Source organism: Erinaceus europaeus, chromosome 6 (assembly GCF_950295315.1).
Source record: "Erinaceus europaeus chromosome 6, mEriEur2.1, whole genome shotgun sequence".
Taxonomy (NCBI): Eukaryota; Metazoa; Chordata; class Mammalia; order Eulipotyphla; family Erinaceidae; genus Erinaceus; species Erinaceus europaeus.
In genome coordinates, this window is record NC_080167.1 from 63687477 (window position 1) to 63811934 (window position 124458).

A 124458-nucleotide genomic window follows, 5' to 3' on the forward strand; every position below is an offset into this window, starting at 1 on the left:
CTGCCTCTCTTCTCTCAATTTCTTTCTGTCCTATCCAACAACAATGACAACAATAGTAATAACAACAATGATAGACAAGGGCAACAAGAGGAAAAGAATGGCCTCCAGGAGCAGTGGATTCATAGTGCAGGCACTGAGCCCCAGCGATAACCCTGGAGGGGAAAAAGAAAAAAAAAAAAAAGACCTACAACAGCCCCTCTCAGGGCCTTTGGACTTTTTGTAACCATTGTCCTTCCCAGAAGTCAGCCTTTGCTTTACTGGGACTGAATTTCTAACTTTTAAAATCATTCTTTGTGTGGCCAGTTGGTGGCATACCTAGTTGAGCCCACAAGGACCCAGGCATCTCCCCCTTCTTTCTCCATTTCTGGCTGTCTCTCTAATTAATAAGTAAAGATAAAAAAAAAAAAGCTTTCCTGTCTATGTGTCTCTGTTTTCTTACCAAATGCCTAACAACCACTCTTTTTTATTTTTATTTATTTATTTATTTTTGCCTCCAGGGTTATTGCTGGGGTTTGGTGTCTTCACTACAAATCCACTGCTCCTGGAGGCTGTTTTTTTCCCCTTTTGTTGCCCTTGTTGTCGTTATTGTTATTGTTGTCATTCTTGTTGTTGTTGTTGGATAGGACAGAGAGAAATGGAGAGAGGAGGGGAAGACAGAGGGGGGAGAGAAAGATAGACACTTGCAGACCTGCTTCACCTCATGTGAAGCGACCCCCCTGCAGGTGGGGAGCCGGGGGCTCGAACCGGGATCTTTACGCCGGTCCTTGCACTTCACGCCTTGTGCACATTTAACCTGCTGTGCCACAGCCTGGCCCTCCTAACTTTTTTTTTTTTAACCAAATCTGTCCAAGTTCTGGCTTGTGATGGTGTGGATTATCTTTGCTTTGCTTTCTTGCTTTCTCTTTTCTCCATCCTCACCCCTTTCTTCCTTTAAACTAAATTCAATTCTAGCTTGTGGCACTGTCAGGGACTGAACCTGGGACCTCCAAGCCTCAGGCATAAGTCTGTTGTGTATACACACCACTGTGACGACTCCCCAGCCACCAAGAACCACCACTCTCACCTATGAACTCTCAGTCATCTCTCTCAGCCAAGTGGGTGTCCCACTTACTCTTACCAAAGCCTACCTATATCTGCCCTGGAGTGGCATGTTAGCCATCCTGAAACTCTTTGTTTTGCAAGAGGCATTTATGCCAGTGACAGTTCCTTTTGCAGCGACTGATGGGCTATGAAGGCAGTTTGGGCCCCAGAGAGGATGCCAGCTTTCTGATAAAGAGAGACTTTACAGTGGTGTGAAAAAGCTGCTGTTTCTTGGGCACATATGCAGTGCCCAGCCTTGGCTAAGCATCCTGATGATATGCATAATGCAAAATTACAACCACTCTGCATGTGAAGGTCGGGACAAGAAGAACAGAAAGGTGCAGGCACTTACCAGAGGCTGCACAGCAAAGGCTGGGCGCTTGGCTCTGACCCATGAGTTCGTGTTCCTTCCAGGCCACACTGTGTCCACTGCACCAAAGACCCGGTATCCACACCATGCCTACTCTCTGACAGAGACTCAGAGTGTGTGGTGCTGGGTCTGCACGGCCTTCCCCAAAAAGAGGCTCCAGCAGTGGGTTGAAAGCTCAGTTGGCAAGGACAGGACTGGTACGCTGAGGCTCCCAGAGCCATGCTTGGATCCGTGCTGGAACAGAGCTCTGGCTTCCCACTCTCGCTCTTACACACAGGAGCTGGTCTGCATGGCACAGAGCCTCACTACACCACATTCCTCTGGCAGACCTGGTACCTAGTAATAGGACAAGAGAGGGAAAAGGCAGCCTCAGGTAGAGAAACAAGATGTTTTCTTGCTTAAAGGGGACGGAGCTTGTTGAGCAGAGAAAGAGCACGGCCAAAGGCCTGAGAAGGCGTTACAGTAAGCTTTCTTGGTTTATTTCCTTTTGTTTGCCTCGGTGCCTGCTCCTGGAGGCCATTTTTCCCCCTTTTGCTGCCCTTGTTGTTTATCATTGTTGTTGTTATTATTGTTGTTTTTATTACTGTCTTTGTTGGATAGGACTGAGAGAAATTGACAGAGAGGGGGAGAGAAAGATTGACACCAGCAGACCTGCTTCACCCCCTGTGAAGTGACACACACACACCCCCCGCATGTGGGGAGCCGGGGACTCAAACTGGGATCTTTTTTCTTTTTTTGTAAATATGTATTTTTCCCTTTTGTTGTCCTTGTTGTTTATCATCATTGTTGTTGTTATTGCTGTCGTCACTGTTGGATAGGTCAGAGAGAGATCAAGATAGGAGGGGGAGACAGAGAGGGGAGGGAAAGACACCTGCAAACCTGCTTCACCTCCTGTGAAGCTACATCCCTGCCGGTGGGGTGTCAGGGGCTCGAACCAGGATCCTTATGCTGGTCTTTGTGCGTCATGCCATGTGCGCTTAACCTACTGCGCCACCATCCAGCTCCCCTGAACCGGCATCCTTACACTGGTGCTTGCACTTGGAGTCGTGTGCACTTAACCCGCTGTGCTATTGCCCTTCCCCCTTCTTGTATGTTTAACAGCACTGCTCAGCTCTGGAATATGGTAACACTGGGAACTGAACCTCTGCCTTTTGCTGACTCAACCAGAGCCATTATGCTGTCTGCCAGGCCAACAGTAGGTTTCCTGATTTTTGTTTGTTTGTTTGTTTGTTGCCTCCAGGGTTATTGCCAGGGCTCAATGCCTACACCATGAATCCACTGCTCCTGGAGACCATTTTTTCCCCTTTTGTTGCCCTTGTTGTTTTATCATTGTTCTGGTTATTATTATTGTTGTTGCTGCTGCTGTCATGGAAAGGACAGAAAGAAATGGAGAGAGGAGGGGAAGACAGAGAAGGGGAGAGAAAAATAGACACCTGCAGACCTGCTTCACCGCCTGTGAAGTGACTCCCATACAGGTGGGGAGCCAGGGGCTCGAACTGGGATCCTTACACTGGTCCTTTAATGCTTTGTGCCACGTGCGCAGCAGGAGGTTTGTATACGGTGCACACACACCTGAGTCTCTGGGATAAGAGGAACTTCTGCTTGGTGAGGGGGGACTATCGGATGGGGACCAATTCTGACAAGCAGTCCTGAGTAACTAAGGACGCTGGCAACCTTGTGAAAGGAGGGGGCGGAAGACTTGAGCAAGACAAACTCCAGCCTGGGTCCCAAACTCCTCACGCCTATGTATGGATCACAGCAACGGGACTGGGCAGGAACTGTTAGCACATTGGATCAAATGAAGTGGGGGTGCAGGGCTCCCCTGCTTTTCACAAGCTTGCGTTGCACGCCCGGATATTATGAGAGACCTGGATCCCAGCGTCCCTAAGGGAAAACTCAGAAGACGTTCCCTTTTAGAGGAGAGCTTTCCCGTTTTGCCACAAAGGTAGAAAATCCACAGGCTTCAGCAGGAGTTTGCACAGGTGCTCTGAGGCAAGCCCACACCTGAACCTTCCCGGCATGCCTCCCTCCCTCAGGGGCCCATCATCATAGATGCCAGGCTTTGCCCGGAGGCCAGGGCTGGGTAGCACCTGGGTCGGTGATGGTTGAGGTCTGCAAGGTCGAGCCCCCGGCTCCCCACCTGCAGGGGAGTCACTTCACGGGCGGTGAAGCAGGTCTGCAGGTGTCTATCTTTCTCTCCCTGCCCCTGTCTTACCCAGAAACACCTGCACACAACAGAATGGTTCTTGCCAGTTCTTTATAGCAGAGCAGTGACTACTGGAGGAAGGAGGGGTGGGTCCATCACTGGTACTTGGCCTCACTGCTCTGTCAGCAGCTAAGCCCACCTCAGATGTACTGCAGCTCTCTAGAAAGTTCTTCTTGTGAGGGGCCGAGTGGTGACACACCTGGTTGAGCGCACATGTTACAGTGAACAAGGACCCAGGTTCTAGCCCCGGTCCCTACCTGCAGGGGGAAGTTTTGCAAGTGGTGAAGTACTGCTGCTGCAGGTGTCTCTGTCTCTCTCCCTCTATCACCCCCTTCCCTTTCAATTTGTGACTGTCTCTATCCAATAAATAAAGATAGTAAAAAATTTTTTTAAAAATAAGTTCTTGTGAGACAGAAAGAACCAGTGGCTGCAGGCAGAGAAAGGAGCCCCAGATGACGGAGAGCTCTTGGTCCCCATGTCATCAAAAGACACCATGCTCAGGGGTCAGGCGGTAGCGCAGTGGCTTAAGCACACATGGCACCAAGTGTAAGGACCAGCGTAAGGATCCCAGTTCAAGCCCCCGACTTCCCACCTGCAGGGGAGTCACTTCACAGGTGGTGAAGCAAGTCTGCAGGTGTCTGTCTTTCTCTCCCCCTCTCCATTTCTCTCTGTCCTATCCAACAGCAACAACATCAATGACAACAATAACAACAACAAGAGCAACAAAATGGGAAAAATGGTCTCCAGGAGCAGTGGATTTCTAGTGCAGGCACCGAACCCGAGCAATAACCCTGGAAGGAGAAGAAGAAAAAAAAAAAGACACCCTGCTCGAGATGTTCCAATGAGGAGAACAGATAACACTCGTGAAGCTGGAGGAGGCGCCACACACACACACCCCACTGCGTAGAGCAGAAGATTCCCACATAGTTGTCAGAGGGACCCCACGAGCAGCCAGCGGTAATATGGGCACCGCCTGTGAAACTGCACCTGGGCTGAAGCGATGTCTCTGGAGGGGCCTCAGGCCTTGCGGGGGGGGGGGGGGGGGCACCATTTATCTTGCATTTATAAATGCAAGGATGCTGCATTTATCTGTACAAGTCACTGGTAATTTGAGACTGCTCATACATGGTGATGGTTTCAAGTCTTTGTCTCTGACAGTGTTTTGAACAGATGATTCAAGTAGAGACTGAACGACTGAGACAGACAGACAGAACAGGTGAAGATTACAGCCCATAGTGTGTATAGCTTTGTCAGGAAGCAAATGTTGGCCTCTGTGTGCATGTCCAGTGCTCTAGCCTGAGGCATCTCCAGGGCAAAGTCATCGGGGAAGCGCACTTGCACAGGGGGAGTTTCCCTAGAGATGGAGCGATGCTCTGGTGTCTCTCCTCTCCTTCTGCCTCGATTTCCCTCTCACCCCTCATCCTCTCTGACTAGCACACTGTGTCTCAATTAAATGAAAAAGGGGACTCCATCAGGATCAGTGGGATCCTGCAAGAACTGATACACCAGGAGCGAAGTCAATGTACAATGTTTCTAAACATAACTTTGCATCATAAGAGAAGGAAGCACTTCATGAGGAATGAAAAGCCTGAGCTCTCAGTCCACAAAAAGCAGAGAAACAGCTTGGAGTGTGGTGTTTTGCTGCCACCTTGTGGACACACCTCAGAATGCATTTTGACAAAATATTTGTGCATTCACACATACCAGGACCTGGCTAGGGCGCACCCGGTTAAGCGCACACATTACAGTGCACGAGGACCCGGGTTCAAGTCCCAAGTCCCCACCCACAGGAGGAAAGCTTCACGAACGGTGTGCTGTAGGTGTCTGTCTCTCTGTGTCGCCTCCTCCATTACTTAGTCTCGATCCTCTCACAGAAAATGAATTCATTCATTAAAATAAGAAAAGCAAAGCCTACCCAAGGCGTCTGGCCTTGGCAGGAAGCGCCAGGTGCTGTGACTCACAGGCACCCGGATGACTCCTTGGGGCCGAACACCTGCCCTCCTCGCACCTGCCGCCTCACACCCGGCAGAGTAATGGCACCGCCCCGGAAAGCACGACTGCTTGAGGTGGTGTCGTAAAGCACACGCAGGTGAGTCTACAGCCGAGTGTCGCAAAGCTCAGCGGTCTGCACGCGAGTCTGCAGCCGAGTGTCGTAAAGCTCAGCGGTCCGCACGCGAGTCTGCAGCCCAGTGTCGGGAAGCTCAGCGGTCTGAAGCCATGTGCTGCCAGTTTCGCAGATTGCCCATTACAGAATATGGTGTCTGTGAGCACAGAATTGTGCAAAGATTGCACAGGCTCATGTGCTGCCTATGGGCCCCAGATCACATCGATGGGGTTTATAGTCCACAATATTTATACACTTACCCATATTTTGGGAGCTACTCTCTTCCCTGATCCAGCTTTCTAGCTCTTTTTCCAACTGTGACACCATCTCTCCCAGATAGTCGCTTAGAGTACCTGTATATTAGGTGTCAGGCTCAGGCAAAAACTAGTCAAGTCATGGGCCCCTTGGAATATACCTAAACTAGACCTACTAGTTTTTTCCAAAACAGAGACCCCCCCCCCCAAATCTTCATCTGTACTATTCCAGCCTTTAGGTTCATGATTAGTCAACAATTTATTTGGCTTTGTATGTAAACTCTCTTTTCGGCCACCAGGTTCCAGATGCTACCATGATGCGACCAGACTTCCTTGGACAGACAACCCCACCAATGTGTCCTGGAGCCCCACTGCCCCAGAGCCCTGCCCCACTAGGGAAAGAGAGAGACAGGCTGGGAGTATGGATCAACCTGTCAACGCCCATGTTCAGCAGGGAAGCAATGACAGAAGCCAGACCTTCCACCTTCTGCATCCCACAATGACCTCGGGTCCATACTCCCAGAGGGATAAAGAATAGGAAAGCTATCAGGGCAGGGATGGGATACTAAGGTCTGGTGGTGAGAATTGTATGCAGTAGTGCTTCTCTTATCCTATACTTGTTAATATTTCCATTCTATAAATAACATTTTTTTAAAACAATCAGTGAAATCATTTTGTGGGACTCAATTGCTACATGGCACTTACTACAAAAAATGTCTTGCATTTTTTATCATTATAAATCACGTCACATGCACCCCTTTTCTCAGAAAATTAATAAAAAGATGTTCTGAACCCAATTCCTCATGTGGGAGAGGTTATCCCACACCACATAACATTTCTTGGACGCCAGCTGGATGTCCAACAACTTAGGTGGGCTCTGCCACAGCTTCCTTGGGACAGTCAGGCCCCTTGGGGAGAGAACTCAGTCCTCCAGCACTATCCCCACTGGCCACACACGCCTGTCACCACCATAGATTGTCACCTGGTGCCAGACCCTCTGGCTAGAAAAGGGAGGCTCCTAGCTACCCTGCCCCCCCTCCTGGAACAGCTCAAAGAACTCAGGACCCACCACTTATGGAGCTGTCCCCTTGCAGATGGGGACTGGAGGCTCAAACCCGAGTCCTTGTGTTTGGTAATATATGCACTTAACCAAGTGCACCACCACCTGGACTCTGAACCCCATTCTTTTGTTTTTCTTTTCTTTGCATTTTTCTCCTCCTCCTCTTCCCCCGCCTTTTCTTTCTCCTCCTTCCTTTCCTTATGTTTATTACTTTCTTTTTATTTATTTTTTATTAATAATATTTATTTATTATGGAATAAAGATAGAGAGAAATTGAGAGGGGAGGAAGAGATAGAGAGGGAGAGAGACAGAGAGACATCTACATCCCTGCTTCACCACTCGTGAAGCTTTCCCCCTACGGGTGGGAGCTGGGGGCTTGAACCCAAATCCTTGAGCAATGTGTGTGTTCAACTGGGTGTGCCACCACCAGCCTCATTAGCCTTCTTTTTTGCAAGTGTGAGATTCATCATTTTTTTCATTCCAATCTATATTATACACATAACAAAGCACAAGGAACCTCCAGTGCTGTGACACTCCCATGTGGTGGCAGGGCTCAATGCAGAGCCATGAGCATGACAAGACTCAAAGTCCTTCTGGTGAGCTCTCTCTCCAACGCGGCCATTTGTCCCTAGGAGGGCTTCTTTGTATGGGGAGGTTGGCCTCTGGTGACCCGAACTCAGCCTTAAGCCTCACTTCCTTCCAAATAGGTAGTTTCGACGGGGCTGGATGGGACAATGGGACTGACAGCCAACTGAATGCCATCTTCACCTAATGAGCAACCCCCATCCTGAAAATAGAATTAAGAAATCACTAAGCATTTTGGGATAAACAGAACCTTAAGGGAGGGAGAAACTAGTAACAGAAGCCATTCCTGCAGCAGAATGTGAAGAGGACTTGAATTTTAAAGAGAATCCGGGAGTCGGGGTGGTAGTGCAGCAGGTTAAGCGCTCATGGTGCGAAGTCCAAGGACCAGCATAACAATCCCGGTTTGAGCTCCCCACCTGCAGGGGAGTCGCTTCACAGGCAGGTCTGCAGTGAAGCAGGTCTGCAGGTGTCTGTCTTTCTCTCCCCCTCTGTCTTCCCCTCCTCTCTCCATTTCTCTCTGTCCTCTCTAACAATGACGACATCAATAATAACAACAGTAATAACTACAGCAACAAAAAAAGGGCAACAGAAGGGAAAAAAATAACATGCAAATTCAGAGAATTTGAAACTTCAGCTCTCAACTTGTAACTAACTTGGATAAGCAGTGAGGCCTTGTTGACTCTGTGTCAAATCGCTGAGGCATACAATAGCAGCCTGGCTCACCGCATAGCCTTGAGAGGAGCACATCATCACCATGGTTTCAGAGAAAGTGGGGCGGAACAAAGAGCACTGCATTTCAGGGAAGCTCCAGCTGGAGCTAAACTGAGCTGAAGTCTACCAGCTTTCCTCGGTGGTGAACTGATATCACCAGTGGAATCCAGCTTACACACTGTGTGTGAGTTCTCCCAAGTGTCATCTCTGACATTAACTTAGAAAAGTAAGAAGCACATTCTAACAAGAGAGCTAATTATAGAGAAAAAAATGTTTTTCCAACTTGGTGACCTTATAAATCAAATGTTTTTACACAGTAGCAGGGGAGATACAGAACTGTTCATTTTTATTTTTTATTTTATTTTTTGTCTACAGGGTTATTGCTGGGGCTTGGTGCCAGCATTATGAATCCTCTGCTCCTGGTGTTTTTTTTTTCCATCTTCTTTTTTTATTGGATAGGACAGAGAAAAACAGAGGGGGTGGGGAAGATAGACACCTGCAGACCTGCTTCACTGCTTGTGAGATGACTCACATGCAGGTGGGGAGCTGGGGAGTAGAACTTGGATCCTTGTGTGGGTCTGTGCTTCATACTATGTGCACTTAATCTGATCCGATGCGCTTACTGCCCAGCCCTCAAAGCATTTCATTTCATAAGACAAAGATAGCAAACAAAAATTCCAGAAGCACCACCAGCTCGTGTGGTCCTGCCTGCCCTGACAATCTGGAAGGGTTGACAGCAGTCATACTTGCTTTAAGAGCAGATGAGCACCACAGCCTCGCCGCACAGGACAACTGCTGGGTAACGGTGAGAGTGTGTTACTACACAATTGTGATTATTGCTGTTCCCGTTTGTTATGCACATTGGCTGTGGACAGCTGCTTGTGGAGTAAGAACAGCTCTTTCAGGCAAGGGCAGATAGCATAATGGTTCTGCAAACAGACTCTCATGCCTGAGGCTCCAAAGTCTCAGGTTCAATTCCCCACACCACCATAAGTCAGAACTGAGCAGTGCTCTGGTTAAAAAAAAAAAAAGAAAGAAAAGAACAGCGCTCTCTCTCTCTCTCTCTCTCTCTCTCGCGTGCGCGCTCTCTCTCTCTCTCTCTCTGTGTGTGTGTGTGTGTGCCTCTCATACATATATATGTATTAGAATTTTTTTTTGCCTCCAGGGTTATTGCTTGGGCTCGGTGCCTGCACTAAAAATCCACTGCTCCTGGAGGCCATTTTTTTCCCCTTTTTGTTGCCCTTGTTGTAGTTATTATTGTTGTTGTCATTGTTGGATAGTACAAAGAGAAATCAAGAGAGGAGGGAAAGACAGAGAGGGGGAGAGAAAGATAGACACCGGCAGATCTGCTTCACTGCTTGTGAAGCGACCCCCTCCCCCACCACAGGTGGGGGGGGGGTAGAACCAGGGTCCTTATACCATTCTTTGAGCTTTGTGCCATGTGTGCTTAACCCGCTGCACTACTGCCCAGTCTCCGTATCAGAATAGTTAAAAAGACTGTGGGGTGGGGGAGTTGGGTGGTAGTGCAGTGGGTTAAGCGCAGGTGGTGCTAAGCGCATGGACCTACTAAGGATCCCGGTTTGAGCCCCCGGCTCCCCACCTGCAGGGGAGTCACTTCACAGGCAGTGAAGCAGGTCTGCAGGTAACTGTCTTTCTCTCCCCCTCTCTGTCTTCCCCTCCTCTCTCCATTTCTCTCTGTCCTATCCAACAACGATGACATCAATAACAACAATAACTACAACAATAATAAAAAAACAAGGGCAACAAAAAGGAAAATAAATATTTTTTAAAACAGAGCTAAAAAAAAAGACTTTGGGGTGGGTAGTGCTGCACCCAGTTAAGTGCACATATTACCATATGAAAGGACCCAAGTTGGAACCCCTGATCCCCACCTGCAGAGGGAATACTTCACAAGAGGTGAAGCAGGTCGACAGGTCTCTCTCTCTCTCTCTCTCTCTCTCTATATATATATATATATATATATCCCTCTGCCTCTCTCAGTTTGTCTCTTATTCATTTATGTATTTATTATTTAACAGAAACAGAAAGAAATTGAGTGTGGAAGGAGAGATAGTGAGGGAAAGACACAGAAACCCAGTGGCGGTGCATCAGGTTAGCATATGTAGTAGGAAGTGCAAGGATCCTGGTTCGAGCCTTCTACTCCCCACCTGCAAGGGGAAAGTTTCACAAGCAGAGAAGCAGATCTGCAGGTGCCTATCTTTGTTATTTATTTATTTATTTATTTATTTATGAGAGGGATAGGAGGAGAGAGAGAAAGAACCAGACATCACTCTGGTACATGTGCTAACAGGGATTGAACTCAGGACCTCATAGCTTGAGAGCCCAACACTTTATCCACTGCACCACCTCCTGGACCACAGGTGTTATCCTTCTCCCTCTCTATTTTCCTCCCCCCCAACTTCTCTCTGTCCTATGCAATAAAATGGGGGAAAAGGCCGCCAGCAACAATGGATTCATAGTACTGCCACAGAGACCCAGTGATAACCCTGGAGGTAAGAAGAGAAGGAAAGGAAAGACATCTACATGAGAAAAGCAAGTGAGTAGAGAATTTCATTCCTAAATCCTTATTTTAGTTTGAAACAATGAGAAAGGTTGGTTATGCATTTCTGTTTGTGTCTTATCTTCTGCCAGAGCTACAATTAATTGCACCTCTTGGGTATTATGCAATATTATAGATATTAAATATTCATCCCTTGCGTTAAAGTATGCTGAGTGAGTCTACTGCAAGAGTCTTTTGTTCCCCTAATTGAAGAAAATTAACTGGGATTTACTCCATTTTGTAGGAGACGAGTGCCCTCTTGTGGTAGCCTCATGGAATTGACACAAGCAAAGCTGCCTGAATCTATATTCATTCATTACCTTTGTTTTATTTATTATTATTATTATTATTATTATTATTATTTTCACCAGATCATTGCTCATTTCTGGCTGATGGTGGAGTAGAGGGACTGATCCTGGGACTTCTGGTGCCTCAGGAATGAGAGTCTTTTGTATAACCATTATGCTGTCTCCCCTTCACCTTTTTATTTTTTGTGTATGAAAGTAAATGATAATTTTCTATTCTCCTAAACAAACACTGAAAAACACGCAGGATAGACTCCTAAGCCATAAGTCCAAATTCTTCTTCAACCTGACACCTGTATATATTCTTGGATGGGGGTTATTAGTGATTTAACATGACTTTTAAGATTACAAGGGTGGGGAGTCGAGCGGTGTGGCAGCGGGTTAAGTGCACATGGTGCAAAGCGCAAGGACCGGCTTAAGGATCCCGGTTCCAGCCCTCGGCTCCCCACCTGCAGGGGAGTCGTTTCACAAACGGTGAAGCTGGTCTGCAGGTGTCTATCTTTCTCTTCCTCGCTCTGACTTCCCCTCCTCTCTCCATTTCTCTCTGTCCTATCCAGCAACAACGACATCAATAACCACAACAATGTTAAACAACAAGGGCAACAAAAGGGAAAATAAATTAAAAAATAATAATAAAAGATTACAAGGGTGTAGTTTCGGCTCAAGCCCACCACCAATATTCTATGTCCTCACCTCATAACCCCCACAGTTCTCACATCTTAGAGACCATTTGGCGACTTTCGCACATGCACCCAGCTGTCTTCCCCACGCATCTTTGTTTTGTTCCTTTTTTTCTTTTTTTTTTTTGCAAGGTTATGTGCTTAAAAATCTTTGTATTCCACATATGAACAAAACCATCTGGTGCTTATCGTTCACCTCCTCCCTTCTTCAGCCTTGATGTTCCCGTAGCAGACAGAGATCCTTGTTAAAACTTGCTCTATTTTGCGGGTCTTGATCCTTTGACGTGGGAGCTTGAGGCACAGCCCCTTACTCGGGTTTTAATAGGCACTTTGTGAGGCCCACCAGATGGAGACTGAGGAAAACTAGGCATTGAATCTGGAGCTCTGGGCTAACCTTCCCAGAAGCAGAATTCAAGAATTCTGCTATGACCAGGCCCCGGGATCCTCAAGGAGCCAAGCGCCCCTCAGAACTCCACACAGTCTCGACATAGTCATAACCACCTCACCTACCAGGCCTGGCACTAAGTGGAACCAGCTCAATCACATAGGAGTTTCTGCTCTTTGATTTCAGCCCTGTCTTCACCAAGTTATAATAAATAATACCTTCTAAGTAACCCATCGGAGATTTCAACACTCTTGTATATTTCTAAGGCCTAGTACAAATCCTAGAAGGTTTTCCTTTTCTTCCATGGGATTATCACCAAGATCACAACATGCAGAACAACAATGTTGAAGTACAAAAGTAAAAAGTGGGCTGGGGAGACAGCATAATGGTTCTGCAAAAGACTTTCACGCCTGAGGCTCCAAGGTCCTAGGTTCAATCCCAACTACTACCATGAGCCAAAGCTGAGAACAGTGCTCTAGTATCTGTGTGTGTGTGCATGTGTATATTTTTCTCTGAGTCTCTCCCATTAAAATAAAATAAATGATATTTTTAGTAAAATGCATTAGGGGCTTTAAAAGCAGGAGTAATGTACAGAATGTCTTTCTTCTGTATCCTTCCCCCACCCACACACAAGCATTTTCAGTCAAGAAATACATCTGCTCAGTGTGAAACTACCTTCACAAAAGTCTTGTTTAGTGTCTACCAGACCAGGTTTCTAGCTGCCTCACCTTCACCCCCAACACACACACACACACACACACACACTCACACACACACAGCTGTCCCTGGCTGTGTGGTGGCTTCATTGTCCTGCACATGTGCCTGAAGGTTATGCAGTCACACTAGTAAAAAAAAAAAAAAAAAAAAGTTCCAGGAAGTGGGAGGGAAAACCAGAAGTGCAAGTTAACTTGCTAGTTGAAGAGTCTGCTTAAAAGAAAAAGTTCCAATGAGTGTGAGTGAATGTACTCTGGCTGTTCTCCTGTCTACAGCAACGGCTGGAGAGAAAGTCTGTGACACCAGCCATGAAAGATACCATGTCACTGATTCTGAAAGCGCTCACACAGCAGAATGACTCCACACGCAAGTGAGCCCCCAGTTCTAGGACATCCCTCAGGTTTCTAGATTAACTGCAGCATTCTCAAATAGCATGCTGTAAGGCAACATTATCAATAGGCTTTTATTTTTTTAACTTTTTTATTATTTGTTTTCCCTTTTGTTGCCCTTGTTTTATTGTTGTAGTTATTATTGTTGTCATTGTTGGATAGGACAGAGAGAAATGGAGATAGGAGGAGAAGACAGAGAAGGGGAGAGAAAGATAGACACCTGTAGACCTGCTTCACCTCTTGTGAAGCAACCCCCCAACAGGTGTGGAGCCAGGGGCTCGAACCGGGATTCTTACACAAGTCCTCGTGCTTCATGCCTTGTGTGCTCAACTCGCTGCACTACCGCCTGACCCCCAGGCTTTTATTTTTTTGAGATTTATTTTATTTCAACAGAGTGAGGCCACCCTTAAACCAGTCTTTTAGTAGACTGAACATGGCTGAGGAAGGACTCTCCAAGCTAACAAATATATTAAGAGTAAACTATAAAGCTGAAAAGCAAACAGAACAAAGACTGGGGGAAAAAAGTAAAAAGAATGCCAAGGGCAAATAGCTAACTATAGATGTGTAGCACATACATAATGAGACAGAAGAATCTTTGAAACAGTGACTGAGAGTTTCCTTCCAATTAGTGTCAGCCACCAAACCACAGATCCAGGAAGCTCAAAGAACATTCGATAGGATAAATACAATAGAATACCATTTTCCAGATAAACAAATCAAATATAAAAAATGGGCATAGAAAAATAAACAGAGGTGGCAAATCCTTCTCTATACCAAAAGAAAGAATTCTAGGCCCCAGATTAAATTGGTGAGGTGTACAGTTAACAATATTTATATATATTTCCCATATTTGGCAGCTACTCTCTCCCCTGGTCCAGCTTTCTGGTCTTTTTTCCAACTGTGATAACACCCCCTCCCACCTCCAGACAACAACTTGGGTCCACCTGCATATCAGATGTCAGGCAAGGCAAAAACAAGTAAAGCCATGGGCCCCTTGGAATAGACCTAAAATAGAGCTAGTAGCTTTTTCCAAAATGGAGACTCCAATCTTCAGCTGCAATATTCTTGCCTTTAGGTTCATGATTAGTCAACAATTTACTCTGCTTTCTTTTTTGGTAGTTATTGTTGTTGTTATTGATGTTATCGTTGTTGGATAGGACAGAGAGAAATGGAGAGAGGAGGGGAAGACAGAGGGGGAGAGAGAAAGATAGACACCTGCAGACCTGCTTCACTGCCTGTGAAGCAACTCCCCTGCAGATGGTTCGAGCCAGGGGCTCGAACCAGGATCCTTGTGCTGGTCCTTGTGCTTCTCTCCACCTGCACTTAACCTGCTACACTATCACCCGATGCCCTTTACTCTGCTTTCTGTTTTAACTCTTTTTCAGCCACCAGGTTCCAGATGCTAACATGATGTCAACCAGACTTCTCTGGACAGACAACCCCACCAATGTGTCCTAGAGCTCTGCTTCCCCAGAGCCCTTCCCTACTAGAGAAAGAGAGAGACAGGCTGGGAGTATGGATCGACCTGCCAATGCCCATGTTCAGTGGGGAAGCAATTACAGAAGCCAGACCTTCCACCTTCTGCACCCCATGATGATCCTGGGTCCATACTCCCAGAGGGTTAAAGAATAGGAAAGCTTTCAAGGGAGAGGATTGGATACAGAGTTCTGGTGGTGGGAACTGTGTGGAATTGCACCCTTCTTATCCTATGGCCATGTCAATATTTCCATTTTATAAAGAAAATTTTTGAAAAAAGAAAGAATTCCATCGGGGCTGGAGAGTGGAGAGACATTATAATGGTTATAAAAATGGCTTTCATGCCTGAGACTCTCAGCTTCCAGTTCAATTCCCAGCACCACCATAAATCAGAGATGACAAAAAGACAGCTATGAGGATTCAAGGTGGCTTGTTAAGGTAGCCACATTACCTGTGAAGTTGGATTAGTTATTAGTTATCCAGAAAGGAAAGAAGAGAGAAAGAAAGAAAGAAAGAAAGAGAGAATGAAAGAGGGAGGAAGGAAGGAAGGAAGGTAGGAAGAAAGAAAGAAAGAAAGAAAGAAAGAGAGGAAGAAAGAGGGAGGAAGGAAGGAAAGAAGGAAGGAAGGAAGGAAGGAAGGAAGGAAGGAAGGAAGGAAGGAAGGAAGGGGCCAGTGGTAGTGCTCTGGGTTAAATGCACATAGTGCAAAGTGCAAGGACTGGCACAAGGGTTCTGGTTCCAGCCCCCAGCGCCCCACCCACAAGGGGAGGGTCGCTTTACAAGTGGTCAAGCAGGTCTGTAGGTGTCTATCCTTCTCTTCCCCTCTCTTTCTTCCCCTCCTCTCTCAATTTCCCTCTGTCCTGTTCAACAACAACAGCAGCAGCAACAATAGTAAGAGCAACACCACCGCCAATAGCAATGGGGAAAAGATGGCTTTCAGGAGCAGTGGATTTGTAGTGCAGGCACTGAGCACCGGCAATAACCCTGCAGGCAAAGAAGGAGGAGGAGGAGGAGAAGGAGGAGAGAGAGAGAGAGAGAGAGAGAAAGAGAGAGAGAGAAAGGACAATCATCCCTGAGTAGCACTGTGTATTTAAATCAATACAGAGCTTCACCAAATGGGGGGTGGGGTGGGAGGCGGGGAGTCCTTCACCAAGTGACTGCGGGGAGGACAAAAGCACAGAGGACGTATGGCTTTATGTGCAGCTCTCTTCCTGTGTTTGAAATTCTTAGTGCAGTTAAATAAAAAAAGAAAAAGGAAGTAGTGCTCTTGCAGTTTTTTCTCACATGACCAAATAAAAGATCATCAAAATGTAGATGCAGAGACAGTGACTAAATAACTCAGGAGGAAAAATAAAATCAAATAACTCAGTAGAAACTTTTAAATTAATGATTCCTGAGAACATGTAATTGAGTATTACATTACCTTCCTTTTCATCTCCCTGTGCCCGTAAACCCTTAACTCCTGGTTTTTATTAGTGATTTAATACTGATTTACAAAGTTACAAAATAACAGGGACACGACTTCGCACCATTCCCACCACCAGAGTTCTGGATTCCCAATCCCCCCAATGGAAGCTACAGCAGTTCTCCCGAGAGATTCATAAACCTTTAATTCCTACACATTTTCCCTGGGATGTATAAGATGTTCTTATTCTTTAGTTCTTTAAGGGATTCATCACAGGGAATTCAGTGAGTTACAACTTCCTTCAAATGCCAGAAAGGAGGTAAGAGCATGGGCTGGGTGGTGGCACAGCTAGTTGAGTGCACACACTACTATGCACAAGGATCTGGGTTCAAGGCCTCGGTCCCCACCTGTAGGGGGAAAGCTTCACAAACAGTGAAGCAGTACTGCAGATGTCTCTCTTTCTCCCACTTCCATCTCTATGTTTCTGTCTCTGTTGAATAAATAAAAATTTTAAAAGATGGTAATAACATCAATGGATATTGTATTTTGTTTTATTTTAAAAGATTTATTTGTGGGGGTCAGGCGGTAGCGCAGTAGGTTAAGCGCACATCACGCCAAGCACGAGCAAAGGCGGAAGGATCCCGGTTCCAGCCCCTGGCTCCCCACCTGCAGGGGAGTCGCTTCACAGGTGGTGAAGCAGGTCTACAGGTGTCTGTCTTTCTCTCCCCTTCTCTGTCTTCCCCTCCTCTCTCCATTTCTCTCTGTCCTATCCAACAATGAGTGACATCAACAATAACAATAATAACCACAACAAGGCTACAACAACAAGGGCAACAAAAGGGGGAAAAATGGCCTCCAGGAGCAGTGGATTCATGGTGCAGGCACTGAGCCCAGCAATAACCCTGGAAGCAATTAAAAAAAAAAAAAAGATTTATTTGTGTGAGAAAGAGCAAGAGATAGAGACGACATCAGAACATCCCCCTGGAGCATGCTGGGGATGAAATTATAACCTCATGTTTATAAATCCGGCGCTTTGGCCACTACACCACTTCTCAGGCTGCACAGGACATTGTTCGTTTTACTACTTTTTTTTTTTTTTTTTTTTTGCCTCCAGGTGCTGGGTCTCAGTGCCAGCACTGAATATCCATTACTCCTGGTGGCCATTTTGACTTCTGATTTTTTTTTTTTTTGCTTTTTTTTCCCTTTTGCTGCCCTTGTTGTTTTTTTATTGTTGTAGTTGTTATTGTTGTTGTTGATGATGTCATCATTTTTGGATAGGACAGAGAGAAATGGAGAGAGGAGGGGAAGACAGAAAGGTGGAGAGAAAGACAGACACCTGCAGACCTGCTTCACTGCCTGTGAAGCGACTCCCCTTCTTCTTCTTCTAGCGTTTGCCCTTCTTCCATAGCCAGTCAACAGCGTCAGGTTGAGCCTGATGTAAAGTTTCGAGACCTCCTTTGAATCTGGAGAGGTGGCAGTCATTGACTATGTGGGTCATAGTCTGTCTGGAGCCGCAGGGGCAGTTCGGGTCGTCTCTGGCTCCCCAGCGATGGAACATAGCGGCGCACCGGCCATGGCCTGTTCGATAGCGATTGAGGAGGGCCCAATCATAACGTGCTAGGTCAAAGCCGGGTTGACGCTTGCAGGGGTCTGTGATGAGGTGTTTGTTCTTGACCTCAGCTGACTGCCAACTCTGTTTCCAAGAGTCTGGAACAGAGAAGTTCAGTGTAGGCGTAGGGGACCAGATTGGGTGACGAGACGTCAAGCGTTGAACAGGGTGGGCAAAGATATCCGCATATATTGGCAGGTCCGGTCGAGCGTAGATGTGGGAAATGAACTTAGATGATGCCACATCCCGACGAATATCTGGCGGGGCGATGTTGCTAAGAACTGGCAGCCATGGAACCGGGGGTGGAACGGATGGTTCCAGAAATTATCCTCATGGAGGAATATAATTTGGAATCGACCAAGTGGACATGGGGGCTACGGAACCATCCTGGGGCACAGTATTCTGCAGTGGAATAGCATAATGCCAGAGAGGATGATCGTAGTGTGGAAGCGCTCGCCAGGAGGAGCTGGCCAGTCTTGCAATGAGGAGCTGGCCAGTCTTGCAATGATGTTATTCCTCGCGCCAACCTTTGCTGCAGTTTTTATGAGATGTTCGTGAAATGACAGGGTGCGATCGAGAGTAACGCCAAGATAGACTGGCTGGGCTTCATGCTGGATTCTCGTATCGTCAAGCTGCACATTAAGTTCCCGCGAGGCCGAGGCATGGTGTAGATGGAAAACAGATGATACCGTTTTTGCAGTGCTAGGGATTAGTCGCCATTTTTTACAGTAATCAGATATCAGAGACATGTCTTTTGTGAGTGTTTCCTCGAGGATGTCAAACTTGGATGCCTGAGTTGTACAGCAGATGTCATCGGCGTAGATGAACTTCCTTGAAGAAGTTTCTGGGAGGTCATTGATGTAAATATTAAATAGTGTAGGAGCCAGAACAGAGCCCTGGGGGAGGCCACTTGAGACAAGTCTCCATCTGCTAGACTTGTCACCCAGATGCACCCGGAATCTTCTGTTTTGGAGAAGAAACGATATAGTGTTGGCCACCCATGGAGGCAGGCATCTTGAGATCTTGACTAGGAGACCACGGTGCTGGACCATGTCATAGACTGCTGTGAGATCAACAAAGACAGCACCCGTCTTTAAATTCTTCTGGAATCCATTTTCAATGTAAGTTGAGAGGGCCAGGACTTGTTCACAGGTAGATCTTCCTGGGCGGAAACCAGCTTGGGCGGGTGATAGGAATTTCTCTGTAAGAGGAGAAGTATGTGACAGAAGCAGCCTCTCAAGGAGTTTGTAACACACGGAGAGGAGAGAAATTGGTCTATAGCTGGCGGCCAGTGTTGGGTCTTTCTTTGGCTTCAAAACTGCTATTATCTTCGCATGACGCCAAATTTTGGGCATAGATTTGGATTCCAAGATGTGGGACAGGAATGTAGTGAGCCACTTCTTTGCCGCGGGGCCCAAGTTAAGAATGAGTTCTGGGGTGATGTTATCATAGCCAGCAGCCGTTCCCGGTTTAACCCTCTTCAAAGCGTCTTCCAGTTCAGACAGTGTAAAGGGAGAGAGTTTTGGAGATGGACAAGATAACCGGAAGTGGGATGACCACTCATGGGAAATTTCTCTTTTCCAGACTGGGTCGATCTTAGCACGTCCAACTTGAGTTAGGTGACTGGCCACTGAGTTTGGAGATACGGGAGGATGGGAGACGGGAGAGGGTTGGCTACTGGCACCCAGTCTGTGAAGAAGCTTCCAGGCCTTCCTACTTGAGTGGGTGAAGTTCAGACTTTCCGTGAGTTGTTGCCAGCGGGCTTGGCGTGCTGCATCCAGGGAGGCAATGAGATGGTCGGCCACATCTGGGTTGCCCGACTCATCATACTGCTTTAGTAGTTGCTCACATTCAGCATCAAGACAAGGCGTATAGTTAGCACATCTCCCATGAGGAATAGCTTGGGAAGCTGCTTTGAAGATGGCTTGGCGGAAGCGCCTGTAGGAATCTTCAGAGGGGATAGAGTTAATTGGAATTGCAGGAATATATTTGTTGGTAAGATCACTGAACAGACGCCAGTTTGCTTTCCGAAAGTTCCATCTTAGTTTCTCTGAGCACAGAATCAGTGGCAGCTGGAGACCAATGTGGATGATAGCTGGGCGGTGATGACTGTGCGGGAAGATCTTGAGAACTTGTCTCGTAGTGGGAAAGGCTTGGCCATTGACTGTGCTAATCCAGCACAGGTCGGGTGACGAGTCTTTATTCCATCTAGCACTGTGAAAAGAGCCTGGCTGTTTGGGATCGTATTATAGGGAGAGGTCATTCGCTGAAGCCCAGTCGGCTAAGATAGAACCGTCAGCACGAGTGGAGGAATATCCCCAGTCTTGGTGATGACTATTAAAGTCTCCAACGTAAATGGCTGGGTGATTGGGGCTAGGCAGGACCTCATTATCCCATGAGGCACTGGGAGGCTTATATACGTTGACGAGCTGAATAGTTCCAATAGTAATGGAGTCGTAGAAGGTCGAAGAGGCCATATGGTAAACGTCCGCAAGACACGATTTGGCATAGATGGCTCAGCTGTGTTTAGGATGGAGATTATAGCATATTAAATCGAATCCACTGATGGTGAATCGAGCAGCTTCATCGACTGCTATATGTGTTTCTTGTAGGCAAATAACATCTGTCAGATGCTGTATCGCCAATTGACCAATAAGAATGCGTTTGGCAAAGGACAGCCCCTCAATATTAAGTTGGAGGACTCGAAGAGCAGGACCAACAGCTTGAAAGCTGTCAGGAGCTGCTTGTTGCTGGCTTTGAAAGTGACTGGGATCCATGTGGATTCAGTCGGCTAGGAAGGATTGTCAGTTTCCCCAATGAATGGGTACTCACGGGATACACCACAGGAAGGTCGATCCAATGCGATTCCATTGCAAGTGGGGAGCTGGGGGCTTGAACTGAGATCCTTACTCAGTCCTTGCTCTTCACGCCATGCTTAACCTGCTGCACTACTGCCAGACTCCTGTTTTTTTTTTATTCGATAGAACAGAGAGAAATTTAGAGAGGATGAGGAGATAGAGAGGAGGAGAAAAAGAGACACTTGCAGGCCTGCTTCACTGCTTGTGAAGTGGACCCCCTGCAGGTAGGGAGCCGGGGGTTCAAACCTGGCTCCTTGCACTCAGTGATATGTGCGCTTAACCGGGTGCACCACCACCTGGCCCTCCATATTCCTAATACTAGAAGACAATTTTCTCATGTCTCCCAAGTCTTTTAAAAATATCCTCAACTCTTGTTACTATAAATCTGAAACATGGGGAAAGATATTGTCACCTTCAGTGCTATGCCAGTTAATCTGAAACTATTTCTAAATATTTAAAAAGGAGAACCCTTCAGTTTAATATCCCATTCCAATAGTCCTGATAGGAAATACTTGGGTGCCTTCTTCAGTTTGAGCTTAATGGGACAGAATGTAGCTACCTACTGACAATTACCAAGTGAAAGGAGAGAATGGAAAAGAAATTCTGAAGTACCATATAGCATGATTTTTAAATCTCAGACTATTTCCCATGGGTTCTCATGTGTCACCTCAAATCGGGGATACTGAGGGAATCTCATGCATATTAGCCATGCTGTTCACAGTTCCGTGTACACTTTAGTAATAATGGGTGTGTGTCGCCAGCTTAAGGTAAGCTCACTGTGGGAAATCCCTCATAAAAGGATGGATGGGAATGTGATCCAGTTCTGCTCTCCCTAAAAGGTGATGGTATTTAAAAGTGATTCCTGAGGTTATTCTGGTGTGTACACATGAAGAGAGAGATGGAAATGGGTGTTTGCAGTACTAGTGATGTTTACATGAATAGGAAGAATTGGTTTTTCTGACACTGCCTGTGCAGAAGCCAGGAATCAGCTTTAAACCTGACAAGCCAAGGGCCAGGTGGTAGTGCACCTGGTTAAGCACTCATAGTGCAAAGTGCAAAGACCAGCGCAAGGATCCCAGTTCCAGCCCACAGATCCCCACCTGCAGAGGGGTCGCTTCACAAGCAGTGAAGCAGGTCTGCAGGTGTCTATCTTTCTCTCCCCCCTCTGTCTTCCCTTTCTCTCTCCATTTCTGTCCTACCCAACAATAACAGCAACAACAACATGGGGGGGGTGGAAAGATGGCCGCCAGGCGCAGTGGAGGCAAAAACAAAATCGAAACCTGACAAAGTACCACAAGGGAAGAAAGAAGAGAAACAGGGGGATGGGGTGGGGGCAAAGGCCAGCAAAGGAGTGGTCCCACGGAACGCAACAGGAGGGTCAGAAGAGAACACAAGAGAAGAAGAGCCTCTAGGTTAGTAGCCAGGGTGAGGAGAACCTCCGTCTAGTAGGTTCCATACCTTCACAGGCAAGCAGGTGAGTTCAGGAGACCAGGCAAGGACTGCTGCAGATATGCATCAACCTGAGGAGCGGAGCAGATACACTTGCCACCCGGCAGCCTGGCAGGCAGTGGTGCATCCCATGAAAACAGATCTTACTGCACTTTTTTTGGTGTTTTATTTTAGCTTTCATTGGGGAAATGTTGTTTTACAAGATATTGATTGTCTCAGGATATATTTATTTTATTTATTCGCCTCCAGGGTTATCATTAGGGCTCAGTGCCTGCACTATAAATACATTGCTGCTGAAGGCCATTTTTTTCCCCATTTTATTGGATAGAGAAACTGAGACAGAAGGGGAAGACAGAGAGGGAGAGTTACAGAGAGACACCTGCAGTCCTGCTTCACCACTTGTGAAGCTTCCAAGCCATCCCCCCACACCCCCACAGGTGGGAAGGTGGGGGCTCAAACCTGGATTTTTGTGCTTAGTACTATGTGCACTTAACCTGGTGTGATACTTCCAGACCCCCAATTTTTAATTTTATACTGGAAATTTTGTAAATTAAGATACAGTGACAGTGGAATGTATGATCTATGAAGTACTACTCTGCAATTTAACTCAATAAAAATAACAGTAAACATTTTAAAAGCACAATGTTTGCTTGAAGCTGAGACACAAAGTTTACCATCACAAGAGCATAATTTATAGTTTCAAAAGCATGTATGTTAGTCATACACAGGCTTTGAAATTAAGCAAGACTAACTAAATTCATTATATAGTAATTTAATACCAGTATGTTAGTTTACCTTTAGAGAGAAATGTATTTAAATATATTCACATTGAAGGGATGAGTATCTAAGAAAAATAGCTTTTGAAGCACCCAATTTCTGAATTTCAGAAGTCAGAAAGCTATAGAATCAAATCAAAGGAAATTTGTAAAGTCAAAGTGCAGTCTTAGAAAACATCTCATAAATGTTTTATTTTAAATGAGTGTGTTTGTGTGTGTGTGTGTGTATGTGTGTGTGTGTAGTGTGTGTGTGTAGTGTGTATGTGTGTGTGTAATGTGTGTGTGTAGTGTGTGTGTGTGTGTAGTGTGTGTGTGTAGTGTGTGTGTGTGTGTAGTGTGTGTGTGTGTAGTGTGTGTGTAGTGTGTATGTGTGTGTGTGTAACGTGTGTAGTGTGTGTGTGTAGTGTGTGTGTAGTGTGTGTGTGTATGTGTGTGTGTAGTGTGTGTGTGTAGTGTGTATGTGTGTGTGTAATGTGTGTGTGTAGTGTGTGTGTGTGTAGTGTGTGTATGTGTGTAGTGTGTGTGTGTAGTGTGTGTGTAGTGTGTGTGTGTATGTGTGTGTGTGTAGTGTGTGTGTGTAGTGTGTATGTGTGTGTGTGTAGTGTGTGTGTGTAGTGTGTATGTGTGTGTATGTGTGTGTGTGTAGTGTGTGTGTGTGTGTGTGTGTTTGGAGAAAGAGGGAAGAAGAAAAGAGAGAAAGAAGAAAGAGATAACAGAGCACTGCTCTGCTCAGCTCTGGCTTATAGTGGTGCTGGGGACTGAACCTGGAACCTTGGAGCCTCTGGCAAGAAAATCATTTGCAGAACCATCTCACAGGACCCTTAGAAATCAAAGCCCTGAGACATTGCCATTCTGTTCTCTGGAGGGACCAGTCCCCTCTAAATAAAGGTTCTTAGGTGAAGAGTCTGTTCAGATCTTTTCCCCATTTGTAATGAGGTTGTTTGCTTTTGTTGTTGTTGCTCTTACTGCACAGATCCAAAGACTCTAGGGAATGGGGGTGCTGGGAAACGGGGTGAGGACACAATGATAAGCTGGTGTAAAGTGAGGTGTGCTGACATCTGCCTTGGGGAGATATGAAATACACACCTGTGCTAATAGTCTTGTAGATAATGTTTTCCAAAAAAGTGATTTTAAAAATGGTTCTTGGGGGATGGACGCTAGCGCAGTGTAAGGATCCTGGTTTGAGCCTCGGGCTCCCTGCCTGTGTGTGTGTGTGTGGGGGGGGGAGTTGCCTCACAAGCAGTGAAGCAGGTCTGCAGTTGCAGTTGCAGTTGTCTTGTCTTTCTCTTCCCCTCTCTGTCTTCTCCTTTCTCAATTTCTCTCTGTCCTATCCAACAATGACAGCAATAACAACAGCAATAATAATAACAAGAACAACGATAAAAAACAAGGGCAACAATGGGAAAATATAGCCTCCAGTTGCAGTGGAGTCATAGTGCAGGCACCACCACAACCCTTGAGGCAAAATAATAGTAATAATAACATAATAATAAGGTTCTTTGTGGGGGACAAGCAGCAGTGCAGCAGGCTAAGTGCACATGGTTCCAAGCACAAGGACCAGTGCAAGGATCCGGGTTTGAACCCCCCGGATCCCCACCAGCAGGAGATCACTTCACAAGCAGTGAAGCAGGTCTGCAGGTGTCTTTCTCTCCCCTTCTCTGTCTTCCCCTCCCCTCTTGATTTCTCTTAGTCTTATCCAACAACAAGGACAGTACCACCACCACCAATAATAATAACAACAATAAACAACAAGGGATCCCAAAAGGGAAAAACAATGGCTCTTTGTGTGGGGTTAGAGTTAGGGTTTCCACCAGTCGGCCACACCTTCACACAGGTGAGTTCTGACTATCTTTTTCTCCACCCCACATCAGGAAGACTCTCTGAAGTTTTGGCAGGATGACCTTCAGTCTTCACTCACACCCTGCTGTGCCAGACTACACTTCATTATCGGCAACGCACTGCCTCGGGTAATGCCTTGCACGACAAAACTGTATACAGTACAGTGTTCAGATATTTACTTGTGGATTCTCCTTTCTTGAATATTGAATTTGTTTTGTGTTTTAACTTATTTACTTTTGGATAGAGACAGAGAGAAGTCGAAAAAGAAGGGGCGATAAGGAGAGAGATAGATACCTGCAGCCCTGCTTCACCATTCGTGAAGTTTTCCCCCTGCAGGTGGGGACCAGGGGCTTGAACCTGGGTCCCTGTGCACTGTAATGTGAGAACTTAACCAGGTGCACCATGGCCTGGCCCCTTTTGGATGGTGAATTTCAAAGTAGGTGCTACTGAGTTCTGGAGTTCCTCCTTGATATCACAGGCCGGCAGGGTCTGTGAAGGACATATCTCTTCGCTGTTTTCCACAACCAGTTTCCAGCAATTTCACTGTCTTGTGATTGTGGCAGTATGCGAATGCTAGGTATTAATATCGAAAAATCACTATATGTAAGTTAGAGGTTAATCACTCATAGGCAACATATCACTAAGCCTTTCTGTATAGTGAGCTTTTTCAGTGATTACTACACACATGTATTTTTTCTTTTCTTTTTGCCTCCAGGGTTATGGTTAAGGATAAGTGCCAGCACTGTGAATCCACTGCTCCTGGCGGCCATCTTCTTTCTATTGTTGTTGTTGTTGGATAGGACAGAGAGAAATGGAGAGAAGAGGGGGGAGGGAAGAGAAAGATAGACACCTGCAGACCTGTTTCACCGTTGTGAAGCGACCTCCCTGCAAGTAGGGAGCTGGGGGTTCAAACTGGGATCTTTGTGCCAGTCCTTGTGCTTTGTATCATGTGCACTTAACCCAGTGTGCCACCACTCCCTTTTTTCCTTTTTTTTTAATGTTATTTTACTAGTGTGACATAGCTTTTGACATTTAAAGACCATTATGCTAGTCTTTTTTTTGAATGAGGTGCCAAGAAATTAACCCAGGATTTTGCATGTTGTGCAATACCTGTGGTCTCCCAGGATCAATTTCTCTCACCCTCCCTCTCTCTTTTTTTAAAACTTTGAAAAATATTTACTTATTTATTTGTTCCCTTTTGTTGCCCTTGCTGTTTTTTTTTTGTTGTTGTTGTTGTTGTTATTGTTGTTGGATAGGACAGAGAGAAATGGAGAGAGCAGGGGAAGACAGAGAGTGGGAGAGAAAGAGAGACACCTGTAATCCTGCTTCACCGCTTGTGAAGTGACTGCCCTGCAGGTGGGGATCCGGGGTCTCAACTGGAATCCTTATGCCGGTCCTTGCGCTTTGCGCCACGTGCACTTAACCTGCTGCTTAACTCCTCCCTCTCTCTTTTGAGAAAGATAAACATCACAGCATTGCCCCATCATTCTTAGAGCTCCCCCAGTGCCATATACGGCACATGGACTCCATGTGGTGTTCGGGTTCAAACCCAGGTGTGTAGTTTCATGCCTCCCCAAGGCAGATGTCGGCACACCTCCTTTCTCTATAATGTACTATTCATTTGAATTCCTGAAGCTTGTGTGTGTGTGTGTGTGTGTGTGTGTGTGTGTGTGTGTGTGTGTTAGTCTCCATCACATACTTAAGACATTCTCAAGGAGTACACAGTTCTGAATGCTTATGTATCTGAACCTCTAGAGCAAAACAAAGATAAACCAAACCTCACAGTAAAGACAGAAGAAATAAAGACAATGCACTTGAGAAGGATAAAGGAGCTTCTTACCGTCACACGGTGGCCAAGCAGAAACTTGGCTGGAGCAGCCAGCTCTGACTAGCTGTGCTCTTCCTCTCTCTAAGTCAGTCCAAGGAATTCAGACTTGTTGTAACTGGCTGTACGGCTTACTTTGCTTTTATTATTTATTGATCTATTTATTTTTTGTAATGAAAAGAGAGAGAGAGAGAGAACCAGAACGTGTGATGCTGCCACTTGTGATGCTGGGGATTGAACTCGGACCTCATTCTTGAAAGTCCAACACTTTATCAATGCACCTCCCTGCCTACAATTACTTTGACCTTTTGGGGTTCACCCCCAACTCCCAACCCCAAACTATGGGCCACAGACCACCCCCCCACCCACATTCAGTTAGCCAAAGGGGGGGAAAAAGAGGAGGTAAAATTGTTTATTTATTTATTTATTTATTTATTTATTTATTTATTTCTGTTGCCGCCAGGGTTATTGCTGGGGCTTGGTGCCTGCACTAGGAATCCACCACTCCTGGTGGTCATTTTTTCCTTTTTATTTTATTTGACAGGATAGAGAGAGATTGAGAGGGGAGGGGAGGGGAGATAGAGAGGGAGAAAGAAAGAAAGACACCTGCAGACCTGCTTGTGAAACATCTCCCCTGCAGTTGAGGAGTGGGGGCTCAAACCTAGAAACCCGGCTCCTTGCACAAGGTGCTATGTGTGCTTTACTGGGTGCACCACCACCGGGCTGCCAATAAAAGTGTTCTGAAGCAGGAACAGCCAAGGATTTTTAAATTCTAGTTAGAAAATACTGGGATAAGCTAGGGAGTATGCATCTGCACATCTGCTAAGGTGAGAGGATGAGAGACAGTATCTGGATACAAAGATGGGATGAGGTCCCAGGGGTGGCACACCTGGTTGAGTGCACATGTTATAATGTGTAAGGACCCGGGTTCGAGCCCCAACCCCCACCTGCAAGGGAAAAGCTTTGCAAGTGGTGAAGCAGGTCTGCAGGTGTCTCTCTTTCTCTCTCCCTTTTATCTACCCCTTCCCTCTCAATTTATAGCTAGCTCTATTTAATAAACAAGTAAAGATAATCAAAAAAAATTTTTAAAAGATGGAATGGGGGGTCGGGCAGCAGCACAGCAGGTGAAGCAGGTCTGCAGGTGTCTATCTTTCTCTCCCGCTCTCTCTCTTCCCCTCCTCTCTCCATTTCTCTCTGTCTTATCTAACAACAACATCAATAACAACAACAATAATAACCACAACAATGATAAAACAACAAGGGCAACAAAAGGGGGAAAAATAGCCTCCAGGAGTAGTGGATTTGTGGTGCAGGCACAGAGCCCCAGCAATAACCCTGGAGGAAAAAAAAATGGAATGACATCTCAAAAATTGAATGGTCTGAAATGTGGAAGTATGTAATCACTTCTTTCCCACAAGCTTCCTTTTTTTTTTTTTTTTAACATATGTGTTTTCAGAGAGAAATTGAGAGGGAAGTGGGGAGATAGGGAGAGAGAGTGGTCTGGCAGGTGGTACAGTGGATAAAGCATTGAACTCTCAAGCATGAGGTCCAGAATTCAATCCCGGGCAGCACATGTACCAGAGTGATGTCTGGCTCTTCCTCTCCTATTTCTCATTGATAGCTAAATAAAATCTAAGAGAGAGGAAGAGAGAAAGAGACCTGACGCACTGCTTTACCACTCACAAAGCTTCCCCCTGCTGGTGGGGGCCAGGGGCTTGAACCTGGGTCCTTTCACACTGTAATGTGCATGTTCAACCAGGTGTGCCACCAGGAGGCCTCTGAGTTTCCTTTGATACACATGCGATGTTTCACTTGAGCAGCCTCTAGGGAATCAAAGCACACAGCCCCAGTATTCTAGAAATCACTGAAGTGATTTACTTATGACTATTCACTGCTGGGATTTCTGGTGTAGCATTCCATCCAAGAATGGCTTGATCTGATCCCCCCCCATACCCCACCCTCCTTGTTTAACCTCTCTGCTAGGTTTTCATTACATTTGTCAATCTTTTAAATTAAAATGAGTTAAAGATAACCCAAACCACTCCGGGATGTCTGAGAGTCATCTGAGAGTCTGGATGTCTGGCAAAACCACCCACTTCTAAATTCTAGTGGAGACCTGCTAGGAAAGAGATCTGAAGCATCCGGTCAGGACTTGGCTTGGACCATGTCTCCCTCCCTGAAGAGTTTCCAGCCGCAGCAGATGGGGAAAGGAAGTTCAAGGGGCAGGTCTGGGGGCATGGGGGCACTTCCTGGACAGGCCACATGGGGCAGGTCTAATGTTGACAGCTCCTAGAAGCGCCCCAAGGGGCAGGTCTAGGGGTGAAAGCTTCTAGACAGGCCTAAGGGGCAGGTCTGGGGTGACAACTCCTAGAAAGGTACCATGGAGGCAGGTCTGGGGAGGACAACAGCTCCTAGAGGGGTCTCACGGGGCAGGTGGGGGGGCAGCTCCTAGAGGGCAGGTGTGGGGAGGGGCAGCCCCTAGAGGGCAGGTGTGGGGGGCAGCCCCTAGAGGGCAGGTGTGAGGGGCAGCTCCTAGAGGGCAGGTGTGGGGGGGCAGCCCCTAGAGGGCAGGTGTGGGGGGGCAGCTCCTAGAGGGCAGGTGTGGGGGCAGCCCCTAGAGGGCAGGTGTGAGGGGCAGCTCCTAGAGGGCAGGTGTGAGGGGCAGCCCCTAGAGGGCAGGTGTGAGGGGGACAGCCCATAGAGGGCAGGTGTGGGGGCAGCCCCTAGAGGGCAGGTGTGAGGGGGCAGCCCCTAGAGGGCAGGTGTGGGGGGGCAGCCCCTAGAGGGCAGGTGTGAGGGGGGCAGCCCCTAGAGGGCAGGTGTGGGGGGCAGCCCCTAGAGGGCAGGTGTGAGGGGCAGCTCCTAGAGGGCAGGTGTGAGGGGCAGCTCCTAGAGGGCAGGTGTGGAGGGGCAGCCCCTAGAGGGCAGGTGTGAGGGGCAGCCCCTAGAGGGCAGGTGTGAGGGGCAGCCCCTAGAGGGCAGGTGTGTGAGGGACAGCTCCTAGAGGGCAGGTGTGGGGGGGCAGCCCCTAGAGGGCAGGTGTGAGGGGCAGCCCCTAGAGGGCACGTGTGAGGGCAGCTCCTAGAGGGCAGGTGTGGGGGGCAGCCCCTAGAGGGCAGGTGTGAGGGCAGCTCCTAGAGGGCAGGTGTGGGGGCAGCTCACAGTGATCTCAGTCCTTTCTGAAGAACCTGAGACCCTGCTGGCGACAGAGGAATCGGTGAGCCCCTGGCGTCTGCCGCGTGCCCCCAGCAGGGACGACTCACCCGCCCCCCGCAAGACGCCCCCTCGAGGTTCCCCTCCTGCCGCCCTGCGTCCCAGTCCCGGGGGCTGCGGGGACCTTTGTGCGCGGCCCTCGGCTCCCGCCCCGCGCGGGCTCTCGGCGCCCGGCCCCCGGCCCCCGCCCCGCGCCCGCCCCGCGCGTGCTCCGAGAGGCCGGCATGGCGCGCGCGCGGCCGGGCGGGAGGCCGTGAGGCGGCGGCGCGGGCAGGTGGGTGTGGGGCGCGGGAGCGAGCGCGGGGAGCCCGCCCGCGGCGTCGGGGGCGGAGGACGGGCGGAGAGGCCCGCGCACGGCCGCCATGTGAGCGGCGCTGCGGCTCGGCCCCAACTTCCCGGCGCGCCGGCGCCCCTTCCCGCCCGGCCGCCCGGCGCCGCTCGGCGAGGAGACACCGTAAGTGCGGCCCGGCCCCGCCGCCCCGCCGCCCCGCCGTCCCGCCGTCCCGCCGCCCCGCCGCCCTGCCGCCCCGCCGCCCCGCCGCCCGCAGCCCGCCGCCCCGATCCCGGCGCGGGCCGCGGCTCCGGCCTGTGGCGGCGGCTGTAAACATGGCGCCCGCGGCCGCGCGGGGAGGCCCGGGAAGGCCGGGGGCGGCGGGGCTGTGGTGCCGGGAGGCCGGGGCGGCGGGGCGGCGGGGCGCGGGCCCGGGCGGAGGCGGGGAGCGGGGAGCGGGGCGGGTTCGGGCGGCCCCGTGCGGGCGGCGGGGCTCGTGGGCCCGGGAGGAGGCCCGGGCTCGGGCGGCGCCGCTTTGTTGCCGCGGGCGGCGCGGAGCTTTGTGCGGGGAGGCTCGGGGCGGAGCCCGGGGCCTGCTCGGCCGGAAGCCGGGGATTCGCGTGCGGTCGCCCCCGGGCCTGGGCTCCCCGCGGCCGGCTCCTCCGGGGCCTCGGGGCGCAGCTGTGGGCCGAGCCCGGACCCGGATGCAAACCAGGAGCCGAACCGAACCGCTCCGGGGCCCTTGGCCGCGACCCGGCCTGGAGCGCCGGAGCTGCCCTGGGCGGTGAGACTCCCCTGTGCGGGCCCGGCGGCGGATGCGACCGTGGGAGCGATTGCGCGTGTCCCGGCGCCCGGCGTGCACACCGGTACCCAGGTGTCAGGTGTGATCGCGGCCCGTCCGGGTGCGGGTGTGCATGGGGCGTGTCCCGGTGTGTACGCGGGCCGCCCCGGTGCTAGGTGTGATGACGGCTCGTCCAGGTGTCAGGTGTGTAGGACGGGAGCTCAGGTGCCAGGTGTGATGGCTGTCTGTGATGTGGCCCGGTGTGTCTGCGAGGTGTTGGGGTCCAGGTGTCGCTCGCGCTGTGTGCTGGTGCCCGCAGGCGAGTCCATGGTTCGGCTACAGGTGTTGTGCCCACGGTGGCCTGTGCACAGGAGAATCCTGCCTGAGGCTTGGGAAGCCCCGATGTTTAGGGGCCCCTTGAGGCTCCCTGAGATTTAGGTTTTGAGTGTTTGTGTGTCTATCCCCCTAAGTAGTGTTTTTCTTTCAGTAAGCCCTGCTCCATGGAGCTAGCAGATTACTTCCAGACACTTTAGCCTGTTTGGGGGGGAAAGGCCGAGAGTAAAAAATGCTTACTTGCTTTTCTTTTAAACTGGAAAGGCAGCCCTAGAAGCAGCTCGTGTCGGTAGAGCATAAATACAATGACTGGTCCAAGCGGGTTTGATCCTGGGCTGCGTGTTTGCCAGTGCTCCTGCTTTTACTGCCCCTCCCTGACTCATAAAATAGATAAATCCTTAAGGAAGGTAGTGGCCTTAGTACAGTAATTATGAGACGCATCGCCTTTACAGGCTTTGTGGTGGTTGGTTCTAATTAATGGTCGGCAGGAAGCTCCTCTTGGTTGTATTGATACTCTAAAAGTTTTGCGGGGTTACTTCTAATTTTTCTGAATTCTAACTTGTTAGAGGCAAGAGATAATAACATGAGTTTTGTACAGGTAGTTATTTGTCTTTGACTAACTTAACTGCTGTCACTCTTTTGGTTGACTTTTTGTTTTTTTTTTTTTAATAAGCTGGCCAGGCTGGAGAATCAACGCTCAGAAGATACAGAGTGTGATTATGATACATTTTTTCATGCTTAACTACCTGTGACTAACAGGATTTCTGCATTTCTATTCATAGTATTTTTCAAATGAAAATTTATCTTAATTTTACATGTTGTAAACTGGGACATTTGTTTTTTATTTATTTATTCCCTTTTGTTGCCTTTGTTGTTTTATTGTTGTTATTGATGTCGTCGTTGTTGTTGTTAGATAGGACAGAGAGAAATGGAGAGAGGAGGGGAAGACACAGAGGGGGAGAGAAAGACAGACACCTGCAGACCTGCTTCACCGCTTGTGAAGCGATTCCCCTGCAGGTGGGGAGCCGGGGGCTCGAACTAGGATTCTTACAACGGCCCTTGCGCTTTGCGTCACCTGCGCTTAACCCGCTGTGCTACAGCCCAACTCTCTGGACATTTGTTTTTACAGTTACCAGCCCAAGGTGTTTAAAAGAACAAGAAACCAGAAAAATCAGCTGCAGTGTCAAAATTCACCTCCTAAGATATCATTATGTTGCTACTTTTCAAATTTCAAGAACTGATGTACTTATTTGAACTCTCTTTTGCAACTCTACCCTTTTTTCCTAGTAGGGTTCTTCAAATAGTGTAGACTAGTCATTTTTTCCTATACCTTAATTGAGTTCCTAATTGGAGCTAATTGACGCCTTTCATGTTTGTATCATAAGTATCAGAGCCCTAAACATCTGGTGTCAGATTTTCCTTCCCTGAGCTGAATTTATGTGGAGAACAGCAGCCCATTTAAACAAAGGAAAAAAGTTAAGTGTCTGGAGAAAAGTTAAGGCACAACTAAGTCCAGCTTAGTCCTCTAACAGTTAAAAACTCACTGTTTGAAATCCTTGACTTTGACTTGATGAGCTTTTTGTTTGTTTGTTTTGTCAGTATATCAACATAGCATGATGACATGAAACCTAGTTGACTAGGGTCTGAACCTCTCCGCATCGCTTACAAAGCGATCTCAGGTCAACTGTTTAGACTTGCCATGTCTTGTATGGTCTCTCTATTGGAAAAGCAAGGGCGGTAGTTGATGGCGCCTGCTATTTAATACCTCTGCTATTGACCATGCTTTACTCAACTCAGTTGCGTCAAATACCCTTAGGATAATAGTTAGCTGGTTAGGAAAGGAGTGAAGACCTAAAACTGCAGTACAGAGTGGTTGCTGATACTCCTTTGTTAGACACAGCCTCTCTCTGATATTCTCTCCCCCTCTCTTTTCATTTTAGAAAGTTACAGAATAAGCAGGGCTTCTTTACCTGCAGCACTGGGGGATCTTCCTGTCACTTTAAACTTTATTGTGGCAAAATTTATATAACATAAGGTTTACTCTTCTTTTTTTGCCATCGGGCCATCTCTGGGCCAACTTTTTCAGATAGAAATAGAAGGTGAGGGGGCAGGGCAGTGGCACATCTGGTTAACTGCACATAGTACTATGTGCAAGGACCCAGATTCCAGTCCCCGCTCCCCATTTGAAGCGGGGGGGGGGGGCATGAACAGTGAAGCATGTCTACAGGCATCTATCTTTCTCTTTCCCTCTCCATCTCCCTCTCTCAATTTCTCTGTGTCCTATTGATTAAAATAGAACGGGAAATGAGTGCCGGGAGTGGAGGATTCATAGTGCAGGCACCGAGCCCCAGCAATAAACCTGGTGGCAAATAATAATAATAGTGATAATAATAAAAATGGAGAAAGGGAAAGACACCACAGCTCCGGAGCTTCCCCTATTTTGGTGGAGGCTGAGCTTGAACCTGGGCCATGCAAATGGCAAAGCAGGCACTTGTCCAGGTGAGCTGTTTTGCTTACCTGTCAACTATTTGAAGTGGCCTTACATTGATAGGAAACCATTATCACCATCTATCCCATAGCACTTCTCATCCATAAAACTGAAACTGGGTTCTGGCTGATGCCTCATTTGATAGGACACACCCATTACCATGTGCAAGGACTCTAGTTCCCAGTCCCTACCGATGAGCAGTGAGGCAGTGATACAGGTGTCTGTCCTCCTCTGTCTCCCTATCAAAGAAAGAAAAAGAAAAAAAAAAAAAAGTCTGCTAGGAGTATTGGAGCCATGCAGGCAGCAGCCCGATTGATAACCTTGGTGGCAAAAACAAACGACCCCTCCTCCTGAAATTGGCCCCACTAGCACTCCCCACCGCCTGCTCACAGCCCTGGCACTACCTGACTACCTGTGTGAGTGTCAGCTCTCATCTTAACCGTTGGCTTTCTTTTCTTTGTCTTATTTATTTATTTACGGAGCCAGAGCCTTGCACATGCATGATTTACCACTCTGGGCTGCTGCTTCATTCATTCATTCATTTATTCATTCATTCAGACAGGAGGATAGACGGGAGTGTAAGAGCTTCCTCCGGACAGTACCTCCATTGTGTCACTAGGGCTCAAACCTGGGTCACACAGGGCAAGACAGGTGCTCTACCCGGTGAGCTATCTCTCCAACCCATGACCATTGGCTTTCAGTTCGACTCTCCTCTCCCTCCTCCTCCCCATTCTCTGCCCTGTGTGTAACTGTTAGGCTGTGTGCTTTAGGTTTGCTGGAAGCAGATTGGTTCTCTGAATGTAGACTCTCTGCTGGTCACCCTTTCATTTGACTGTTTGGAATTCATCCCTCACCCTCATCAGCATTTTTTCTAGGAATTTTGACAAGAAGAAAATACTGATTTAAATTTAATTTTTACATTTATGTCTTGTGAATGCTCCGTTACTTCCTTGCAATGATGTCGTTAACATTTCAAAACAAACCCACAACGACCCTGGATCCATACTCCCAGAGAGATAGAGAATGGGAAGGCTATGGGGAGGGGGTGGGATGTGGAGATCGGGTTATGGGAATTGTGTGGAATTGTACCCCTCTTATTCTATGGTTTTGTTAATGTCTCCTTTCTTAAATAAAAAAAATTTTTCAAAACAAATTTAGGTCTGCTTTGGTGCTCTGTTTATTTCTCTAAGACTCTCTAGTGGTTTGGAGGTCCCCTAGATCTTGACTTTTTAAAAGATTTGCTATATTTATTACATAGGAGAGAGAGCTTCACATGAGACAGAGAGACAAGCCAGAGCAGCACATGTGGGGCCGGGAAGGGAAGTGGGAGCCTCAGGCCTATGAATCCAGTTCCAGGGCTCCACTGGTCGAGCTGTCTCCCCAGATGCTGTCCTTCGCGCTTTTCTTTTTTTGGTCGTTCACGGCTGCAGGTGAACTTGCTCAGACAGAGGTACACCACAGCACCAAGGTTCCCTTCAGTGCGCTGGCGGCTGGGCTCAAGCCTGCCTTGTGCCCATGATAAAGGAAGCATAACCATCCCAGTGAGCTGTCTTGTTGGCCTGACTTCTGTTTCGTTTATTCTAGAAGTACAGTTTCACACCTCTTGTGATGGCTTTGACTTTTGAAATACTTCTGTATCGAGGAGTTTATACGTACTATGGTAATAGGCATCATACTGGACGCGTACTGTGCCCAGGCATCCACATACACTGGCTCATTTCTCAGCATGGTATACCTGCCCACCTTAAGACCATAGCACCTTGTCCCAGCACTCTCCCCCCACACACACAGAATCTGTGTCTGTGTCACACAAGTTTTGAGAATCACCATGATAAAAGGTCAATTATATAAAGCATTATATAAATTATGGGTGTGGGACAAACATCCATACCTTGCTTATAGTCTTTACATAATCGAGTTTTAGCTGCAATATTTTAAACTTATATACTGCCTAAAGCAAAGATGTGTGTGTGTGTGTGTCTCCTGTTTAACAGATGCAATTTTAGAGCTAGTCCATGTAGACATTAAGTTAGTCTTTCACTCTACTTTAGAGTCTATTTTATATTCAATAAATTACTGGCTAAATGTTTGCCTGCCTTTACAGTGAAAGAAGAGACACGGTAAGGGAATGCTGTTCTGTTGGCATTTCTACAGTAGACTGATTCTTTTTTCTTTTAAAGATTTTATTTATTTATTATTGAGAAGGATAGGGAGAGAGAAGAACCAGGCATCACTCTGATACATGTGCTGCCGGGGATTGAACTCAGGACCTCATGCTTGAGAGTCTGGTTCCTTAGTCACCGCGCCACCTCCCGGGCCACAGTAGACTGATTCTTGTCTGTTCTTCACATGAGAGGAATATGCTTAGCAGATCACACTGTACTTTTAAGACTTTAGCTGGGAAATGTGCGTTGCTGAAAACTTGTCCATGTAGTGGTTTCTTTGTTGATTTTTGTAAACTGAGTAACGTATTTTTAAAAATCTAGTAACAGAAAGAACAAGAGCAGCACTCTGCTTAAAAGATTTGGGGGGCAGTTATTTGCCATTAGTGATGTCACTTCATACAATATAGATAGAGTGTTTAAGGTGATTTTGGAGGGGATATCCCTGGGCTGCACTACTGCAGCCCAACTTTTTCAGACAGAGGGAGACACAGAGGGAGAAACACCACAGCACTGAAGCTTCCCCGGTGTGTTGGGTCCTGTCTCCAACCTGGCTCGTGTGCTTGGTGAATCAGTTGTCTCCCGGGTCAGCTGTCTTACCAACCCAAGATAATTTTCTATTAATAATTTAATGATTTTCTAATGTCAAAATGCCACATTTATTATCATGAAATGTCAAATTACTTGAGCTTTTTTATTTTGAAACACTTATTTTACTGTTCTGTACATACACGTATTCTTCACATAAAATATATGTTTTTTAATTTTACTGTATTTATTTATTGGATAGAAACAACCAGAAATCTAGAGGAAGGGGGTGATAGGGAGGGAGAGAGACAGAGAGACACCTGCAGCCCTGCTTCACCACTCGCAAAGCTTTACCCCTGCAGGTAGGGACCGGGGGCTCGAACCCAGGTCCTTGTGCATTGTAACATGTGCACTCAACCAGGTGCGCCATCACCCGGCCCCTCACATAAAATCTTGTCCTTCTTTTGTGGTTAGTATTCATCTTGGATTGTTTTAGGTAAGAACTTCCCACTCGAATAATTTGTAAGTTATGCTTTATTGTCTAGGGATTATTAAAATAAACTAAACTTAATCTCACTTATAGTCAAGTGAATTACAAGCTGAACAACCACTAGACCATTTTAAAAATAGACCTTTTTCTTGGTTCACTTGCATATTTTGAATAATTGCTTTTTAAATCAACTCTTTGGATTTTACATGACACATGAAAGGCCAGGAGTGGCTTTGCTGCTTCTCCATTCTGACTGAGTGAGCAGCAGAAGCACCAAGTCAGAATCTCGGGTAGTCAGTCTGGACTCTACTATTTACTTTAATTTTGAACTCTTTTTTTAAAATGGCTTTCTTTGTAACTTATTTAAGTTACATAGGGTTTAAAGACCTGTTGGGGGGGCACCGGTAGCACACTGGGTTAAGCACACACAGTACAAAAGTGCAAGGGCCCGTGCACGGATCCCAGTTCGAACTGAACCCTCGGCTCCCCACCTGCAGTGGGGGTGGTCCCTTTGTAAGCGGTGAGGCAGGTCTGCAGGTGTCTGTTTTTCTCTCCCATCTCCATCTTCCCCTCCTCTCAATTTTTATCAGTCCTATCCAACAACAACAAGGGCAACAAAAGGAAAAAATGGCCTCCAGGAGCAACGGATTCCTAGTGCAGGCACCGAGCCCCAGCGATAACCCTGGAGGCAGTAAAAATAAAAATAAAATTATTTTCCTGGAACCCATTAACTATATGTTTCCAAAATTGTCTTTCAGGAATGAGATTATTTATTTATTCGTTCATTTTATACCGCCATCAGAGTTAACTCTGAGGCGTGGTGAATCCATTGCTCCTGGTGGCCATTTTTTCTGTCTTTTTTTTTTTCTTCCTCTTTCTATTTTATTACACAGGACAAAGAGAAATTGAGAGGGGAGAGAGGAAGAGAGACACCTGCAGACCTACTTCAGCACTTGGAATGTGTGTCCCCTCGCGGGTAGGGAGTGGGAACTCAAACCTGGGTGTGCTAATACTCGGCCCCCGAGGTTCACTTTCGAGAATGAGAAATGTCTTAGAAAGGCTAAGCAAAATAACTTGAAAGATAAACGTGTCGGCAGAGAAAATCTCACATTTTCGTAGGTTCTTAAAAACTGCTGTTGTGTTGCCGCTCTTGTCCAGGGGAGGTGGGTTGGTGTTTCCTGCACCGAGTCTGACACACGTGAGGTCCAGATTCAGTGTGTCTGCCTTTCCTGAAGTTTGCTCTTAGCAGAGCCCCAGAGGTGCTGTGCTGTCTGCCCCCTGGCTGTCATTCCAGCCTTCTTGGGACTGAGATCACCGGGCTGTGTGGGGCTCAGTTTAGCAGCCTGCCTGGCCCTGGCTTCAGTCTGGAGTTCAGGTGATCCCCGATGTCCCCACACACTGGGGATGCCCTTCCCAGGCCCAGGTGGTCATTGCACGGGCGGATCTAGGGTCTTCAGAGGACTTGGAGAATGAAGGGAGAAGCCCCGGTACGGCTCCAGTGCTCAGTGGCTGGGCGTCACGGGTGCTGAGGCTTGGGCGAGGAGCTCAGTGGCTGACAGGCTCTCCAGCCCGGCTTCGCCCTGCCCATCCTGGCTTTCCTGTTGTGTTGGTGCTCTTGCTGCTTTTTCTAGCGCTGCTTCTTCAGGGGATAGCATTGTTGAAGGCAGTCAAGTCAGATGTCTTAGACACTCACCATTTCCTCAGTTTAGATCACCCCATGTGCTCAAGGATAGTCTTAATTGCTGCTGCCAGAATCAGATCTAAACTAGAATATGGAAATAAAGCTTGACTTTAAGGACTATGGTAGACATTGATAGATGAGTCAGCATTTGTTCTTAAGTAGACACACTATTTCAAAGAATATCCTAAATAGGAAGAGAAGGTGTGGTGTCCGGTTGAGAGAAAGTCATCCACTGAAAATTTCGAATTCTACCCTGTGAAGTTTTGACTGCAGCCTGGCTGCCTGTCCTCAGCCTCTGACTCAGGAGACCCCAAGGGCGATAGGTTCCCTTTCCCTGAACCTTGGCCTGGATTCTGCCACCACGCAGTAGACTGAGGCCATCATAAATCTCTTCTCATTCATTTTCCTCCCCATGGGGATTAAAATTTCATCATTCAGGATATTTTGAAATCTGTTTTTAGTCTAGCTGTATAGTCTTACCGTCTACTGTCCCCATAAGCAGAACCATTGCCTCAACCCCGGTCAGTAGTTCTGTTCTTACTTCACTTTTTCTGTTCTTTCTTGTTTTATTTTTATTTTTAGAGAAAGACATTAGCTCACTGCTCAGCTTCAACATAAGATGGTGCTGGGAATTGACACGGGCTTCTGGCATGCAAGTGCAGTGAGCTAGCCCCCGCACATTGCCTTTCCTCTAAGTGCGTGAGTGGTAGTGGTTGAATTAACACGTTCTAGCTTTTGTGCAGGTCTCCTTCTCTCCCTCTCATTCTGCCTCCAGTGCTAACGTCAGCTTAACATTGAATTTTAAATTTGTTGCTATCTGCGATCTCCGCCAAGTTTCATCTCTACTGTCGACCCAACAGTGCTCTGTCCCCTTGTACAGCATTTCAAGTTTGCCTTTATTTTTGTGGAAGTTCTACTCTTGGCATTTTCACCCCGAGTTCCTTGACCTAAGAAGACAGACTTGAAATTTCTCTGTAGTACCTAGTACAGTGACTTATATGAAGTAGGTCACAAAAAGAGATAGTAGACAAAATAGCAGCCCTGTGTCTTCTCAGTACTACAGGGAAGAGGCACAAACCAGATGCTCAGTGTGCTTGCCCTGCTTGCTGAGGAGGAAGCAGAGCTGATTGGTGTCATTTTGTGCAGGTTCCTGGAAACCAGCAGGTGCTGACCTCCGGGCTCAGCTGTACGATGTTTCTCTCATCAGTTCCACCTCTGCTCGGTGGTGACTTCCTAACTGGCTTCACTGTCCTCACCGCTTCTCCCCACTCTCTTGGAGATGATGTGACCTCTTTGTACAGCGTCATGCGAGCACGCTTCACTCGACCTGGTGTGCAGACACGCTGCACCCGCTGTCTCTGTTGTCACCTCTTCCTTCCCCTTTGTTCATCACTCCTCCTCTTCAGACACCCTTACCTGCTTTCCATCCACCCTCTTCACAGCATTTCCCTCCTTTGCAAAATAAACCCAGCATTCAGCAGCCTGGATTTCTTTTCTTCCCTTTAGAATCATTTTGAACATTCATCAGCAGTGGTCATTCTTGGTTTCTCCAGCTTCCATCACTGTCCTCAGAAGGAAATCACTCCAGAGAGGTCACTCTGACCTCCAGGCCCCAGGGCCAGCCAGCAGCAGCGCCTTCAGTTCTCATTCTGCTGGGCCATTTGGCAGCTGGGAGGCACACTTGGCAGGTCCTTCCTTGAAGTGGATTTGTGGTTTTGTGATGCTAGTCTTCCAGGTCTCTTCAGAAACTTTGGCTGCTGCTTCTCTGTTGGCAAGCCTCTCTGCTACCTAGAAGGAAAATGGTTGCCCAAGCTTCCCTCTTGGGGCTCTTGCTTTCACCTTCCAATCTGCCTCCGCCCAGTGTCAACCTGCTGATGTTTGCCAGCACTGTCAACATGGCGAGAATCCTGTCAGCTGAGAAGCTTACAGGTGAACCTGACAGAGAACCTGACTCACACCCTAATGCAGTCTCGGGGCGCATCTCCCTGCCGGCCAGACATAGTTGGTCTTCAGAAGCAGTTCATAAGCCTGTCTTTTGTCCAGTCCAAAACCCTCAGCTCCAGCTTTGTTCTGAAGCTGGCTACACATCTAACTAAGTGAAATTCAGAGGGGTGGCTTCTTAAGATGAGAAACACCTGTCCAGAATGTAACCCTGGCACTCTTCCCTCCGTGAGACACAGAGTGACTGCAAGTCTGATACCATCTGATAAGAAAGATGAAATCACCGTGACTGGTTGCAAATCCTTTTTTTTTGCCTCCAGGGTTATTGCTGGGGCTCGGTGCCTGCACCATGAATCCACTGCTCCTGGAGGCCTTCCCCCCCTTTTGTTGCCCTTGTTGTTGTAGCCTTATTGTGGTTGTTGTTGTTGATGTTGTTCATTTTTGGATAGGACAGAGAGAAATGGAGAGAGGAGGGGAAGACAGAGAGAAGGAGAGAAAGACAGACACCTACAGACCTGCTTCACCACTTGTGAAGCGACTCCCCTGCAGTTGGGGAGCCGGGACTGGAACCAGGATCCTTACGCTGGTGCTTGTGCTTTGCGCCACGTGCGCTACTGCCCAACCTCCGCCACACACTTTCTATGCTTCATCCTTGCTGGCTCATTCTAAATGCCTCAGAGGCCGCAGGGGAAACCCCATTTCTTTAGTGAGGCCATAGTAACACCCAAGCGAGGAGATAGAAGCAACTTGGTCTTCTTTAGCTTCTCTGCTCAAAGCAGCCAGAATTGCTACTTAATATAGATGAGTATTGAAGTAAGTGATTAAATGGCCTAGGCATACTGTCCTCATCGAGGTAATTGATTACATGGAGTTATAAGATGCCCTTCACTCCCAGATAATTATGGCTAAAAATAGTGTTGCATGTGTGCAGATAACTCTTTAAGGCTTGTTAGGTTACTAGTTTTTTTACTGGGTATATGAGAAAGAGAGAGAGATGGAGAGTCTAAAAGACTGAAGCACCACTCCACCATAGGCTCTTGTGGCCTCTGTTGTTTTTGTGTGGAGCTGAGGTTTGAAATCATGTCCTCGTGTACATCATGCACTCTTCTGAGCCTCCCCCAATATATGGGGGCGGGGGCTGGGCGGTAGCGCAGCAGGTTAAGCGCACATGGTGCAAAGTGCAAGGATTGGGCTAAGGATCCCGGCTCAAGCTCCCTGCTCCCCACCTGCAGAGAGGTGGCTTCGCAAGCAGTGAAGTATGTCTGCGGGTGTCTGTCTTTCTCTCCTCCTCTCTGTCTTCCCCTCCTTTCTTGATTTCTCTCTGTTCTGTCCAACAACAACGACAACTCTAACAACAGCAACCACAATAAGGGCAACAACAAGGGCAACAAAATGGGAAAAGTGGCCACCAGGAGCAATGGATTCGTAGTGCAGGCATCGAGCCCCAGTGTAACCCTGGAGGGGAAAACAAAAAGACCTGTTGAGTTTTCTATTTTTAATATATGTAAGGGGGCTGGGTGCTGGTGCACGTTACAATGCACAAGGACCCAGGTTCAAGCCCAGGCCCCCACCTGCAGGGGTGACCTGCAGGGGTGAAGCTTCACAAGTGGTGAAGCAGGGTTGCAAGTGTCTCTCTGTCTCCTCTCTCTCTCTCTCCCTTCCTCTCAATTTCTGGCTGTCTCTATCCAATAACTAAAGACAATAAAAAAATTAAATATATGTAAGTATTTACTGTGGGAAGTACATCTCATTATTTGATAATTAACTAGATATTGTTAACTTACAGTTAAATATTGCACACTTGACTTTTCTATCTTTGAACATGTATTTTATATCTCATCGTGTAGCATACTTTATAGTGGTTTATCGCTTAGTAGAACAGCAGTTTTTCTTTTGTGAGAGAGGAGAAAGGTATTGTTTCCAAGAAAACAAATTATTTTCACTCTTCTTTTCTGCTCTATGAAGCCCTACAGCTCAGACTAGAGCATGACCCATCCCCTCTTAACCTGCCTGCTCTGCCTCAGAGACAATAATGAGGAGAAAGTCCTAGAAAAGAATTCAGCTGTTGGGCTGGTCCTTCCAAGGTAGCCTGCAGGCATCGTGGGCTAGGAGCTGGCTCAGTGCCATTGGTCGGTACTTGTGGCCATATTCAATGCTGAGATGGAATCATTTCAAAAAACCACACGTCTTTGTAAGTCACAGGTGACTGCTTTGTTTTGTTTCACTGTCCTCCCCTGTCTTCCCAGCCACCTGCCAGCGTACTCCTTGACCCCAGAATCCTTAGCACAGTGTTGTTGTCAGAAGTGAGACCAGCCTTTTTTTTATTGGACTGGGGTGGTGGTGGTGGTTTTTATTACTAGTGGCATATAAAATTAAAAGATTTCAGTGGTATAGTTTCACAGCAGTTAGGCAGAGATGGTCTGCCAGATATAAGCTAGCTTCCAGTCACATTGTTTTTAAAACATTTTTAAAACAAATCAGTACGTGCTTGGAAAACTTAGCCCGTTTTACTTTCAGATAAGAATAAATGAGGACTTGGTATGTTACTCCCATGTGTCATGTAACTGTAATTTATGATGGAAAATCCTGTCCTCTTCATGGCAGTGACTCCCTAACATAAGCTTGTTGATCGTGCATGACAGACACTTTAGCCGAAAGGCCCTTATTTAGGTTAAGCAAGACAGCTAGCTCCCCTAGCTTTCAGACACTGGGAAAGCGGCGCATTTAAGAGTCTCGACCTCATGCTGCTGATTTGAAAGGTGGAGAACTCCGGACTGGTGGTTTGGCTCCTGGTAGGTCACAAGGAGATGATACAAAGTGTTTATTTAGTTAAAGCGTGAAACGAGAACCAGATTCAAAATAACAAACATACTCATTTGCTAGTGTTTTAGGCTATCTGGGCCAAAATCTTTCATTGATACTGGGCAGTACACAGTCTTTGTTTTTTTTTTTTTTTTTTTTTTTTTTTTAACTTTTTTGGTGGCAGGCAGGAGTATAACGAGTGAAGTTTGTTTCTTAACTAGATTTTATATTAGTACTTGTTATTTTATGTTACTGCAGATTAATTGCCATGTACAATAAGGAATATTTGGCAAACTGTTATTGAAACACAGAGGTCTATGTAATTATACTTTTGTACTTGCTCAGAGTTTTTCTTATATAGCCAAGCTGACAGACACAAACTGCTTCCTAGAGGTAGGGAGGTAGTTTCAGATGTCTCAGGAAAAGGAAGGGGAGGCACACTAAGTGCTCAGGACTGGGAGGTAGCTGACTCCCCTTACCATGTTCAAAGCCCTAGGTTCAAGCCCGGGCACCACATGAGAGTGTCATAATGACACCAGGGAAGCTCCTAGGTTGGCGGGGTGGAACTGTGGTCTCTCCTCTCTGTCTAAAGCTTGAAAAAGTTGGGCCTGGGAGAGTGACTACTCAGTGTTACCATGCAAGTGTGAGGCTGAGCTCATGTCCGTTTGTCTGCTTTTCAGGAACATTTACGAATTTTTCTCTACTGGTTTGTGCAGTTAGATTTATGCCTGCATACTTCGCTTTCTTTGTCTTTTGTTATAAGTGGGCTATACTATTGTATATTTTATTCATTTATATAAAGACGTTGATTTTCCTTGTTTGTTTTTTTCCCTTGCCTACAGGGTTATTGCTGGGGCTCAGTGCCTGCGCTATGAGTCCACTGCACCTGGTGGCCATCTTTTTTCCATTGTTGTTGTTACTGTTATTGTAGTTGCTGCTGCTGTTGTTGTTGGATAGGACAGAGAGAAATGGAGAGAGGAGGGGAAGACAGGGGGAGAGAAAGATAGATATCTGCAGACTTGCTTCACCACTTATAAAGTGACCCTCCTGAAGGTGGGGAGCCGGGGACTCGAACCAGGATCCTTGCACGAGTCCTTGTGCTTCACACTATGTGTGCTTAACCTGGTGCACCACTGCCTGGCCCCTTTCTCGTTTCTTTTATTAGTTATGTCTTCATAGATTCTTTTTAGTTTCCCAGCTGCATGGAATCTGCAGAGATACTTATATCTCTTTTTGCCAATTTCTGTTCCTGGTTGGTTTTTCTTGTGTAATCGTGTTGACAAATGCCCCCAGTACAGCATTAAGTAATGGTGGATACGGTGAGGGCTCCTAATGTTTTCTTTACTCTCTAATATTTCTCCACTAGGTAAAATGCAGACTGTGGCATATTCAGAAACACCAACAGAAAAAAATGTCTATGTCTTTTTAAGAAGTGTCTCTTGGCCCTTAGTTTCGTTTAGTTAGGTATCTATTTATTTACTCGATCCGTCAGGTTCATCACTGGGGCTCCACACTGGCACTATGCATGAGTCCACCACTCCCTGCATCTGTTTTTTTTTTCTTTTCTCTTCCCTTTTTTTTCCCTTTCTATTTTATCCCATAACAGAAATTGAGAGAGTTGGGGGAGATAAAGAGGGAGAAAGATAAACACCTGCAGACCTGCTTCACTGGTGAAGTGTTCCCCCTGCAGTTGGGGTGTGGGAACTCAAACCTGGGTCCTTGCACATGGTAACATGCGCTCAACCAGGTGAACCACTGCCCACCCCCCTTAAACGTAGGTGGATGTTTAATTTGTCAAATGGCTTTTCAAAATTTACAGAGGTGATCATGTTTCTTTGAAGGCTTTCTAATATCATTAATTGTATCAATATATTTCTGTTTTATTTCATTAAAATTTTTTTTTTTTTAATTTTGTCTTGTTTGCCAGAGCACTGATCAGCTCTGGTTTATGGTGATGCAGAGGAATTGAACCTGGGACTTTGGAGCCTTAGGCATGAGAATCTCTTTGCATAACCATTATGCTGTCTACCCCCACCCTATTAACATATTTCTTAATATTGAACCATTCATTAGTGTGTTTATATTAATGTGTTGTTTTGAAAAGTTTTTGAAGAGTTTTACAAGTTTCTAAGTGCATGTGTACTGTTTGTCATTTATATCATAAACTTACTTTTTTTTTTATTCCCTTTTGTTGCCCTTGTTGTTTTATTGTTGTAGTTATTATTGCTGTTGTCGTCGTTGTTGGATAGGACAGAGAGAAACGGAGAGAGGAGGGGAAGACAGAGAGGGGGAGAGAAAGATAGATACCTGCAGACCTGCTTCACCGCCTGTGAAGCGACTCCCCTGCAGGTGGGGAGTCGGGGTTCGAACCGGGATCCTTATGCCGGTCTTTGTGCTTTGCGCCACCTGCGCTTAACCCGCTGCGCTACAGCCCGACTCCCTTACTTTTTATTGGCAAAATCTTCATTTCATTGGTTGTTCATTGGGTACTTACAGCTATTTCGGATGAAGATGAACTTTCTCTGGAATCGAGGCAGCGCCCGCTCTCATTTCCACATCACTGCTGAGCAGTCAGTGGTGTTGGGTGCGGCCTGTCCCCACCACCTCGGACGCTCAGCTCTTCTCATACCGTCCGTGATTCTTTTCTTAGTGGATGTGGTTTGTCCTTGCTGGTGTCTTTATACTGGGTGTTTGATGGGTTTTTCATCTGCAAATACCTATTCAGAGTGGAGGGGTTTTTCTTGAGTTATTATTCTTTTTGACACTTATTCTCTCCTGAATTTTCTTTCTGACAATCTTGTTACTCAGATGTTGATCACATAAAGGTTTTCTCTAATGTGTTTCTTGCCTTTTTTTTTTTTCTTCCATTTTACTGGATAGGACAGAGAAATTGAGAGAGCAGGGGAAGACAGGGAGAGAGAAAGATACCTGCAGACCTGCTTCACTGCTTGTGAAGCGACCCCCACCCCCTGCAAGTGGGGAGCCAGGGGCTCAAACCAGGACCCTTGTGCATCATATTATGTGTGCTTAACCTGATGCGCCACCTCCCGGCCCTCTGTTTCTTGTGTCTTTGTTCTATTCCGTAGGAGACTGCCTCAGTTTCTCTCAATATGCCCAAGTTTTGGGGCATGGGATTCTTCTTTCCTTCCTTCTTTCCTTCCTTCCTACCTTCCTTCTTGTGTTGTTGTTGTTGTTGTTGTTGCACTGGGATCCAGGACCTCTGTCATGTGCAGTCCCTTTGAGTGACCTCCCTGACTCAACTTTCTGTTTTGTTGTGGTTTTGTTTTAGTGAGGAAGGGAGAGGTAGGAGCAGCTCCATGGAGCTCCTCAGATGCCATCCGAAGTGTGCCCATGTGATGCCAGGGCTTGAACCCAAGGCCTTTTCCCTCACCTCTCCCTGCAGTTCTTCATCAGACCTCCAGGTGGCAGTCCTGCGCTCTTGGTTTTGTTTCTGCTTTTCTTCCCAGTTGTGCCAGAACATAACTGGGACAGTATCTCTGTAGATGTGGTCTCCGCTTTTCTCACTCACTCCGGCATATTGAAATTTGAATCAAACAACAGTGTTGTTTGCTGACAGTGGAATAAACATCTAAGCCCTTGAATGTCTGGGGTTCTCGTGTGTCCACGTGACTCCGTGGTACACAGCCCCTCCACCTGTCACACCTCACCAGGAATAGCTGGCTTTTGCTTTTTGCTTATGTTTTTACTTTTTCAAAGACTATTTGTTAGAGAAAGAGAGTGAGGTTGACAGGCAGACAGACAGAACAGAGCACTGATCTCTAGTGTCTGACTGCACCAGCATCAGCCGGGGCCCGCAGGCATCCAAGTCCCCTGCTCTTAACTGCGGAGCTTTCTCCCAGACCCTGTTTACGGTTTTTGAGAAAAAAGAATATCCTTGTCATTTAGCAGTATGTCTGAATGAGACTGAGAGACTGAGAATTTTAAACCATAACTATAGTTAAAGTACTAGAGAATTTAAATTCTGTTCATCTGTCAGCTTATGCACATTATAATATAAGAAAAAAAAGAAGTTTTATAGTGCCTTCATTTTTTTTTTGCTTTGTTTAAATTGAAATATTTCTGATATTTTGGAATCAAATAGCCACAAGTCATTGGGCAGATCTCCTTTCTTTCTTTCTTTTTTTTTTGGTTTTCAGATGTCATTCTTTATGTAGTAATAAAATGGATGGTGATTTTTGTAAAGTAATTGGTGATGGTGGTAAAGAAAAGAAAATCAAAAGCTGACTGTAGTGTGTTCGTACACTCGAGATATGCTGAGGGCTGACGCGGATTGGCGGGGATCTGTGTTGTAATGCCGGCTTTCTCCTCATGTTTTTGTCTATCTCTGCAGCTAAAGAAGTAAACAGGTCATGGCACGTTTAACAAAAAGGCGACAGGCGGATACAAAGGCTATCCAGCATCTCTGGGCTGCCATTGAGATCATACGGAACCAGAAGCAAATCGCCAACATTGACCGCATAACCAAGTAAGTGCACCGAGACAGAAAAAGCCTGTCATATCTCGAGTCACAGTCTTGTGGAGAGAGGTTCAGAATTGCTCATTTACTGTGCTAGTCAGCACATCAAGTACCAATCACTTTTTGACTTGTAGGAGTTGTTAGGAAAATACGACTGGCACACATAAACAGCTTGTGCTTTGAGGTTTTGTAAGTGAGTTTTAGAATCTGTGTGTACTACTGTAAGAGAATTGTTTTGAATCCTGGAAATCTTTGAGTTCTCTGTCAAAAAGGCTCTTTTATCAGTTGAATGTCAGCACTGCAATATAGGACTAGCATGGTATACATAGTAATAGTATCTGCTTAGTTCATAGCCCACTGAGAATTGTAAACAATTTCATTCTGTATTTTAGAAGTTATATTAGATAAATCTTTAGTTAAAATAAGGACTCTCTCCTCTCCCTAAGTAACATTACCTTGATAGACCAAAATTAGTACAGAAAGAAGAAATCATACTGTTCTGTGAATACTCTGGTTACATGTTGAATACTAATTATGGGAGAATCTTCAAATTGACTTTGATTTTGTTGTATTAAATTCATTTCTCTGGGCATTTTATTTGTGTATGTGCTGGGGGTTCAGCCTGAGCCTGCATACATGGAAGCAGCTGTCCTGCCTCGCAGCTGCGTCCTTTGGGATACATCCTATAAAGGACTAAGGCTAAATTAATCCTTTTCAAGTACTTGAGTGCCATTCTTGGTAATTTAGGTAGAATTTATTTTCCTTTTTTAAAAAATCACTTATTTATTTATTTGTTGGGAGAGAGACAGCCAGAAATTAAGAGGGGAGAAGGAGATAGAGAGGGAGAGAGACACCTGCAGCCCTGCTTCACCACTCGTGAAGTTTTCCCCTGCAGGTGGGGGCCAAGGACTCAAATCGAGGCCTGGCGCACCATAGTGTGAGTGGTCGGTCAGCCAGGTGCGCCACCACCTGGCCCCCCCGGCCCCCCCCCCCCCCCCGGTAGAATTTCTTTATACTTATTCCTCTCAGATATCCTTAGATGCTATCTGTAAAAAAAAAAAAAAAAGGATAACAAATGATTTACAAAAACTCACTTATGATGGGTGTGGGGGAGAGTCAGGGTTTATGCAGCAGATTTTCAGTTTTATTTCTCGACCATTTTATTTGGGGGTGATGGTTCATAGTGACAGTTTATTTGGGGTGATGGTTCATAGTGACAGTTTATTTGGGGTGATGGTTCATAATGACAGTTGATTTGGGGGTGATGGTTCATAGTGATAGTTTATTTGGGGTGATGGTTCATAGTGACAGTTGATTTGGGGGTGATGGTTCATAGTAACAGTCGATTTGGGGGTGATGGTTCATAGTGACAGTTTATTTGGGGTGATGGTTCATAGTGACAGTTGATTTTGGGTGATGGTTCATAGTGACAGTTGATTTGGGGTGATGGTTCATAGGGACAGTTGATTTGGGGTGATGGTTCATAGTGACAGTTGATTTGGGGTGATGGTTCATAATGACAGTTGATTTGGGGGTGATGGTTCATAGTGATAGTTGATTTGGGGTGATGGTTCATAGTGACAGTTGATTTGGGGTGATGGTTCATAGTGACAGTTGATTTGGGGTGATGGTTCATAGTGACAGTTTTGGCACCTGGGTCCAGTTTCTCGTCTCTCAGGGATAGGTGTCTGCAGAACACTCTCACCCCCAGCGTGAGTCCTTTCCTAGTACCATCATGCACCAGGGCCCTCTCCAGCTCCTCCTTTCCCCATCCTTCTCCGGTCCTTTGCTTTGCGGTAGTCTTTTTTGTGTGTTTGTTTTTTTATTGATGAGAGGGGGAGAAATTACACGTGGTGCCGGTGCTTGAACTCGGGGCCTCATGTTTGAAAGTCCTGTGTGCCACCTCCCAGTGTGCCATGCAGGAGACTTTCTTTTTTTTTTTTTTTTAATTTAAGAAAGGATTAATTAACAAAACCATAAGATAGGAGGGGTACAACTCCACACAATTCCCACCACCCAATCTCCATAACCCACCCCCTCCCCTGATAGCTTTCCCATTCTCTATCCCTCTGGGAGCATGGACCCAGGGTCATTGAGGGTTGCAGAAGGTAGAAGGTCTGGCTTCTGTAATTGCTTCCCTGCTGAACATGGGCGTTGACTGGTCGGTCCATACTCCCAGTCTGCCTCTCTCTTTCCTTAGTAGGGTGTGTCTCTGGGGAAGCTGAGCTCCAGGACACATCGGTGGGGTCTTCAATCCAGGGAAGCCTGGCCAGCATCCTGGTGGCATCTGGAACCTGGTGATTGAAAAGAGAGTTAACATACGAAGCCAAACAAATTGTTGAGCAATCATGGACCCAAAGCTTGGAATAGTGGAGAGGAAGTGTTAGGGAGGTACTCACTGCAAACTCTAGTGCACTTCTGCTTTCAGGTATATATTTTGCAGTAGTTTATGGATACGTGTGAACATAAGCTCTCTCTCACAGAAACTGGTGTATATCTAGGTTATGGGACTTTGTTAGAAAGTGAACCACCTGAGATGAAATTAGAGTGTACTATAAAAGGAAAGGTCTCGCCCGAGTAATGAAGCTGAAGGGTTGTCATTCCACACGTGAAGTCTCTGGACACAGTCTGAGGTGAAGCTTGTTGAGGTGCAGGAGACTTTCATGCATGAATGTCCTGGGTTCTGGGCTCATTCCCAGCACCACTGTAAGCCAGAGCTGAGCAATGCTCTGGTAAAAGCAAAACAAAACAAAACTAAACAAATAATTTAATTAGATGCTTATTTAAATAAACATTCATGTTATATATCTCCTGTAGATAAAGTTTAACCTCAGAGGGGAGCTAGAGCCTTAGACATGCAGGCCCACTGCTCGACCAGCCACACGTCCTGATTGTTTTCTACGATTTATTTGGTTTATTTTTCAAGAGAGAGGCTGAGACCATAGCATCACTCTGGTGCGGAGCCCCAGTGATAACCCTGGCAGCAAGAGAAACAGTTGACCTAGAAGCAGTAAAATTGTGTATGCGTGAGGTCCTGGAGTAATAATAGTAATAATAATAGTCTCTTTTTTTTACGTATAAAGCTGCCCAGTTTCTGTTGCCCATTATTACCTTGTGGGCTTTGGGTCATGACGCAGCCTTTAAGCTTCTTACTCATTTCTTGGTGTTGCTCCCTTGTGGCCTGTTGGCCTCTTTGCTCTGTGGTTTGATGGAACTGGGCTTTGCGCATCTCACACTTAACGTTTTGCTTGGTGCTCAGTGCTTTGCTTCCCTTGAGAATTGGTAGCTGATGTGGAAAAGGACACATTCGGCTTCAGGAGGCCTGGCCTGCTCTCCCCTCTAGTGATGCTCAGAGACTAGACCCAGTCACTCACTCAGAGGCCAGAGGTGATATATATTTTTTCCCTTTTGTTGCCCTTGTTTTATTGTTGTTGTTGTTATTATTGTTGATGTCGTCATTGTTGGATAGGACAGAGAGAAATTGAGAGGGGAGGGGAGAAAGATAGAAAACTATACAGACCTGCTGAATTCACCACCTGTGAAGCGACTCCCCTGCAAGTGGGGAGCAGGGGGCTCGAACCGGGATCTTTATGCCAGTTCTTGCTCTTTGTGCCATGTGTGCTTAACCTGCTGTGCTACCGCCCGATTCCCCAGAGGTGATATTCTAATCGGTCTTCCTTTCTTAAATTGAAACAATCCCATGTAGACCACAGGTCACATCCCATACTGTTTGGTTACTTTGTGGTTGTAGTTCATATTGAAAAAGCATAAATGTTTGAGCTTTTCCCATTACTTATTAGTTTTCAGAATCATTTCCTCTGATGGTAATCAGTGAGGCTTTTTCTTAGCACCAGCTCTTTGCTGGACTTCACACCTGTGCAATTCCCTCCTCCTGGTGGTGGTTTTTGCTTGTTTTTTTTTTCCTCTTTTTTCCAGATAGAACTTAAGGGACAGATAGGGAGAGGGAGAGGGAGAGGGAGAGAAAGAGGAGAGACTCCATGGCACTGCTCACTGCTTGTGAAGGTCCCCCTGTGCATGGTGCTCTCATATGGTGGTCAGGGCCTTGAACCCAAGTCCTCATACATGGTGAAGCATTTGTTCTGTCAGGTAAGCTATCTCCCAGGCCCTTAATGATTATTTTTGTGTGTGTGTCTTTTGGAACCCCTGTATTGAAATAAATATGAGATACAATATTTCAATCCACTTCTGGCAAAATTCTTATTGATACTCAAAATTTCCTATCCTCAGCCAGTTGAAAGCTGTTAATGTTAGTTATGAAAATTCCTTTTTTACTTTTTCTGGTATGATAGAGTTTTTCAGATTTATTTTGTGTATACCCTGGCCTGGCCTGGAGCTGTTGATTTCTCCAAGAAGTTTTGGTTTCCTTTAGTTAGGAATCCTATTCCCTCCCCTCCCATTCTCCTCTCCCATTCCTCTCTCTTCCCTTTCCTCCATCCTTCCTTCCTTCCTTCCTTCCTTCCTTCCTTCCTTCCTTTCTTTCTTAATTAGTATTTATTTATTTATGAGAGCAAGAGAGATTGTGATTACCACTCTGGCACTTATCATGCTGGGGACCAAACTTGGGACCTCATGCTTAAGAGTCCAGCATTTTATCTATGGCACCACTTTCTGAGTCACTAGAAACTGTACTGCGTGATCACTTTCTGATCCCTCAGAGTGCTGAGTAGTGACAGATTGGTCTCTCTACTTCTTAGTGTAAAAAGGAGGGGGAAATTATATATATACATAAATATATATGTATGTGCAATGCTGGCGTGTTTTTTTCACTTGAATTGGTAACTACTAGATCCTTTTTTTTCTTTATTGGGGATTAGTGTTTTACAGTCAACAGGAAATACAAGTTTGTATATGCATAACATTTTTCAGGGTAACTACTAGATTTTGTGTAACTCTTGTCTAAAGTCTGTATCTTCGTTACATGGTAAGGATCACAGTTCTCAAGGACTTAATGGCTAAGAACATTTTGGATATTACATACCTTAAAAAAAAATTATACAGGCAGAGAGAAAGTGAAAGAGAACACTGCATGGAAGCTTCCTACAGTGGAGTGGAGCTGGGACTTGAACCTGGGGCACACTGGGCAAAGCAGCACACTGTCTAGGCAAGCCATTTCACCAGCGTGGGTATTGTATAACTACTAATTTGTTTTGGCCGACTTTACATACCAGCCAAGAATAACACCCACGGTATAACCATTGATGCTTTATGAAAGTCACATAAATTCCTTTGACAAACACAGATTCTAAACTGTCAGGGAATCTAGCAGCCACGTACTGTGTTTCCTTACGACTGCCATTACTTCTTAGTGTGTTTCATGCTTAACACATGTCCTTACATTGATATCTAAAATCCATGCTCTTATAGATTCTTGTAATAATTCTTTTCCAGTTCATTGAGATACAATTTTCTTATAACTTGTTAGTTTAAGAAAGGCTTGTCATAGTAAGTTTGGCTAACTCACAGTTACCAATTTTTTTCATATATATATATATATATATATATATATATATTTTGCCTCCAGGGTTATTGCAGTGCCTGCACCATGAATCCACTACTCCTGGAGGCCATTTTTCCCCCTTTTGTTGCCCTTGTTGTTATAGCCTCGTTGTGGTTATTATTGTTATTGTTGATGTCATTTGTTGTTGGATACGACAGAGAGAAATGGAGAGAGGAGGGGAAGAGAGAGGGGGAGAGAAAGACAGACACCTGTAGACCTGCTTCACCGCCTGTGAAGCGACTCCCCTGCAGGTGGGGAGCTGGAGGCTCAAGTTTTTCTTTTTAAAACAAACAAACAAACAAAAATTTTATTGCCACCAGGGTTAGTGCTGGGGCTCCCAGAGGCCATTCCCCTCCTTTTGTTTTTAATTTGATAGGCAGATAGGCAGTTAGAAATTGAGAGAGATGGAGGGGGGGAGACAGATAGGAGGAAGAGACACTTGCAGACCTGCTTCACCATTTGTGAAGCATCCCCTCTGCAGGTGAAGAGTGGCGGCTTGAACTTGTATCCTCATGTGTGGTCATGTGTGCACTCAACTGGGCACACCACTGCCCGGCCCTGTTACCAGTTTTGTTTTTCCTTTTGGTAAGAATAATTAAGATGTACTCTCAGGAGTCAGGCGGTAGTGCAGCAGCGCAAAGTGCAAGGACCCATGAAAGGATCCCAGTTTGAGCCCCTGGCTCCCCACCTGCAGGGGAGTCACTTCACAGGCGGTGAAGCAGGTCTGCAGGTGTCTGTCTTTCTCTCCCCCTCTCTGTCTTCCCCATCTCTCTCCATTTCTCTGTCCTATCCAACAACAACGACATCAATGACAACAATAAACAATAACAATAGTAACTATAACAATAAAAAAAACCAACAGTGGCAACAAAAGGGAATAAAAAATATTTTTAAAAAATTTTAAAAATAGGGAGTTGGACAGTAGCGCAGCAGGTTAAGCGCAGCTGGCGCAAAGCGCAAGGACTGGCGGAAGGATGCCGGTTCGAGGCCCTGGCTCCCCACCTGCAGGGGAGTCGCTACACAGGCGGTGAAGCAGGTCTGCAGCTGTCTGTCTTTCTCTCCCCACCTCTCTGTCTTCCTTTCCTCTCTCCATTTCTCTCTGTCCTATCCAACAACAAGGACATCAATAACAACAACAATAATAACTATAAGGGCAACAAAAGGGAATAAATAAATAAAAAATTTTAGGGAGTCGGGCTGTAGCGCAGCGGGTTAAGCGCAGGTGGCGCAAACACAAGGACCGGCATAAGGATCCTGGTTCGAACCCCGGCTCCCCACCTGCAGGGGAGTTGCTTCACAGGTGGTGAAGCAGGTCTGCAGGTGTCTGTCTTTCTCTCCTCCTCTCTGTCTTCCCCTCCTCTCTCCATTTCTCTCTGTCCTATCCAACAATGACAACAACAATAATAATAACTACAACAATAAAACAACAAGGACAACAAAAGGGAATAAATAAATAAAATAAATATTAAAAAAAAGATTAAAAAAAAATAAAATAAACACACATTTAAAAAAAAATTTTTTTTTTTAAAGATGTACTCTCTTCGCATTTTCCAGTGCAGCATATACAGCTTTGCTCCCGTCAGTTGCCATGCTGCGTATTGCACCACCAGAGCCTGGTGTGTGAGCAGGTTGGTACCTTTTGGTCACGTCACCCATTTCTCCTTGCACTGTGCCCAGCAGTCACCAGTCTGTTTTCTGTATCTTTGAGTTGGGGTTTTTGTTTTGTTCTCATCAGATTTTACTGCTGCAAGTTGACTTTTTCAGATAGATAGATAGAAAGAAAGATATGACAGACTGACAGACACATGTATGCATGCACACACACACACACACACACACACATGTACACACAACAGTAACACTGCAAGTTCCTCCAGTGTGTGGGGGCCAGACTCAAACCTGGGTGGTGAGCACGACAAAGAAACAGCCATCTGAATCGGCTAGCTTGCTGACCCTGAGTTGGAATCAGTGAGCTCACACAGTGCTTGTCATTCTGTGTCTTACTTCACTGAGCACAGTGCTCCTAAGGTTGGTCCATGTTGTTGCAAATGGAGCCCCCCCTTTTTAATGACTGAGTAGCGTTCTGGGGGGTGTATGTGTGTGTACATTTTCCTTTGCTCTTGTTTATCAGCAAGACATGTTGTTACTCTATCTTGTCTGTTGTGAAAGTGCTGAGGCAAACTTGGGGTTCCACATCTTTTTGAGATCGTGATTTCCTTATTTTCCAGTACATACCCAGAAGTGGAATTGCTGGATTATATGTTAGTTTTAGTTTTTTGAGAAACCACTATACTGTTTTCATAATGACTATATCATTTAGCAGATTCAGAATCAGGACTTGATGGGAATACATTTACTAATCCCTCATGGTAATAACAGTTGGTCTGTAGCCTTTTTGGTGAAAATCAGTTTGGCCTAAATATATAAAAAAAAAAAAATCCTTAGTCTAGCCTTTTATGATCTAAAATACTGTTGTGAAAAATACATGACAACTTAATTTTCTTTCTGTTGGAATTCCCCCTTTGCCTAGATTCCCAATGACTATTTTTTTTCTTCAAAGTCTAGTCATTGTATTATATGCCTCAGTGTTAGCTGTGCTGGTTTGTTTTGTTTTGGGTGTACACTGCCAATTTAATATGTATTTTCTTTTTTTATATATATATTTATTTATGAGAGAGAGAACCAGAGCATCACTCTGACACATGTGATGCCAGGCACCAATCCTGGGACCTCATATTTGTGAGTCTGACACTTATATAGCATATGCAGTTATTATTGTTTTATTATATATACATACTCTAGTTTTTACTAGTTGGGACCCTCTCTTAAACTAAGGTTGGGTCTGCTTTCCCTGTCTTTTTTAATTTTGTTATTTTCTACTGAATTATTTTCATTTTCTTAAGAGATTATTTTTATAGGCTGGTGAAATAGCTCCCTCAGATAGCGCTTTGCCACGTGCTTGACCCAGGCTTGAGCCAGGCCCCACCACCACATGCTGTGGTCTCTTCCACAATCTATGCCTCTCTGTCTCGATCTGAAAAAGTTAGTCCAGAGCAGTGAAGCTCTAGCTAGAGATAACAACAAAAAACATTCATTTTTAAAGAGTGGTTTTAGAACAACAAAGCAAAATTGTGGGAAGTAGAGAGATTTGGCATGTACCCCCGGCCCATACATGCATGGGCTCCCCTATCAATAGCACCACTGAACAGGGTGTCTGGTAAACTCACATTGGCCCAGGTGTCACCCAGAGTCTGGTCAAGGGTCCTTGTGGTGGTGGCCCTTCTGTGGGTTTGGACAAAGGTGTTACTGCATACACCTATCATTGTAGGGCATGAAAGTGTCTTCACTGCCCTGAAAGTTCTGTTTCTTTTTCCCACACGCCACAGCAACCAATCTTTTCTCTGTCTTCTGTAAATCTGCTTGTCCCAGAATTTCATAAAGTTTGAATCACACCTTGGGTAGTAGCTTTCTTTTTTTTTCTCTCCTGGTTTCTCTTTTTGTTTGTACCTATTACCCTTACACTGAAGATCTTTTTCTGACCTGACTCCAGTGGTGTTTGATACTTTTCTTACTTGCAGTGTGTCCACAGTGTTGGGCTCTGTCCTGGGAACGTGCCTGGACTAGTTAATTTGGGTGTTCAGGTTGAAGCCCAACTCATTAAAGTTGACCTTGGGTCACCTTCATTGCAAGTGTGTGAAGCCTGTACTTTTCCCGTCTGGGGTGCTTTTATTCTCTGCCTCCATCCATTTCTAAGCCCATGGGGTTTAGGTGGGATGGCAGTTCTTGGAGATTTGTCCTCAGCAGCTCAGATCATGGGGATCCTGTAACTCTTAGTTTTATTATTTGTTTTGTCTAATGGTAGGGTTTTTGTTTGTTTGTTTGTTTTTGTCTTTGGTTTTGTTTTTTTTAAGCTGACATTTGTTTTTCTGTTAACTCTTAAAAGTAGTTCTGTCTAGGAGTTTGAAAAGGATTACAATTTTCTCACTTCCATTGTCTCACTGGTGCCAAAATAATTGTTTCTCTCAAATAAATAGATAGAAGCATCTTGCTAAAGCCACTGTATATTTTCCAAAGTTCAAAAGTAGAGATTAAAACAGTTTTCAAAATATTTTCTAGCAAAGGCAAATGTAAGTTCCAGTGTTCATGTTTGTATGTAATAGCAGACACATGCAAATCTACAGCAGAATCATCTTCAAACACAGGATGGGCCCAATAGTAAAGTCTGTTGAAGTTGAAAAACAAACTATAAGAATTATCAGCTCTTTTTTTTTAGATTTTTTATTTATAAAAAGGAAACATTAACTAAACCATAGGATAAGAGGGGTACAATGCCACACAGTTCCCACCACCAGAGCTCTGTATCCCTTCCCCTCCCCTGATAGCTTTCCTATTCTTTAACCCTCTGGGAGTATGGACCCAAGGTCAATGTGGGTTGCAGAATGTGGAAGGTCTGGCTTCTGTAATTGCTTCCTCGCTGAACATGGGCGTTGACAGGTCGACCCATACTCCCAACCTGTCTCTCTCTTTCCCTAGTGGGGCAGGGCTCTGGGGAAGCGGAGCTCCAGGACACATTGGTGGGGTTGTCTGTCCAGGGAAGTCTGGTTGGCATCATGCTAGCATCTGGAACCTGGTGGCTGAAAAGAGAGTTAACATACAAAGCCAAACAAATTGTTGACCAATCATGGACCTAAAGGCTGGAATAGTGCAGATGAAGAGTTGGGTGGTCCTCCATTTTGTAGATATCTAATATAGGCCTATTTTAGTTATATTCCAATTGTGGCTATACAATTTTTTATTTCTTTTTCTTTTTTTCCCCTGAGCCTGAAATCTGATATGCAGGTGGATCCAAGTTATTGTCTGGGGAGGTGATGTCATGGCTGGAAAAAGGACCAGAAAGCTGGATCAGGGAAGAGAGTAGCTCCCCAATAGGGGAAAGGTGTATAAATATTGTTGACTGTAAACCCCATCGATTTGATGTGATCTGGGGCCCATATTCAGCTTAAGAGCCTATGTGACCTCTGCGTCCCTGTAGATCTGAGCTTACATTCTGTGGTCATGAGTAGAAACATTCCAAGCTGCGCCAGTATGGACCCATCTTCCTCAGGTGGAGCATAGAGTATGTTGTCCATCCTCCCTTCAGAGGATGGAACACTGTCTACTACTGTTGATCCAAGTTGAGGGGCATTATCAGCTCTTTAAACTTGATTGAGCAGTAGGAGAATTTTCTTTTTTCTCTGGTAAAATAGGAGAATGTTCCAGATGTCTGCTGCCCCTAGTCTGATTAAACCTAACTTTCCAGGATCAGCTCAGTATTCTGCTAGGCCTGGAAAGAGTCCTGAGTCTTTTTTTATTAAACCAGTTTTCAGTTTCCTTTACTTATTTGAACTATCGTGTTGTGTTCAAGGGAGAAGCAGGAAAGAAGGTTCTGTAAATTAAAAAATAGTTGTATCTAAAATGTAGACCAAGGGTCAAGAAATAGCTCGACAGATAACGCATGTCCATTTCCGTGTGTGCCACCCAGGTTCAAGCCCAGGCACAGCAGAAGCTGTGGTGCTGGTTGTCTCCCTCGTTCTCTGTTGAAAAAGTTGGCTCAGGTGTTAGAGCCTCCAGCTCTGCTGAAAACAAACAAAAAGCACTAAGCTCTAGTATTGTGAGATGGGACTGTTTTTACAGAGTGAATCTGAAATCAAACTATGAGGATCAGTTAGATTTTTTAAATTAATAGTTAAGCTGTCACTCTGACTTAATAGGAATTGTTTCTAAGTTTGACTTAATGATAATATAGAATCCCATTTGGGAACTAAAAGACAAATAAATTTTGCTCTTAGTAAAAACATTTTACATTTTTATAACTAAAAGATGTTTCATGATGTTTAATCATCATAAAACTGAAACATAAACTATCATAAAAAGAAATTGCAGTTTTCTGTTTAGAAGAGATCTTAAAAGAAGCTAGAATAGCTTCTCCTTTACTTTAAATTTGTCAGTGTTGGGGCCGGGAGATGGCTTACCTGGTAGAGTACACACTTCACCATATACAAGGGTCTGGGGTGTGGTGCCCTGTAACCTACCATGTGGGAGCACCATGCAAAGAGTATCTCTCCTTCTCTCTGTCTCCATCTGGCAAAAAGAAAAAGGAGTCTGCTAGGAGCTTTGGAATCACAGGTGCAAAAAGGTCTGTAGAAAAAAAAAATCCATAAATGGAATTTTTACATCTATAATTCATTAAAATTTATATAGTACATGTCTTTTAAAAACTATATATATATTAGAGAGAGCCAAGTACCCTGCTCTTCAAGACAAATGTTTGCAACACATTGTTGTAAGATCATGATGTTTGCACGTCTTTTATGGTTTTTAAATTAAAGAGCAAAGAGATGAACACTCACATTAACAGCACAATCAGTATCAAATAGCAATTAAACCATTTTCAGTAGGATTCACAATTCATGTCATACTATTTTTCTAAATGTTACATACATTTTGTTGTTGGTGTCACTCTTTGCTGCTTCAGAGTGACTTTCTCAGATCAGAAGAGACAGAAAGAAGGAAAGACACAACAACACTGAAGCTTTCTCCAGTGTGGTAACAGCTAGGCTTGAACCTGGGCCATCTGAAAGGCAAAGCAGGCACACTATCGAGTTGAGCTATTTTTCTGACCCCCTGAATGCTAAACCTTTATTTTAGTGAGATCCAGTAAGAGTAAGCTGCACCTTTTTTCTAGTTGGGATAATTATAGCATGGCACTAGAGTTTGATGAGTGTGCTAAGTACTGGGTCTGATTTAAAGGCTTACTTTTGAAGTGAGTACACACAGATCTTGCTCTGCTCTCTAGCTGGTACACTTGTTGGCTACTGGAGGCAGCAGCAGAATTTCTTCAACTCCCACCTGTGACTAGCACGATGAGACCAGCACCTCGGATGGTTGGACTTTGCCCCACGCAAGTGAGTGCTTCAGGTTTCAGGCACCAGTAGTTAGAGCTGTGCTGACTTTGGGCTCCAACCCCAGTTAAAAAAATGTGACCTCTTGCCTTCTGTGGACCCCACAGCTCACTCCCAGAGAGTGAACGTGCTAGTCAGAGACACCATAGGCCCAATTTGGGGGTCACTGTGAGGGTCAGGAGGGCTTTGACCTCTGGAGGTGGTGTGGTGAGGCAGAGAGGAGAGTCAACGCAGAGACATCAAGGGTCCAGGGAGAGGGGCTGCCAGGCAGAGAAGGCCTCTCCTGGAAGCACTGGGATTGTCCTGTGGCTGGCTGGGGTGGAGAATGTGTTCGGCTCCCTCCCCAGCTGGGTGGGCTGGTCCCTAGGTGTCCCTGCCCTTGGCTGGGCTTTGTGTTACTTCCTGCCTGCGCAGCAGGTTCTTAATTGGCTTCTCCCTCTAACCTTACTGGTCTGTTTCTTCCCACCCTTGGTGTCCGGGATCTTTTTTCAAAATGCCTTGTGCAGGATTCAGCCCTCAGCCGTCTTTGTGTGGTTTCCTGCTCTTCCATTTGGGCTGCTCCAAGGACAGCTGTGCCCACTGAGCACTGCCTCCCCACTCTCCCCTCCCCAGCTCCATGAACCACAGTTTGCTTTCTCTCTTGATGTTGTACTGTACTGAGACCACACACAGGAGTGGAATCACAGTGTTTATGTTGTCACTGGCCTGTTTGTCTTAGCATAATGTCCTCAGGGCTCATCAGAGTTGTAGCATATTTTCTTGCTTTTCAAAGCTGAATAACATTCCACTGTATGAAAGTGTCCACATTTGATCAGTTCATCTGTGGATGGGCATTTGCATTGTGAACATGGCAAACAGGCAGATGTCTTTGAAACCCTGCTTTCAGTCCTTTCGGGTGATGATCAGAAGTTGCACAGCTGGACCACAAGGGAATTCTGCTTTTGATTATTTGAGGAGCCACGCTGCTGATTTCCACGGCGGCTGCACTGTCTTTTCCTGTGCTATGCCCATTTTTAAAAATCAGGTTGTCTTACTGAGCTTTAGGAGTTCTTTCTGTATTCTAGATGTTATTCTCTTACCAATTATTTGGCTGTTAAATATCTTCCCCAATTCATGGGCTACCTTTTTATTCTGGGGACACTGTCTTCTGGTGTGCAAAATGTTAAAATTTTTCATGAAGCCCAATTTGTCTACTTCTTTTTTTGACGCCAGTGCCTTTGGTAGGTGGTATTTAGGTAAGAATCCAACTTCCTTCTTTTTTCAAGAATACTTAGTACTCACTTGTTTACATCATTGTGGCACATGAGTACCAGGCCTTGGAACCTGAGGCCTTATGCATGCTACCCACTGTTCCACGTCCCAGCTGCACAGTTGCGTTCTCTTGCATGTGGTTATTCAGTTTTCCTATAGCACTTCGTTTGAAAAACTGTCTTCCTCATTGAATTATCTTGGAGCCCTTGTCAAAAATCATTTGGTCATGTATGTGAGTGTTTATTACAGGGCTTTTACTTTGTTCTGTAAACTGTCTTTATATTAGTGCCTCATTATTTTGCTCACTATAGCTTTCTAATATATTCTGAAATCAAGAACTGTGAGGATTTCAGTTTTTTTTTGTTTTGTTTTGTTTTGTTTTAATTCAGGACAATTGCATTAATTGAAACCCCTTGAGACTGAATTTTGGAATGGTTGTTTTTTTTTTTAATGTTTTATTTAATTTTTTAATATTTACTTTCCCTTTTGTTACCCTTGTTTTATTGTTGTCATTGATATCATTGTTGTTGGATAGGACAGAGAGAAATGGAGAGAAGAGGGGAAGACAGAGGAGGAGAGAAAGATAGACACCTGCAGACCTGCTTCACTTCCTGTGAAGTGACTCCCCTGCAGGTGGGGAGCCGGAGGCTTGAACCAGGATCTTTACGCTGGTCCTTGCACTTTGCGCCACATGGCACTTAACACACTGCGCTACTACTGCCCGACTCCCGGAATGGTTGGTTCTTTATCCACAGAAAAATCATTGGAGTTTTGATAGGGATTGCATTGCATTGTGTTGCCACTGAAACAGTTTCGTTACAGGTCACAAACTAGAGATATATTTTCATTTATTTATCTTTAATTTCTTTTCAATATTTTGTCATTCTTAGCATATAAATCTTTCATTCGTTAGCTAATTCCTAAGTATTCTACCTTTTTAATGCTATTAAGAATGGAATGATTGTCATAATTTCCTTTTTAGATTGTTCATTGTGTTTAAAAAATATACCTGATTTTTTTGTATTGATTTTTGCATGCCATGCTATTTTTCAGAATTAATTTATTGCTGACAGTAGCTTTTTTGTGCAGTCATTAATGCTTTCTACATAACAAGTAATAACATCTGCAGAGATAGTTTTACTTCCATTCCAATTTAGATGCCTTTTACTGCTTTTTATTGCTTAATTGATCCTGTTAGGACAGGCAGTGTTGTATTGATTCAAAATGATAGAGACTCAGGGAAAGGCTTTCCGTCTTTCTCACTGAATCTGGTCTCAGTGAATATTTCAGCCATAGCCTTTATTATGGTAAGGTAGCCTTCCTCTACAAATAGTGTGTGTAGTGGTGTTTGTTTCTGTTTTTCAACATGGAAGGCTGTGGAGTTAGGTTAGATGCTTTTTCTGTATTCGTTGAGCTGTTCAGGTGAGTTGTAAGTCACTCTAATGTAGCATAGTATATCGATTGATTTGCATAAGATCAAGTTGTAGATTGTTATCACAAATTAACTTTTATTTCTAAAAGTGCCCTGCTGCAAGGTAGTTAGGAAACAGAAGGCAATAAAATAATCATATGTATTTCTTCTACTCAGATTCAAATAAGGGACCCCTTTTGGCTTCTGTCCAGTTATTTTTCTCATGCTGTTTTTTGCCCCCAGCATGATTTAATGTTTTGTGTGTGTGTGTTGGTTAGTGGTTGCTGTAAAGTACTTACTGGTGATGATTGCACAACCTTCCATCGGGTAAGACTGCTTTGTAATATACTCTGGCAAGTAGCAAGGACACGGAGCAGGAGAAATGTTTATTATTAGGTTTACATCATCTTAGTTACCTTCAAAACATCCACACGGGGCTGGGTTGATTCATTGCATTTTACAGGGATGTACATTGGGATGTAGAGAGCTTTCGTAACCTCTCCTGAGTTCTGGAGCTAGTGCTTGAGAGGTGGTGGTGGGGGAACCAAGATCACTCTTGCTTTAAGTCCATATGTTGTGGTCTCTTTATGGATCTAATATTTTATTCCTTTGATTTGTTCTTTATGTACTAATTCCACACTAATCAGTCACTTGTCATGCAGTGTTTTGGTATCTAATATTGTTGTTAAAGAATTTTTCTGGGAATTGCTATTTAACTCTCTGAATTCTCATTCTATGTGGTGGTATTTAATTAAAATACCTTAAACTATGTTGGGGGCCAGGCACCCGATTGAATGTGCATGTTGCCATTCTCAAGGACTTCAAAATACCCTGCTCCCCACCTACAGAGGGGAAGTAGGTTTGCAGGCATCTCTCTTTCTCCCCCACCTCCAGTCTCTTCATCCTCTATCAGTTTTTCCTGTCCTGTTAAATAAACAGAAAGAAAAAGAAAAAGGCCGCTGGGAGCAGTGGATTCACGATGCAGGCAGCTGACCTCCAGAAAAAAAAAAAACCAAAAAACCTGGTGGGTGGCAAAATAAATAAATGAACAAACAAACAACTGATGGTTTTGTTGCCTTGCATCCAAACACTAGACACATCTTCCCATTTGTTCATCTTCCTTAGCATTTCATAATTCTCTTTTTTTATATTGCTTTTTTTTTTTAAAAGGAAACATTGACAAAACCATAGGATAAGAGAGGTACAACTCCACACAATTCCCACCATCAGAACTCATCTCATCCCCTCCCCTGATAGCTTTCCTATTCTTTAACCCTCTGGAAAGAAGTATGGACCCAGGGTCATTGTGGGATGCAGAAGGTGGAAGGTCTGGCTTCTGTAATTGCTTCCCCGCTGAACATGGGCGTTGACAGGTTGATCCATACTTCCAGCCTGCCTCTTTCCCTAGTGTGGTGGGGCTTTGGGGAATCGAAGTTTCGGGACACATTGGTGGGGTTGTCTGTCCAGGAAAGTCTGGTTAGCATCATGCTGGCATCTGGAACCTGGTGGCTGAAAAAAGAGTTAACATATAAAGCCAAACAAGTTGTTGACCAATCATGGACGTAAAGGCTGGGATTGTTCAGATGAAGAGTTTGGGGGGGGGGGGGTGTCTCCATTTTGTAGATGGTTAATGGTTAGCAGGCCTATTTTAGTTATATTCCAATTGTGGCTATACAGTTTTTTATTTCTTTTTCTTTTTTCCCCCATGAGCCTGAAATCTGATATGCAGGTGGATCCAAGTTATTGTCTGGGGAGATGATGTCATGGCTGGAAAAAGGACCAGAAAGCTGGATCAGGGAAGAGAGTAGCTCCCTAATATGGGAAAGGTGTATAAATATTGTTGACTGTAAACCCCATTGATTTGATGTGATCTGGGGCCCATATTCAGCTTAAGAGCCTATGTGACCTCTGCGTCCCTGTAGATCTGAGCTTACATTCTGTGGTCATGAGTAGAAACATTCCAAGCTGCCCGATTTTAGGACCCATCTTCCTTAGGTGTAGCATAGAGTGTGTTGTCCATCGTCCCTTCAGAGAATGGAACATTCTCAACCGTTGTTGATTCAGGTTAAGGGCAAGGTCCTATGGGGGCCCACAAAGGGGTCTATTGTGTTGTTCCTGACAGAGATGACTTGGTAATATTGGGGAGGGATTTATTCGAGGTCTAGGCAGCATTTCATAATTTTCTTCAGACACATCATCATGCTTTTCAACTTCTTTCTAGTCATGTTATCTTTCTTGTTGCTGTCATTAAGTGATTGGGGCCTTGTCTTATTTTTAATCTCCTAACTTGTTCTATAATTTGTATCTGTGTATGCAGTTTATTTTAGCATATTATTTTATATGCAAACTTAATGGGTGAAATTATTTGATTTTTGGATTCTTATTAGATATGTGATTTGTAAATAATGATCATTTAGTTCCTTGCTGAGCCCCAGCAACACTTTCAGCTGTGTTAGTTATTAACTTTGGCAAAGTGTTAAAGGCACCTTTGAATACTATTTCTGATGTTAAGGTGATGTTTGCTGGCTCCTGTTTTCTTCTTTCAGTTTCAGTTAGAGAGAGACAGAAATAAAAGGAGAAACACCATAGCAGTGCTCTAGTGCCCTTTGCTGCCATACATGGTACTCCCATGTGATTCTGGAAACTCAAACATGGGTCCTAGCACACGACAACTATTCAAGTTGTCACTTTTCATTAATGATGTGAATTCTATTTCTAAATTTCTTAATATTAAATCTCCATAGAGATCTTGTGCTTACACAGCTGGCTAGAAAATAACAGTAACTTGACTATATTACAGTATTTTTTGACATTTGAATGTATTCACATATTGTTGTTTATTAATATTTAACATTAGACTGTATAATCAAATATTTGAGTCGCCTGAGAGGTAGTACTGAGGTGGAGCTCTGGCCTTGCAATATGAGGTTCTGAGTTCGAATCTACCATCCCCCATATGTCAAGGTGCTGCTCTGACCCCTCTCTCAGTAAATAATAAAATCTTTTTTAAAAAAGACCCAAGAACCACACATATGGACATTGAATCTTCTAATCTTTGGCAAAGGTGCTCAAATTATTAAGTGGGGGAAAGGAGAGTCTCTTCAACAAATGGTGTTGGGAAAATTGGGTTGAAACATGCAGAAGAATGAAACTGAACCATTACATTTCACCAGACACAAAAGTACATTACAAGTGGACCAAAGACTTGGGTGTTAGACCAGAAACTATTAAATACTTCATACTTGAGAAAATATTGGCAGCACTCTTCTCCATCTAAACTTTATAGGCATCGTCAATGATACAAGTCCACTACTACAAATCCTATTGCAAGGGAAGACTAAAGCTAAAATAAACCAATAGGACTACATCAAATTAAAAAGCTTCTGCATAGCAAAAGAAGCCATCAATCACCCAAAGAAACCCCTTTCAGAATGGGAGAAGATCTTTACATGCCATATATCAGACAAGAAGCTAATGAACAAAATATATAAAGAGCTCGCCAAACTCAGCAACAGCAAACAAACAAAATAAACAACCCCATCCAAAAATGGGAAGAGGATATGAACAAAATATTCACCAAAGAAGATACCCAAAAGGCCATTAGACATATGGAAAAAAAAAAAAAAAAAGCTTCGTTGTCAGGGAAATGCAAATAAAGACGATGAGATACCACTTCTCCCTTGTGAGGATGTCATACATCAGAAACAATTGCAACAACAAACTCTGGAGTGGTTGTGGGGACAAAGGAACCCTCCTGTACTGCTGGTGGGAATGTCAGTGGGTCCAACCCCTGTGGCGAGCAGTCTGGAGAACTCTCAGAAAGCTAGAAATGGACCTACCCTATGACCCTGCAAATCCCCTGGGGATATATCCTAAGCAGCCAAACACACCCTTCCAAAAAGATCTGTGTATACCTGTGTTCATAGCAGCACAATTTGTAATAGCCAAAACCTGGAAGCAACCCAGGTGTCCAACAACAGATGAGTGGCTGAGCACGTCGTGGTCTATATACTCAATGGAATACTACTTAGCTATTAAAATTGGTGAATTCACCTTCTTCACCTCATGTTGCATGGAGCTTGAAGGAATCCTGTGAAGTGAGAAAGAAAGAGAAGCATGAATATGAGATGATTCTATTCATAGAAGTTAAAAAATAACAGAAAGGAAAACACAGTGCAAAAAGTGAACTGGATTTGGTATATTGCACCAAAGTAAAGGGGGCAAAGTGTTCAGGGCCTGGAACATGATGGTGGAGGAGGACCTAGGTGGAGGGTTAGTGTTATGCAGAAAGCTGAGATGTTACACATGGACCAACTACTGTATTTTATTGTTGAATGTAAACCATTAATCTCCCTCAATAAAGAAAAAGAAACAAAAAGGGTGGGGATGGTAGTGCAGTGGGTTAAGTGCAGGTGGCACAAAGTGCAAGGATGGCGCAGGGATCCCGGTTCGAGCCCCCAGCTCCCCACCTGCAGGGGAGTCGCTTCATAAGCAGTGAAGCAGGTCTGCAGGTGTCTGTCTTTCCCTCCCCCTCTCTGTCTTCCCTATCTCTCTCAATTTCTCTCTGTCCTATCCAATAATAACAGCAACAAAAAGGGGGAAAAATAGCCTCCAGGAGCAGTGGAATTGTAGTGCAGGCACTGAGCCCCAGCAATAACCCTGGAGGCAAAAAAAAGGACCCAAGAACTTTAAATATCATATGTATCAATACAGCTATTCCTGGGGGAGGGGAATTCATTATGCTAGATTGTTTTTTTATCCTTTCCTATCCATTATGCTAGGTTTTTTTTTATCCTTTCCTTCTTTAAAAAAAATTTTTAATATTTTCCCTCTTGTTGCCCTTGTTTTTTATTGTTGTTGTTGTTGTTATTGATGTCGTCATTGTTGGACAGGACAGAAAGAAATGGAGAGAGATGGGGAAGACGGGAAGGGGGGGAGAAAGACAGACACTTGCAGACCTGCTTCACCACCTGTGAAGCGATTCCCCTGCAGGTGGGGAGCTGGGGGCTCGAACCGGGATCCTTATGCTGGTCCTTGAGTTTTCGCCATGTGCACTTAACTCACTGCGCTACCACCCAACTCCCTCTTTCCATCTTAATTATGTATTGGAAAAATTTAAATCACATTGGAGTTACCTGGTCATTAGAAATTTGACAGAATTGACTTGTGACTGTATCATACCTGGTAATCTTTTTTTTTTTTCTTTTCTCCCTTGCCTTGCCTGCCAGGGTTATCCTGGGGATTAGTGCCTACCTGACCTTGTTGTCTAAATGCCCTTATTTTTATTTTCCTTTTTTGATAGAGGGTGAGAAACTTGGGGGAGGGGCACCTGCCGCACTTACTCTGCTGCTTGTAAAGCCTCCCTGTAGGTGGGCATTGGAGGCTTGAACCCAGGACTTTGCTCATGGTGATATGTGTACCTTACTAGGCACACTGCCACGTAGCCCTTTATTTATTTATTTATTTATTTATTTATTTATTTATTTATTTATTTATTGGAAGTGGACCCTTTTTCGAAGATCCAGTGGTGCAGTACTTAGATGGAAATTGACCTTTTAAAGTGGTCCTCTTTTTCTATGCTCACATTTTGATGATTTATATTTTTCTTTTCTTTCTTTAATTTTTTTTTAAATTTGCTTTTCCCCCCTTTTGTTGCCCTTGTTTTTTATTGTTGTTGTAGTTGTTATTGTTATTGATGTTGTCACTGTTGGATAGGATGGAGAGAAGTGGAGAGAGATGAGGAAGACGGGGAGAGAAGACACCTGCAGACCTGCTTCACTGCCTGTGAAGTGACTCCTCTGCAGGTGGGGAGCTGGGGCTTGAACCCGGAACCTTATGCCGGTCCTTGTGCTTTACACCACATGCGCTTAACCTGCTCCACTACTGCCCAACCCCCGATATATATTTTTCTGTAAAACCGTGGTATTTATCTTATATTTTTGCACGGAAATTAACAAAGTGGGGGAGTCGGGTGGTAGCACAGCAGGTTAAGCGCATGTGGCGCAAAGCTCAAGGACCAGCATAAGGATCCCGGTTCGAGCCCCTGGATCCCCACCTGCAGGGGAGTCGCTTCACAAGCAGTGAAGCAGGTCTGCATGTCTCTTATCTTTCTCGCTCCCTCTCTGTCTTCCCCTCCTCTATCCATTTCTCTCTGCCCTATGCAACAACAATGACATCAATAAAACAAGGGCAACAAAAGGAATAAATAAATATTTTTTAAGAAGAAATTAACAGTGGTTGCTTATGACTTCTCATTTCCTTTTTTTACACATGGTTGTTTCTTGATTTTTTTGGTTTTTTAAATTTTTTAATATTTATTCCCTTTTGTTGTCCTTGTTGTTTTATTGTTGTAGTTCTTGTTGTTGTTGTTGGATAGGACAGAGAGAAATCAAGAGGGGTGGGGAAGACAGAGAAGGGAGGAGAAAGACAGACACCTGCAGACCTGCTTCACCACCTGTGAAGCGACTCCCCTGTAGGTGGGGAGCCGGGGGCTCGAACCGGGATCCTTATGCCACTCCTTGCGCTTCGTGCCATGTGCACTTAACGTGCTGCGCTACTGCCCCACTCCCTCTTGGTTTGTTTTTGTTCATTGTGGATTACATCAGTTAACCATCTGTTTCCTTTTGCTTTTTCCTAGGAAGGTGGTCTTATTGATATTGTAGCTACACAGCTATTGGTTTTTGGTTTTGTCTAGCACTACTTTAGCTTTTTTAATTATTGTTTTAGTTTTCTTTGCAAGTTTTAGATGATGTGTTAGAATCAGTAGTGTTTTTAGATAGTATTTTGTTTCAGTGATTTATCAAGAGTTTTCTAGTTTTCTTATTAATATCTGTTTTAATTTCACTGTGACAGCAAATGTATATGCTCTTTTGTCAACTGTTGAGGTCGCTTTGTGATTGGTTCTTCTCCTCCTCCTCCTCTTTCTCCTCCACCTCTTCCTCCTCCTCCTCCTCCTCCTCCTCCTCCTTCTTCTTCTTTTAATTGCTACCAGGGTCTGGTGCCTGCATGATGAATCCACCACTCCTGGCAGCCATTTATTTACTTAGGCAGAGAGAAATTGAGAGGAAAGGGAGAGAGACAGAGACACCTGCAGTACTTGCTTCACCACTGAGGAAGCTTTCCCTGAAGGTAGGGAATGGTGGCGTGAACCCTGGTCCTTGTGCATAGAAACATGTATTCAACCAGGTGTGCCACCTTCAACCTTCCCCCCACCCCCCATCAGTATTTCTTGGAATTGTTTGCATGTATATTTCAGGTTTCATAATAAATTCAACCAGATCTCCTTTATTAACTAGGTTTCATGGTCTCTTTTAATTAGTGTTTCTTGGAACTATTGAATGTATATTCTGGGTTTCATAATAAATTCAGCTGTACCTACCTTATTGGGTCTTCATTATCGATACTCAGTTTTGTCCACTAGATGTTTTTGTGGGCTGAAAAGTGAACTGAAGTCTCATAGTTCTTGATTACTTTTTCAGTCTGTAACTACCAATGTGCTCTACTGGCTATGCCAGCCTCCAGCCCCCATCTATAATTTGAAAAAACTGGTTTTTGCAGAGTCCAACTTCTGTGTGATGCAGCTATCATCTGTCTTGTTCTGTCTGTTTTGTTATGTTCCATTCTGTCCCTGTCTTCCTGTGTCACTAAGTATTTCTCCCGGAGACAGAGTATTTTTGTCTTGCAATCTTTTTAAATGTTGAGATTAACTAGTTTGTATTTGTTGAAAAGACACATTTGTTTGATTTTGTTTCTTTCATTATATTTAAGATACTTTCTGTTTTTATTGTCTCTCTGTGTTTTACTACATAGTGTGTTTTGTATGAGTCTCTTCAGTAATTTGGAAGGTTTGTATTGATTTTTTAGGGCTCACCTTTAAGTTAGAGCTGAGTCCAAAGATCATTGCTGCTGGCTCCTCCTTATTGTGAACAGTGAGAAAATATTTCCCAGTGAAATATTCTAAGCTTCAGTTGTGTTATGTTAGTAATGACTTCTGTGTAGCAAGAAGTCCTGTAGCACCTGGTGGTCAACCTTTTGGCTGCTAGCCACTGATGTAACAGAATTCCTACTTAAGGACTAACTCCCCTTTCCTTCAGTCTGCATGCTCTGTAACTCTCGCACTTCTCTGCATGCTCTGTAACTCTCGCACTTCTCTTCTCGTTTGTCAGAGCTAACACCATGCTAGCTGTAATCTCTGCATCTTCTTAGTTCTTCCGTTATCTGCAGTGACAGAGAAAGCTGATGCTTTCCAAAGTCACTCTTTCTCTAACACGAGCTCACCACCCGTCCTTGGCTGGTGTTGCTTGTCGTTTTCTTTGTTGAAATTTATTCTCTGAGCCTAGATGCTCTTCATTGGTGAGTCTGCATTTCAAAATGATTTGTTTTAATGCTTTGTTATCTGAGTGACAGATTAACTGGATTTAAATTCCTTGTGTCCAACTCAGTTTCCTTAAGACTATTGGGCATTTGCCCTCATAGACAGAATGTTTTTTGGGTGAGTTGAAGGCCACCTACTGGTCTCACCTATTGTTTTTTGTGTCTGGATGTGTTCCTTGATGTCCAGTAGTTTGTTGGGTTTGATTGTACAGGAGTGAAGCCTGGCATAGATCCAGCTGTATCTATAACATTTTATTTCTTTAACAAGCAAACAAAAAAAAAATAATAAATGTGTCAGAAAGTTAGCATGAGTTTTGTCGTTGAATGCTAGGGAATCTCTGGTCCAGGGCACATTTGGCAGATTACTCATTTTTTATTTTTTATTTTAGCAAGTGCCATGGACCTAAGTTCTTGTTTGCTTTAATGATCCAGTCCAAAGTACATTTCACAAGGAAAGTCACATTTTGACAGCCACTTATGGAACCCCTGTATTTTCTTGGGGGTCATCTCTAAGTTTTAATTAAAAGTATTTTACATTCTGAAGAGCCATAGTTGGTGATAATAAAACTCTAAATTTATAATGTGCAGAGTAGAGCTGGTATAATTGCTCCAGAGGCTAGAATTAAATAGAATGTTTTGGTTAAAATCTTTAAAGTGACTTTATTTGTTGATTAAGACTGTTTTGATAAAATATTCCTCTCAGTATATATAATTAAAGCTTTGAAACATTATGTTGGTTGAAAGTTCTAAATATTCAGGACTTTTCTCCTTCTCTCCTTCCCTCTCATTAGTATAAATCATAATAAAAGAGAAGTCAAGAGGACCAGTCAGTGGCACACCTGGTTAAGTGCACACATCACAATGCACAAGGACCCAGGTTCAAGCCCTTGGTCCCACCTACAGGGGGAAAGGTTTCATGAGTGGTGAAGCAGGCCTGCAGGTGTCTCTTTGCCTCTCTCCCTCCCTATCTTCCCCATCCCTCTCAATTTCTCGCTAATAAATAATATATATATATATATATATATATGAGAAATCAGTTCTGGTTTTTTATTTTTAATTTTTAGGCTGAAAAATTTTATGATTTGCTTTTCCTGTGTTCAGGTATATGTCTCGAGTCCATGGTATGCACCCCAAAGAGACCACACGTCAGCTGAGCTTAGCTGTGAAAGATGGTCTTATTGTGGAAACCCTCACAGTAGGCTGCAAAGGTTCAAAAGCTGGTATTGAGCAAGAAGGATATTGGTTGCCAGGAGATGAGATTGTAAGTATATTTTCATTTGAATCATTTGGAGATGCTGACTTTAACTTTTTGAAAAAATTTAAATACAGCTTGTAAGGATTTATTTTTAGAAACTTAGTAATATGTCACATTAACATTTTACTCATATCAAGACCTGCCTGGGTAGGATGAATCCTTTTCTCCCTAATTCTTTAGGAAAAAAACCCACTTTTGCAAGGAGCCTGTTTGTTCTTTTTTTCCCCGTCTACCTTGAACCTTGAAAAGTAAAACATTAGTCTTTTAATGTATCCACAATTAGTTATATTTGAAATGTTTTGATAAATAGTAGTTTACAAAAGAAAGGGTTGCTGTGCAGATAATGTCGATGCAGCCCAGAGGGGTTGGTGAGCTGTCTCCTCGGGGGACATCCCGCTCAGGGGAGGTGCTCCTGGAGCCTGGAGTGCCGGCAGTGCTTAGACAAGCCCCAGTGTCAGGCACCCGGCCAGTGACTAGCTGATTTTGTGACAGAAATCTTAGGGAAGGCTTCAGGTTAAGCTTTTTTAAATCTTCTGTTTCCTTTTAAGTATGTGCTATATACTCTAGACATACAAGAGTGCATTTTTTTCGTATGTAAAGATTTTGTATTTGCTATTTCTCTATTAGCTTCTTTTGATACTTCTAAATGCCCTGACTAGAAGTCTCAGTTTTTGCAAAGGAATGCCATTCAAGATCATTTCAAACACAATAGAATTACTTTTCTAATCACTGAAAAAAAAAAAATGAATTCAGTTATTAGGTATTTTGAGAGTGTTTTCATTATGAATTCTCTAATCATATGTTATAAAAATGACAAAATCTTTAAAAAAAAAATGGCTGCTTGTGGAAACATCTTCTGAGCAACGTGAATCATTTTCATTTGTGCCTCTACAGCAGTTGAATCAGCACAGCCACCTTACCTGTCAGGTGAGGACTGTAGGCTGACACGCACCCACCTGCCAGGTAGTGGCTGTAGGCTGACACACACCCACCTGCCAGGTAGTGGCTGTAGGCTGACACGCACCCACCTGCCAGGTAGCGGCTGTAGGCTGACACGCACTTCCCTCTCTAGGCGAGTGGTGCTTCCCCCAGAGGCAGCTATAGGACAGTGTAAACTTAGCAGAGTTATTCCACCTTGACGCTATCTTGCCAGTTTAATTAATGCCTTCATAGTTTTCCAGAAAGAAAATGCACACATACCACAGACAACATAGAAGGAAAAAAAAATGTCACTGATATCATCTGACTGGCACACTAGAAATGTTCTCGAGAACATAGTAAAAATGGTTGTATTAGAATAATTTTTTCTGTTAACTTTCTTACAAGATTTAGCTGTACATCATTGCCAGTAAAGAAAGGCTGAGTTCTAGGCCATAAAAATAATATCAGGTAATGTGAATCTTTCTGATACTTAAAAGAGGGCAGTTGAAGCAAGGACCGGCATAAGGATCCCAGTTCGAGCCCCCGGCTCCCCACCTGCAGGGGCATCCCTTCACAGGCGGTGAAGCAGGTCTGCAGGTCTGTCTTTCTCTCCCCGTCTCTTGTCTTCCCCTCCTCTCTCCATTTCTCTCTCTCCTATCTAACAACAATGTCCTATCTAACTACAGCAATAATAACTAAAACAACAAGGGCAACAAAAGGGAAAAATAAATACAAATAAATATGAAAAAAATTTTAAAAACATTAAAAAAAGGGCAGGTGGTAATTGACAGCAGAGAATATAACTTCAAAATTACCCAGATAAGACCCAATTTCTAATCTCAAACCCCTTGCAGTGTTACTGATACGGGCTGGAAGACTGCTGATCGTTTCCGAGCTTGAGTAGGGACGCAGTGCTAGTGAGTCATCGGTAGGATTGTGGGCTATGGGCTGTGTGTACGTTTTCCAGAAAAGTGCTTTTTCTTTGTGCTTCTCTCTTTGCTTTCTTTTTCCTAAGTTTATTTCTTTGTTCAGTTTAATGTAGCAGGCAGTTCAGGATGTCCACCACACAGTGGGTTCTTTATTGTTTTTTTAGTGTATACATTCTAATTGCATCACTCCTTAAATTTTGTTTTACGTAAACTAAACAGTCAGTGTACAGGGTTTATTCTGGCTGGTTCTTACTTACGGACAGCTTATGCTAAATATGCAAGTATTCAAAAATATTGAGGCAGGGCTGGCTGGTGACATGGCCAGTGCAGCACACAAGCTACCATGTTGAAAGGCCTGGGCTCAAGCCCTTGGCCCTTACCTGCAGGGCAGCAGCTTCACAAGAGGTAGAGAAGTGCCCTAAGTGTCTCTCCTTCTCTCTCTCTCCCCCATCTCAACCCTCTGTCAGAAAGAAGAATGAAAAAATATTTTCTAAAAATTAAACAGCTTACAAAGGCAGTATGACATATCTAAAAGAGGTCAGATGTTTGAATAAATAGGCATCTTCAGCCCATCTCAAGCTTTTCTTTAGTTGTGTAGCTTTGAGGACATTTCTTAAGCTCTGACCTCTCTCTAGTTGCATAACACGGGCATATTTTTTTTCTCTCACTTGATTGTTTTAAGGCATATGTGATTATCTATATGAAAAATAAAGCTATTTACCCAAAGCGACTTTTTGACCAGTGAATAAATCTGCTTCAAACCAGAAATACTGCCTATAAATAGCATACCAACAGCACACAAATTTCATACACACAAACTTTTTCATCAGGGTCTTTTTTTGTAACCTGTGCCTCATGCCCAGACCTCTCTTTGCAACCTGCATCCTCACAACAGACGTTTTTGAAAAGGTCTTCCTTGAAGACTCTGCTCAGGTGTGTGTAATCTTTAATTTTTTAATATTTATTTATTTATTTATTTATTTATCGCCTCCAGGGTTATTGCTGGGGCTCGGTGCCTGCACTACAAATCCACTGCTCCTGGAGGCTGTTTTTCCCATTTTGTTGCCCTTGTTGTTGTGCTTGTTGTAGTTGTTATTGTTGTCATAGCTGTTGTTGTTGTTGGATAGGACAGAGAGAGATGGAGAGAGGAGGGGAAGACAGAGGGGGAGAAAAAGATAGACACCTGCAGACCTGCTTCACCGCTAAGTGACCTCCTGCAGGTGGGGAGCCAGGGGCTCGAACCAGGGTCCTTACGCCGGCCTTTACGCTTTGCACCACATGCACTTAACCCACTGTACTACCGCCCAACTCCTGGCTGTGGCTGGTGCATCCTGGCTCCCCAGGGGCAGATCCTGTGTTCCCTTCCATCCCTGAAGGGGCTGTAGCAGGCACTCCCCAACACTGTATTGACTGGCAGGCACCCCACAGTGTCTCACACTGCCCAGCTCTGTTTGTGCGACCAGTTGAGACATGCACAGTTTGGAGGTATCAGTCCCTTCTCAAACCACACATCCTGAGTGCTTCTCCAGACCAGCCTGTGGCAGCCCAGGGTCTCCAGCAGAAACCAATCAGCTCAACTTGCACAATGCAGTGATGCTCTGGGCCGCAGAGAGGCCTGCATGCCCGCACTTGGGTCTGGAACCCTCTCTCACAGCTACTCCATCTTGTGCGTAAGATGACTTTCTGGCCTCGTTTCAAGAATAAGAAAGTCAAGTAGGTTTATGTGGCCTTGGGAGGAAGGTGTTAGGATGTTTTCATTACTCGGTTTTCAGCATTTAATTCAGAGTTCCAAATAATCTTTTCCTCTGCAACTTCTGTCCTTTGAAAATGGGTGGTAAGCTTCTTTTCCTTCTGTAACCTCGAAAGATAGTCGGTGTGGCTCACAGGTGGGGAAAAAACTGATTTCTCTTGATAATTGCCACAAGTTAAATCCTCTGAGACACTTTGTATTATCCAAGGATAATACAAGATTTGGATTCTCTTTGTTTTTACTTCCATAATTATGTTGAGAAAGAAGTTGAGTCAGTCCGCTTAATTGAGCAAAGAGTTTGTTGATTACACATTTTTATTCCACCCCTGCTAGCTTTGTTTTAATGCTTATTTTGAAGAACAGTGAAATTGAAAATTTTCCTTTTTATTAAACCCCGAAGTCATGTAATAGGAGCTTAACTCGAATCATATAGTGGAATGTAATTATGTATTCTGACTAAGACCAAGTCTGTATGAATCCAGGATGATACTGAGCTTCTTTCTGTTGGCCTGGAATGGCCTGTTGACATTCGGTGAGCTATCTCAGCCACCATTGTAACCCTACTAAAGCAATACTTGATTTGGAGAGAGTATGATAAAATTATTCAACAGATGAGCATCTTTATGGTGATAGTAAATTGGAATATTTACTTATTAAAAATGCTTATACTGTAGGAAGCTAACAGTCTACATACCAACCAATTGCTTTTTTTCACATTTTTAAAATCTTTATTACTTTTTTTTATTATTATTGGATAAAGACATCCAGAAATAGAGAGGAAGGGGGAGATAGAGAGGGAGAGAGACACAGAGACACCTGCAGCCCTGCTTCACATGTGAAGCTTTCCCCCTGAAGGTGACAACTGGGGGCTTGAACCCGAGTCCTCACACATTGTAACGTGTGCACTCAACCAGGTGCTCTACTGCCCCCCCCCAATTTCTTTAGAAAAAATAGTTTTTCTGACTCTGGGAAACTCTTGTAAAGGTTCTGTGATCATCATAAGCTTACAGATTTGTATGCCATTAATATTTACTCATAGGCCCAAGTAATTCTTTTAGACATGGCCTTGTAGCATTTGAAATTATGTTTGTACACAGCTGGTAGACCACAGCACAAAGTGAAGTCTCTCTCGTTTTTCCCTGTTGACCACATGTGTGCCATTTTGCTGTCTCTTCAGATCATTCAGGGGTTTTGTTTGTTTTTGTTATTGTTGTTTGAGTACTTTTAACGTGAAGCCCCAGGGGTTGAACCCAGGACCTTGAATATGAACTCTGCTACTGAACCACCTCCCCTACTCAATTTTTGGTTGTTTATGTCTATATAAGAGTTGGAGTGGGGGGAGAGAGGTGTAGAGACACCAGATCCCCTGAATTAACTGGAGTCAGCCTGGTTTTGGTGTTCAGATCCCAGCACGCACACGTAAAGAGCCGCAGCATGTATACACAATGGATACTGCTCGTTTGTAAGAAATAAGAAGTCTTCTCCTTTGTCTCATTTTGGATAGAAATTGAAGGAATCATGTCAAGTGAGATGAACTAGAAGAATAAATGCTGGATGGTCTAGCTTATAGGTGGAACTTGGATTTTTTTTTTCTTAAATAGAAATACCACGTTTTTATAGATTGCTTCAGCATCTGTTTGTGCGTGTGTATGACTGCATTCAGCCCAGATCTGAGCACAATAGTTTGTGTCCTTTATCCTACCAACCCGAGAAAGGTGTTTCTTATGTGCATCCACTGAAGGTAGCGAGGCAGTAGGACCTGCTTTGATGTGGTAGTGTGGGTGGCCTTGTGTGTCAGGGTCACTGGCAGACCAGACTCATCAAACATGTTTTGAGATTGAGACAGTTAACACTCTTTACTTGGCGGTTTCCTACTGTGTTTGCAGTCAAAGCACTTACTCTAGAGGATGAGTGGGAAAAAAAAAAAAACGAAAAACATGACATTTTTAGAAACTACTGTGAAACTGCTTCTCTCTTGACCTCCCTCTCATAGGTAGACTCGGTCTCGGGTCTTCTTTTAGAACTCGTGTTCAGTTAGGATTCCCCCTGCAGCCAGGTTTGCTGCCTCTGACGCAGAGGTCACTGCAGATGTGAGCTCAGGCCAAGGCCGCTTACGGCTCAGGATGGTCTCAGCACAGACCTGCACAGAACCTCCTTGCCCAGCCCACAGCTACTTCTTTAAAGGAGACAAGTGGAAAGGTAGATTTTTTTTCTTTTTTCTTTTTTTTTACCTTTTTCCCACTTATGTAAGGTACTAAAGCCTCTTAAGAAGTATGGGGGGAGGGTCAGTCGCACACCAGATTAAGCTTAAGAGCACATAGTGAGAAGCACAAGAACCAGCACAGGGATCCCAGTTCAAGCCCCCGACTCCCCACCTGCAGAGGGATCTCTTCACAAGCATTGACGCAGGTCTGTAGGTGTCTATCCTTCTGTCCCCCTTTGTCTTCCCCTCCCCTCTCAATTTCTTTCTGTCCTATCCAACAACAACAAAAGCAGCAGCAATAACAACAACGGCAACAAAATGGGGGAAAAAAAAAAAGTGGTTTCCAGGAGCAGTGGCTTCGTAGTGCAGTTATAACCCTGAAGGCGGGGGGGGGGGGGGGGGGGGGACAAAAACCAGAAGAAGAAGAAGTATAAGGAAAGGAGGCCAGGCAGTGGCACACCGGATTAAGTGCACACGGTACAAAGCATAAGGACCCAAGCAAAGATCCCAGTTTGAGCCCCAACTCCACACCTACATGGGGGGGGGGGGGGGTGAGTATCTTCACAAGTGGTGAAGCAGGTCTGCAAGTGTCTTTCTGTCCTTCTACCTCTCTGTCTCCCCTTACCTCTCAATTTCTCTCTGGCATATCCAATAAAAAAAAAAATTTAGGGGCTTGGTGGTGGTGCACCTCGTTGAGTGCACATGTTACAGTGCACAAGGACCCAGGTTCAAGACCTCGGTCCCCACCTGCAGGGGGAAAGCTTCACAAGTGGTGAAGCAGGGCTGCAGGTGTCTCTCTGTCTCTTTATCTCCTTATTTCCCTTTATCTCTTTATCTTTATCTCCTTTATCCTTTTTATCTCCCCCTTACCTCTTACTTTCTGGCCGTCTCTACCCAATGAATAAAGATAATAAGAAAAAAAAATTTAATGAAAAATGGCCACCAGGAGCAGTGGATTTGTAGTAATGCTGGCACTGAGCCCCAGTGATAACCCTGGAGGGGGAAAACAAAAAAGAAGAAGTATGCATAGTTTATGGTTTCTTCAAGTGGTTGACATCTACACTGGGGTTCAGTGGCCTCAATTTTAATCTGTAGTTTCTATATCATCTTCTGATTCACAGTGAAAAAAAAAAAAAAAAAAACAACTATAGTTTGCACAGCTCTTGAAACTTAGCTAGGTTCATGTCTTTTAGATAAGGGGTAGGATTTGATTTATGGTCTTAATCAGTCAGAGCATTAATCCAACATGTGGAAGGGAACTGGCTGAACTCAAGCAGCTTGGTTGAATTCTCTCTGGTCCTCTTCAGCAGCAGAGTCAAGTGAGAAACCCTCCTTAAATCTAGGTCGTTTTGTTTTGTTGTTTTCATTTCTAACTAGTTGCCATGAACTAATCAGATATTTTAAATGCCCTGAGTAAAAGCCATGAAGTTGCTTTTCCATGCGAAACATATATTATTTATGCTGAACTCTGTGAAGAACTACAGATTTCTTCTGAGTGCCCAGTACCTGTTTCCAATATAAAAATATACTCACTAAGTATTGATGATTACTAATTCATTAGGAATCTGCTATACTATGATTCTGGTTACATTCACGCTGTAACATAATTAGAGATGATTCTTGTTCAGGTTAGGAATTTCCATTTTATTCAGTAGAGTATTTGAAGTTATAATATTATTATATTCTTATTATATTGATTTTGTGTATTTGTGTATGAGAGTTTTATTTTTTTCTTCATGCCTAAATTCTACTTCACTAAGAAAAGATATTTTTAAATAATAGAACATTTAAAACTTGAGATTTAACTATTCTTAACTTCTCAGTGACTAAGAGAATTTATTAACAATTCAACTGAAACTGGAATTGTTTAGAATTTAGTTTACATTGTATTTCTTTTAAATACCATTATCAAACACATACTTGATAATGTGAGATTTATCTGCCCATTAAGTAGGAATAAGGGATTACCTTAAGGTTAGAATGTATTAGAATATGACGAGGGTAAATTATAAATTGGGATGGATACATCTCTCCCACTGAGCCCTTTAGTGTTCTCGCTAAGCTGAATTAACATTATTTCTGATATGTTTGGCTTACATTGATGTCATAAGAGACAGCTATCATTGAAATCTTGAAGTCCTGGGAACTGGGTGGTAGCGCCACGGGCTAAGAGCACATGGTGCAAAGCACAAGGGCCTGTGTAAGGATCTGGGTTCAAGCCCCCAGCTCCCCACCTGCAGGGGGTCACTTCACAAGCGGTGAAGCAGGTCTGCAGGTGTCTATCTTTCTCTCCCCCCTCTGTCTTCCCCATCTCTTTCCGTTTCTCTGTTCTATCCAACAACAACAACAGCTATGACAACAATAACAACTACAACAAAATGGGAAAAAATGGCCTCCAGGAGCAGTGGATTTGTAGTGCAGGCACAGAGCCCCAGCAATAACCCTGGAGGCAAAAAAGAAAAAAGAAAAAGAAAAGAAAAGAAATCTTGAAGTCCTGAGGAAGAAATGCCTCCATGTGGAGTGGCAAGCGTCATTCTGTAATTTGTTAATTCCTGTTTTGGGTGCCATCACAAACGGTAACATCAGTCAAAGCATAATATTTATAGAGCATAGTAATTCACTGGTGGCTACAAAAACACTTCTAAACTAGACACTGTTGTTTGGTTACTTCATAAATGGAACGTAATAAACAGAAGCTCAGTTTCTATCCCAGGTCACACAGTTTGTGAGACTAGAGCTTCAAGCTAGCCTGGCCCCACAGCCTGTGCTCTCCGTGGTAACCAGGCTGCTGTAGGCAGTGGAGGGTTTTCTTCTGGGCTCTGTAGACAGCTTGTGTAAAATCCACGCTGTAGGGCTCTGTAGACAGCTTGTGTAAAATCCACGCTGTAGGGAGGCATTGACACAGCCATAGTCATCACCCCCAAGTTTTAATCCAGCTTGAATCAGGTGCAGATCTGTAAGACATAAATCCATTGTCTTGTGTCAATTTATAGTAGCATTGAATCTGTTAGCAAAGTGGTCTTTTTTGTATATCATTGTAGTTTCCATTGCACACGCCTTCATTAAATAGAATTTTCTCTGTTGGTTTGTAGTTTTTGTCTTAGTGTGAAAAAACTTCTTTAAACTAGTTTAAATTCTGAGTTTGCATGCAGCCGTCTTTTCATTAATGTTTAGGACATTCATATCTTTTGATATAATTTACAAATGAATATGCTGTGTAGCAAATAAGGAACAGTTTGACTGTGTATAATAATCCCTTTAGCTTTGTATATTGCCTGATTTTGAGCCAAGTTACATACAGTAGAGAGACCAAGATAATTTTGTTTTTATTTTGAAAGGCCTACAGTATGCAGCCTTTCTCCAGGACAGCAGCCCCAAACAAGGTGAACTAATTTTGTGCTATGTTACTTTACTTTAATTCTACCTTATTAAAAAATTACTTTCTATCTTTCTTTAGACTGGCTTAGTTAACTTGCTAGTATTGTTCATTAAAACTTTATTATCTCTACATTGCTTCTAGTCTTAGTTTTGTGATAGTAGGTTTGCTTTTAAAGGAACTTAATTGTGTTGAAGTGCATTTCCCACATGGTGCTGTGGAGTATGTGAGCACAGTCACATCCAGTAAACTCCTTTGGGAATGTGAATCTGGCTTTCTGGTATGTTACTGATTAACTTGGCTTACTAAAAGCAAGCTGTAGTCAACACCTGCCTGTAGTAATCATGCTTATATCATTAGAAGGACATTTTTTGTGTTCAGAACATAATCACCTTTGAATTTGACTTTTGCATGTTTTGTGTATTCTATGCAGCTTTGCTGTGATGAAAAGAATAGTCAAGATCTGTAGCCCCAGCCCAGACTTCATTCTCTTATCAGATGATACAGTCATGCTATTATGGGAACATGTAGCCAATGTTTCTCTGCCTTTACTTCATTTGAATTCTATTTTCTATACATTTTGTGGGAAAGTAGGTCTAGATTTAAATACTCCACTGAAGTATTTAACTTGTCCTCACTTGCATGGGCAGGTGGAGAAAGGTGGGTTGAAAGGTAACAGGTGTACTGGACACCGCTCTTGCTCTCTGTCCTTAGCAAGCCTGGGGTTTGCCGTGTTGAGAACTATGGGAGGGTGAGCTAGTATAGAATGCAGGCGATTAAAGGTAGCAGTCTCATTTGTTAACAGCGAGTCAGGCAGGTATAAGCCACCCAGTCTTCTTAAATGTTCGTGAACAACTAAGAAAAAAAGTCTAAACTTTGTTTTAGATTTGGAAAGAGTTCTGTAATTAAAAATAAAGCAAGATACCTTATCTCCACTGAGACCTGTGTAATCAGTCATCCATGATTTTCACACAAAAACCGCCACACTGAAACTTACATACATGCTTTGTGAAATGTATTCACATACACTTTGTCTCTGTGGTGTACTGTGTCAGTCTTCACAGAGTCATTTTATTTTTTATTTCATTGGATAGAGACAGAGAAAATGAGAGCAAGAGATAAAAGAGAGACACCTGCGGCACTACTTCACCTCTGGTGAAACTTTGCTCCTGCAGTTGGGGACTTGGGACTTAAGTCTGGTTCCTTGTCTGTGGTGACCAACGTGCGCTCAGCTGAGTGTGCCGCCCCCCACCCCACCCCCACCCCCAGGCCTCCATGCAGTGGATTTTTTTCCTGCCTTATACGGATCAGGATTTTATGACTTTTTAAGCAGTCTGAGTGGAATGGTTCTACCAGAGTAAGTTCCAGATTTTTACATTAGCAGCCAGTAACTGAACATGGTTGTGCTGTTTATCACTTTGGTCAATAAAGAGTACCTTCTTGCAGAATGTATTCATGCACTCTTACCAGGACTCGGGATATGAGCTGAGAAAAGTGTAGTTGGGAGTGTCAGTGATTCTCTTCCCAGGGAGCAGGGGTGGGAGGGTGCCAGTACCCAGTGAGCCTCAGTCGCTCACAGGAGCCCATTTACTGGCGGGCATGACTGACACAGAGGCAGCGTAGAGGCAGTGGCTTAGAGAGAGGAGCAATGGCAGAGCCCTCTGGAGTCTGGAACTCCCACCGGAGGTGACCTTGTGAACACGATTCACCCAAATGAGCAAATGCTTTGTTCATCTAGTTACCGTGTCAACAGAAGGGGTGGAGAACTAGCCTATCACTCTTAGAGGCATTTTTGATACAAACTAAGAGTAATATTTATGAAGAATAAATTCCAAATTAAGAGATCTTACCTCACCTTTTTGTTTGTGTTTAAATGGTATTGGCTGTGTACACAGAGTATGACAGAAGCAGTTGAACACTCAGATACTTGCAGTGATGATCTATTACTGCCAGAAACAGTTTCATTCAGAAAATAAGCCTGCAGCTTTTTTGGTTTTGTTCTTTATGGTAATATCCTTTGGAGATTGTAATTAAACCTTTAGTTTCACATTTTCAATTTATTTTTCCAAATTCAACAGACCCTGAAATTGACACCCTATCACAACATGGACATTCTGATTAATGGTTATTTTCAATAAAACATCCAATCCCATGGATGAGAAGATAAGAATAGTGAGCATCACCATTTATTACTATTCTCTCTGTTCCCACGGTGTGTTGAGCACAAAGTAGAACCCAACAGAGGTTTGTTTATTTGAAATGCTAAGCTGTAGATGTTGGCTTGGGCTTTCAGTTTGCTGGAGAAATTATTCTGTAGAGCACATTGTAAAATGAAAGATAATGTTAGAACTGCGATTGGCTTTGGACTCACTTCATTTTGGAGTGGTTTTGCTATCAGATCACCTTAAGATGTTTCTGAATATTAATACTGTGTAGGAAAGGATTGACTATTTAAAGAGCAATTTTCTAGGTATTTTTCCTTCTTGTTTTAACACAGTAAATGTCTAAAATTGTTTATAATGCCTAACTTCTGATGGACTTTAGTTTCAATTTTGTTCTTAGTTATTGCAGATATTGACAAAGTGTCATACGAAATTATTTTGTATTTTTTGTAGGACTGGGAAACAGAAAATCATGACTGGTATTGTTTTGAATGCCATTTGCCTGGAGAGGTGTTGATATGTGACCTGTGTTTTCGTGTGTATCATTCCAAGTGTTTGTCTGATGAGTACAGGCTTAGAGACAGCAGTAGTCACTGGCAGTGCCCAGTTTGCAGGGTGAGTACCTATGAGCTTTCATGTGCTGGTCAGAGGGTGGAATTAACTGATAATAGCTTCACGAAGCTCTCCCAGGTTGCCTTGCCAGGTGAATGAACCAAAAGTACTGGCGGGTGGGAATGACCTGCTGAAATGATGGCTAATGGACACAGAACACTCTTAAAACGATGGTGTCACAAAAGACAGCTCCGAGTCAGGCCAGTGTCTCCCCTTGCTTCACACCTGTTGAAAATGTTGTTACTAAACATTTTTCCATGCCAGGCTCTGCTCAGATCTCTCCTTTCTACTAAACTGCACAATTCATGCTCCTCAGAAAACACAGCTAGTAAAAGGCACATTGTTGGAAACATTCTTTATCTGTGTAACGTTGCCTTCATATCCTGGGGTAGTTTATTTCTTGCTTATATATTTTATTTGGAGGGTGGTTGGGTGGAACAGCTGTATGTAAAGAAATCCAGTTGCTTAAAGTGAAATGCAATAATCTGGTAGCTAAAGGAGGCCCTTCCCACAATTACTCTCCCCTCTAAAGGTGCACATGGCTGTGCTTGGTGATGCCAGACTGTGGGATGTGTGTGTGTGTGTGTGTGTGTGTGTGTGTGTGTGTGTGTGTGTGTATTTGAGTTAAGTCTGATGCCTAAGTGCTACACCCGGCATTGATGGCGACTTGCTAGGAATTATTTGAATGTGATTTCTATAATTTTGTACTTACTGTCATTAAGATCCCTTATTTAGAACTATGCAAATTGCTTGGTTTACTTCTGAGCTCAGTTTCTGAATGCATATTATAATACTGGCGGTAACTCACACAGGTCCTTCAAACGTTTTTGTCTTCATACTTTCCCCCTTTTTATTATCAGTCAAAAGATTTCTCTCCTCCCATCACAGTGAGCAGAATATCATGTCCATTCTGGGCTTCCCCGAGTCATGTGGCATTGTACTTCTTAACATCTGCTTTATCCTCCCAAAAACTTATAGTACACAGCAGGCAGACCATAACATTAGAGTGGCATTAAGAAAGGATTTGTGGTGACTCCCAAGCCAATGCCTGAGGTCTGGGAGTCAGGCGGTAGCGCAGTGGCTTAAGCGCACAGAGGGGCCTAAGAATCCCAGTTCAAGACCTGGCTCCCCACCTGCAGGGGAGTCTCTTCACAGGCGGTGAAGCAGGTCTACAGGTGTCTGTCTTTCTCTCCCCTCTCTGTCTTCCCCATCTCTCTCCATTTCTCTCTGTCCTATCCAACAATGACAACAACAAAAACTATAACAATAAAACAACAAGGGCAACAAAAGGGAAAATATATAAACAAAATCTTTTGAAAAAAAGAACGTATGAGGGCTGACAGAATCGGTGTATTGTTGCTATGGGAGCTGCCTTCACATCATATGTTATGCTCGTGGCCTTGTGAACCTCACAAGTGAACTTGCACCTCCTGTTTTCTGGTAACAGCTTACACTGGAAGAATGAGGTCTTGACAACAAAAGCACTTTGGCAGTGAGAAACATGAAAGGGGGGTTGGGCAGTAGCACAGCGGGTTAAGCGCACGTGGTGCAAAGTGCAAGGACCCGCGTTAAGGATCCCGGTTCAAGCCCCCAGCTTCCCACCTGCAGGATGTGAAGCAGGTCTGCAGGAGTCTATCTTTCTCTCCCCCTTAGACTTCCCCCTCCTCTCTCCATTTCTCTCTGTCCTATCCAACAATGATGACATCATCAACAACAATAATTACAACAATAAAACAAGGGCCACAAAAGGGAAAATGAATAATAATAATAAATTTTTTTCAAAAAATCAAAAAAAGAAAGAAACGTGAAAGAGAAAAAGGGGTGGTGAGGGCACTGGTCAAATAATAGATTAGAGAGTGCTGTTTAGTTCTTATTTTAGTAAAGAATTCAAGCAAAAAGCACTGGAAGGTTTGACTTTATTGTGTCTTCCTTTGTTTACATGTTGAACAGAAATTGAACAAATAAAAAAAGAAAGAAAACAATTGAACAAATGCACCTCTTGCATAGAAAAACTGGCCATGACTTTTCCAGTCACTATTAAGTTGCCAGATTGTCTCTTCTATGTTTTCCCTACGCTTTACCGATTAGATTATTTTTTTTTAATTTTTAGATTTCAGAGAGTTGACTCATTTCTCAGATTGTGCTAGCCAAGGTCAAGTTTAGCTTACCGTGTGTGGTTTATCTTTTCTTTGGTTTGCTTTTTGTCTCTGGCAGTGACTGAAACACTGGGCCAATGCTGTGAGTCAGTAAAAAGTTAAGGACACTTGGCCCAGGAAGTGGCACAGTAGATAAAACGGACTCTCAAACATGAAGTCCCAAGTTCTATTCCTGGCATATGCCAGGGTGATGCTCTGGTCATCTCTTCCTCTTCCCCCTTTCACAAACAGCAAAACTTTTTTTTTGGTGGGGGGGTTGCAGTGGGAGGATGTGTGTCAAATTCAAAATTCACACGTTTGCTTGTGAACTAAAGGACTTCCTGGCCCAGGCTCAGAAAGTTCATGCTTGTGTGTGGGTGGTGGTGGTGATAGTGGTATTTTGTCTTGGGCTTTAAAGCTTACAAACAGGTAATTCCTTTATGTTGGACGCATTCTGTTATTCTGCTATTTTGTTATTTCACATGAGAGTGACTGACCAGATTTAAGTATTCTTATAAGAGAACTAAGTGTATAGACTAAAACTGGAAGCTCTGGTTCTAAATCAGATTCGTGATCTGTTTTTCTTAGTGTTTGGAAAGAATGTAGTTTAATTAGCTTTGCTAATGTAGGATCATGAAGCTATGATACCAGAGCCAAATTCAGTGCAGGTGAAAACAGTAGGGCCTGAATGTGAAGGTGGAACATTTCTAGTAGTCTGTGATAAGCAGAAGGCTATGTTATATGTTATCCCTCCTCTCTCCAAGCTCACCCCCCCCCCCCCCCGCAGTACGTGAAGAGGTCAAGGAACCCAGTATCTGGCAGTGTCAGCAGCGACATCCAGCTCTATCTCACTCACCCGACCATTTCCAAAATATTTAACAGGGCAATATAGGAGTGTCTTTATCAGTCTGAAATAATTTTACTGATTGTCATGTTCCATCTCAAAAACTTGACAACCCTGAGGATATTTCTCTCATAGACTGTCACTGATAAGGTGACATGAACATCATCTTAGCCGTTTGTTTAGGAAAAAATTTGACTTAACACGCTTATACCTAAGAACACTCACTAATTTAAAACAGGAAATTAAATTTGTAAAGTTTGCTGTAAGGAATTCAAATAATACAGAGGAGAGAGAAATGTAAAAGCAGGAAATGCTTTATAGAGTAGGAGTGTGCTGTCACACCTCCCCCAGGTGTGACCCACCCTGCTTGGATCTGTAGCTGTGTGACTTCACATGCTTGACTGGATGAAGTCAGTTCGTTCAACTCAGTGCTGCCCTGGACATTTTTCTTTTCCTTCGCTCTTTCACATATATAGTCTATTTTTTTAAATTTCTTTATTGGGGGGACTAGTGGTTTAAAGTCGACAGTAAATACAATAGTTAGTACATGCATAACATTTCTCAGTTTTCCATATAGCACTTCAACCCCCACTAGATCCTCCTCTACCATCATGTTCCAGGACCTGACCCCCCCCACCCCCCCGCCTATTTTATTTTAACGAGAGAAAGCAAGATACAGAGAATGAAACCAGCTCTGGCTTGTCGTGGTAGGGGGGGATTGAACCTGGGACTTTGGATCCTCAGTTATGAAAGTCTTTTTGCATAAACATTATGCTCTCTCCCCCAGCTTCCCCTTGAGCTTGTGTGCTGTTCCCCAACCCCATCCTGTCTGACTGAGGGTCATGGGCCTAGTTGTGTTCATCTCAGGCCACCCTCTGCTCTAAAGTACAGACTGCTTATTACAGTTCATATCTGCATGAAACAGACCATAATTTCAGAGACAGTTCATTAATTTTAGGATTTTTTAACTTAAAAAGTATATAGCTTTAAAACACAATATAGCAAAGTGTGTGTGTGTTTTTAAGAGAATTGATTTACACGGGAATGTCTGATTCTGGCTGGTCATCTTCATAGGATAAATTCACTGTAGTGAATTTCTTTTATGTACATATGGTATATATGTATGTATGTATATATTTGTTTTCCCTTTTGTTGCCCTTGTTTTTTTTATTGTTGTTTTAGTTGTTGTTATTGATGTCATCATTGTTGGGTAGGACAGAGAGAAATGTAGAGAGGAGGGAAAGACAGAAATGGGGGAGAGAAAGAAACACCTGCAGACCTGCTTCACCGCCTGTGAAGTGACTCCCTTGCAGGTAGGGAGCTGGGGTCTCAAACCGGGATCCTTACACAGGTCCTTGTGCTTCGAACCATGTGCACTTAACCCGCTGCGCTACCGCCCAACTCCCTGTAGTGAATCTCTTAAATTTAAAGGAGAAGTGCTTTCAGTTCTGACGAAAATCACCAAACTGTCCATTTTCAGATAGACAACTTTCCAATAACAAAACCCTTTTATCCTGTGGTGTCATGGTGACCAAAGGCAGATCAGCATGTGCCTGTGTGTGGGGTATGTGCAGACACGCTGCACTTGATGGCCTGAGACCAGAGCACTGGCTTCTGGCTATTCCTGTGGTGTGGGTGCAGTTTAAAAATACTTGTCTTTCAGGGAGTTGGGTTGTAGTGCAGCAGGTTAAGCACAGGTGGTACAAAGTGCAAGGACAGGCGTAAGGATCCCGGTTCAAGCCCCTGACTCCCCACCTGCAGGGGAGTCACTTCACAAATAGTGAAGTAGGTCTGCAGATGTCTGTCTTTCTCTCCCCCTCTCTGTCTTCCCCTCCTCTCTCCATTTCTCTCTGTCCTGTCCAGCAACGATGACAATAATAACTACAACAATAAAACAACAAGGGCAACAAAAAGGAATAAATAAATATTTTAAAAATATATAATACTTGTATTCCAAATGCCCATGTGAACAGTGAGGCAGCATCTTCAGGAGAGCCTGACTATCTTCTTGCCATCCAACTAGTATTCGAATGGATTCCGCAGAATCCTGGAGAGCAAGGCTGCATGCCAGCCAGCTCCCCGTGGCCTCCAGTGCAGGCCGCAGCCCCAGGAGCAGTGCGTCCTGCCAAGGACAGCAGTGCTGCGGCTGTTGCCACTCTTGACACCTCGCCTGTGGGTGAGCTTTGGGGGAAAGATGGAGAGAAGACTAAATTGTTGGCAATTTCCAGCTTAGCAGTATTTTTAAGGTGTTTGTTTTTTTTTTAGTGATTTAATAGTGGTTTACAGGATCATAAGATGACTGTACCAGACACCCATCGCCAAAGTTCTGCACCCTGCCCCCCATGCATAACCAACTGAAGAATTTTCAAACAAAAGCTTTGTGCAAGTGGGCCCCCAGTTTCCTGTCTTTTATTCTGTTGATGTTCCTTACAGAATTTTGTTTCCATAACTAAGATTGATATCACTACTTTCACATGCAGATAAAGTCAGTCACCAGGGAGCACAGATAGGCTCTGGGCTGTGTGCCCTCACTGAGCACAGAGAAAGAGCTGTGGGGCAGGCCGGCCACCCAGACCCACTGGTCTGCACTGTGTGCACCTCCAGAGCAGAGTGTTTCCAGTGGAATTTGTCAGAGATTGGCACTGCTGCCATTTATCATAATGTAAAAGTTTTTATTATGATTTTATGTCCTCTAGCAGACTGGCTCACTTTATATTTCACTGATGGCATACTTACTGCAACTTTTCAATGAGAGAATCAGTTTAAATCACAAAAGAAAAGGTCACTTATTAGAGATCTTCATCTATAGGGAACGTGATTCTGGTGTCTACAAACCGGAAAATACCACCACGTACAGACACACACAAGCACACACACATTTCAGATGTCATTTTTCTCTGCCTGATAACACCTTAAAGTTTATGTCACTTGGGGCAGGTGGCAGTGCACCTGGCTGAGTGCACATGTTACAAAATTTATGTCACTATACAGATTATGTGTTGAATCAGCTTAAGCCACTAATAAAGCATGGGAACAAAGGAAAATATGTCAGGAAGCAGAGTCTGTAGGGAGTCACACTAGTAGTTTCAGTGCCTTAGCTCCACATCTAACTCTGAAGTGTTCCCGTCTAGACCCCCAGGCCAGCCAGGCCTGCATCCACCCCGTGCCCCGAACTCGGGGGCCTCTTAACACTGACACTGAGGAGGCCTGTGTGCTGGGACTTGCCCAGGAGCAGGAACTGCTGTACCCTCTCAGCTAACATGACTCCTCTTTAAAACACTTACGGGACCAGCTGAGAACAGCTCGCCCCATAGAACACACACCTTACTGTGTGTGCAAGGACCTGGGTTCAGCCCCCAGACCACATGGGAGGCCATGCGCACAGGGCGGGCCAGTGAAGTGGGCTGTGATATCTTCCCCTCCCATTTGATATTAAACAGAAAAAAGTCCACCAGGATAAAGCTACACAGAGAGAAACAGCATTTCATATAAACTTTTTAACTGGATGGTAAGTTGCAGGTAACTCCCCCGCCCCCTTCTGGATCATAATGTGTACTCTTTGGGGAGACAGAGAAAATGAAGGGCTTTACCTCATCTGCTAGAACTGAAGCAAGACTAGCTCACTGCTGGGAGGCAGCTGGGGACATCTGTCAGCGTTAGCTCACTACTGGGGGAGTTACAGTCCGGTCACTGGCATTGTGAACTTTGTGATTTCAGATGAAGAAATGCATAGTGAAGCTATTTCCTTAAATTGGAGTCAGGCTTCTGAGTCCTCTTTTCTTTCTCTACCCCTCCTCTTTCTTTCCTCCCCTCCTTCCTTCCTTTCTTCTTTGTTCTGTGAGTTAGAAAGATACAGAGAGAAGGACCAGAACCCTGCTTGGCTCTAGTTTATGGTGCTTCCGGGGACTGAACCTAAGACCTTGAAGCCTCAGGCATGAGAGTGTTTTTTCCTAACCATTATGCTGTCTCCCCAGGCACTGAGTCCACTTTTTATTCTTTTAGATATGTAGGCACACAATTCTTTTAAATTCCAAGATGAGAAAGATTCCTCAGTCTTCAGAATGAAATGGGATAAATTGCTAAAAGAAAATAATTGTCAACATGATTTGTGTTGTTTTTTTTTCAATTTTTTTGGTATTTTCCCTTCTGTTGCCCTTGTTTTTTATTGTTGTTGTTATTGATGTCGTTGTTGTTAGATAGGACAGAGAGTTGGGGAGAGGAGGGGAAGACAGAGAGGAGGAGAGAAAGATAGACACCTGCAGACCTGCTTCACCACCTGTGAAGCGACTCCCCTGCAGGTGGGGATCTGGGGGCTCGAACTGGGATCCTTATGCTGGTCTTTGCGCTTTGTCCCACTTGCACTTAACCCGCTGTGCTACTACCCGACTCCCATGATTTGTGTTTCTATTATAAGACTACCTATTCATGCATTCTAGTCCATCTCTATTTAGCCTCCAGAATTATTTGCTGGGGCTTGGTACCTGCACTACAAATCCACTGCTCCTGCAGGCAATTTTTTTGATAGGACAGAAAGAAATTGGGGGGGAATAAGAAGTGGGGGGTCAGGTGTAGTGGATTAAGCGGGCATGGCACTCTGGTGCAAGGATCCCGGTTCAAGCCCTCGGTTCCCCACCTGCAGGGGTCACCTCCCAAGTTGTGAGGTAGATCTGCAGGTGTCTGTCTTTCTCTCTTCCTTTTTTTTTTTTTTTTTTTTTTGCCTCCAGGGTTACTGCTGGGGCTCCGTGCCTGCACTGTGAATCCACCGCTCCTGGAGGTCATCTTTTTCTTGTACTGTGTGCACTTAACCCAGTGCAACCCTGCCTGGCCCCCTTTATTTTCTAATGTGCCAGGAACTCAGCTCAGGGCCTTACATATGCACAGTATGCCTGAGCTGCTCTGTATTTGTGAGAGAGAGAAAAAGAGAGGGAGTGACATGGAAGCCCTGCTCCCCCCACCCCCGCCCCGCAAGGAGCTCCCCCTTTTTTTTTATTTCTTTATTGGGAGATTAATGTTTTACACTCAACAGTAAATACAGTAGTTTGTACATGCATAACATTCCTCAATTTTCCACAAACAGTACAACCCCCATTAGGTCCTCTGTCGTCCTTTTTGGACCTGTACTCTCCCCGCCACCCACCCCGAAGTCTTTTACTTTGGTGCAGTGCCCCAACCCGGAGCTCCCTTGATGCAGTCCAGGAGGCTGTCGTGTGGTCAGGCATCTGCTTTATCCACTGAGCTACCTCCCAGTTCCAAATCTGATTTTTTTAAACTCTTTTCCTCCCTTTTTAAAATATTTATTTATTTATTTTCCCTTTTGTTGCCCTTGTTGTTTAACATTGTTGTGGTTATTGATGTCGTTGTTTTTGGGTAGGACAGAGGGAAGTCAAGAGAGGAAGAGAAGACAGGGGGAGAGAAAGACAGACACCTGCAGACCTGCTTCACCGCCTGTGAAGCGACTCCCCTGCAGGTGGGGAGCCGGGGCTTGAACTGGGATCCTTACGCCAGTCCTTGCACTTTGTACCACATGTGCTTAACCCGCTGCGCCACCGCCTGACTCCCCAAATTTGATTTTTAAATAAAAAAGCAGCTGTGAATTTTTAAAAATAGCCACAGTACTGAAAATTACAAATGAACATAGATCAGATAGTTACACAAATTTTTCAAACAATGCATGTCTGTACTAATAAAAGTAGACCATTAATTTAAAAAAAGATCTCTTTCAGATTTAGGTTTTTTATAAGGTTGTTTAACTGTCCTTATAAGCTTGTTTAGAGGAAAAAGTTACAGAAACATTGATTAAACTATGAAAGCCAAATAATGAACTGTAGAGTATACCCTAAGATCTCGTGGATTGTTATCTGATCTCTATAAAACAATCTGGATGCAAACAAGTAAAAGAAAGTATTTCTGGGGCCAGGTGGTGGTGTACCTGGTTGAGTGCACATGCTACAAGGACCCAGGTTCGAGCCCCTGGTCCCCATCTGCAGGCTGAAACCTTTGCAGGTGGTGAAGTAGTGCTGCAGGTGTCTCTCTGTCTCCCCCTTCCTTTTGATTTCTGGCTGTCTCTATCCGATAAATAAATAAAGATAATTTTTTTTAAAAAAAAAAAAAGAAGGAATTTCTATTATCACCCTCCCAAGATGAAGTGGACAGTGTCCATCTGGTCAGAAAGACTTGACTGCGCATGGAAACTTTTTCCCCACTCTTAGCTATCAGGACAGGCAGCTTCATGGGGGGGCAAAGGGGAGTAGCTGGGCCAGCCCTGCCTTCCTCTCTGCCCCCTCCGCCCACAAGTCAGCTTCAGTTCAGCAGCCCCCCAGGGGTGCCCGAGTCAGGAGGGCTGCTCTGCATAAATGCTGGGGTAGGGGCACAGCTGAATGAGCCCGAAGTGTTTCTCATACTGAGCAACTGGAAATGTGCGGACTGTAGCTTCCTTCAGTCACACAGATTGTGTGAACCACGACAAGATGCGCCAAATCCACTAAAGTGTACCTTCTTGTCTGCCTTTGAGTCTGTTCTTTCCTCAGTGCCGAGTGTTACGGGGAGCACTAGATAAGAAGCCTGTGCTCCACGGCAGTTCTCTGAATGTGCCTCCTCTCTCTGCTGGGGCCCTGTAGCGTGTCACCCTAGAGGCTAAATCCCCCTGTGCATTTGCTCCTGGCTGGGCCAAGTCCCACACACGCACACACCTCTCCTGCCATAGTAATTGTATACCGGCAGTTCTGTGTGAGTTGTGTGAGTGCAGTGGATTTTGTTGATATAACTTGTTTTTACAGTGCCAGTCACTCTTGTGGACTCTAGAGTTAATTTGAGAGTATGTTCATAAGTCCCGGTAGATTAACTGCTACCGTGCTGATTAAATTGTTATCTGAATGAAGCCAAAGCTTGCCAGCCTCAGAGAGCAAAGAGTTGAGTTTGTAACTAAGTACAGTAGCACACAGTGCCCGTCAGCAAATCTGTGAGCTTACAGACAGTGCATTCAGGATTCCAGGACATCTTCCCAATTAGGAGTAGAATGTGTCTGGAGCGCTGTTCCAAGAACCCACCTAAGAGACTCGTAGTCATTCTCTCACTTTGGGGTGGAGCTCCAGAGCCCCAGCTCCACCTGCAGGCTGGGGACGCTGTGCTTTGCCCTGAAGCTGGCTGAGCTGTTCTGGTCTCACAGGATAGTTACTTTTATTGTCAGAATAGGAGCCGGGGTGGGTTATCACTGGAGGATTGTTGGGGTCCTGTATCTGGATGGAGACACATGCCCGATGAGCTCTCAGATACTGGGGTTTCTTATCAACTGCTTGATTTCTCTGTATCCGGTTGCCAGCTAGTTGAGGAGATTGCCGTTAGGCCCTTAACTCCTGTAACAGTGCAACAGTGTAACTCCCGTGGGGAGAAGTCCCTGTTACGGCCCTGCTCTGGTTGAAAACCTTTGTAGAGGAGAGCTTGGAGTGTCTGGAAGGCTAAAGCCACACAGGTGATTTATATGCGGATAAGGGCCGACCAGCACGGTCTGCTACTAGCACGGTCTGCAGCCTCAGCAGCCAGTCCCAGGGAGGAGGCCAAGGTGTGCAGCTCAGGTCAGTGGGTTGGTTCACACACAGGACAAAACAGAACAATCTGGCTGCCAGTAGTGGCCAGATGTTGATGCAGACTTGAGTTTGAGTAACGGTCGCATCTCGGAAACATTCAGCCACATGGAGTGTGCTGTCCGGTAGGCAGAGGAGCTGACTGGTCCAAGTAGTCTTCGCTGAGCCTTGCTCTGTGCTAGATTGGCAGAGCCCTGGCCAGAGCCCTGTGCTGCCAGAGTCCAGCCAGGAGACCAGGTCAGACCCTGGCTTTTGGGCTACACTTGAGCCAAGACTAGGTTTATATTTTTAAACGGTAGAAGAAACAAATCCAAAGACAGCTAAGATTTTGCGGCACGTAGAGGTTATAGGGAATTAACTTTCAGTTCCTGACAATTTCATGAGGACAGGCACATTAGTAGAGCTTATTTGTGTCGGTGGCTATGTTCTAACCGCAGTGGCAGCACCGTGTCTCTGACACAGAGACTAACCGTGTGTCCTAGAGCCAAAAGTATTTACTCTCTCTGGTCTAGCTCACTTCAGGAAGACTATTCCGGAGGGTAGAGATCCCTAGAAGTCGTGGCCTCTGCTCAGTTGTGCAGATGTGCAGGCTTGGATTTTGTGAGCTCTGGCAGCACGAGTGTATGATTTACGGAGACCTAGACTTGACTTCCCATTTCTTTCCCTCTGTCGGACAGTTGGTGTACTGAAACAATCAGCCTGCAACTGCGGTTTCTGCTAAAATGCATTTTTGCAACTGGAAAACTGGCTCTTGCGGCAACATCGACAGTTTGACCATTTAATCCTGAATGTTCCTTCAAACTGCGATGCTGGGACACCGTTGCCCATGATCAGCTCTGGGTGAAGCTTGGCAGGGTCAACACCCAGGCTTCGTCGGGCTGTGAGGGAGCAGCACTGCTGGGCTCATGTGCTCGGCGGTGTCCACCCGACTCTGGCCGGCTGCAGGGCCCAGCAGTTATTTAGAGCTGACTTTACTAAAAAAGATATTTGAGAATTTCTGATCATTTTCCCCCTAAAGTAGAGGAGTGAAATCCTTGGGCTGGAGCCCTTAAACACATCCGTAAGACAGCATCAGCAGTGTGGTTCTTGGCTTTGTAAAATGGGTGCAGGCATGCAATGGGGTGTTTCTCTCTGGACACTCCCACTTGCTTCCAGGCCACGTGGCAAGTACCCAGACCAGCCTGGCTTTGCTGGGCTGGGCTGGGCTGGGCTGGGCTGGGACAGTGAGGCCTTTACTGAGAAGGCCTGGTCTCTGCTCCTAGAGACAGAAGTGACTCTTCAGTGCAGTAAGAAATCATGTAAAATAAGCTAAAGACCTTAACAGCATTATTTTTATGAAGCTACCTGCTTGACTCTATCTCAGAACAGAATTTATCTTGAAAGCTGTGGTAGCCTTTCCTTAAGCTACTGTGACTGACTTGACTTGCCTTCTAAGCTCCAGCAGAAACACTTGACTGTGTGTGTGTGTGTCCCCTGAGGCAGCTCACACTACCTCACCTCAAATTCCCAGGAAACTTAGAGCAGAGCCTTGGTTTCTGTGACTGGAGAGTGTCAGAGCCACAGTCCCCACACACCCATTTACAGGTGGGAAAAGGCCTCATAGCAGATGTCCCTGCAAACTGTTGGGGGCCTGCATCAAGTCAGTGTCCTTGTGACCCCACACATGGTGGGGAGATGGCATCTGGACACTGCCCTCTGGTCGGCTGGCTCACCGGCCAGCTCCTGGGGTTCGGGCACCAGTTCTGTCCTCAGAGGCCGCCATCCCAGCCTCGGTGCAGGTGCTCGTGGCACTTCTGACTCTACTGGAGCCCATTTTTGTCTCCAGAAAAGCTGTAGGTGGGCAACTAGGAGAAGTTGGCACTGCAGCTTAGAAGCTTTCAGCAGAACAACTCAGTGCATCTGTGAAGGCCCTTTATGGTCCGCCCTGTGTAACCAGGTCCCCGACTGAAAAGAACCACAGTGTTAACTGAGTGCTTCCTGCTTGTGTTAGCAGGCACACAGGAGACTTGCCAGCTGGTGTTGACTGGCAGGATCCTTATGCGACAGCAGAGAGTAGCAGGAAGCTCACACTAGTAAGCCACACTGCCTCTTGCTGGTTCTGTGGCTCCCAGGACTCCCCACACCAGCACCACAGCGCCTGGGGCAAACCTGACACTCAGGGATTGCATGGGTCTTGAACTACCTACCCTGTGAGGGGGATGCAGCCATGTCCTGCTGAGTCACCCTTTGCCCCCCGGCCCCCACCTTCAGACTGTACTGTTCTTTTTTAAATTTATTTATTTAATTTCTTTATTGGGGAATTAATGTTTTACATTGGACAGTACAGACTGCAGTGTTCTCTGTGCTTCCACCCACTCTAGAACTTAATGTGAATGGACACTGGGGTTTGAAAAGGCTTTTCCCTGATGGTTCTCATAGCCAGCCAGACTGATAGGGGACGTCTGAGTCTGATAGGCCTTCTCACATGTGGCATAAGACTGGTGTGGAGTAGTTGTGAGGTACAGGGACCGCCTCTGTTCATCTGTCCCTGTTGTTCCCTTTTGCATTCTGCTGATAGTTTCCCTCACTCCCCCCCCCCACACACACACACTCTATTACCAGTTTTAGTTGCACACAGGAGACAAAAAAGCGTTCTGGCAACCTGACTCTAAGCAAATTTTTACAAATTTCAGTACAAAATCCCATTTTTGTCCTCTGTTAAGCTATGTGACATTAAAGCCATGAGTCTGATCTCTGCATTTGGAGGCATCTCAAAAAGGAAGTTGCTGTATGTTTACAATAAATAGTTCATTAAAAAATGCTTAAGCCTGTGACGCAGAAGTCGCAGCATTGCCAAAGTCTGTGACACCATGCTTTGTGCAGATTCTCTGTAGAAAGGAATTCAACTGAAAATAGTCCTTTATTTAAATATCAGCAGTTTAGTCCCAGCTTACCCAAACTTAACATAAAATAGAATTTTTCCTTTCTGTCTTGAGATTGTTGTTTGAAAGTAAGCATTGGTTAGAGGGCCTCAGCTGTGGTGGCAGTCTGATTCCAGTGCTGCATCTCTTTTTTTTTTTATTGTTGTAATTATTGTTGTTACTGATGTCGTTGTTGTTGGGTAGGACAGAGAGAAATGGAGAGAGGAGGGGAAGACAGAGAAGGGGAGAGAAAGACAGACACCTGCAGACCTGCTTCACTGCCTGTGAAGCAATGCCCCTGCAGGTGGGGAGCCAGAGGCTCGAACCGGGATCCTTCCGCCGGTTCTTGCGCTTTGCGCTGCATGCGCTTAACCCGCCGCGCTACCGCCTGCATGTGACTCCCTGCTGCATCTCTTTTGTCCTTAGACAAACTTTGAATTACTTTGCTTTATAAAGAAGACTTTAGGTTCCAACTCACTGAAATTTATCATAGGTTGATATTTAGAACAGTGGTAAGTCTGAGGTACTCAAAGTCCGCCCTGCTTACCTGTGGTGTGGGATGGTCTGTAACAGTCTCAGTTACAGTTCATCACATTATGTCCTCAGTCTGTTTCCTGACTGATGTTACCCAGCACAGTCTCAGAGATGCTGTCACACACCTTCCAACATGAAATAGATTGCTGTTCTGTCTGAATTTTTACACATTTATCATTTAATAGTCATTTTGCTATCTGGTGTCAGCAGTTGTAGTAGTACAACCAAAATGATAAAGGCATCTTTTACTCTCCCCTTTTAAGGTAGTATAGTTTCTCAGGAGGAGAGGAAAGAAGTGTCATAGGCTCTCTTAGCCTCTTCCAGTCCTGTATTTGACAGCTCATCAAGCTGTCTATGTGTGCGCATTTGGAAATCTGGGCAGGGGCAGATGTCCATTTTGGCCAGAGCATGTGTCCAGAGCTATTTGCCCTCTGCCCTCATGCAACTTGCAGGGAAAGGAAGCAGCAGCGTTCTCTGGTCTTTGATCACGGGAGGGAACAGCTAATTGTTCTCAAGTGTTGGTGTGCGTAGCAGTTGCTGGGGATCTTGAGTTAAAGATGATTGTTCACAAGCTACATTCAAGTCTTCCTGCCCAGGGTCCATGAAGTGCCGTTGAAGCCCACGTCTGTACCACTGGTGCTTGGCTTGGTCATGTGTCATGACGTTAGGGGATGGGCAGACACAGCAGGACCTCTCCCCAGAAACTCCTACTCGAAGCTCAGGGACAAAGCTCCGTCAGCATCTCTGCTGTTTGGCTGGGGGTGAGAAGAACTGCTCTCCAGCTGGCAGGAATCAAGATGCTGTGTGCGTGGGTCAGAACGTGTAGCTGAGTGACAGAAAAACATCAGCATTTGTGTAGACTCTCTACAGAAAGTCAGAACTGAAAATGGACCTTTATTTAAATGTCAACATTAATCCCAGTTTAGCCAAACTTAACATAAAATGGAGCTTTTCTGGCAATGCCAGAGCCCAGGAGGCAGTAAAGGAAGGCAGCATCTTGAATAGGGAGTGCAAACTTGGCTTCTTTTTACTTGCTTTTTATTTGGGTATTTTAATGTTTATATGTAGTTGATTCACTGAAACCCTAGCTGAGAATTGTGTTACATGAGAAATGGCAATCCTTCTACAGTCTTTATAGCACGTTGTAGACTTTCTAGCATAGAAAGTTCTTCTGAGGGCATATCAGTGAGCAAAGAACCATAATCTAGTGGCCAAGGAAAGTCAAAAGGTCTGTGAAGTGGGGTCCAACTTGTCCATCCTCTGCAGTGGGACCCCTCAGTGAGTACCTGTCCTGGCATCTTGGCCAAGGAAAGGGAACATCTGTCTTGGCTCCTAGCTGTCTAGAAGTGACATAAAAGGTAGAATCCTATCTTTTTTACTCCCGTGGAGTTAGATTTTCTGAGGAAGATAAACTGAAGACCCTAACTAGCTTTTAGACCAGAGTAGGAGGACATGGAGCAGTCACTGATCACCCACTATTAGAGGCCCTTCCCTCCTAACTGCACACCAGTCACCTATGTAACAAGAGCAGTGTCTAGTTGAAATTCACCATCCAGATATGACAAATTTTAAGTCTTGCCTAAAGGACTTTAGTCATCAAATTTTTTTCTGTATAAGTTAATTCTACTTTATGTCATTATTATATCATCATCATTATTTCTTTCTGTATGGAATTTGGTTGAAGTTTTAAGCTATCATGAAGAGAATGTATACTTACTTAAGGTATTAAGTTAATATACTGGTATTTTCCTGGTTTCTTGCCACATTAAAAGTTACTTTGCTATGCAAATTTCAAACATTTCTCTGTATCAGATGTGTTGGAAATAGTGCATCTGTTAATGAAATATTTTCACACTATGACCTTTTATGTATAAAAGTCTTTAATATTAGTATAGACAGACAAATGATCAAATCTCATATCTGGCCTTTTCTCAATTTTTAACAGAGCATCAAGAAGAAAAATACCAACAAACAGGAGATGAGCACTTACCTGCGGTTTATTGTCTCCCGCATGAAGGAGAGGGTGAGTCCTCTGGACGGCTGTCCAGAACCCCCAACACAGCAGGCTGACAAGAAACAACTAGGAAAAGCATGGGGGGAGGGGGCGAACACATGGGGCGATGACACTTGTCACAGTTCTTTTGTTCAGTGAGTGTTGCTACAAAAAGCTTTTAGATTGTTTGGTTTTTAACACAGAAATGTCATTGGCTGCATTCGATTTACATTTTAGAATAGTATTTATCAGAATGGGAACATTTCCCTTTCATTTTTGCCTCCTGTGTGAAATCTGGGGCACAGGGCCTCCATGATGTCACCCTTCCTAACAGAAGAGGCTATAGATGTAGGATGAGAGGAGAAACACCTGTGAAGCTACCTGTGAAGCTTCCCTCACGGGCCCTGAGCTGAGCCTGGCTTCTTGTGCCTGGTGCTGTGTGCACCGTACCTGGTGAGCCATCACCAGCCCCTCACTGACATTGTGAACACTATTGATGAAAATGCTGTTACAAATACTATGGACTCTTAAGGAATGCCATATTGAACTATGTAGTGAGTGTGCGTTGTCGTGTCAAGCTTCCCAGTTATTTAGGAACTGATCTACCTGTCTACCTACACTGAAATCGGGTGTATCTACCACTGTTTCAGGCCATTGATCTTAATAAAAAGGGGAAGGACAGCAAGCACCCAATGTACAGAAGACTGGTCCACTCTGCGGTGGATGTCCCCACTATACAGGAGGTAAAGCTGCCCTATCTACTGCCCTCTGGTGACCAGTGGGAGTCCAGGAACCCTCCTGTCAGGGAGGGGCTGCTGGTCCAGGGTTCATGACCTCCTTCCATACAAGTAGCTGTCTTCTTTTAAAAAGCTAGCAGTCACAGCAGAAGCCTGCTGGGCCCGTAAAAAGCCTGGCTTAAGCAGCCTGTAAACTTTTGGTAGCTGTTTAGAGGCAACATACTATTAACAGGTCAGTTTAATATTTCAGATGTAGAAATTCTGAATGTGGTTTCTTGGTTTTAGCTGTCGCACTCCTGGGGACTTCCTTAAGGGAAAATTAAGTGAGAACTGATCTAGAACCTTGAGAAATAGTGAACTCAAACAAAGCAAAGGTAGCTGGGAAAACTTAGACTTTTAAAAAGCCATTGGTGGTCTGGTTATGGTGTACAAGACTGTAGTTTAACACCATGCCATGCCCTCAACCAAAGGTCTGTGCACTACCGTAGTTCTCACAAAGTTTGAGAGGTAGTTTGATGACTTTTTTTTTTTTTTGGCAAGTTCACATGTGAGCAAAGCCACCTAATAGTTGTCCTTCAGCTCTTTATTCCACTGAGCATAATCACCTCAAGTCCCATTAATTTTGTTCTCAAGGATGTGAGGTGATTTTTTTTTTTAATTCCAAAGTAGTTGAGTATGTTGAGTATCTCTCAATTTCTTCATCCTCCAATAGTCCTTCAGTGAGCACTGGGTTGCTTCCATTTCTTGGCTGCTGTGAATAGTACAGCTGCGAATGTAGAGCTGGGGGGTGGTGCGGCCAGCTAAACTCACGTATTGCCGTACACCGGGACCTGATTCAAGCTCCCCACCTGCAAGAGCGGACACTTCGTGAGTGGGGAAGCAAGTCTGCAGGTGTCTGTCTTTCTCCCTCTCAAATAAAATAGAAGGGGGCGGGGAGGGGAATGCCCACTGGCCCACTGAGCCCCAACAATAACCCTGGTGGCAAAAATAAATTAAAAAACAGAACAGTGTTTTCATACCCTTGACAGAAGCCTAGGAGTGAGACTGCTAGGTCATACAGTATTTCCATTCTTAATTTTCTTTATCTTTCTTTGTTGGGTATAGACAGTCAGAAATTGAGAGAGGTGAGGGAGAGACCTCTGCTTGACCACTCGCAAAGCTTTCCCCCTACAGAGGGGACCTAGGGGCTCAAATCTGGGTCCTTGTGCGTCGTAACTTGTATGTTCAATCAGGTGTACCACCACCTCGCCCCAAAACTTAATTATTCTTAATTTACCAAACCTAAACAGAGTGGTTCATGAATTGTTAGTTTGTAAATTACAAATTGTAGTAGAATCCCATGGGCTTAAGACATGTTTCAACTTAGGTCTGTTAACATTCTGTTAACCTTTTAAAATCTTTGTCTTGTAATTGTAGAGAAACCACAGAAATAACATTAAGTCACATTAAAGACTCCCTCATCTCCTTAGCAACTGAGAAAGTTTGCAAGCTCTATTACTTCAGTGAAATAAAGGTAAAATGAAGGTTGTTCCTTAGAATGGCGAGCTGATCTCAACATTCTAGTCCCCCACCCACCCACCCATACATTTCACAGTCCCTTAGGCAGGGGCTCTGCCTGACCCAGCGAGGACACCAGTGGGCTAGCTGGTCTCCTGACGGTGTCCTGTTAGCAATCTGTGAGTGAGTGTGCAGTTGGTTATAAGCACCCGGCAGGGCAAGTCACCTTCAGCCGAGGAGCGTTGGGAGCCCTCTATGAAAAATGGCACCAGACCTGAATTGGGGGCTTTCCGCAGGAAGGTGGGTTCTTAATTATTGGGTGAGGCTTTAGCATTCCAGACTGCTTCCAGGCAGATTTCCTACCCTCCAGGGTAAGACATCTCCTTGCTACCACATCTGGGTTTTATCACCCTCTCATTGAAAAGCCCCTCCCCGGTCCCCCTGAAAAATTTTCTCCTCTGTAATCCTTCTCTTGGCAGCTACAGAAAAGCCAGTGACAGGAATCTTTATACACGTGTCACTGTCATGGGAGCGACGCTGGCCTTGCTTAGGTGAATGGAAGACTTTGAAGTTCTAATTTTTAGATCAGCATCGAATCCCAACTCAGAATTACGAGCATATCTTCTGTGTAGCATTGACAGACTGTCAGGCTAACAGTTCTACTTTTTGCTCAGCCTTTACTTTCCTGAGTTAGAGAAATCTTCACAGACCAGCTAAGCAGAGTTTTTCACTGCATGCAGGGTTATTGGCAGCGCTCCTCAAGGCTGCAGATGTGCAGACTGCAACGTTTTTCTGTCAACAAGTCAGTGTACCGTAGAGCAGAACGGACAGGAAACCTGGTGACACACCTCAGCGAGCTGCAGATAGGCTAGTGGAGGAATCATCTGGGGAACTCTGCTTGACCCTGCTTCCGACCCACTAGCCTAACGCAGACAGTGACTTTTACGAGCAGCTCTTGCCCGTTTGTTTTTGCTTCTCCAGAAAGTGAATGAAGGGAAATACCGAAGTTATGAAGAGTTCAAGGCCGACGCCCAGCTGCTTCTCCACAACACAGTGATTTTCTACGGAGGTTGGCTATTCCCTGCATGTCTGGTTATGTTGAGGAATGTCTTAAGCAAAGCATTAGACTTAAACCAATTCTATAGTGATTTGAAAGTAGGTGATGAGGTTAGGGTTTAAGCTTAAGAGCATTTGGTAGTTACGGTTTATGGAATTGCACGGCCAGAATCTGAACACTAATTGTTCTTTCTCGTGGTAGTTCCCCATAAAAGCTTGACTGAGAGGCATGCTGTATCTGGGGGCTGTATCAGGGGGCTTAGTGCCGCTGGCCGTAAGTCAAAGCTGCCTGTCAGATGTGTTTTGTGGCAAGAGTTCTACTCAAAACATATACTCTTGCATGAAGTGATGTACGTCCATACTTGTGTCAGGCTGTAAGAAAACATAGGTGCCCGCACTGAAGTTCAGTCTGAGCTTCTGGATTTCTGGTAATTAGCGCTCTGTCTAATTGCAGCAGACAGCGAGCAGGCGGACATGGCAAGGATGCTGTATAAAGACACGTGTCACGAGGTACTGGCTGCAATCCACATCGCTTTAGATCTGTATCTGTGAAGTCTTGCCATTCCTTTTCAATGTAATTTTATTTTCACGTTTGTGACACATGGGGGACAACTTGTAGCAGAGCTGTTAAGGTTAGTTACTAAGTAACATCTCCAGAGAAATCATTTCCTCTTCTGTAAGTACCCTTGAGAGGACTGTGACACCAAGCACTCTGTAAATATCTTCTTGGAATTTGAGTTCCTGCTCTTACATCAAATAAAATGCATATTGAGGGGGTTGGGAGGTAGGTAGTGCAGTGGATTAAGCGCACGGACCGGCATAAGGATCCTGGTTCAGGCCCCTGGATCCCCACCTGCAGAGGGGTTGCTTTGTCTCTCTCTCTCTCTCTCTCTCTCTCTCCTGTCTCTCCTGTCCAACAACAAAGGGGGGCAGGGCTCCAGGAGCAGTGGATTCATGGTGCAGGCACTGAGCCCCAGTGATACGCTGGAGGCAAGGAAAAAAAATGCATATTGAGGAAAGGTCTTTGTTGTTGTGTGTGTGCTGATCTACCTTAATTGAAACACTGGTCTTTAACCCTGCTTGCTATGTCTCCAAAGGTGCCCTGTTGTTATAAAATATTTTATTCCTTACATTTGCCCAATATTTACCACCTGCTGTGTGCAGAGTGTTGGGAAATGTGTTCTGGAAGAGGGAGACAAAAGAAACCTTTCTTTCTAAGTTGTAAAATAATGTTGGGAAGGAAAACAAGCAGGGACGAGAAGAGAGATGAGGCAGAGTTAGGGTGCTCTCACTGGGGGTGGTATTCCAGGAGGAACCTGAGTTCAGTGAAAGGGCCCGGGGCAGACTGACCGGAGGAACCCCTCCAGTATTATTTACTGAGCAATGTGAAAGTCTAACCTTCAGGAGCAGAATTCAAGCCCAGTTGCTCACGAGTGAGAGTGGCTCATTGAATGCACATAAGCACTGTGTGGAGGCTGAAGTGCTTGTCTCCCTCTTGCAGCTGGATGAACTGCAGTTGTGCAAGAACTGCTTCTACTTGTCCAATGCGCGCCCCGACAACTGGTTTTGCTATCCTTGTGTGAGTGAAATCTGCAGTTTGTTTTCTTACTCAAACTGGGTAATCTCAAAGAAAAGAAGAGGTGCCGTTGTTAAAGGTTCTATTTCTTTATAAACATCTTTCTGTGCATCATAGTACGTATAGCGTTGATTTCTTAGAGAACCACAGCATCACTCTGGCACATGTGATGCCAGGGAGCTAACTCAGGACCTCAAGCTTGAGAATTCAGTGACCCAACAGTATACATTTATGAGTATGAAAATAAAAGGGAGGGGGAGTCGGGCTGTAGTACAGCGGGCTAAGCACAGGTGGCACAAAGCACAAGGACCGGCATAAGGATCCCGGTTCGAACCCCGGCTCCCCACCTGCAGGGGAGTCGCTTCACAGGCGGTGAAGCAGGTCTGCAGGTGTCTGTCTTTCTCTCCTCTCTGTCTTCCCCTCCCTCTCTCCATTTCTCTCTGTCCTATCCAACAACGACAACAACAATAATAACTACAACAATAAAACAACAAGGGCAACAAAAGGGAATAAATAAATAAAATAAATATAAAAAAAAAGAAAAGAAAAGGTAGGAAAACAGGCTTGTTCTATATTCCTGGCCTTAAAATGAGCAGTTTGAATAAATACTGGGCCCCCTAACAGGAGACTTTGACTATTCTAAAGGCATTCTGACAAGTGACAAGAGAGCTCTGAAGGGCAGCCCCAGTGGAGCCTGACAGAACCACTGTGCTTCTCAGTCACCTGAGTCCCTGAAGTCTGGACCAGGGCGTAAAGTCCTCCCAGACTAAGCTGCAGGGACTGCCCCCATGCTGGAGAGCCAGGCTGTCACACAAAGCTCCTCTGAGAAATGAGGGTCCACCCAAGGGAGGTAAAAGACACTGTGTTTAGGAGATAGGGAAAAAGAATGAGTTACACTTGACTTATAGTTTAATGTTAATTAAGTTTTACTTTAACACTTGAAAATCATGTCACATTCTCTTTCCAGATACCTAATCATGAGTTGGTTTGGGCTAAAATGAAGGGCTTTGGGTTCTGGCCAGCCAAAGTCATGCAGAAAGAGGACAATCAGGTCGACGTGCGCTTCTTTGGTCATCATCACCAAAGGTAACCTCGTTGCCCTGTGAGATTCTGCTTATGAAGCTGGCCCGTTGGGAGTCGGGCGGTAGCAAAGCGGGTTAAGTGCATGTGGCGCAAAGGGCAAGGACCGGCGTAAGGATCCCGGTTCAGGCCCCGGCTCAGGCCCCGCCTCCCCACCTGCAGGGGAGTCGCTTCACAGACGGTGAAACAGGTCTCTTTCTCTCCCCTCTTCATTTCTCTGTCTTATCCAACAATAACAACTACAACAATAAACAAGGGCAACTAAAGAATAAATTTTTTAAAAATTATTGAACATCAAGGAAGAATCCTCTTAAGGGAGTCGGGCAGTAGCACAGCGGGTTAAAGCGCAGGTGGCGCAAAGCACAAGGACCGGTGTAAGGATCCTGGTTCGAGCTCCCGGCTCCCCCACCTGCAGGGGTCACTTCACAAGCATTGAAGCAGGTGTGCAGGAGTCTGTCTTCCCCTCCTCTCTCCATTTCTCTCTGTCTTATCCAACAATGACAGCAACAACAACAAGGGCAGCAAAAGGGAATAAATAAATATTTTAAAAAAAAAGAAATTGGTCTGTTTGGGTGGATCCGCTTGTCTTAAATGAGTAATGTGGTTAATGAGTAATGTGGTTATCTTTTGGGTCATAGATTATCCACTCAAGACGTCAGGTTTTTTTTTTTTTTTTTTTTACTTAAGAAGGCATAAAATACCTTCATACAATTTTTAAGCATGTAACCACAGGACACTTTTTATTTTTTGCCTCCAGGGTTATGGCTGGTGCTCAGTGGCTGCAGTACAAATCCACTGCTCCTGGAGGCCATTTTTCCCCATTGTTGTTGTTGTTGTTATTATTGCTGCAGTTGGATAGGACAGAGAAGGGAAGAGAAAGATACGTGCAGATCTACCTCACCGCTTGTGAACCGACCCCCCAGCAGCTGGGGACTCAAAACAGCGATATTTTTGCCAGTCCTTGCACTACCGCCTGCCCCCCCTCCCATGACACTTCTAATGCAAATTAGATTTATAAAGTTTCTGTTGCAAAGCTGAAAAGTGCATACCCAGTTGAGAGTACATGTTCCCATGCTCAAGAACTGAAGTTCAAGTCCCCAACTCCCGGTTCCAGCCCCTGGCTCCCCACCTGCAGGGGAGTCACTTCACAGGCGGTGAAGCAGGTCTGCAGGTGTCTGTCTTTCTCTCCCCCTCTCTGTCTTCCCCTCCTCTCTGCATTTCTCTCTGTCCTATCCAACAATGAACAACATCAACAATGGTAATGATAACCACAACGAGGCTACAACAACAGGGGCAACAAAAGGGGGGAAAAAATGGCCTCCAGGAGCAGTGGATTCATGGTGCAGGCACCGAGCCCAGCAGTGATCCTGGAGGGAAAAAAAAAAAAAAAAAACAAGTTGCCCCATCTAATGCCTACCTGGTAGGAATTGGTTTTCAGGGAGTCGGGCTGTAGTGCAGCGGGCTAAGCGCAGGTGGCGCAAAGCACAAGGACCAGCATAAGGAATTGGTTTTCAGCCAGTCAGAACTGCCACAATAGGTCGCCTCAGTTACAATCTCTTAACGGCGCTGTTGTCTGCAGAGCCTGGATCCCCTCAGAGAACATTCAGGACATTACAGTCAACGTGCACCGGCTGCACGTGAAGCGCAGCATGGGCTGGAAAAAGGCCTGTGACGAGCTGGAGCTGCACCAGCGTTTCCTTCGAGAAGGAAGATTCTGGAAGTCCAAGAATGAGGACCGAGGGGAGGAGGAAGCCGAATCTAGCATCTCCTCCACTAGCAATGAGCAGGTGAGAAACTGCCTCCACCAGGTTTGACATGTGGAAATCGAAGTGCCCTGCCCTCTCCCAGGACAGTCTTAGTTCTTTGCTCACCTGTGGGCCGTGGCGTGTTTCAGAGTATCTGGGATAACATGTTTTCCTTCTTGTAACACCCACAGCTGAAGGTCACTCAAGAGCCAAGAGCAAAGAAAGGAAGACGTAATCAGAGTGTGGAACCCAAAAAAGAGGTAAGTGGCCCCAAGTCAGTTACAGAGCTCCTGACCAGAATCTTCACCCAACACCTCAAATAGGCAGATATTTATTTCAAGACTGGAAAAACAGTCTTGTGCTTAAAACTGTTTGTGCTCAGCCTTGTCTAGAGCATTCAAGTACATATTTAAAATGAGGTATATATATCCTAGTGTGTATTGCACCAAAGTAAAAGACTCTGGGGTGGGATCAGGGGGAGAATCCAGGTCCTGGAACACGATGGCAGAAGATCTAGTGGGGGCTGTATTGTTATGTGGAAAACTGGGAAATGTTATACATGTACAAACTACTGTATTTACCGTCAGCTGTAATTCATTAATCCCCCAAAATAAAGAAAAATAATAATTTGAAAAAAAAATCCTAGTGTGGTTCAAACACCTGTGCAGTAAGAAATGGGTTAGGATTTCAGGTTTAAGATCAGACAAAGCTTCTGTGTAGAACTACTGTTGCTATTAGTTACATGGTTGGATCTCTTAGAACAGAATTTACCATCTTTTTATGAGAGCAGAGAACTGCTCAGCTGAGGCATATCACAGGCTTGAGGCTTTAACACATCAATGTGTCCCTGCCCAGTTACATTTTTAAAAAGTATTTTGGATGAGGGAGAGAAACACTATTCCTGGTAGCTGGGAATTGAACCAGGAGACTTAGTCATGCAAGTCCTGTACTCTACATGTAAGCCCCTTCCTCACTTTTAGGAACCAGAGCCCGAAACTGAAGCAGTGAGTTCTAGCCAGGAAATCCCCACCATGCCTCAGCCCATCGAAAAAGTCTCGGTGTCAACTCAGACCAAGAAGTTAAGTGCCTCTTCACCAAGAATGCTGCATCGAAGCACCCAGACCACCAGTGACGGAGTGTGTCAAAGCATGTGCCACGACAAATACACCAAAATTTTCAATGACTTTAAAGACCGGATGAAGTCTGATCACAAGCGAGAAACTGAGAGGGTTGTCAGAGAAGCTCTAGAAAAGGTAAAAACAGCTGGGCCCAGCTGCAGGCACAGGGAGACCAAGGTCCCGCACCCTGTTAGCTCCTCGCTCTTGAGCCTCAGCCAGCTAGTCGGTGCTTGAAACTAGGATTAAAGTGTCGTTTAGTGTTCTGATTAATGCCATTTTACAGAGGTGAGCTGTGTCGCTGAAGTATAGCTACATCTTAAGGTTTGACTAGAGATGGTCTGTCTGAATCATGAGCTGACACAGTGTTTTGTTTCCAGCTGCGTTCTGAAATGGAAGAAGAAAAAAGACAAGCTGTAAATAAAGCTATAGCCAACATGCAGGGTGAGATGGACAGAAAATGCAAGCAGGTAAAGGAGAAGTGCAAAGAAGAATTTGTAGAAGAGATCAAGAAGCTAGCAACACAGCACAAACAGCTGATCTCTCAGACCAAGAAGAAGCAGTGGGTAAATAGCGGTATTTCTTAATCTGGTTTCTGGACATGTGCAACTTTATCCTATCATCTCTCAACTTCAGAGCCCAGTCAGTATTTTTGTCGTACCACTATATTTCACAATATCTTCTCCATCCTATGCAAGTCATTTTCTTTGGGTAAGGGGACTGGTCCAGACTTAACCAGGTAGTCTCTAGTGTAAGAGTCAGGTAACAAAGGACCTTCAGATTTCCCTGCGTCCAATAAGCAACTGATGACTCAGTAACATCCCACAGGACACCCCCCCCCCAGTCTGACTGGCAGGGAAAACGGTGTGCTTCTCAAAACTTTGCTTTTACTTTGGAGTTGTATATCGTATTGTGTGAGTTTGGCGCATACAGCTTCACACTTTGATGCGTGTCAAAGTGTCACTGCATCCTCCTTCTGTTCCCGAGTCTATATTTTGGTTTTGTTGTTGTTGTTGTTGCTTTGTTTTATATCCCACATGAGTGAAATCATCCCATAACGGCTTCTCAAGTTGTACCCGTGTTGTAAGAGGCTAGGTGTCAGCCAAGTAGTAGTCTACTTAATATACATACAACAATGGCTTTTTCCAGTCATGTGTTGGTGGTTTCTGTGTACACGTATCTAGGGGCAGTGTGACTTGACTTCAACAAATCTGCATTTCCCATGGAGGAAACATCGCCAGCATGTCAGCTTCATTTTTCCACCTAGGCCATTGTCACAGGTGTCTAGTTGGATGTGCTTTTCCTTGATGAGGGGTGACAAGTCTGTGGGTCATCGCTGTCTGTGGAAAGGTTTCTGTTAAGCAACTCCCTGTTCAAACACCATCTACAGTCAGCAGGTCGCCTTTTCATGGTGACTCCTTGCTGTAAAAGGTTTTTGTTTTTCTTCATTTTGATGTAGTCTTACCTTCTCTTCTTAGCAAGCTGAGGTCTTGCACATGTGCTGTGCTAGCACTCCTGGGTTGCCTTTTGGTTTTAGATAGAGGCACCGTGGCGCCCCCCGGTGGTGCAGGGTGTTCCTGCTCCATTCTCGAGAGCATCGGCATCTCTGTAAACATTTGGCAAGTAGGGAAAACAGATGGTTAATGAAATGACTGTCACCAGGTAACACTGTGCAGTGTTACTATGCTGTTGACCTGCCTTTAGGCCATCTTCAGTGATTTTTTTAAAGATTTGTTTGCTCATTAATGGGAGAGAGAACCAGATTATCACTCCAGTACATGTGATACTGGGGCTCGGACTGGGGACCTTACCACTCGTGATCTTTTCATTTCTTTGTGGCTTCACTACTCCAGGCTGACTTTTTACCACTTACCATGTAGAGGAACAAAAGGTACCACAGCACTAAGTTCCTTTAAGGGAACTTTAAAGTTTCCTTCAAGGGAAGGTTCACAAGCAGAGAAGCAGGTGTCTCTCCTCCCCGTCCAATCTGATTTTTTTAAAGGAGCGATGGCTTTGACAGGTAAGCCTGGTGGCAATAAAAAAAGGTCCTTCAGTATGGTAAGGACTGGGTTCAATCCTGGACCATGTGCATGATAAACAAGCACACTTAATTACCGGAGGAGTCACACCTCCGGCACCCCACAGGGCTTGGTCCATACTCCCAAGGGAGAGGAGGACGAATTGTTGTGGAAAACTGAGAAATGTTACACATGTACAAACAACTGCATTTTACTGTCAACTATAAACCATTAACCTCCCCCATAAAGGGAAAAAAATAGTAGAGAACAGGAAAACAAAAAAGAAGCTTACCGTCTAAGAATTTGAGAGAGAAAGAGAGGCACCACTGCCCAGCGCCTCTCACACATTCTTTAACTCATTATTGGCTAGAGACAGAGACAGCTGCAGCCCCAGGACCTCCCCTGGGGGTTGGTCCAGAGCAATTCAGGAAATAAGTCTGCCCACATGTTTTTAAATGTGAACTGCTACGGGGAAACCACAGTGGAGGCAGGTAAGTTCCTGTTGGCCAGTGCTGCCAACGTCGTCTCTTGTGCTTGCTCCCAAGTTTAAACGGTGCTCATGGTTTTGTCTGCAGTGCTATAACTGCGAGGAGGAGGCCATGTACCACTGCTGCTGGAACACGTCCTACTGCTCCATCAAGTGCCAGCAGGAGCACTGGCATGCTGAACACAAGCGCACCTGTCGCCGGAAAAGATGAAGGCTGGCTGCTGCTTCCTGAGAGTTGCCGACAATTCCTCTGCTCAGACACAGCGGTTTTTCTTTCCAAGAAGCCAAATTGTTTAGAAGTCGCTTCCCATTTTGCACCAGCCTTTAAACACTTTTCGTGAAGAAATTTTGCACAGTAGTTTAAATCTTTTTGTTAATGCTCCTCTGGAGTTTTTCAGGGGGTCAATGTAACATCAGTGGAGGGTATTATTTTAAATGAATTTTAATTGAGAATTTGTTGCATTTTCAGCAAATTTTAAAACATTTTTAGGTTTTACAGAGATTTTAACCTTTAAACAACAGATCTTTAAAAACCGATAGGTGAGTACAAGTGGGTTTAACACAGAAACATCAGCGTGGATCTGAATGTAGGAGGAGCTCCTGAATTGTGTTGGAATAAAACTACCTGGATGTGAAATGTGTTTCTTATCCTGGCTGAGCTGGTGTGTTCAGCTGCTGTCACTGTCTCGGCATTATCTGTGGTCATGCCAGTGGGTGTATGAGTGAATTTAGGGAACAGGGTTGACACAGCAGGTGCTAGTCCTGCATATTTTTTCTTAAATATTTCCCAATTGTGTTTTTCATTATTTCTTTTCAATATATAACTTTTATAACAAATTACTAGCTTTGATCTTGTAGTTTAAAATTGCAGGGAACTGGGGTAATCTTTTACTGAGCTGGATCTTAGAGAAAATGAATATTTAAATTTTAAAGTTTGCACATTTCATCTTTGTCCTAACAAGAGTGCTTATAACAAAATAAAACAAAAAGCCAAAAACTACCTTTATGGATATGAGGCAGACGAAGTCTTTAATGCTTCCCTTCCCTCCCAAGTGTCATCTGATGGCCTGTTTTCTGGTGTCACCTCATAGACTACATTAATACAAAAAGGAAAAACAAAAAAGCACTTACGTTTCCCGGGAGCCGCCATGTTCGTAGTGCTGGGCCGCTGCCCACTGATGAATCCCATCACTGTACACAGAATGAAGAAAAATGCATGTTAATATACTTGTATCAAAGATGCCGTGATTTGTAAAAAGTCTGTATTTTGCGGAATGTCTGGATTAAGAAACATTACCCAATAGGAATGGATCGACAGTTGAATAATGATTTTTATACACAGATATATAAAATAGCCAGGACAACTTAAATTACTTTAAAAAAAAATTGTTTTCAAAGACTGATGTTAGACCAAGTCCAATTCCCATTTCTGATTTAGTTTTTTTTTTAAAGGCTAGAAGTCCTTTGTAAATATTTATTTAGACCTTCGATATTTATTAAAGCTGTCACACAACAGAAGTGGGAAAATCAGGAGAAAAACCTTTAAAAAGTTTTCTCCCAGTTTGTCAGGGACACGCTAAAAAGACGGAATGCAGTTCTTCTGTGACATGACTGTCACACACACTGCAGTGCCACGAGTCAAGGGACTGGCCGAGGCCATGGACACGGTGCCAGGCCCAGCCCGGCCCCGTGGCTGAGCGATGAGTTAGTGGGCTGTCAGACTGACGGTGTAACCAGGAATGCTGACCTTCTCTGATTGCTTTTCCAAAGTTTTAAGACTTCGATCCATCCCTATGCGAGCAAGTTATTGTGGAAATATTTTTTGGTGTAAAATCATCCCAGAACATGTACTGTTTAACTGGTAGCTGCATGACAGTGAGATCCGTGTCCCTTTGGCTTTTTTGTCTCCGTTGGCACGGCCGCACATTTCCAAGTTACTACAGCGTGAACTGTGTGTTTAAAAAAAAAAAAATACAAAAAAAGATTGTGGCCTGGTTTTGTAAAAGTTTTAGGTAAAATTATAATGGATTGTTTTAGGAATCATTATTAAAAATTTTCTGCAAATCAAAGCTATATCAAGGTGTCGAGCTTAGCCACTATGCACATTGTAATTATTCATTGTGGCTGTCCAGTTTTATGATGCATTCTGGCATTTTGTAAGCTGCTCTGACTAGCAATATATAGATTCATTTAATGTGTTAACATTGGTTAATAAATGTATTTAAAAAAAAACAAAAACTGCCTTTAGTAAATCATTGACTCAGCCTGGCTCCACCTGTGGTGGTCACGCTCCGTCAGAAGCCCTGGGGGACTGTCACTTTCTATAAAACCAGGGGGTCAGGCACAGCGGGTTAAGTGCACATGGCATGGAGCATAAGGATCCGTTTGAACCCCTGGCACCCCACCTGCAAGGGGGTCACTTCACAGGTAGTGAAGCAGGTCAGTAGGTGTCTGTCTTTCTCTCCCCACCTCCTCTCTCGATTTCTCTCTTTCCTTTCCAATAACAGCAGCAGCAATGACAACAAGGGCAACAAAATGGGAAAAATGGCCTCCAGAGGCAGTGGGTTCGGTAATGCAGGCACCGAGCCCTAGTGATAACCCTGGAGGCAAAAAAAAAAAAGATTAAAAAATAATAAATGAAAAAATCTTTTAAAAAAAAAAACGGGAAGAGTTCACACATACTTTAAGCTGCATTCACACTGTTTCTCAAAGACTCAGAATACTTTCCACCAAGTCTTGGAAAATTCATGTCTCTTTGACTGCTTGTAAAGCCTATTTTCTTAACTGTTATGAATGCTGAATGCCGAATGCACAGATGGAAATTACTCAGTCACCTTAGGCAGGAGCATCAGTTTCAAGTCCCCATCACGGTGGCCCATTCACTAACGCCGGGCTGCAGCCAGCTCTCCTCCCTCCCGAGAGACCACGTTAGCTGCCTGCAGTAGGAGTTCAGTGATTCTCAAACCCTGGGCATAAGGATATCCCAGGGAGCTCGAGACATTCTTGGGACCACTTGGTAAAACTTTTTCTTGAAAAACCCGTGTGCACACAATATGATGTATAAAATGTCAGTACTTTACAAATCACTAACACCTACCTGCCGACTCCCCAGATCAGGAGTCCCTCTCCAAGGACAGCACCGATGTGATGATTAGACCCCTCAGATGTGCTCACACAGGACTCTGGTCATGATGCAGACTCTTGGTGCCACATGTCACTGTTCAAGCCAACTGGTCTCTGAGGCCATGCGGATGAGGAGGCTCACTAGCCTGTGTAAAACAAAAGGTCGACATCAAAACACATGTGGAGACTTCCAACTTTCTACTAATAACTATATGAAAAAGGAACAGATGAAACTAATTTTAATATATGCCTCAGAACTTAATATATCTGGGGATAGGGCGGTATTGCAGCGTGTTGAGCGCACCTGGCGCCAAGCACAAGGACCGGCCTAAGGATCCCAGTTCGAGCCCCTGGCTCCCCACCTGCAGAGGAGTCGCTTCACAGGCGGTGAAGCAGGTCTGCTATTGGGCATTACACCAGACCCTCTGCTCCATCGCTGATACTATTTACATAATCATTGTTTTGCCTGAGGCCCACCCTGCCTGCAGGGTATTGGTTAATCCCATTGGTTAGAACCTTCACAGCAACTGCTATGGAAGCTTTCTACCTTCACACACTCTTTTCTCCACCCCCTCTCCTAGCCATTTCCTTTTCCCACTTGCCACTTCCAGTTTCTGAGACATAAAAAGCATCGTCTCTGACCAATAAAGGCATTGCGTTGAGTTCCCGCTCTGCCACGAGTTCCTGGTCTCTCTCCTGTTGCTGAGTAAGCAGCAGCCAGGCTGGCTCTCTCCAACCCAGAGAGCACGTGCCAGGGAAGAAATACCCACAACGCTAGCCCGGCAGTCTGCAGGTGTCTATCTCTTTCCCTCTCTGTCTTCCCCTCCTCTCTCCATTTCTCTCTGTCCTATCCAACAATGAACGACATCAACAATAACAATAATAACCGCAACGAGGCTACAACAACAAGAGCAACAAAGGGGAAGAAATGGCCTCCAGGAGCGGTGGATTCATGGTGCAGGCACCGAGCCCCAGCAATAACCCTGGAGGCAAAAAAAAAGAGAATATATCCAAAAATTCCAAAATAGTTCACCTGTCAATATGAAGTCCTCAGAACCCAGTATGTTTTGTGTTTTCAGTCCATCTGTATTGGACTGACATCTCAGGTCAGATGAGCTGGAGACCCCCTGACAGAGCACCCTAAAAACTTAGTCTTAACACCCTAACTTAACTTAGTCTTAGCACCCTAAAAACACCAGCTTAGTCTTAGGTGCTCCATCAGCACCTCAGATGTCAGCTATCACTTGACAGGTGTTTACTAGTGGGCTGACTTCACATCTGGGTGGGGTTGGCCCTCTCATATGTGCCAGAGCTAAGCAGTGCCATGTTCTGATAGATTTTTAAAAAGAAGGGGGTGGGGGAGTCGGGTGGTGGTGCGGCAGGTTACGTGCAAGTGGCACAAAGTGCAAGGACCAGCATAAGGACCCCAGTTCAAGGATCCCGGTTCAAGCCCCTGGCTCCCCACCTGCAGGGGAGTCACTTCACAGGCGGTGAAGCAGGTCTGCACGTTGTGTCTCTCCCCCCCGTCTTCTCCTCTCTCCATTTCTCCTATCCAACAACGATGACATCGATAACAACAATAAAACAAAAAGGGAATAAATTTTTAAAAATTAAAAAGAAAAGGGGGGGTGGTAGTGCAGCAGGTTAAGCACATGGCACAAGGACCAGCCTAAGGATACCAGTTTGAGCCCTCAACTCCCCACCTGCAGAGGGGGTCACTTCTCAAGCGTCGAAGCAAGTCTGCAGGTGTCTCTCTCTCTCCCCCTCTTCTGTCTTCCCCCTCCTCTCTCGATTTCTCTCTGTCCTATCTGACAACAACAATAAGGACAAAATGGGGGGGGAAGCCTCTAGGAGCAATGGATTCATAATACAGGCACTGAGCCCCAGCAATAACCCTGGAGGCAAAAAAAGAAATGGGGGTGGGGGTGGGGGGGTTCTTAGCAATGTTTACCAAATGAGCTTTTGGAGGGATGGCTCTTGGTCTCTTTTAGCCTGAGTTCTTGGAAATCAGCACAAGTTGTCAACTGCCGTTTCAGTTAGGCAGCCCTCTCAGGGATCCTAAGGGCCAGTGGTTGGAAAACCTTTATCCAGTCCAGCTCCATGGCAGGCACCCAGAGCCGCTCCGTCAACACCCCCTGGGCCTGGGAGAGAGAGCAGGGGTAGCAGCTGTCAGGGGGTGCGCCACCTTCCAGGCGCAGAGTGTAACAGTATGGAAGGTTAAAGAATCTCTGAAGACGGTTCACAGCAGTCACTTAGCAGGTTTGAACTCCAGCATGTATTAGATACTGAGCAAGGGACGGTGAGCAGAGCAGACACTGCCTGTCCCTGGAAGCACGCATGCTAGCGGGGGTGCCGATCAAGTCCAGTAACCACCGCAGTTGGAGCCTGGAGAGAGAGCAGGGCGTGTGTAGACTACGGCAGGAGAAGCTGCTCAGCCACCCAGCGTCAACTGCTTGTTCTCAGTTTCCACTACAGACGGGGCTTGGCTCTACGTGGTCTGCTGGGTTACCGCTACCGGGGCCAGCCAGTTGAAGCCAATGAGAGGGCTGCTGGATGGATGCCTGGGGCAGAGGACCTACTGAAGAGAAGTGGTCAGCGGGACCCACCCAGCCCCATCTGCCGGGACCAAGGCACCTGCATCTGGAGGACATAGGAGGAACGTGGTATCTGGCCAGAGACACAGGCAGTGGAAGAAAAAGGAACTGTGGGCTTAGGATTTCAAATATGTGCATCATGGTGGATGTGGTACTCTGCCCCTATTAAATCATCAGTAAAATCGTTACTCACACTGGATCCCAAGACATGTGGAACCTGCAAAGCCCACCCTCAGAACATGAGAAAATATTCACAAGTCAGGGGCAGGGCAGGTGTCTCTTCCTCTCCTCTCAAAATAATAATAATAATGAATGAATAAATGAAAAATGGGGGGAGGGGCTGGTTGTGGTGCAGCTGGTAGAGCTCGCATGCTACTCTGCCCAAGGACCCAGGTTCAAGCCCCCAATCCCTACAAGCAGTAAAGCAGTGCTGCAGGTGTCTCTTTTTCTCCCCTCTCCTGCTCAACTTCTGTCTCATCAATAAAAAGAAGAGGGGGCCGGTAGTGCAGCAGGTTAAGCGCACATGGTGCCAAGTCAAGGACCTGCGAAAGGATCCCGGTTCGAGTCCCCAGCTTCCTATCTGCAAGGGAGTTGCTTCACAAGCGATGAAGCAGGTCTGCAGGTCTCTATCTTTCTCTCTTTCCCCCCCAACCCCGTCTTCCCCTCCTCTCTTGATTTTTCTGTCCTATCCAACAACAACTATAACAATAACAACAACAACAAGGGCGACAAAATGGGGAAAATGGCCTCCAGGAGCAGTGGATTCATAGTGCAGGCACCGAGGCCCATCGATAAACCTGGAGGCAAAAAAGAAAAGAAAAAAAGAAAGGCTTCCAGGAGCAGCAATCCCCTGGTGCCAGAAAGAAAAAAGGAAGCAAAGAAAACATTCACAAGCCATCTATTTGATAAGTGATTTTAAAAAATGTTTAAGGGGGTTGGGCGGTAGCACAGTGGGTTAAGCGCACATGGTGCCAAGTCAAGGACCTGCGAAAGGATCCCGGTTCGAGTCCCCAGCTTCCTATCTGCAAGGGAGTTGCTTCACAAGCGATGAAGCAGGTCTGCAGGTCTCTATCTTTCTCTCTTTCCCCCCCAACCCCGTCTTCCCCTCCTCTCTTGATTTTTCTGTCCTATCCAACAACTATAACAATAACAACAACAACAAGGGCGACAAAATGGGGAAAATGGCCTCCAGGAGCAGTGGATTCGTAGTGCAGGCACCGAGGCCCATCGATAAACCTGGAGGCAAAAAAGAAAAGAAAAAAAGAAAGGTTTCCAGGAGCAGCAATCCCCTGGTGCCAGAAAGAAAAAAGGAAGCAAAGAAAACATTCACAAGCCATCTATTTGATAAGTGATTTTAAAAAATGTTTAAGGGGGTTGGGCGGTAGCACAGTGGGTTAAGCGCACATGGTGCCAAGTCAAGGACCTGCGAAAGGATCCCGGTTCGAGTCCCCAGCTTCCTATCTGCAAGGGAGTTGCTTCACAAGCGATGAAGCAGGTCTGCAGGTCTCTATCTTTCTCTCTTTCCCCCCCAACCCCGTCTTCCCCTCCTCTCTTGATTTTTCTGTCCTATCCAACAACTATAACAATAACAACAACAACAAGGGCGACAAAATGGGGAAAATGGCCTCCAGGAGCAGTGGATTCGTAGTGCAGGCACCGAGGCCCATCGATAAACCTGGAGGCAAAAAAGAAAAGAAAAAAAGAAAGGCTTCCAGGAGCAGCAATCCCCTGGTGCCAGAAAGAAAAAAGGAAGCAAAGAAAACATTCACAAGCCATCTATTTGATAAGTGATTTTAAAAAATGTTTAAGGGGGTTGGGCGGTAGCACAGTGGGTTAAGCGCACATGGCACAAAGCACAAGGACCGGCGTGAGGATCCTGGTTCGAGTCCCCGGCTCCCCACCTGCAGGGGCGTCACTTCACAGGCAGTGAAGCAGGTCTGCAGGTGTCTGTCTTTCTCTCCTCCTCTGTCTTCCCCTCCTCTCTCCATTTCTCTCTGTCCTATCTAATAACAAGGACATCAATAACAATGATAATATTAACCCCAACAACGGTAAACCAGCCAGGGTAACAAAATGGGAAAATGGCCTCCAGGAGCAGTGGATTTGTGGTGCAGGCACCAAGCCCCGGCAATAACCCTGGAGGCAAAAAAAAAAAAAAAAAAAAAAAAAAACCCTGTTTAAAATGAACCAGTTTCAAGTCAAAGTCAACAAGAGAGAGCAAGAAAGAGAGAGAGACAGAGAGACAGAGACCCCACACAGGAACTTAGCAGCTCTCATGCCTGCAGGTCCAGAGACCAGGCAGCAGAATTGGGGGGGGGGGGGCAGAGCACTCCTAGATCACACAGCAGGAGACACCCTGCTCGCCATCTCTGCTCACTCTTCAGGGGACAGGCCAGCTCAGGGAGCTGTGGAAGCTCAGGCTCAGGCCAAGCCTCCAGCTGAGGGTCACCCAGGAACTGTGCAGATAAACCGAGCTAAATTTTCTCTGGTAATGAAAAATGGGGGTGGGGATGGGGAGGGAGGAAGGCACCAGTCCCCTTCCTTTGAGGTGCATTTTAAAGGGGATCCTGAGAGATCAGCCTTTACAGCCTGCGCCCAATTCCAGCAGCTGTCTCTGCCAGCCTGGGGTGCAAACAGCACCCCTGAAAACCCACCTTCCCAGCACTGTCACTAGGACCTTTCAGTGGGGCTGCAGGAGGTAGCTGAGACACCACCACCTCACAGGACCCCTCAGCCCCCCCAATACACCTCTTCTTTCTCCCCACAACTCCCCCCACCATGACAGGCCTCCCATGGAGGCAGCTGTGGCCCATTTCCAGTGCCACGTGGTCTGACAGACATGGACACAGTCCACAGAAGGAGAGCCTGGTCTTAGGACATTTACAAAATACCCCTTACTGGTATTCGGCCCTGGAAGTGCCTTAAGGCAGGCGGCAGCGTCCCCACCTGTGACTCCCGTCCCCCAGGAAACCTCAGACATTCTGTTAGAGCAGAACTGCATGAAGCTGGCCTGCCTGGGGGGCCCCTGGGACTCCCCCATCTCTGCAAGACTCTGCAGGTGTCTGGAGGACCCTGATTTTCTGTGGGACCCCATCTCTACAGGACCCGTCTCTGTGGGACTGCCATCATGCTGGAGCCTATCTCTACTGGGGCCGTATCTCTGGTAGTACTGCGTCTCTGCAGGACCCCATATCTGAGGACTCCGAGACTCAGCAGGTCTTTCCCGGCTGCCTACAAACTACAAGGTGAACTACAAGGTCAGCCAGACACACGCTAAGTAGACTCCTCTCCCAGACATACCGCTAGATGCCGAAGCTAACTCCTCCTGCAGTCCCCTGCGTACACTTCACGGCCTCTGCACGCATGGATCCCGCCCCCGGCAGTCACAAGCATTGGGTCAAAGTTGGCTGAAGTGTCAGGACACCTGGCAGCTGACAGTGAGCTGCCCAGACTGTAATCCTAACTGGGGGAGGCCCTCGAGTCTCCAAACCCTCAGCAACCCATGCCCACCCCACCCGCCCGCCCGCCCCTACCCCACTTGGCTTCTGCCCCTGAACCTGGAGCTGCAGCAAACAAGATTCCACAGGGACACGTGTGTTGGGGGTCAGAGCCATGGGGGGTTTAGAGCCTTTTGGGGTCACTTACGTCCTGAGGGGCCAAGCTGCCACAGGGCCACCATACGGAGGAGCTGGGCTTATGTCATGCTGTGCTGCGTGACTGCTTCTCCCACAGGTGACTGACTCCCGAGGTGAGGAGCATGGTTGGTGGAGGGAGTCTGTCTCTGCATCTGTGCCTCCAGCTGGCAGGATCGAAGGAGGCGGCCCGAGTCCCGTCTTAGCCTGTGTCCCCCACACCCATTCACTCACCATCTCAGGGCTCTTCCTGGAATGTCACCTCTCCAGTGATCAGCATGTTTCCTTCTGCCCTACTGCGTCTCTGGCATTTCCTCTGACGTGTCACAAAGTGTGCAGGCGGGTGGGGGTCGTGGCCTCACCCATCTTCAGTGATAGCAGGCAGCCTGGACAGCACCTCCTGCGGGGCCAGAGAGAGCCCGCCCATCCCCAGAGAAGCCAGATGGCAGCACAATGCTGCCCACAGTCCAGCTCAGTCGTAGGGAGGCAGTGGTGCCCAGGCATCTGCCCCAGCTCAGAACAGGCCACATGACCATCCACACAAGCCTGTGAGGCTAAGGAGGGCTGGGGTGTTGGGACATGGGCTCTCCAGGACCAGCAAGACAGAGGGGGCAGAGCCGCCAGTGGCGGAAGGACAAGGCGCTGTAGAGACCGCAGCCACAGATGTGGTGCACACACGTGCACACGAGACACCCTTGCACCTGGCCATGGTGAGGGGCTAGCCAGGGGCCCCTACTGTGAGCCCGCCCCTCCCCCTCCCCCTCCCCCCAGCCACCGGTCCTCCATCCGGGGAATCGGGTCTCCTTTGCAATATTCTGCTCTGGCCCCAGAGCCCCTTTATGTTCCCAAGACGGGTACCCAACTGGCCAGGAAACGGTCTTGAACACAGCTGGGGGAGGGGATGGCCAAGCCAACAAGAAGGTTCCCGGCAGCGCTCAGCTCAGCCACAGGGAAGGCTGTCCCTCCGTGCCTGGCAGCTGAGGAGCCGTTCACCTGTCACTGCTTTCCAGAAGACAGAGCCAGAAGTCCTGTCCCAGACGCCAGAGGTGGATGGAAACCAAGGACTGACACACAGAACGCACACCTGCTGTTTGTCCCAAAAAGTGATCAGTGATTTGTATACTTGCAGCAGCAGATGAACAAATACAATCAGATATATTTAAAATAATTTAAAAAAAACAAAAAACACTGCACAAAACATTTGTTGCAGTAAATGCTCACATCAAAGTTTCAACATTATTCAAAGTACGGTCATTTGCACGAGTGAGGAATGTGCGACGAATCACGTCAACAAGAGTCAGTGACCCTCCCGCCTGCGGCCCGTCCTCCCGTGTACACTGTCCCCGGGGCCAGCTCACAGGACGCCCATTAAGAAACGGCTATTTTCAGAGCAACAAAAATAAAAGCTTTTATTTGTTCATTTGAATATAAAACAGGCGTTATCACAGATGTACAAAGCTTACTGGTGGTTTAACATACGAGAAGGTCGCCGGCGTCTGCACATAAAAATCTGGTTTGAAACCGCGGATCGGCTGAATACAGGAGTTTAAACAGTCACCACACTCTATGAAATAACGCTGCTCACATTCAACTGATGAAGGGACCGTTCCCCTTGGGTAAAGTGTCAAGCAGGATTAAATATATAGAATAAACAAGCACCATGAGGAAGCCGCCCTGGGGTCTGCGTCCGGTGTCCCTCTGTCCCGTGTCCCCTTCTTTTGTACAAGCTGATAGCACAGTTTTGTCTGACTTCCAAAGGACAAGGTCACAAGACAAGCATGGGTCACAGTCTGGGGACGTGTCTACAGCACAGCTGCCGGCGCACAGCGATCTCCCTTATTGCTGAAACGGGCGGTGCAGCGTCTCACACACAGGCCCGGCCCCCGGCCCTGCTCAGACCTGGCCACCCTGGGACTGAGGGTGCCAGCCAGGTTTCTGGGAGCCAAGCTACTGGGGTGGGGGTGGGGGTAACTGGCACCTCCTGGCTTCCAACACCACCTGTATCTCCCCAGAAATGGAACCACCATTGTCTCCTAGACTCGTCTAAAACCTGAACCCCACTTCCTAAAGGGGTGTGTGTATGTGTGTGTGTCTGTGTGTGAGAGAGAGACAGAGAGAAAATGCCTTTTTTTTCTGTGTGTGGTGGGGGGTGGAGACTGTAGGAATGTGCATTTGAAACAGAAATAATTCTCACACCGCAACGAAGTCTAAACGATACTGTAAGTGTCAAATGATGTGTGGAGACGGAAGGGTGCACCCCACACACACATGCAGACAAATTAAAATGGGGGAAAAAATAAGAGGAAAAAAATACACCGCTTAAAGTTTTTAAAAAACAAGGAGCCTTGGATCTCAGAAGTCAAACAAAACTCTCTCAGCAAAAGGGCTCACTGCTGGCGGGGGCGGTGGAGAGGTCCTCACCACAGAAGGTGGCCCGTGCCTGTGACAAGCATGTTCCTGGGGGCGCCGCTGTGGGGCCCCCTTGGCCGAGGACTCCTCCTGGCCGGAGCTCAACTGGCCACTCCAGCCCAGCAGCACTCGGGCAGCGGCGAGCCAGGTCCCGGGAGGTGAGCCTGTCCGCTCGGCAGTGGCCGGCTGTGACACTGGCAAGAGCCTGGGTGCCCCTGCGGGTGCAGCAAGAACAAAAGCTGCCCACAGCATGGAGGCTGCGGGGGGTGGTGGGAGCCGCCTGGCATGCACACCTGGCCTCCTGGCCCCGGGTGCCAGGTGGGGTGGCGCCTTGGCCGCCGAGAGTGAGAGTCCATCTACTACAGTGGGCACCATGCAAGTGACAGTCCGCGTCCGGGACGCCATGTTTCCTTCCACTAGTGATTTATGGCCATATATATATATTTGTTGTGATACTATCCACGCAAGATAATACAACACTTTTTTTTATATTAGCAAACATTACAAGACTTTAATATTCTTGAATGTTCTTCTCTTTTTTATACTTCTAAAGAGATCAAAATAAATTAAACGCTTTGTACATAATTACATAGGAAGTTAACTTATTTTATCTTTTGAGTTTAGTACAAAGATATCTGCAAGACAGTTGCCGAAATACACCTTATGTATAATCTCCTCTTGCTCTATGCTAACTGGGAAGGCCGTCACTTGGCCACAGTCTCTCCAGCGCATTTCTGACGACGAGAGCAGCTGTGAATCTAGCTGGCGGGTGCAGTTCGGAAGGTCGTTCCTTTCGTACCTTAACGATCTTTCCTCAGGGATGAGCTCTGGCGATGGCTTCGGTTACTACCAGCTCCATGCCACTGAGACTCCATGACACATTAAAACAGAAAA

At 45.2% G+C, this 124458-nt stretch overlaps 1 protein-coding gene across 9 annotated transcripts; it reads left to right on the top strand.

Annotated features, from left to right (window-relative positions):
* The first annotated feature begins 30030 nt into the window (after nucleotides 1-30030).
* On the top strand, nucleotides 30031-114044 carry ZMYND11 (zinc finger MYND-type containing 11). 9 transcript variants are annotated; one of them, XM_060192366.1, is made up of 16 exons: nucleotides 30031-30127; nucleotides 47682-47816; nucleotides 72403-72562; nucleotides 81698-81742; nucleotides 84351-84512; nucleotides 100448-100525; nucleotides 101146-101238; nucleotides 103711-103798; nucleotides 104240-104295; nucleotides 105287-105364; nucleotides 106329-106447; nucleotides 108021-108228; nucleotides 108378-108446; nucleotides 109167-109439; nucleotides 109682-109867; nucleotides 111895-114044. In XM_060192366.1, the coding sequence occupies exons 2-16, from the start codon at nucleotides 47701-47703 to the stop codon at nucleotides 112015-112017; spliced, it is 1854 nt and encodes a 617-aa protein (XP_060048349.1). In that variant the 5' UTR covers nucleotides 30031-30127; nucleotides 47682-47700; the 3' UTR covers nucleotides 112018-114044. The 9 variants fall into 9 exon arrangements, with proteins under 9 accessions (XP_060048349.1, XP_060048348.1, XP_060048350.1 ...); XM_060192365.1 differs by lacking the exon at nucleotides 30031-30127 and adding an exon at nucleotides 30147-30307; XM_060192367.1 differs by lacking the exons at nucleotides 30031-30127; nucleotides 81698-81742 and adding an exon at nucleotides 30148-30307.
* Nucleotides 114045-124458: the final 10414 nt, after the last annotated feature.

Coding starts and splice junctions, on each gene's coding strand:
- ZMYND11 (XM_060192366.1), top strand. CDS start 47,701: ATGGCACGTTTAACAAAAAGGCGACAGGCGGATACAAAGGCTATCCAG. Junction 72,563..81,697: donor GGTTGCCAGGAGATGAGATT/GTAAGTATATTT, acceptor TTATTTTGAAAG/GCCTACAGTATGCAGCCTTT. Junction 101,239..103,710: donor ATGTCCCCACTATACAGGAG/GTAAAGCTGCCC, acceptor TTGCTTCTCCAG/AAAGTGAATGAAGGGAAATA.